This window comes from Camelus bactrianus, chromosome 3 (genome assembly GCF_048773025.1).
Source record: "Camelus bactrianus isolate YW-2024 breed Bactrian camel chromosome 3, ASM4877302v1, whole genome shotgun sequence".
NCBI lineage: Eukaryota > Metazoa > Chordata > Mammalia > Artiodactyla > Camelidae > Camelus > Camelus bactrianus.
In genome coordinates this window covers 89,225,539-89,348,065 of record NC_133541.1, presented here as the reverse complement: position 1 = coordinate 89,348,065, position 122,527 = coordinate 89,225,539, and the positions used below count along the sequence as shown (strand labels likewise).

Genomic DNA, 122,527 nt, shown 5'->3' with positions numbered 1-122,527 from the left:
GTTAGTTTATCTGATTAAACAAAATACATTTCATAGAAATGATTATAAAATGCATTGTAGATAAACGGAATATCTTTTATATTACAGATCTTAGGGTACCTAAATAATTATTAATAAAAACCAGCCAACCCACATGGTAAATAGAAGTTAGCAAACCACCAGTTACATATTTTAGTCAGCAAAAGAGAAAAACATGCTATCATCATGCTGCACTGGGTTTCAGCATTAATTACGGACATCCTGTTCCGAAATGAACATAGTCCATGTACATTCTTAAAAATTCAATGTTTTTCATCCGGTTTCAAATCAGTATTATACTTTTTGTTTTAAAGATTAGTTCTGGTTTCAAAGTAAGTTTAATTTAGTGCTTTAGTCTCATGTCTCACAGATTCGTGATCTGGGGAGAATCAGTCCTATTAAGTATTAGAGGAACAAAACATAAAACGGGATAGTTTAATCTGCTTTGCTTGATATTTTTGCCAATATTCAACTGAGAAGATACAAGGTGACTTAAACCAGAACATAATAGCAGAAGGAAAAAGACCCCAAAACTAAAAATGTTATTTGTTTGAATCAAATCTATCCGTTAGAGCTTTTTTTTTTTTTTTCTTCACTTTTTTGGCAAGTCATGGCAAATTCTTTCAAGGACCATATCAAGTTTGTTGGCACATGATATATCCTTTAGTTTGAAGGCTGGTTAAGCGGGCTATACGGGGAGAAGAGGAACGTGGGTAGGACTTAAAAGGCACGGAGTGGAGTGTGTTTGCTGACACAGTCACAATAACCAACTGAATCATACTCATCCAAGAGTGTCCACTGGGCCCTTCCTGAGACCTCCAGAGATGGGTCTGTTTTCTTCAGGCAGCAATACTGAAAATGTCCTCAGAGAGTCAAGGTCCACTTTTATTGCACAGGAACCAAAATTGTCCCCCTTTCCCCCTGTCCTGAGCCAGAGACCTCCAGGGGCAAGCATGGCTGGGGTTGCCCGTCCGCTCGCTCCTCCGGCCAGCAGGGAGCGCTCCACCAGAACACCTCGGGGAGCACCTACTTCAAAGGGAAGTGCGAGGTATTCCATTAGCCCAAGCAGTCTGGCCGGTCAGTCCCCATTCTCAAGTAGCTTTTGTAAGTTGTTTTGTATCTTGAAATAATAAGAGAAAAGCTCCTGTTATTAAATAGAATGGAGTATATTAAGGTCATATTTGCTATGGCCTATATAATGCTTCAGATTAATCTATTCTGCCTTGAATAAAAAGCTACACATGGGTTAAATTTAGACCAAGCAAATAAATGCATTGTCATGGAATAGAATTCTATTTGACAATCCACTTTAAAATGAAAAGAGACAAGGTGAAAAATGAAAGAGTGGAACAAAGATGAAAATGTCAGGAGAGACGAAGAGAAACAGAACAAAAGCTCAGGCAACACCAGGTGTGACCCAGATGCATTCAGTGACAATGGGAAGCTGGTTTTGACAAAGTCCATCTGATGGTCTGAATCAGACAAACACCACAAATAATGAACACCCCCGTCAGATACATTTCCCAGAAGACTGAGAATTTCACAGGGTCAGATACATTTCCCAGAAGACTGAGAATTTCACAGGGACCATGCAATCTTTGGATCTCAAGACCACAGTACAGTGTTGGGGATTGAAAATATGCTTGGTAAATGTTTGTTGGGTAAACGAACTAGGAATTCCCAAGAACCAATATTGTGATGGGAGTAGGGAACCCCGTGGAACAAAAGAAAGAGAACATAGTCTTCTTTTGGAAGGACAGGCACACACAGGGTAAATGAAGAGGAAGAGATCTAATCAGCATGTGCCCGGAACATGTCTGCCCACCATAACCACACACCACCACCCAGGGGCGGGTTTTATACATGAATCAAAGGGCCAGAGAATTTATGTAACAAGACCAGTCACACAGTTCATAAGCGGCAGAGTAGGGAAAAGAACAGACATCCGACTCCAGAGTTTATACTCTTTCCTCTGCACTGTTCCACCAGTAATGCCATTTCCAGTGCTAAGAAAGTATTTACTTCTTTACCTGTAGAATGCACTGCCTTTATCACCCACATTCCTACTTCATGTCTTCCCTACCCATACCTCAGGACCAAAGATAAATGAAAAAGCAGAAAAGGAAAGGTAGAAAAAAAAATAAAATAAAAGACATCCAAAATATTTAAAACACCTACAAAGACAACAACCCCAAAAATAAAACAAAGGAGATAAATGGGCAATTTATAGAAGAAAATCCATATGGCCAACAAATACATCAAAACATGCTCAAGTGCAGTAATAATCAGGAAAGTGCAAACAAAAACCATACTGAAATCTGATTTCACACTATCAGACTGGCAGGAGGGGCCGGAACGGAGAATTTGAGGAGACACTGGTAGCTAGATTGTACAGGACTTGTCAACTAATTGGTCTATCAGTGACAAGTGAAAAAGCCTGGAGTTAAAAATTATTCTTAAATTTCCCACGAGGACTGAAAGGGCAGTGATGCCATGGACAGAAATCGAGATATTACATGCAGGGCAGGTCACGGGGCTGAGATGTGAGCAGTCCCTGCCGGAGCAGGAGTGGCTGGTATTGAGTAGGCAGAGCCGAGACTTGGCTCCAGCTTCCCACAGCTGCTGTCCGCCCACCGTGCTGGGCTCCTGCGGCACCGCCAGACCGCCTGAGGCGGGTGGGCGTGAGCAGACCCAGCAACAAGAACACTGTGGCCTGTTTTTATGCCAAGATCCCTGTGAGCAATGTGTGCAGCTAAGGACTTTTTACAGCTTCAACAGGTGCATTTTGACCCTAAATCCACTCTTCTGCTTCGGGACCAAGGTTTCTGTTGGTCCTGCCCGCCTCCTAGCTGAGCAGCTGGGCTCTGTCTGAAGCCCTGCACAAGATGGAGCCAGCTGCCTGCCTGCAGTGGACAAGCTTTCCTGTTTTCGAGTCCCTCATTGTGGAATGTGGTGTCCCCACCAGGCCCAGCAGGAGAGTGGGAAGAAGTGCAAAAGAGAGCAGCAGGGTTCCGGGTGCTTCCGGTCCAAAGAACACCACCGCATGCCAGAGTGAGCGAAAGAGAAAACTACCACCACCCTGTTCTCTAGGTCAGCATGGAAGCCAAACATTTCATCAAAGAATTTTTTTTTTTTTAATCCTCAATTCTTAGCAACTAACATTTTCCAAAGGGAAACAATTTTGGTTGCCACCCCGTACCTTCTCTAGGTTGATTCTGGATTTCAAAGAGAAAAAATTTCCAAGGTTACCCACAGATACAGTGATTCAGTGGGAATGATCTGTCATGCTTTGGTTTAGAACAGAAGTTTGCCAACTCCTTTGCTCTACATACTTAACTGGTTACATGCTACATACCATTCAGTATCGAAGGACAAGTATAACTTGACTCATTTGTATTTCATGTTCTCAAGTGAGCTTAACTGCACTATTAAGGAAAGCCACCAGATACTGGGCTTTGGTGCCAACGATGTGAACAATTCACTGTAAACCTTTCCTTCAGGGTTAAGGGTCAAGACAAAGCCTCAGATGGAAAGGGACAGACATGCTGAAAGGAGAAGTAAGCGATGTTAACTTGGTTTAGCTTTGGAATATTTCTGGCATGCCTACATACTCCTGTTCACCCCACTGTTCAGTGGCCTTATTCTCAGAGCCGGAGGTTGGGTTCTGAGGAGCAGTAAAGCAGAGGGCTTCTAAGCACAACGTTGGAGTCAGAGCTGGTTCAAATTTCCAGGTCTGCCAGCTTTTGAGGTGTGTCTCCTTGAGCAAGTTAACTTGAAACTTTGGTTCTTTTGTCAGATGGAAATAATGACACGTATGGTATAGAGACTGCATGCAATATTCTGTGTGTGGCACCAGTCAGCCTGGGTGGAGCTGGGGCTGTCCTCTCTGGTCGGGACACTCCCTGCTGTGTCCCTCCCCTGAGCCTTGGGTCAGCTGTCACTTCCTGCTGGGCCCTGTGGTGCAGAGCATTATTTCTAACCGATGCGGAAAACCACAAGATCAACCAACACGGAAAATAATCTTGAAAGCTATTTGTGGAAAATTCCCTGGCTGGGTTTGGTCATTTACCCTACCTGCTTGCACACCAGTGAGTGTGTAACCCCTGACCTACGGCCACGGACAGGTACTACTGCGACTGTCCCCAGCACGGGAAAGAAAGCCGTCACCTTTTCTAATCTCATTATGTTAGCTGTGAGCTCTTGGCAGAGGACCTCCACATTCAGCTGTACTTGTGACCCCAGGCCGGATGGTGCTGTCTGTCTGTAAGAACAAAGAGAAGAACTATTGTGGGCAGGGAAGGCAAAGAAAGAAGTGGGATGAACACAATTTAAATTGATTCGAACAGAAACCTATGTTAAAATAGAAGACAGTAAGCATTTAACGTCTTAACATCCGAAAGGCCCTGCAGTAATCCACAAGTCCAGATGAGATGTTTAGGGGACTAATTCTTCAAAGCTCAGCTGGAAATCTGTCAAGCTATTTTTGTTTAAGTGGCAGTGTTGTGCGATCAGACAATTATTCTCAAGCACGCGGTTTCTTAGATCCTATTTATTAACTCCTGGTATCCTCTCTCTGCCCACAACAGCACACGTTTGCAAGGATTTTGATCTTCTCAGTCATATACACAGTGCTTATGGGGGAAGCAACCATTTACACTAGAACTTTCATAACATTTAAGAATGTCTTTATCTAATCAAATGTCTATTGACCTGTGAGACATTTGTAGTTCCTTCTTTGAGACCTGCTGTACAAACAGAATCGCCCTTGTAATATAACTGATGTACTCACTATTTGCCATTTGACTCTTACTCTGGGGTGCACTGAAGTCCTATGCCTGCTAAAACTAGGAAATTTAGAGATGTGTGTACTTTTTCCTGGAGTTGGTCTAAAACCCTGTATTAGAGTTTCTTTTTTTAGGGGGGAGGGTAGTTAGGTTTATTTATTTACGTACTTATTTTATTTTATTTATTTTTAGAGGAGATACTGGAGATTGAACCCAGGACCTTGTGTGTGCTTAAAAAATAAGCACATGCTCTACCACTGAGCTAGACCCTGCTCCCCTTTATTAGATTTTCATTTTATGGTTAAGAACCATGGTCTGTATCTCCTCTGTATTTCTCAGTTGTAATTTAATTTTAGCTGTCAAATTTTTAGATGGCAATGACTGGTCTAATTTATTTTACATATGATCTGTTTTTAAGATATAGGCACTTGGCAACTTACTGATGATTATCTTAACTGTGAAGACAGTGGCCAGATATGTTTCATCGTGTAGTACCAAGACAGTTTTTTCCTTTATCCTTGATCTATAGCATCAAAACCTTAGATTCCAAGAAGGAGAGTGATTCTAAATCTTCTGGTGTCTAGATGAGGGATCTGAGACCCAGAGTACTAATTTATCTACATGAAATTCTGACGGACTCTGACGGTCTGTAGGCTGTGAACGTACTAACAAAGCTAGTACCCTGTATGTATTCAGACAGATGTCTCTGCCTCTGCAGTAACAAAACCACCAGATTACAAGTGTGGCTTCAGCTACCTGGGCAACATGAGTGGATGACCCTGGATGAAGTAAGATACTGAGGAAGCTCGAGTCCTGTTAAATTACTTTATTAACAGACCTTATCATCAATATGCCCTGACCTCCTGTCATATGTGACATTTGTGATCTTTTTCTTTTCAATGCTGTTTTTCTTGTACCCCCTCCTGGGCTGATTATTTAAAGAGCAGAAGAAATATTCCATTTGCCTTCCATTAGTGGAATTTCCTCCTCCTCATCACCAAGTTAATTAATTAACAGGACATGAGGTACGTTTTCCTAATAAAATCCACCCCTTAAATGATAGTGAACTAAAAGTCTGCAATAATGTAGTCACCTTCTAGATCTAAGTCTATTAACATTATGAATAAGATGGCAGAAAGTAAGGGCAGGGTATGGATTTATTCCAAACCATTCTTTAGAGTTGGGTATTACTGCCTCAGATACATATTTGTGGTTCAAAAATAACCTGTGCACCAGCATACTCATAAGTCACAAAAGAAGACTTTACGATAACTGTTAAAGAATGTAAAAAGGCCCTAGAATGGTATAGTATAATAGTTATCAAAGCATAGACCCCAGGACAGCACCAGAAACCGGGGACTGGCCCTGCTGTCTGTTTTAAAAAGCCATTCAGATGTTTGCCATGCACACTGAAAAGATCCTGACCCAGTTCTAGGCCGTTCCTCACAAGCAGGGAACCACTGGTAGACTAGAAAGCCCATGGTCTTCATAGTCATAGAGATCTGCATTTGAATCCTAATTCCATCACAAACGAATTCTTTCTCTGAGTCTGTTTCCTCATCTGTAAAATGGGAATAATTGCTATCTTATAACATTATGATGAAGATATAATGAGAAAAAATTGTTTGTATTGGTGTATGAACGTGTCTTTTCTAATACAGTCTCTAAGTCATGGTATATACTCTGTAAAGAATTATATCTAATTTTGAAACTTGGGCTAAAAGTATGCTTTTAACATGAAATTATTTTACCTTTTAGGGAATGTGTCAAAATCCTAATGTAGATAGGTTTAAAAGAACGACCTTTGTCAATAGATTTAATTAGGTTAGGCATGTTAAAAATACTGTGGTAGAAAATCTTCACAGACACATTTACCTAATTACTAGTCACAAGGATATTTACGGTGATCAAGAGTTTTGTAAATAAATGAGTTTATATAAAGAGCTATATAGGATGAAATGTGCTGAGTTGCGTGAATTGTTTTTTTTCTATAACTGTCTTGACTCACTGCCATTTTATGAAGATAAACTTGAATACTTTAATAAATGGGCCAAGGTCACAACCAAGTCTTAGGATAAAAGAACAAGATACTGTCAAATTAGGCTTGTTTCTTGCCTTATCACTGGCAACACTATAGCAACTCAAGAACATGGAGAGTCAGGTCACTCATTTTTTTTCTGGACCCTCCTGCCTCTTAACTTCCCATATACACAGTTAACAAAATGTCTCATGCAGAATGTATCCTCAATGTTTGCTAAGAAGGATGCTAAGCTTAGGTTGAATTTTATACTAACGTGAAGAGCACGCAGATGACAGCACAGGAGAGAACTGTCTTACTCAGTCTGATGAGTGTCCACGATGGAGGTCAGTGAGCCCAGCCGCTCCTCCAGAGTATTAATTCTGTATCTCATGTAGAAGGTCGAGATGATTAGCGCACAGACACTGGAAAGGGATAAAAGAGAAATTCTCCATAGGTTAATGGCCAGGACCTGATGGTCATAAAACAATAAATTCAGAGGCAACATTATACATTTGAGGCAAGATATTTTTCCAAAATAACTTGGCTAAAGAGACTTTAAAAAGGTTTTTTTTTTTTTTCAACAAACAGAAGCTTATCACAAAAGTTTAGAACTAGAGGGATATTACTGAAAATTCTCTAATTCCTCAGTTTACAAATAATGGCCATTCAGCAGCATCACTTGAGGCCAGGCAGGGTAGAGGACTGAGCTGGTGCCCCTCCTCCCACCAGGTACTGTGGGAGGCCCTGGCCAGTGCGGGTCCAGTCTTGTGACTCCCCAGATCCCTGCTTTATCTGGAAACCAAACTGGTGCATCCTCCTTGGTTGTGAGGAACAGCCTAGAACTGGGTCAGACTATTTTCAGAAGAACAATTGGTTATAGACTGGAAGCTGAGGAGGAAGTTAAAGTCTATGCCTAAGCTTTCAATAAAAGTGGGTGACATTTTAAAGTTGTTTTGGTCTCTACCCAGAGGACATAGGAGAGACGGAAAACAACAGGAACAAAGATGCTTCATAATTCAGGACCCGATTTCCCACCTGAGAGTATCCACCCAGAACTTAGTCCTCTGCTGGGTCTGGCATAGTTTGCTTTTCCTTCCTCCCTTCTCACTATTTATTTAAATAAGAAGGGGACAAATATGAAAATGTGACCCAAGTTTTAGAAAAAAGATGTTGAAACAGGAGACAAAAGTTGCCCCCCAGAAGATTTGGGTCACATTAGAGACAACTGAGATTCACAGTGACTCTTGGTAATGTGAGATTATTCTGTAAGTGAAATGAATCATGTTCTTAAGGCACTCATAGTAAATTCATTTACTTACACAACTGCATAGAATATAAGAATATGGTGGAGAGTTGGACATTTCTGAGACTTAACTCTGTGTACGATTCCAATGGTTTCTGGCTGACCTGCTGGGTGGAAAACAAAAAGTTTTAAACTGTTTTAAAATGTTAACACATTTCTTCATGCAGCAGCACTCCTATAGGGAAGAAGCACTGGAGAGACAGAATTAATTCCAGGTAATAGAAATCAGAGAAAATACTAACTGAAGCATGCCGGTTCTCATTTTAACTGGTTACAATTCCTTCCCACGTGTTTCATTCAATAGATATTTGTTGGGAGCTTTCTGTGTCAGGCATTGTGATGGAGGGCTGGTGAACAATACAGACACCATCCTTGATTTCCTACTGGTACAGCTGGTAACCAGTTATTAGACTAATCAGTAAATAATAATTAAATAATTTGAATTTTACTAGTAAGTTTTGAATCACAGTCTCAAAGTATTCAGAACAATGAAGGATCCTCCATGAAGGCTCTTCACCTTTGTATCCCTCATAGTAAAGCAGAGAACTGGGTACTGTTTGCTGAGTGAATAACTGAATTAATATGCCAAGACCTACAGCAGGAAGGGAGGGAATAGGAAAGGCAGTCATAAAGTGAAACCTGGGGACCCTTTCAAAGTTACAAGCAGATGCTCCTGCCACCCCCTAAAACAATCTATTCCTTACCATGCGCAGGGAGGCTCTTGGCTTTTCCTTCAGGTACTCTGTTCACGAGGGCATCTGCCCGAGTTGGTTTTGCTTCTCCCTTGGAGACATTCAGAACTGTCTGGGATTCTGTCACATGGAAATCTATCAAAACAGGGCTGGGTAAGTTTTCTCCCCAGTGTATTTAAACACATAGCATCAACCACAAAGCAAATCAGTCCCTCAATGTGCACAATGGCCAAGAATATAAACGGATGCCCTCACCAGCTGGTGGAGTGTTTTGGGGTTGAAATCCAATTCTCAAGCAAATAAGGAATGAAAAGATATAAGGGCAATCTGTCCTTACCCACTGACTCATGGGGACGATTCAGCTATAGCACCTTATAATAGTACTAAAGAAGAGGTCAGAAAATAGTACGTTTCTCTCTTTCAACCACTGCAATAGTATGTCTATCCAAGAGATGTTTCTTAAATGTGTATAAAGGGAAGTGAGTTTTTTCTTTTTTTAACCACAGAGGCAATCCCTTTTCCTTGAACTTTCAAACTAGCCTTTCTTGAGAGTCCCTTCTTAGTTGCTAACTCGGAAGATGTTTTGTTTTGGGTTGGTTTTTTGTTTTTGTTTTTCAGGGGTGAGATAAGGACGTTTTGTGGAGAATTAATTTTTTTAATGGAAGTACTGGGGATTCAACCCAGAACCTTGTGCATGTTAAGCATATGCTCTACCACTGAGCTATACCCTCCCCCCAAGAATTAAATTTCAGTAAAGATACACAAATCTCCCAGACCTCGCGAGTTCTCAGATTCAGGGGTCTGAGATCCAGAACTGCTGTATCCTTCCATGTCTTGCCTTCTTTGCCGAACCACTCCGTCCAGATCTGAGAATTCATCGTTGAAATCCTGAGCGGAAATAATGAAATGGTGAAAGGCCCATTTTCCCTTATTCAACAGGCAGGCCTTTGTAACTCCTGGCCCTGTCTCTTAGGTCTGACTTGTAACATACGGGCAAGAAAGAAGGATTACCCCACACTACTGGGTTTTCCCAGCACATCACAGAGTGTCTGGTTACTGCAACAGATTTTTCTGGGCAATGAGAATTCTGTCAAGAAACAGTGGCCAACTTGTTTGAAACAACAAGTGTGTAGAAAAAACTTGGAACACTGATGATTGAAAAGCTTCCAGAGTAAAGCTGGAGAAGTCTCCTGAGCACTTTGTAAGGAGAAAACGTGACTGAAATAGACATATGCAAGAGAAAAAAGGAGCTAGAAAGCTCTAAATGCATGTTCTAAATGCAGAGAAAGGTATTCTCAAATAAGAGCTTAAAAAACGGTATTGGAAACAGAAAAGGGAAAATTAGATACTGGAAGGAAAGTTGTAGCTTTCTTCTTCCCACAACCAAATCAAAATGGGGTCAGTGACATTGCTTCTAAGTGGCAAAAGGGTGACAGAGGAATGGGGGGTGGGGAAAAAAGCAGGGGTGTTCTACTTTGTCACCCAGTGTTGCCCCAAATTACTTAAGAACTGGGAAACACAAGAGGCAACATTAAAGTGTCCCAGTGAAGGTACAGTTAGGCTGAGCTTGTCACTGTTTAGTTAGCAGCCAAGTGAAGAAGAGTGGACTCATCTTGTAAGTAAGTTACCAGCCTTTCACCTTCAACTAGCTGTCACTTGACCATTTCAACAGTCTTTTCAATTTCGTGCAAGAACTTATAGGGAGAGGCAAGTCAAAAAATGCAGGTCTCTTCAATTAAATAATTATTCCTTGAATGCCTGTTACATAGCAGGCAGGAGGCAAAGCTGCACACACGTGACTGCACCTGCTCTTCGCAGGCACGTCAAGAGGCTGGCATTTTACTGGATGAAGAAACTAAGTCAGAGCAGTTAGAGAGCTTGCCCGACGGCATGGCTCAGCTGGGTGGGACCCAGTTTGAAACCAGGTTTGTGGGATTCCAAATCATACGTGTCTCATTCTATTTTGTATCGCTTCCCACTATTTTTTTTAAGATAGGTTTTTTTTTTTTAAATGAGATGAAACTCGCCATTTTAAGTATACAATTTAGTGGTTTTTAGAATCATTACATGGTTGTACAACCATCACCACTGTCTTACTTCAGAATATTTCCACTCCACCGCCCCTCACCAAAATGAAACGCTTTACCCATTAGCAGTCACTCTCAATTTCTCCCTCCTCCTGTCCCTTGGCAACCACTAATTCATTTTCTGACCCCATGAATTTGTTCAGGACATTTCATATAAATAGAGTCATACAATATGTGCCCTTTTATGTCTGGCTTCTTTCATTTAGCAGAACATTTCCAAGGTTCATCCATGTTGTATTATTATCTGTCAGTAGTTCCTCCTTTTTATGGTCAAATAATGTTTCATTGTATGGATACATTACATTTTAGTTAGCCATTTATCAGTTGATGGATATGAGGGTTATTTCCACTTTTTGGTTATAATGAATAAAGCAGCTATGAACATTCTTGTATAAGTTTTGTGTGAACATGTTTTCACCTTTCAATCCCTGTACTACCACTCTCAAAAAAGATTTGTAGATGTTGAAACTGTGGGCTCATACTGCTTTACCAAAGGTATTAAAACACTGAACAGTAGTCAATTTGGGAACAACCATTTGAAAAATATGGCTAGGACTCTCTTGGGCCTACATTATACCATCATGGGTATAAATCTTGCACAAATAGGAAGAGCTACTTTCCATTAGAGATTTACTCTGTGCTCAACAAAGTCTAAAGGAATCAAAGAATCTCTACCTTTGACGGGCATTATAGCTTTCTTCTTTTACAGTTATCTCTGGGTATCCCTCATCTTCTCTACTAAGCTGTAAAGTCTTTGAAGGCAAATAACTAGTTTTGTTTCCTCCTGGTGTCCTAGGGGTACACCAGCATGGTGCCTTGACCATCAAAGACATTTGACGACTTGTGGAATGAAAGATGCCCTACCCCAGAAAGACTGGTGAATCCCTCTAAAACAACACTGACAAAAAGACCAAGATTTTGTGAATACCTCCATGGACCAGTAACTCGCCAAGACAGCCTGCTATCATGTTTCTTTCCTTTTGCAGGATGACTCTTCTATTACTTGAAAAAGTTTATGGCCTCTTTGATCCCCTTTTCTTTAGGACAGAAATGTCCTGTTTCTTCAACTTTGCCTGATATCGTGGTCCTAAGTTCCTCCCGCACCCCGGTCGAGGCGTAAGAAGAAGTATAATTGTGAGACATTCTCACTTTCTCTTGCATTTAGATAGTTGTGTAGGCAACTCACCAGAGGCAGAGATGAAGGGCGGTCTGCCCGGAAACTGTTTTCAAGAGGAGATGGATTGGGACTGTTGCCAATACTTGTGTTCTGAAATTAGTGAAACAAAATGAAAAAAACCAGATCAACTATGAAACCGTAAGAATCACAGAAGAGACAGCAACTGAGGCTCAGGGATGTTGTACTCACTTCTAAGTGTCCACAGACAGATTTTAGTAGTTTGTAAGTTGAATCTCTGGAGAGTAAGGAGACAAATATGTACTGAAAAACAAAATAACAATTATTAACAGATACTGCCTGATGAGAAGTGAGAGTCCAGAGTTCAAAAATTTATCTGTATATGTATTTTTCATTTTCAAACAACATAGACTACATTCTTTTTAAAAATTTTATCTTTTACTGAAGTGTAGTTGATTTAGAATGTTTCAGGTGTACAGCAAAGCGACTCAGTTATACATATACATACATATATATATTTTTTCAGATTCTTTTCCATTATAGCTTATTATAAGAAATTGAATATAGCTCCCTGTGATATACCGTAGATCCTTGTTGTTTATGTATTTTATGTATAGTAATGTGTATCTGTTCATCCCAAACTCCTAATTTATCCCTCCCTCCCTTTGGTAACTATAGTTTGTTTTCTATGTCCGTGAGTCTATTTTTGGTTTGTAAATAAAATTTGTATCTTTTTTTTTTGATTCCACATGTAAGTGATATATAATATTTGTCTTTGTCTATCTGATTTTACTTAATATGATAATCCCTAGGTCTATGTGACATAGACTATATTCTATACAGAGTCTATATTCTTATTCTGCTCACCCACACCCACACCTTTTTATTCCATTCCCGGAATAAAACAAATATATCCCGTAATAGCAACAAAACCCTAAAATACAATTTAAATAATACAGAAATGTAGGAGAGAATGAAGCCCCAATACCCTGACACTGGTTCCCTAAACAAGCATTGATAGAAAAAGACCTGGACATGAAAAAAAAAAGGCTAGTGGTATCTGCCAGGTCCTCTTTAAAGTCTCTCTCCCTCCCTTCCTACGCCCACCCCTTTTTAAAGGTATTTAACGATTCCCGAGGTCAGCTTTGTCTGCTCTGACCTAGATTTCCATTGACAGTTTCCCAGCAGCTCTAATAGGCTCATTCTTTTTCAAGCCACTTCCAGATTCCTTCTTGTACAAATATGGAGACTTTCTAGTGGATGCTTCTAAGTAAGTTATGGGAAAAAAGTAAAATCAGAGCTAGATAAGTCATTTGGAGACAAATAACGTAAGGAAAAATGACTTTACCATAAACCATATGCTGAGAAAATATAAAAGCTCATTCTTTTCCATCTATTTGAGCCACGGGATCTTTTCACACCCCTTTTCCAAAGTTTGTAATTACCCTCTCGCTCACCCATGACAGAACTTGATACACTTTCCAAGCAAATACTGTATTCCAAAGTAGTTAACATTATGGATTCTGGCATTAGGCAGACTGACTTGCAGCTTTTGGCTCTGATACTTACCAAGTGGGTGACACTGGGCAAATGGCTTACTTAATCCCGCTTAGTTTCAGGTTTCTTAACAATTCCTATCCCCTTACAGCGTGGTAGTGTGGAAAGAATGTGTAAATGTAAGAAGAGCATTTTGTGCATGCCTGGTGAGAAGGACCTGATGCCCGTTAGCCATTAATATTTAAAAAACTAAAAAATCTCAGAATAGATATTAACATGTTTCTTAGCTCATCAGAATAGCCTCTTTTATCTTTCTTTCTCTCTCCTTCTTCAGTTGTTCAGTGTGATTAGCCATGAAATGTAGCTTTTATGCTTTCATAGAAATAGGAGGTAAAATATTTAAAAAATAATTTCAAGTCAAAAATGAGTAAGCAAACTATTTCACACCCTCTCTCTTGCCAAGCTGAAACAAACAGCACTCTCCAGGCAAATACTGCACATGTCTGGGGTAGCCCAACAGTCAACGACAACTCTCGAATTGCTGTATCGAAGAGTAGTTAAGGCAACCTGGAAGCAAAGAGGGGCTGGGAACTGGTCCTGAAGCTGCACGTGAATAGCAAGCACAAGTTTGATGCCTTTGGGTTGGCTGTGGAGAGGCTCCAACGAAGGTGGTGGGGCAGGATGGCCATGACACTTCAGGGACTCCTCAGTGTCACCCTGCCTCACCCTGAGAACAAGGTGGTGGTGGTGGTGTTTTAAATAATATGAAAGCAATGAAATATATCCTGTTAGCCTGACCTGACCTAATAGATGTTAGGGAAAGGGAAGTTGGGAAAGAATTTTATTTCTTTGACCCTAGTCAAGCAAGTATAATGAATTCAGCAGGAAATTCAAAATTGGCAACAATTATATTAGAATAAATCACCTTGTCGGGGAAGCAACACACACATCTCTAAGGGCTGTGATCTCATTAATTAGTTTTCATAGCATATCTCCTGATTCACCGTAGGAGATGATGGTATTTATGATTCAGAGTTTCAGTCCTTGGCAAGGGGCCCCTAAGGTAGTGAAACCCTGAGCAGGACAAAGGAAGGTGCCCTTGCCTGTTGTGTACTCACCCTGTCTGTGACCGTCGCTATAATCAGAGCATTTGGCACCAGAAGGGCAGTTTTGGTTTTCTTTATAAGGGTTACTGAGAAAGCCGGAATAGAGATCTGAAACAGAATCACTGAGTTAACACCGGTTTGGGCTTCACAGAGCAGCACTCCAAATCTTCACATAAAGGGAAAATAAAAAAAGATCAATCAAAACCAGGGGCAAGCTCTCCAGCCTCCATGAAGAAAAACGAATCTTAAAGAGTGGCACAGGTGTATCACTTGAGCTCCTCAACGTGGTGTTTACAAAGCTGGAGGATAAATCTGGATCATCAAGTCTACTGAAGGGCTTGGTGGGCAACCTTTATCTGTAGACATGGGAAGACAATGCAAAATGTACACTCATTTTAAAGGTAAGCCCAAGGCTCTAAAGAAGTTAAGTGCCTGTGGTCATCCACTTTGAGCTAATCTCCACATACGTGACTCCCCTAGGGGAAAACGGTACAATGCCCTGGTGTAGTAGAACTGTTATTGGACAGGAAGTTGAGGACATGAATTCTCAGTTCTTTTACTTTCTACATGACCTACTCAAACTTAAGAGCTATCTTTCCTTGGCCTCAGTTTCCCAACTTGTAAAACAGAGATAGTCTTACCTACGTCCCATAATTGGCTGTGGATTAAATGAGATAATATATGGAAAATGCCTAACACTCAATAAAAATGTCATTCACTTCCTCATTTGTCTCATAAAAAGAGGATCGGTGAAATGAAAGAAATAAAGATTAACAATGACAGTTATAGTAGCTACCACTGTCAATACCTGTTTACCAGATGACCATGTCCTTTAATTATGACATTCCTATAAAGTAGATATTCTACGAGATAAAGGAGTTTCTTTGGCGAGGTATAGGATTTGTTCAAGGTCATAAATATAATAAGTTACAAAGACAGAATGTGAACTAATCTGATCCAAAATATGGGTTCTTTTTAATACAGTGTGCTCCATGCCACAAAGAATGGACCACACTGTATCAGATACGACAAAGAATAGCAGATGTTCCTGATACTGTAATGCTATGTCCCTTCAACCATGTTTAGTCTCAAAACTGGATCTCATCACTTTGTCACACACCCCTCTCCTGGTGGCAGGAAAAGGACCTGAATCCCTCCGCAGGTGCACTCACTGACTTGAATGTATGTTTTGTAAAAAAGGGTTCACATACTCTGAAAGAGCTCAGCAAGGTCAGTGGGGACGAGGTGGGCCTTGTATTTGTACTGCCAGCTGGAAGGATGAAAACTGAGCTTTTAATTTTGAAAATCTTTAATTTTGAATATTTGCATTCCTATTTAGGTTTATGAGATAGAGTTATTTTACTGCTCCTCAAAGTACCAGATGGAAGACTATGGGAGAATGTGGGGCTAGTTTAAATTCTATGTTAAAGAGAAAAAAACTCTTTTGCCAAAGAATTCTACCCACAAAACTTGTGAAGTGTGGGAGACAGTTCAGAAGTTATAAATTGGGATCACTTTGGAAAGCTCTACCAAGATAGATGATAGTATAAAAATGAGTCTCATTTTATTTCTGAGCAGCAACACAAACAAACACAGTGACAAGGGGCTATAAATTTGGATTTTTGCATAATCTAAGGCATGGAACAAACACCCTTATGAAGTTCTCGATCAACTGCTTCATGAGTATAAAAATGACAACTAGATAACATTTGAGAAATAAAGCATGAATCACTTCTCAGTTTGAGCCTGGATGGAATGGGATGTGTGCATTTAATTTTACTTGCATCTAAAAATACACACGGGCTGACTGAAAGGTCCTGACTGAATTAAGGTTTCACCTTATTAATACTTTTCCTGGGTAGGGGGCTTAGAAAATTCCCTTTCCTAGAGCAAATTGTTGGGTTGCTTTTAGTTCATATTGGATCACACTGGACTAAGTCCTGTTGGCAGTGAGGAAATTTGGCCACTGAGCTGAAGCCCAAGTCTCCCTGACACCATCCTCAGTGGGGAAGGAATGTGCAAGTCACCATCGTGGTTCACATTGTCCCACTCACTTTTGTCTCTTAGATTAGATGCAGCACATGCAAGAGCAATTCCAGCGCGTCCATGCCTTTAAAAAACCAGCTCGCTCCTTTAAGCTTTTTGTGGTATGTTCTCTCTAAGGTAGAGGTAGGATTTTGAAACCACTGCTGCAATCATACTAGTTTGAAACTGCACTCACTGGCTTTGTGAATTCCTCATCCCTTAACAAAGACTAATTCTTTGTTCACTAATGTTTTCGACCCCTGCTGCTTTGGTTGGAGGTGTTGGCTCTCTGTATTCCTAAGAATTAATCTTAATCCCACTGGACTGGAGATGAGTACTACTCAGTCCCCTTCCCCACTCCCTGAACAAGTGCTTATAATCCAGAAATCTAGAAATACGGTGCAACACTACTCAATACTGCTTCGCATTATACTGATTCAAATAATACTGTGAATCAAAATGATGTTTACCTGCACATAACCCTACACAATAAAAATCACATGTTTGATGTTAGTCTGCTGATTCAACACCAACCAAAGTAAGGAACTGCCATCATATTTGTTAAGTGGTCTTAATGCATAAGGCTGCCAGTGGCTTTACGGAGAATATTTAAATAAAACATCTCCCATTCAAAACAAAAAGAGTTTTTAAATCAGCTACTTCATGAGTAGAAAAGCTGCTTATTCAGAAGCATGAATCAAAATGATTAAAAACTCAGAGGTCCCACAAACCCTGGGTGTTTCTCTGACTCCTTATTCTGGTTGCCTGAATGAACTGTGTGATATCACAGCTCAAAGGGAAGGAATGTCAGTGGGATGGAAGCAGCTTTTTCTTTCTGGTGCCAAAGTCCGAGGTCCTTATTTTAGAAGGTGGTGCCCTGGGAAAGCTGCCGATTCCTTCAGACTATTCTCCTTAATGCAGGTGTCACAGGCCTTTGCGCCTCCAGATCTGTGTTTAGTGAGGATGAGAAGATGTCAATCAACGACCACAGGGGATTGTGGGTATGTGACTCTTCCAGACTCGACCTAAAATGCCTCAATTCCTGCTCATTTTGTGCTGGTGTTTCTTTAAAAAATTGTTTTGGGTTTAATGTATGTCTTTGAAACAAAGTAGGGCACACCCTCCATATGAAGAACTTTGAGAGTTTGCTGGTGACAGCTGGTAAAAAGGATTTAAGGTAGGGTTATGGGAGAGATGCCTGTATGTAAGGAAATGCATGAGAGAGTAGTGTTGAGGGAAAAAGGGAAGTTAGTGTCATCTGGAGGCATTTACAGCCTGTAGTATTTGGAACTACAGTAAAGGAAATTTGCTATAAAAGTATAATAATGACACAAATATTTAGAAACATTGCTGTATTTAAAACAAGTCAGATACACAATATATTAAAAAATGTGGTTAGCTTTCTTTTAAAAAATAATTATACCAACCTTAGTGTCTTTCCCAAAGACCTTGGAATGAAAACAAATCCAGTTTTCAGATACAAAGAGCTTCCCTTGGTATAATATTTCTTTCTGTAGAGCACAAGTAAAACCTGGGAAAACAAATACACATATAGCATCATTTAGAATTCCCATTTCAAATGAAAATTGTGTATATATGTTGGTGACCCAGGGATGGGCAGAGAGAATACACGCACATCCGCAAAAGATCTCTCACCTCTTGTTCAGTCCTCTAGTGGAACACAGCTACAGGGACGAGAGTTTGTTTTTAATTCAAAGTCTCACAAGCTTCAGTGTAAACATCAAAATGGAAAGGTAAGCCTGTCATTGTAAATGAGAGTTCAAGAATGATGTTTCAAAAGTCTCCTCTGTTTGGGAAGGTGTGTCACCCCTGTGCTAATCTGAGCAATGATGCCCCTCCTTCCCTGGGATGGCCACTAATGACTCCTTTTGAAATAGGCGGTCTCACTGTGGGATGAGCACGTGACCCACACTCTCCTGTTTGGAGATGGTGGTGGGAATCCAGCGTGTCGCCTGAACATTTGTAGACCGAGGGAGGCTGGGATGGAACCATGGGCCCTGATGCACCTCAGCGGAGCGGAGCAGGTGCTTATCTGGCCCACTGGCCAGACGTTTAGATGTGATCACTGAGCCCTGCAAAGCTCAAGGTTGACACATCTGTCCATCTAGGTCTATGTGGCCTTCTGGTGGCCTCTCTTGCTCTTATTTTGTTATCCTAAAACTCAGTACAATCCAATCACAACCCATTTCAGCAGTGAACATGGGAGGCGATCAATGATTCCATATCATGTAGAGAGATTCAGTTTCCCATTCTACTCCCTTACCTTTCAAGGTGTTTGGTGAAAGTTGAATGAATGAAGTTGGCATTACTGTTACACCATGACTTTCAGAAACCTATTCCCCTTCGTGATTAGGTCCCCAGGCTCTTCTCTCCCCAAATCAATGAGCATCTTTTCAAATAGGTAGCTTAAAAAGTCAAAAAGGGGGAGGGTATAGCTCAGTAGTAAAGTGCGTGCTTAGCATACATGGGGTCCTGGGTTCAATCCCCAGTACCTCTACTAAAAAAAAAATTAAATTAAAAATTAATTAAAAAATATATAAAGAAACCTAATTACACCCCCCCAAAAAAAACCCAAAACAAATTTGAGGGGGAGGGTGTAGCTCAATGGTAGAGTGTGTGCTTAGCATGTGCAAGGTCCTGGGTTCAATCCCCGGTACCTCCGTTTAAATAAATAAATAAACAAACAAACAAACAAACAAACAAACCTAATTAACTCCCCCCTAAAAATAAATAAAACAAACAAATCACCCTATATTAACTCACACAGAAAATTTTTTTAAAAAGTCAAAAAGGTGAGCACTTACTCTGCCTCAGGGGTTCCTCGGTGGGGACGTCCAGAAACAACTTGTGGAAGTGCATGTTTGCCTTGTCCTACAAGAGGGACAGAACACAGGTACCACTGCTCTCGCTTGTGGAAATATCACAAACTGTAACTTCAGTTTAAATTATGTAACAAATTGCCCCTCCCTGAATAAAGTATCTTTAAGAATTCCTTCTCTCTGATCTGATCTCCTCCAACACAACCCTTCAGTGAACAACAGTGGAAGGCGAGGCACAAAGGTGTCATTTTCCAGCAAGATTAGTGACTTGCTGGTTGGACAGTCATCTATAACCATGATGCAGCTGGTGGTCAGCCTTCTGCCGAAGTGTCTGGACAAGGACGTCCCTAACAAGGAGTGAGATGGAATTGTAAGAAATCTCACCAGGTAGTGGATCCCAGGACACTAAAGATACAAGAGAGTACTCTTAGAAGATGGTAGTGATTAAAAGCTCTGTTCTCAGATAACCCCGAGTTCAAGTCTTGGCCGCATCTCTTCTGTGGTATGTGATTGCGGCCTAGTTACTTAACCTCTCTGGGCCACAGGGTAAAACAGTACCTGCCTCAGAGGGATGCCGTAAGGCTTGAACAGGGTAAGACATCTAAAGGACCTACTCCCTGGTTTTGTCATTTTCCCTAGTACTGCTGTGAAGGCATTTCCTTGGCCAGTGTTGGGGGAGATGACAAGCAGGATTTCACACACAAGACTTAACTCCCTAGGGTGGTACAAGGCCCAACAGTCTGACATGCTGCACATCACTTCATTTTCGAGGCATCTGTTTCCACAGCTGTGACAACTGTGGATAGACAGCAATTATACAGCTTGTAAAATGCTTTCACAGACACCACCCCCACCCCCACAATGACCTGGGAACTGATGTCCCCATTGCATAGGTCAGGACACTGTGTCTCAGGGATACTGACTAACTTAACTGGCACCACATGGCTACCAGGAGGGAGAGCTGGGTCCTCCGTCCACAGGACCACTCTTCTTCAAAAGCATCCTATTGGGCAGAGTCTTATGAGCACAACAGAGAGAAAGCACAAGTAGGCCCTCGATGATTATTATCCAAACTAGAAGTGGTCTCAAGGGCATAAATGTCCCTAGGATTGCTGTAGACAAGAGTTGCAGACAGGCCATGCAGATGATGGTTGGTCCCTGCAAGCCAGCTATTTCACAGATGAACGCCTCATATAAAGTAGGGGAGCTCATGCAGCTCTCCAGAAGTACCTCTTTTTAAAGTAATTTTTTTGTTTGTTTTTTTGGGGGGAGGTAATTAGGTTTATTTACTTATTATTATTATTATTATTAATTTGATGTAGATACTGGGGATTGAACCCATGACCTTGTGCATGCTAGGCATGTGCTCTACCACTGAGCTATACGCTCCCCACAGGAGTACATCTTGCATCCAGAAAGTTTCCTTGATTAAAGCTAGGTCTCCTGTGAGGGCTTTACTGAGACTTTTTTTTTAATGGCTACAGTGAGCACTGGTTGCATGCTTAATTTAAAAATATCCTGGGCCAAGGAGTCTTCAAAAATGTGAATTTAGTAAAAATAACATTTTTAAGCAGGTAGGAACTGATCTAAATTAAAGGTGACATGACAAATACATGCAATGCATAGCTCTTTTTTTTTTCTTACTGAAGTATAGCTGATTTACAGTGTTGTCAGTGCAGGGCTCATGGTGGGCTTTTAGAGACGGGGGGACGTCCCTCCTGAGACAGTTGTGGAAATTCAAAAATGGATTTTATATTAATAACATTTTTGTATACTTGCTTTTTAGTTAAATTTCTTGGGTGTGCCAACAGTTTCTTGGTCTAGTTCTTAGGAGACACATATTCAAGTATTTAGGGCTGAAGTGTCAAAAAGCCCCAAACTGCTGGCCGCAGGAAGTGTGCCACACTCTACGACACAGAACCGGCTTTGTGACCTGTATCTGGGTGTATTTTGGAGCAGAACCAGAACTGCTTCTGGGGGAGAACCATGACCCTGTTCCCAGGTTTCCTCCTCCGTGTACCAGTGGGAGGCCTTGTATTCACACGGGTGCCCTATCAGACTCTTTAATTGTACTGCAAAGATGTCACACCTCACCTGGTCTTGGCTAATCATCAGACAAGCACAGGCCTCTGGGCTGGTCCCTGCTCTCCGGCACTTGTCAGGTGAGAGGTCACAGCATGCAGTATGTGTTGAAAGGTCAGTTGTGACATGTCATACTGATGAAAGACGCCTGAAGGAACTGCCTGTCCTTTCCGATTCTCTAAAATCTAAGCCTCTGTTAGTCCCTGACCCTGTGTTCCTTCCTTCCATTAGCTTTAATGCTTCTGTCACCCTCTGTGACAAGACACATCTCGTTACCAAATTACCTGGCTGGAAGATGAGGACTTTTTCCTTTCAATCTTAGAGTCATTTTTGCTTTCAGTTTTACAGTCGTTCTTCTCACTTACTAAAGAGACACCGTCAAAACTGGATTTCGACCTGAAGAAAGAAAATCCAACGAGTCTATGAGTTTTTTTACACTACTTATTAATTTTATTGTAATAAATCTTGATTATTATACCAGCTCACAAGAAGTCCTGACATTCATTTTTCTCTACTAGACATTAACAGTCACTCCTAATAGTCTAAGGGCATTGACACAGCACGGGATTTAGGAGACGGGGGTGATGTCAGCAGGCTGTAATCTCAAACTGCAGAAACTGTAATTTATGGAGGGGAGAAGTTATCAATGGAGTTGTGAAAGTAACTCTATCATCTCAAAAGTATTTTAAACAGTATGAAGAGGAGTACTAGAGGCTGATTATTAAAATGGCAGCTATAGTTCAATCAAAGACTCTTTGTTTCAGAATTCTATTAATATTTAACAAGTGTTAATTGAGTGGGGCATTGGGTTAAATGCCTTGGGGGGCACAAGAAGCCTGTGTGCACATCAAAAACATCTTTTTAAAAAGGCAGGGCATGATGCAGCACCGAAATAATACGCATCGTAGGCGTCAGGAGGAGGTATAGAGACAGTAAGTCTAACAGGACAGAAGAAAAGAGACAAACAGGACGATGTAGGTTTAATACACGGGGCCTAACAGGGTGAGCAGGAATTAGATGTGAGGAAAAGAGAGACAACATCCCAGAGTGGGAAAACAGAAGTGAAATCAAGATGAAAAAGAAGGACATGTTTGGAAACCTTTCTGTTGTTCTCATAAGGGCAGAGGGCAGGGCTCCAGGATTTCTTTCTAAAGTGATTCCAGTCCTGGCTCTGTTTGAGTACAGTCTTCACGTATCTTCAACCCTACAGTGAAACAGCCATTTCAGAGTGGAATGCAAGCACCGTTTTCAGATGTATGTACATGAACAAGGTTTTGATACAATTATGTAGATTTTTTTGTTCATTGAGGGGAAAATGGCACATGAAACCCATGATTCCATAGCAGGATTCTTTAGGACAAGGCTCAGTTAAAAACAATATTTGGTTCACAGTGAATATAAGAAAAATTGTATGCAATTTGGGTGGTCTGTGCGTGTGACAGAGGGACAGAAATCAAGTTAGGGAGACTTTACGCTCTGGTTTTCTCTGCTGTGAAAAGATGGACTACGCGATGTTCTCGGCCCCTGCCAGCCCCATCAGTTTGAGTCCACGATGCTCAAACCACAGGTGGAATACCTCTCATCAATTCAAGGCACATGGATTTGGATACAGCTACTGGCCCTTGAACCAATTCACAGATATAAAATTCCTTTAGAACCCCAGAAGTTACTTTTAAAAAGATTACGAGTAAACATTTGTACTCTATTTGAAATTAAAGTTGTTTTTACAAATGTCAAATTACCTATTATTTATACTACTGACTAATTTGAATTTATCACCTCTACTGACTCAAATTAATAAATGTTAATGGTACCGTCAAGGCAACAATCAGACCTTTGGAGAACTATGGACTGTAAGCCAGTGTGACAGAAGGGCAGCTGTGCCTTTGATGATTCCAAGAAGCACAAGCAGAAGGGGCTTTTCTGCACAGCACTGGGCTCTGAGGTGGGGCTGGGTGCTTATTTGCATACAATGATTTCTTTGTGTCTTCTCAATGGTGTTAATCTTACTTCCTACAGGTGATGATGAGCAGGCCCGCAAGCCCAGTGCAGAATTTTTATTAAAAACTTTCCAGACAGTGAGAGCTGAGCATTAAACCAAGCACAGGGCTCTTTGCAGCTACAGAGATCACACGCCGTGAAGTATAACAAGCATGCCCTGGCCATGATATGTGTACTGTTCTCATCCGTAGCCTGGGGAAGGTGGAGTTAAACCAGCCATGTTTTCAGAGTGCCTGCAGTAGCCAGTCCACAGTGGTGAAAGATACAAGAAACAACATGCTTGGTGAGTGAGGCAGGATGCTCTGACAGGAAACAGCTATAGAAAGAAAGGTTAAAAGTGAGATGTGTTGAAACAGGCATGCAGAAAAGATGGAGAGAGAATTGGGAGTGACAGTCGGAAAAGAAAATGCTGGGGGCCGAGTGCAGACTTACGCTTGGTCTTGGGTGAGGTATAGGTTTGGAGAGAAGATATGGGCTGGGTAGCCAGGAAGGAAGGGAAAAGCAGGAGTTATTTACTCATCCTTTAGAGAGGACAAAAGATGTAGAAGGCAGCAGTTCTGACAGTTCTAATAAGAGAGCTAGCACCCTTCCACTAGGTGTAGGTAAACGGCCACAGTTACCTATAATTGATCCTTGGCTTAACCATTCTCTTTTAAGGGTAAAAAAAGCAATCTGAAGTTCCTACTTCTTCCTTCCATGTGAAAGACAGCACCTAACTAGTGCCCCTGAATGTGATGGGAACCAGAGCTCCCCATCTCAAAACCGCCTATCCCCTGACAGCCCCATGGCCAAACTGAGTCTGTCTTCCAGCACCGACCCAGGAAACTGGTGGCCCCCGGAGACATGCACACCCAGGCAGGGTTCCCCTCTGCTCTTTTCCTGGCTGCCAGGAAAGTGAGACAGCAGGTGTTCACACCCACAGGCTGGGCAGATACTCCAGCCCGGGCGGGCCGCATCAGCAACCCTGCCAGCCTCTCCAGGTGCTTTATAACTGCATGCCAGAGAGGGGGCCACCCTGGGTTTACCACTTAGCAAAATCAGTGTTTTCAGAAAGGGGCAGAAATTCTGCAGAAGGCTGGGGCAGGAAAGTGCAGAGAGGCTGCTAGGAAGAGGTAAGAGAGGAAGGCAAGCACCAGGCCCACTTCTTTCTCGGGGGTCTTATCTGCCTATAGGAGATCTTAATTCAACCACCACAAAACCAGACACATCAGCTCCTCCAGCAACCCCACCTCCCCAAAGGCCAAAAGGACAGAGAGAGTCAGTGCGAGGACTCACCGCAGGGAAATGATTCTCTTCTGGTCTTGGGACTCGGCCTCACTGGTCGGAGCAGGGGACTGGGCTGTTGGCGACCTGCAGGCCTTCTTTTTCTCCTCCACACCATTCTCAGCCTCTGAGCTGGAGAAGAGAAAACGCTTCACCTTAAACATCCAGAGGAGGGAGAATGCAGAAACGATGAAGTAACCTTGCTTTCTGGAGAGAGGAATGATCTTCAACCCCCACGAGAGGCTGAAGTCAACTTGGGCAGCTGTGTCCTTTCCAACTCTCCATTCTCCCCCTCCTCAGCTGCTGCCCCCAGGGGAGGAGCTCCAGGGCAGGCCTGCTTCAGGAACACGTGCAGGTTTCAGTGTAGGTAAATGTCTGACTTTGTGGGGACTTGCTGTTCCCGGTTTGGCAGCCCGTGGGTCCTGCGCTGCCCAGCTCTGCCCTGCCCAGCCACCTGGGAGGTGGCAGATCACCTGGAGGCTGGGAGGGCCCCTACGCAGGGCTCACGTGTGGCCTCCTGCCAGGTGTGAGCCTTCCTGCTCTGTTTGCACTTATGTCACTATTCACCTTTTGTTGTAGTTTTCCGGTCCCGATTTGGGTGGCTGTCAATTTCACCAAGCACTTCTCTAAGCAATTTACAGTCTCTAATCCGCACCACCACTCAGGCTAGGTGGGAATTTTTACCCCCCATTTCATAGATATTCACTATCTGAGAGCCTCAGATTCCCTATCTTGCCCAAGTTTGCAGAACTAGTGTCCGTCTGAGATGGGATTCAAACTCAGGTCTGTCCATCTGCCTTTGTGTACACATCCGTTCTCCTTTCTCCGCTGCCACCCAGCCATCCCCCCAACACTCATGTCTCCATCAAGCCCCCTTATTAGCTCTTCAGTGTGGAAGGAGAACCTTACTGATTTTTATTCTGCCTACAAGGTCTAGGACAATGCTGGTAGATAATTGTGCTCAACAGGCTTTTGGAAAACGAGGTCTGACTTGGTCAAAGAAGGAGTAAAGGAGATAGTAAGTCGAGAAGGTCCGCATGCTGAACCACGAATGAATGGAGGGTGGGCAATGCGGTGGGCATAGAGGTGAGCTCCCTGAGTTTCGGGATCAGGGGAAACCGTTTCCATCACGGGAAGAGAGGAAGGAACGTGGTAAGGGACAACACAAGGTGTTATGCACAGATCAGGCCGTCTCTGATGTCAGCCTGCACAGCGGAGGACTCACAAGACATACTTCAAGAATATGAGAACTCCACGGTGGCTAGGCACAAAGGAAGATGGCACTGCTGTGACACTTTAGCTAATTCTAATCCTAACTTACCACCCCTTTGGCGTTCTCACTTGCAAACGACTGCACAGGCAGGAAATGTTATTGGTCGCTTGAACCTTTGTGGCTGCTTGCTTACCACTTCTCACAGCACATGAAGATTCCAGCTCGCACTAGGAGTCCTATTGTAGTGTCAAAATCAAGACCAAGTACATCTGACAAGGTATCTGAGTAATAATCTCTACAAATGGTTGATGCTCTCATTTTATAGTGAGCATTTCTCTTTTCCTAAGTAGGTAAACATCTGAGGACATGGGCTCAACCTTCTACTTCTTTAATTCTTTTAAAGCACTTATGTACAATAAAAGGGCTCGGTCCATAACTGAGTTGCATTATGTGATAGAAGGTACATGGGAAGCCTTGAAATATTGCTTGGGTTAAAATAGATGATTTCATTTTAATTTAGCATCAAGTTTAATAACTTATGGACTCAAAAAAATTTAGAACTGTTAGCGGCCCTTCAAGCCATCTCTGCCTTTTCTAACCTCCACCCCCACCACACACACACATTACTCCTATTCTTCAAAAGCGTAAGAAATCCACTTCAGAGTCCCTCTTTAAGTAGAGAGATGAAGTGTGTGTGGAACTTCAGTAATCCACCTCTGCATTCACTCAAACATTTACTGAATTCCATGCAGGGCCAGATTAAGACTCGGAGGCAGGGAGGTTAGCAGTCTGGTATGGCACTTCTGTGTACTCACAGAGCCACTCCTGGTTAGGACCCTTCAAAGGTGCTCTCTGCCTGGATGCAGCTCTGCTGATGCACAGCTTGGCAGAGAAACGGTGCCCCTAGCTCTGGGCAGAAAGAGCCCAGCACCAAGGTGCCAAGGAAGCGCAGCAGCTGAATTTCAGCCCGTCTGTGCCCTGACCTCCCTGTGCAGGGCAGGGCACTGCGCCTTCAGCGCGTGGTGGTCCTGATTCAGGGCCCCTAGCTTTGCATTAACTGGATTGCAGAGCTCGCCTCTATGCCAACCCACCCAATCAGTGTCATTTAATGACAGAGCATTGGGTGTCCTCAGGTTAAAATGACTTCTTTTTAGAGAGTCTCCACCCCTCTTTTCCCTAAACAGGCTCCTCCTCTGAAGGCCTCCCCAGCGAGCACAAGCTCAAGCTCCACAGAGCCTTCCATCCCAGTCACCTGGGCCCTGCTGCTGCTGGCTTTACAACTCACCGGCCCCCTCATCAATTAACACCTCGCAGTGTTAACTTTTTTCTCCCAATTGCCTTATCAATACACCTACGAGACTGAGATCCTTAAAAGCAAGGAACTTTTTTTTTTTTTTTTGCTGCACTCAGCTTAGTATCTTGCTCATTGTAGTCATTTATAAGTGTTGACTGATGTGGCATTAATTCTGGAGCTTCTCAAAGCGGAAGTGAAATTCATCTATGAGTCAATTCAATTTCAGGTTTTTGTGTACTTAAAGACACCATGGAAACTCAGACAAGTTCATTCCTGACACAGGCAAGATGATTCCCGGAGGCACCCCTGACTGCGGAGGTCTTGACAGCAGCAAACTGAAAGTATGCAGAATCCAAACAGCAGAGACTTTCGCCTGTGTTTGAGTGAGGAGAGCGTGGGAGGGGAAATGGGCCGCTTCCTCAAGGCCTCTCAGTAACTGTAAAGTTACTGTCAGTGAAGCTGAACTCTCGCTGACAAGGCAGAGGAAATAACAGATCTCACTTAAGTCATGAAAATAAAAAATTCAGTTGCTATTTTTTTTTTAAAACAAGAAGATAAAGCCCTTTCAGGGACACCAACTCAAAGAGTCAACTAAACAAACCAAACCAGTCCTCTTCTTTCAACAAATGTTTACTGAAGGGTCCCTGCTGGCCAGGAGGATGCTCAGAGCTGGGCGGGCAAGACAGATAAATGAGTGGCAGTTTTAAGTATCCACAGAAGCAGCAGCAGATGCTGGGAACACGGGATCAACCTTCACTTGGCTTTGGCAGGTTATTTTTTCCTCCCATCTCCAGCTCAATTTAAGCCACTTATGGGCCCTGAAAGCTTCTCAGTAGGAATTTCAGAGCAGTGAGACAGATAGAAACGCTTACACCAACCAAGCCTGACTTTACCTACCTGGGGACATTTTTATTACCAGCTAGGAAGTGCTGGTTTCACTAAGACACTGCCACACAATGTTCCACAGCCTATAAATAAAAAAACAGGTTGGACAGTCCCTATCAACAGTCCAATATTCGTCACTTCCTTAGACCTTATCAGACTGACGACAACTTGATTCAGATTTCATAGTTTTTCAGAATTAGAATTTTTACACGGTGTCAACGATCATTCCTCCTGGAAAGAGTCTCTGAGTTTTAAGTAAACGCTGCACTCCTTTCTCTTGTCATATCAATCTCCTAGGCCCTTTACCTCTCCTGCTGAGAATGTGTTGGATTCCGGCATCATCACATGTAAGTGATGATTAAGTTCTGTCTCAGGTGAGTGATTAAGCTGTTATCTCGGGTAAATGCAAACAAATGTCTCACTGTGGATCAGTCTAGGAAGCTGTTTTCCTTCCTAATTACAGAGATAAATCTATGTTTGTCTACCTTCAAGTTAAATTAGTCTAAGCTTAGGCAGAAAAAAATGTCACTGACCTCCCTTATGATAGTACAGGTGAGACAATTTTATACCCACTATCATTTATAAAACCCCCTGATGATCAAAACCAGTCTTGACCAACAAAGGTTACGAAGACCAGATCTCCAGAAGATCAAATCCCGGAAACAGGATGGTCATGATTGAGATCAGGTCTGTGAGACTAGAGTGTTGCTGAAACCCTGTGCTGAAAACCAGGCTTCACCTGGACTCGCCAAGACCTGGGGCCTCACAGACTCTTGTTTTTGATGTGGGGCCTGCTCGATGGCTCACACACAGGGGAGGCTGGCAAAGACGGGTGACAATACTTCGGAAGCAAAAAAATGGGCTACAGGGACAGAGGAGGGCCTTGGGGACTGCTGGACAGCAGCCATAGTGCAAACAAACATCACAGAAGGTGCAGGAGTTGGTGACGGAGACTAGGACCTCTCCAAGGCCCCCCAGCCTCTCCAACAGCAAAGTAAATGCAATCTCCCAAACTAACTTTAAGTCAGGAAGAAGTCTTTCATTTACAATTCTGATATAAATATATCTTTTTCTGGAAACTTTCTTTTTTAAATTGAAGTATAGTCAGTTTACAATGTGTCCATTTCCGGTGTACAGCATAATGTTTCAGTCATACATATACATACATATATTCCTTTTCGCATTCTTTTTCATTATAGGTTACTAAAAGATATTGAATATCTGTGCTATACAGTATAAACTTATTTATCTATTGTATATATATATATTAGTTAGTGTCTACAAATCTCAAACTCCCAATTTATCACTTTCCTTCCCCTTCCCCCCCTGGTAACCATAAGTTTGTGTTCTATGTCTGTGAGTCTGTTTCTGTTTTGTATTTACAAAGTTCATTTGTGTCTTTTTTAAAAAATTCCTCATATGAGTGATATATGGTATTTTTCTTTCTCTTTTGGCTTATTTCACTTCGAATGACAATCTCTAGGTCCATCCATGTTGCTGCAAATGGCATTACTTTATTCTTTTTTATGGCTGAGTAGTATTTTATTGTATAAATATACCACATCTTCTTTATCCAGTCATCTGTTGATGGGCATTTAGGTTGCTTCCATGTCTTGGCTATTGTAAATAGTGCTGCTGTGAACACTGGGGTGCATGTATCTTTTCAAGTTAGTTCTCTCCATACATATGCCCAGACAAGTTAGAGTTCTCTCCATACATATGCCCAGGAGTGGGATGATTGCTGGACCATATGGTAAGTCTATTTTTAGTTTTCTGAGGAATTTCCATACTGGAAGTTCTAGAAGCTTTAAGTTATATTTATTTCTGAATAGGTACTAGAAGCACAGGAACGCAATTCAAAAACAAATCTCCCCTCTAACCCCGTTTTATGGTGGCCCTGTTTCTCTCCAGAGGCACCGTCATAGCATGCTATTCCATACCCTGCTTTTTTCCCCTCACTTAAAAGTATCTTGGTGCTCTTTCCTTATTAGTCCACACAGAGCTTACTCATTCTTTTTAATGACTGCATAGAGTTCCACTGTAGTAGCTGAATTATAATTTAACCATTTCCTTATTGATGGGCATTTAGGTGATTTCAGTCATATCACAAATATAGACAACACCACAAAAAATGTCCTTGTATGTTTACTATGTGTGAATATATGCAGAGGATAATTTCCTGGAAGTGGAACTGCTGTGTTAAAATGTACACAATTTAAAAAACTTACAGTTATTGCCAAACTGCCCTCCACAGAGGTAGGCCACAGACTTATAATACATAGCAGTGTTCACACATTCTAATCAAAGTGTTACACTTAAGAAAAAAAATTCAAATTGCCTAGCAGAGTACTAGCCTATGAAGAAAAAGTATCAGAAGGGTTTTCAATTAAAAAACTGAGTAACTGAACTGCAGAAAATCAAGGTACCTAGTATGGGGCATAGAACCCCAGGGTAAATCCCTTCTTTACCTTCTATTTTGAATAAAGTGGTCCCAAGCTAAGTACCTACTTCCTATCCATGTTCTTCCAAAGCTCCTCTAGTCCTTTAATTTTTTTCCCCAGTCCCGCATTCTTAAATGTCAAATGACAACAAAGGATTGGCAGACCCTTGAAGAAAATCTTTAAAGAAAAGACTAAGATAAACCAACAAGAAAATAAAACCCTTAGAAAACTGACTTCAGAGAACAGAAGAAAACTTGAAATAAACAAGCCAACAAGAAAAAACAAAAAACAAAAAAATCCCAAACCTTCTAGTTAATATCTTCAGAGAGAGGGGGCAGAATTCATAAAATAGATCACAATATTATGCAAAAGGGAACCTTCCTGACTCCTCAGGACTCTCAGAATCCAAGTTCTTACCAGCCTCTGAGGCATCTCATACCTGCCCTGTCCACCCTCCTGTTCTCTCCAGTCCCTTCTCCTCACTCCCGGCTGCCACAAGAAGATCTGGGCACTAGTTATTCACTCTGCCTGGAGCCACGTGGCTTCTCCCTCTCTTTACTCAAGTGTCATCTTCTCAATGAGACCTATTTATTTAACCAAAGTGCTGGAAAATAGCATCAAGATACAGAAATTCAAAAAAAAAAAAAAAAGAAAAAGTAAGAGGGAGAAAGAAGACATGTTTAAGACAGGCACTTCCATATCCAATGAACAGGAATCCTAAACAGAAAAAAAGATGAAATAAGGGCAGATGTTACTAATTTTTTATTCTAAAAAGTTGGGAGTCAAATTAATTTAAAAGAGCTTTAGGTGGATGTATTGTTTAAAGATGAAAATAGGAAGCAGAGAGAGTGATGTGCCTATTTCAAACTGGGAGCAGGAAGAGGTGGAAGCAGAGAGTTAATATAAGTGAGTTGACTCTTATGTTCCATCAAAACAGGAAGTTGAGAGATAATGTGTAGAATTAGCAAGAAAGAGCAAAATATATACATTTTGTAGATAATGAAGTAACCATCACCACTAAAATCAGGCATAGTTAAAACTACTGAAGGTGGCGAGGGGAGCTGATGAAAAACCTAGCAGTCTGGTTTTCCCTGGAGTAAGGCAGCAGAAAGAAACACATTAGGGTTATTGTGAAGTTTGATTCCCAATGAGAAAGGGCTGCTTTTAGACTTCATCTGGTTGGCAGTAAGGATTCACTGAAGATTTTTAGACAGAAGGAATGAAACGATGAAGACGAGCTATTAAGTGGCTACCTTCTCCCCTGCACACACCATGGGAGGCTGGATGAGACACGTAGACACGTGCTTCTGGAGGATTATACTGGCACTGGTGTATAAGAATGAGGATGGGCAGGGGTGGAGGCTGGAGATAGTGAGAACATGGAAAGGCAGATGGGGGAGGAGTTTGAAGGCAAGAAACAGAGACCACAGTGGAGAGATAAAATTCAGAGGTAACACCAGAATGAGTTAGAGAGCAATCAGTGGAGAGGAACAGCCAAGATAACCCAAAGGTTATCTGGGGAAAGGAGACGACTAGCACCACCACGAGAAGTTACACAGGAACACACATGTAGTTTGGGGGGAGGGATTTTGCAAATCTCGTTTGAGATATAATAGACATACTGTTAGCAGGTTAGAAACTGTATCTAAAAAAGAGAAGAGCCCAAAAGAACAACAAAAAGAGATACTGACTTCGCAGAGGAAGGGTTCTGCTGGTTGGAAGCGATTTCGGTTAAGTCCCAAGCACACTGCATGGCAGACGAGAGTACCTAGAAATCAGCTGCAGCACCAGGGCTGGAGCGATGGCTTAGCACAGGCCACCCACTGGCCCCAACGTGCCTCTTTAACCTGGTCTCATGAGCAGACGTGTGATTCACTCCCACCTTTACGTCGACTCCCAATTGTTTTCCTAAATTCTTGCTTTTCTTTCAAAGCCTAAGGCAACTCACAGAACTCCAAAAAGCGTTTAAAGTTCAGGAATTTTGATTCTGAAGGGATAGAACCCCAATTCAAACTAGCTTATGTTTAAAAAAAAAACCACCCACAAGGGCTTCTGTCACTGCTTTAAGATGAAGTAAACAGCGGAGAATAGCTGCAGCTGCAGATGTGTCCCCTCCACCTCGGGAACACACAGCGGCCATCTCCAGGGTCCCCCTCTCCAAGTCTTCTGGGACATCAATGCCCGATTCATCCTCCTGAGACACCGCTTCCATTATGTCCTGCCCCTGCTCCAGATCCAACAGTGGCTTTCTATTCAGCATCAGAATGAGGCATCTGGGTATGAGCCAAGACCCTCCAGAGTTCTGCAGTCTCCCTCTACTTTTCAAAAATAATTCTCCATTCCAGCCATGTTGGTCTTCTCACCATTGCTTGGCTTGCGTCATGCTCCATCCTCCCCCTGGGCATGGCTGTTGGTTCTTCTAGCCTGGACTCTCCTCTCTGCTCTATCCTATTTACTCATAACTATCCATTGTTCTAAGCCCAGGACATGTCCAGTTATACACCATCTTAATATTGGCCCCCATCTTTATTTCCAATATCTGGTTATAAGAAATCATGCAATTCATACTTCTTGATTGGGCAACTTTGAGTTACCTGCAGTTCAGAACAATAATCAGCATTTGAAAAAGGGCTTGGGCTTAAATTTTATCTCAAGACCTATGTCATAAACTCCTTCCCAAGTGTGACTGACAAGTTCTGTTGAAAGAGGGTCATGCTGAAGGTGGAAGGGGGGAAAAAGGCTATCTTTTCACTTTCCCTTTCACTGAGTCAGCATTGTGTGCAATCTTCTCATTCAAATTGACCATTAGATGAAAAATAATTTGAAATCATATGGAAACTTGACTCAACTGTCTTCACTGTTGGAAGAAACAACAATCGAAAGCAAAATCATAATCAAATTAAGTAACTTCTCAGCGGTGGTATTTTGAGGCCAAGCACGGTTGACAAACAACAAAGGAAAATGACAAGAAAATACATCAAGGAGACAGCAATTGACTTTTCCAATTTCCAGGAAAGGTAGACTGATGCTGCTGATAGTTCCTTTTTGTTATTTACACCCTTAGCATGTAAAGAGGATTTTGTACAGTGCATTGCTCAGTGCTCACAAAGTTTCTAAAAACATGTATTTAATATATCTCCTTCAAACTAGTCATCTTCTCGGGGCAACGACTTTAAACATTTTTTGTATTTCTGTCTCTACTTTTTTTGAAGTTGTTCTTCCACCAGCAACTGCTGAATGTCAGAATAAGCCACTTTTCATACATCTAAGATATGTTAGAGGGAATGTGTTTAATTAAGGCTTTTGCCAGAAGGAAGTGTTTGGGGGAAGAACTGTATTTTAAAAGTGTAATGAGAAACTTACCAAAACAGACAGATAAGAATGCAAAAGGCTAGGGCATGAAATCCAGGAAAATTTTTTTAGAGAAAGTACAACATGAACAAATCTTCAGCTATTACGGAAAATATTCAACATATCATAAACATTCAGTAAGACTGAAAACTACCTCAGGTACTTTAGACTAAGCACATACTGACCCCATTAAAACCCAGAATCAAACAATGTCAAGACCTTCAGTTTGGATTTTTCAGAAGTAAGTGGAGTCCATTGCACAGAATATCCACTTGGAACCCCATTTGAAAGGACCAGAGGACCAAGAATAGAACAAAATTGAGAATTTGAGGATTTCAGGCAAAAGTCGTAAAATTTTACTGTATTCAAATAAGGGGAAAGGAAAGAACAAGTAACCTGCATATTGGGTAATGCCAGTAAGAAGCTATCGGGAGCCTAAGAACCTGAGAGGTGAGTAGAATTACAAGGAGCCGAGTGCCTGAGGTGCGGTAGTTGCAGCTGCAAGGATGAGGGTGTAGCTGAGCAGAGGAGTTCTGGGTTTTTGCGAGATTCCCAGGACCCTGCCATGGTCTCCTGAGATGAGGCTCAGCTTTAGGAAAGTGATACCCCTGAAAAAATTACTGTGTCTTTTCTGCTAGATGGGTACTGGAACAAAGTCATGTCAGGGAGACCCAAATTAGGGGTACTCGTTTAGGAAAGAGAAGGAATGAGGACCAGGTGGTAAATGAGAAAATGAAAAGGGAGGAGGGAGAGACACCCCAAAGGGAGTCAGTCCTGGTAAACTTCATGGGCAGAAGAGTTTTTCATGTTCACAGAAATTCCTTTTGAGTTAGACTTCCTCTCTCTTGTTACCATACCTACGGGAATAACTTTTGTTTGGAGAGAGAGAGAGGATGTATCATACCAGAAATACATGTACTTAGCCAGAAGGGAATATTTTACCTATTAATAGCACAGTAACATTTAAGGTTAAAAAAAGCAATAAAAGAAACCCAGGGCCATTAGAAGCCGACTTGGGAAGAGAGAAACGTTTGCTTTTGTTTTGAGGAGCCCGGTCCCCGTGGAGACAAGCTGCTACTTTGACCCTTTGCTGTTGCAGGAGGCGTTTGGACTTGAAGCATCGGAGATCTGAGCTGTCTCCCATCACCCTGGCTGTCATCTGTGATGACTAAAGTGCTTTCTTTCCTTATACCCTTCCCTTCCTGGAATTCTGTCTTTCTGTTCCATGTAGGGGGAAAAAAGATCAAACGCTAGAGAGCTGAAAGACAGAGGTACGTGGGCACTACAGCAGAGTTAAAGTTGCCACTAACGTCCAAAATAGCACCAGAGACCACTCCAGAAACTTGTCTCTCCTCTGCTGCCCCTACTGGATTCAGCAGTACCCCTTCCTCACCCTCCTGTATTCTGATCCCATGCCTCAGAATGGCCTGTGGATGAGGACAGCTCAGGGTGTGCCACATAGGAATTTCCCAGAAGTCAGCTTCCTATCTTGGCTACATCATCCCCAGTAATCAAAATCCATGAGACGTTATGGATGCCACTGGCTCACATGAAAATTCTCTTTGTTTAAATGCAATGTAGTGTTACTGAAACTCAGGTTCCCTTTCTAATGAAACATTAATGGGACTTAATTTCTAGAGAAGAAAGATACTGTCACTTTCTAAAAATGGGATAACTCTACCTTAGAGAGAACAGTTTGCTACAAAAGGATCTCATTTAACCAAAACACTTCCAAACGAAAGGTACTTAAGGAAAGAACAGTTCATGCTGTCCTATGGCAGAAAATAAAAGAGTTTAGGTATTTCAAGTTGTAAGGTCCCAAAGTGTTAATGTACCCTAATTATGAAAGTAAACCTATTAACTGTCTCTTAGATATATTTGTTTTTCCCTGGAATTCATCACTGTGTTTTGTACATATTAGTGTCAATGATATGGAATTATTCTATAATTACATATCATATATGATATAAATTATATTTAATACATCAGAATATTGTTTATATCAAAATATCATGGATATCATATATGATCTATTATTATATATAGCTGGTATTATATGTATCAAAATATGGAATAATTGTAGAACTAGTAACTCTGCATGGCTGTTGAAAAGAAATGTTTACCCCAATATTTTAAAGACCTAATTTGCACAGGATAGAAGAATTACAATCAATGAAATTTGACAATTAATATCTCTTTCAAGGAAATAAGCAGTAAGTCTAATAAATCTTACCCCTGATGTCCCTATTTCCTGCCCTTAATTTCTCCCACCACAAATAGGCATTTTCTCTACCTGTGCTGAAAATATATTGGTTTGGAAAACATCTCTTCTTGGCCCCTTCCATCTTCCTTGCCACACCTTCTTACTGGCTTTTCCAGATGACTTGATACTTGCACTGCCGTTCCCAAAGAGCATTCATGCCCATACCACGATATCATACTAGCCCTTATGCCAGCCTATGAGGCAGGTCTATAAGACAGGCGTTATCCTTACTTCACAAACAAGGAAACTAAGATGGGAGTGCTGAGGGACCAAACAACAATCTGGGTGACTGGAAACTCCATTACTCTCATACCTTGACTACCTGTTTCCTACTAAACCTAGTGAGACACCAAGACCTATGGATTTTACCTTCTTAATATTTTCCAGTTATGTCCCCTCCTGTTCTTTCCCAGTTCTGTTGGGTTAGCTAGGGCCCTCAGTGTCTCCTGCCCAGACCTCTAAACCTCCCCACCTCATCTGAGTTATATGCAACACTTCCTCCTTCCATCTCATACCTCCTTCCATCTATACAGAAGATCACTTTGCCCTGTGATCTCTGAAAAGCCCAAATATGATCTGATACATCATTTTCCTGACCCCATCCCATTTAAAGCCCTTTTGGTTCTCCATTGCCTACAGGATAAAGTGAAGGTTGAGTACAGGAGGCTCTCTGTAATCTGGAACCTCCCTCACTGGCTTTTAATTTCTTGCTATGTTTTGCCCATCCCTGCGCTTGGGCTGCACAAGCCCTTTCTCGTGGCCCCATGAAGCCCTGCTCAGCTTCCAAGATTTAGCTCTGGCTGGGGCCTCCTCCTACAGGAAGCCTCCCCCAACCTTCTTTGTGTCCTGAAGACTGACCCTCCTTTATTTATATGATCTTGTAAGGGTATGACAGCCATGGCAAGTGTATGCTTTAACATGGAGTGTGTTTAAAAATTATGAATGGGTACTATTTGCCTGTCTTTCCCCTCCTTAGACTGTAACCCCCAGAGGGCAGGGTCTTACCACGTCTCTGTATTGAGGTGGGGGAAGGTGCTCTACTTATTCCCCTTAAGTACCTCATGTCCCCACAGCAGCACCAGAGGCCAGGCATCCTGACTTCTAGCCCAGAGCCCTACACTAGACAGTATAAATAGCAACAGGAAGAATGTACTTTACTAGGAATTCCTGGACTTGGGGAGACTGGCATGGGAAAGGCCAGGGAAGTTTTCTGCTGAGGGTTGGGTCATGTTCTGCCAAACTCGGACTAAATATACTAGTCAGGGGCAGTTTCCGTGAGGCAGTGGCCCACCCTCCCAATCCTTTCAGGCAAAGATCTGACAAATCCATCCTGCAAAGATTGTGGGCAAAGAAGAAACATTTCCATTGAGGAAGCTTCGCAGTTTCTTCCCCCCTAAACTGGGTGAAAGGTAGCAGAGTCTGCCTGCGGAAGGCCGCATAAGCTGTCATTACTGCTGGGAGGGGCCATCACACCTCAGCTGACTTTACTGTAAGAGTTTAAAGGGCAATGCTTAGTTATTGCAGATTCCAAGAAACAGGAAGGAAACAGGTTGTCTTTTCTTCATGTTATACCTCTGAACTGGAAAAGCCTCCCTGCGAAGAATTGATTCCATGATCTGTGGCTTCCTAAGAGGAGGCCAATGCATGGTTTCTGGGAGTGGCGCCTTCATAAGAGATGTTTATCATATTTCAGTGTCTTAATAAGAGCCCGGCTTTCTCGCCTCCACACCAGATCCTCCCTCCCACAGCATGTGTTACAGAGCTGCAGTGCCCAGAGCTGCTGCCTGTCACGTAAAACCTGAATTTAGAAAACACATGGGTTTTTTTTTTTTTTTTCCCACTTTAAAAAAATTTTGGGTAAAGGAGCTTAGGGGAATGTATTCATTTTGACCAATGAAGTGAGGTGGTGCTGACAAGAGGAACAGGGACAATATTTGAAGATCAGTCCCAGGTTTCATTAGAGAAACTCAGACTGGTCTAGTATGGAGGATTACTACTTAATTTACATCATAGCTGGATGAATAATTAAAGGTACCCACTTATTTTCATAAACGATCACGAAAATGTCCAGCCACTTACTATGAAAATGTAATGACATACACAGAGTAGGCAGAAGAATGATGATCTACTTATGCTTCATCTGTATCTCTGCCCACTCCTCCCACCTCCTATTTAGTTTGAAGCAAATCACATTATCTTCACATCTGTAATTACTGCAGTATGTAGATCTAAAAGATAAGGATTTTTTTTAAAAAAAGATAAACACAACACCAACAACAAACTCAAAAAGGATTAGCAATTGTAATTGATTAAAAAAAAAGTGAGGTCTAGCTCTTCTTCAGAGAAGGTTTAAGCATTGGTGTCATTATTGAAGAGTAGCAGGACACGCCACCCCCAAAGATGCCAATTTGGTATATTCATTTTGAATTGTAGGTACTTGAAAAACAGCAAAGGCAGGGAGAAACTTTCTCTTGGACAGATCCTCCAAAAGGAATTGAATTGTCATAAATCCCCTCCCCAAGTTTCATCAGCCAGGGAAGATTGATTCTTACCATGGAAAGAAGACTAGAAGCCCACACCACAGCCAAATTCCATCACAAACTATCACATCTCCGCTTTATTCTATGGGCCCGTCATCTTCCCTAAAAATCACTTACTCTCCCCTGACAGGCCTAGATCCTCCCTCCTCTTTCTTTATTAAGATAGTATTTAATCCTAAATTCTGTAACCATCTGGGGAGTTACTCATTTTCCCTCCAGGGACTCTCCCACATATACATGAAGTATATATGTTAATAAAATTCTTTTTTAAAATTATTATTTTTATTGACGTATAGTTGATGTACAATATTATATAAGTTTTAGGTGCACCATATAGTGATTTACAAATCTTAAAGGTTATAATTCATTTATAGTTTGTTTTTCTCTTGTTAATCTATCTTGAATTACAGGGGTCTCAGCTAAGAACTCAGAAAGGTAGGGGGAAAATTATTTTTCTTCCTGTCCAGTATTTAGGACTGGAAAGATTAAATCATCTCTAGGCACAGAGCTGGATACTGAATATCCAGTATGGGATTTGCGAGAGGTCCCATTCCTTGTGTTGGTCCACATGGCTGTCTCCAGCTTGGCAACAGAAGGTACCCACCCTGGTATCTCCACTTGCTGGGCTGCCTTTTTTTCTTGGGAGCCTACTTGCTCTGGCTACTCTGGGGAGAGGAAGAAACAGACATGACATTCCCTAATCTCAACACCTGGGCTAGGTCATGTTCTCTTGAGGGTAAAGAAAAAGAGATTCAAATTATATACGCCAACATGAAGCTTGCTGCAGTTGTGAGCAGGATGTATCCAACTGGATGAGCTACCATAAATCTAGGTGGGATGATGGAGCCACACCTGTATCCTCTGGCCCATCAACACTAGGTCTCAGCGAAGCCTAGGGCTGTGCTAGCCCTGGAGATTGTCTGGGCTTTCCCACAGACATGCCTTTGAGAATTTGCAGAGTTAGCTCAGATGTCCAGAACACAGAAAAGTGATTAATTCTACACTGGTGTAAAAAGCAAGCAGTATGTGGGTCTGAAACAAAATATGGAGTTCCAGGTGCAAAAATCAGCACTCTCAACAGTATTAGATTCTCAGAATTTGTCAATCATAAATAAATGCCACAAATGGTACCTGCCCCTGTATTTCTGCAAGAATTCTGCCAATTTTTAGAACAAAAATCTACAGAATTCTGTTCAGGAAAAACAGCTCTTATGTAACAACGATTCCTACTCTCTCCTTGAAAGTCTTCAGCTACTGCACAGGCAGGTTATCTTCTAAAGGAAACAGAGGAAACATCTTTCCTAAGCTGGAAAGACAGTTTGTTTCAAAGGCAGCTATCTGAGTAGTATGATTTGCTCAACAGTGTGAGATCCCGGGCAGGGCCCCACTTTCGTTGCATCCATGAATCTTGGTACCACAACCCCAGGTGTCCCCACCCAATGTGCTCTACCTATATTTCTTTAGAATAATCTTTGAAAAGGGAAGCCAGGATTGGGGAGGGGACAAGTGTTGGAAGGCATCTCTAGCTTTACTGTTATAAATGTAATACCACCAATACATGAAGTAACTGACAGCATCCTTCCCTCCTTCCATCACAGCTGAGTTGAAGCTGGTGTTTCAGAAGGGAGACAGAAAAGTTACTGTGCAGGAAAGTTATCAACTGTGTCAACACCTCCACTGGGACAGCAGCAGGTGATTGAGTAAAGGGTGCCTCTGGAGATGGAGGGGGAAGGGAGATGTGAAAGAGGATGTGGGAGGGCTCTGTGCCCTCGGGTTTTGCCTGGAGCCTGTTTTAACTAACTAATGGGACCTCTGCTCAGGACACAGATACACAGACTGAAACCACACATAACAAAACCAGGTCTGAGAATACAAATCAGGCTGAAGAACTCTTCTCTCCTTCAGGATGGGGATTTTGGGTGTTCTTGAGCCACAGGGTTTCTGGTGAGATCAGTTTGTGAATGCCACAAATGTGTGGTCCTCAAAGTGGGGCCTAAGGCCTTTCCATGTCAGAACCACTGGGGTTGGGGGGGGGGCTGTAAAAATGCACATTTTTAGCTCAACTTCAGAGATTTTTAAGTCTTATACCCACTAAAACCTTGAAACTACTGAGCTGAGTGTCAGTCAAGTCAGTATTACTGAAGCAAGTGGTTTAACTTTTGTTTCTTTCACCTAGGAATCATATGATGAGGGCTGGAGAGTGGTAAATTTTTTAGCACAAACCAGTGCTTCTGGGAAAATAACCCTGGTAATTTTGAATATGTAATGCTATGTTCAGGAATGAAGTGTCTACATTAGTTAAATGCACTATCCAAAATAAAAATACGAACCATGTTTGAGTTTCCTTTAGGAGTTACAATCACTGGTGGTTTTTGTTTTTTTTTGCTTTGATCTGTGGTTGTCAAGGTTACTACAACGAGCTTCTTATAATCATAGATGTTAATCTGTTTAAAAGTTATTTTAAAAATAGAAGAAGGAAAAAGGATGACAGTGGATTCTGAGACACCAATATGCACAGTATCTTAAACTAGAGCAGATTTAAGTAAAGGTTTGAGGGATTTTTTAAGCAGGAGGCTCACAGGGAAATCTAAAAGTATTATAGTGCATAAATTTGAACACACCTTGGAAAATGCATTTTAAATAAGGTTCTGAATGAGTTTTTTTCAAAATTATGACTGATGTAAATAAATATTCAGGTAAAGAAGGTTGTTGATGATGAGATTAGGAGTGAATGGTTAATGTGCTAAATTTAAATCCTATAGCTTGAGAATACATCATGATAAACCACAAATCTATCTTTTATCATTTAGATTTAAGCTGAATATTCTTACATGCTTATTTTTTTCAGAAGAAGTTTAGAATCATTCTGTAATGTTTTTTAAGAGTTATTGAGGTTTTGTTCAGTTGCACTGAACTTATAAATTTAAGGAACACAGCAGCTATCTTTATGATCTGCAGTTTTCCTTTTAAAGACGGTAGACCTCTCCATTTAAGTTGTCTCTTTTAGTAGGTGTATTGTTTCACTTTAAGTCCTATTAAATCTGTTTCTGGGAATTTTAATTTTCTGTTGCTTGTCAGTACCTTTTCCTCCAACTTATTTATTTTGAAAATTTGTGTTGTTAGTAAAAAAGGTAATTGATTTTTAAAATTTGTCTGATAATCAGTCAACTTATTGAATCCTCTTGTTTCTAACTTTGTTAGTTCACCTGAGTTTAAAAAATAAAATTAATCTTCATCTAGACTCAGCACAGAGTCCAGCCTCCTGTGGGTTCCCCTGGCCAAGCTTCATTTCATGTCCCTTAGTGCCTTCATCCTTACACACACTGATCACACTCCCTTCTTGAGAACACTGACACCTGGATCCTTCAGTGTCCAGGTGGGTGGCATCCAACAACTTGGCATTAACTCCAGTGATCTTTATTTTCACTTCACATAAATCACCGCCAATGCCTGGCTGTCATCGTTCCCAATGCTCCACTAACATTTCTCTGGCAGAGTTCATTGGTGATCTCTATATTGCTAAATGTGAAGGGTGTTTCAGGAACTCTGACCTTCTGGGATGTTTTCTGACATCAGCAACCAATTCTCTACACACCAAATGGATATCCAACAATTCAAGTCAATTCTGACACTAACTACCCAGAATTAGGGCAGACACCATAGGTTAAGGGCTCAGTCCCACAAGACTGCCCCCACATCTGATGACAGCTGCAAGTTGCAGGCTAACTGGTTTTAAACCAGGGGTTCATCAGGTTCGATAATTTGCTAAAACGGCTCACAGAACTCAGGGAAATGCTTAACTTACCTGCACCAGTTTATTATAAAAGATACAACTCAAGAACAGCCAGATGGAAGAGAAGAATGGGGCATGTTGAGCTTCCATGCTGGCTCTGGGTGCAGTGCCCTCCTAGAACCTTGATGGATTCACCAATGAGGAAGCTCATCAAATCCTGTTGTTCAAGAGTTTTCACACTGCTTAATCTGCTGGCCCTCCCAGGAGGTTAGGGATGGGACCAAAAGCTCCCAACCTCTAATCACTGGAACTTTTTGGTGACCAGCCCCAGGCTGAGGCCATCTAGGGGCTGTACCCTACACCAGCTCATTAGCATAAACTTAGGTGTGATCCAAAGGGGTCATTAGGAATAACAAGAGAAACTCCCTCCTATCACTCAGGAAATGCCAACTTCAGGAGCTCTGGGCCAGGAATTGGGTACAAAGACCAAATATGTTTCTCATTACAGCACAGACTTTCATTCCAATGTCAACTTTGATAAAAGGGAAAACATTGTTTTAATACCCCAAATCTCCTTTTCCTTGTATGTTCCATGGCTTAATTAAAGGCATCACAATCCATGCAGCCTTCCTGGGGAAAGAAACTAAGAGTTACTCTACTTTCCTCCCTCTGTCAATCCAACCCATCACCTGATTCTTCCAATTTTATCCCCTTGACATTTCTCAGATATATTCTCCCATTTTTCCTACTAAAACAATCTCATTTGGATTGCTTCACAGTCAGCTAATCCCTGCTTCCTATTTTGTTCTTTATCAAGTCTATCTTAAACCTTGCTACTGGAGTCATTTCTAAAAAACTCAAACCTGACTTTAGCACATCCCTGGGTAAACCCCCCCTTCAGTGACTCCCCATGTCTTCTAGATGAATCTAAGCGCCTTCTCATGGCAAAAAAGGGCGTCCTCTGTGACCTTCCTCCAATCTACTGCTCCTGACTCAGGTGATGCCAATCAATATACATGTTACATTTTACATTCCAGGAATATTCTCCATAATTGCCAGTCTGCTTCACATCACTGTGTCTTCATTTAGGCCATTATCTCTCTCTTTTTTTTTTTTTGAGGGGGGTTGTGCCTAACTCCCAAACCTCCTTCAAAATTTAGGTATCATCATTTCCTCTAAGAAGCCTTTTACTTAATCCCCACACGGGGCTGGTTTCTTCTCCACATTCTCTTAAAATGCTTGTACATATCCTTAATTTACCACAATAGATTGAAATTTGTATTTATTGCCATAGTAAGATACTGCTCAGGTTACTGTGAAATCTGCTATAATGTTCTTGAGGGCAGGGTCCACATCTAAAACCTCCTAATATCCTGGTAACATACTGTAGTGCCTAACAATAGTAAATCCTCAAAAAATGTGTTAAATTCCAACTACTGATATAAATAAAAGTACTTGATGAAACAGAAAGTGCTATAAAAATTCTACAGTCATTATTAAGTTGAAATGGTAAACCAGTGTCCCTGACTTCCTCTCTGAGGAAAATGGTTTTTTAACTTTAAATTGTATTCTGTAGTCAAGTGTAATCAAATTATATATGATTATTTTCATACCAGAGAAATTTGCAATTCTACTGATAATGAATTTGCTCCCCATTTGTGTTTTAGGCTTTACCTTAAGTTGATTAGACCTTTCTACTCTGAGTTGTCCGGAAGGCATTGTGTTCCTGTCACCCGCAGCATAAGGGCAAAGCAGGGTTGTCCCCATGCAACATGAATGCTGATATGTATCTGTAAATGTGTAAGACGACAGTTGTGGTATGTTTCAGAGGTGGTCTTGCCACAGCCAGGGGTAAGTTTACCAAGGGGAAGAAATTAAAAAAATGAAAGAGGCCAACTGAGTAAGAAAGCAAGGATTCTATTCATATTCAAAACACTTTCCTCAGTTTGCTCCGTCTGATAGAATTCTGTATACAAAGGCTACAGAAGAGAGCAAATAAGTAGGGCAGTTCCTTCCAAGACTCATACTCTTAAGGTTGGAAGGGATCTAACAAATCAGGTCACTCAGCCTTCTCTCTTTACAGAGGATGAAACCAAAGACCAGAGAATGACTTCTCTAAAGTTTCAAAGAATCAGTAGCAGAGCCAAAGCCAGAAGTGATGCACAGGGAACCAAGCAGTGAGCATTCTCACTGGGAGCTCCAGGTTCTTCCATGTTCTACACTCCTACCCCAACCAGTCCACCAGTCCAGCCACAGGAGACCCCCTAAGTATTCATCCAAAACACACATTTGAACTTCCCAGTATCCTATCCTTGTTCTTCTCTTACCTGGAATAACTTTTCCCTCCAGCTAAGGCCAAATTCTTTCTTAATCATCAACCTCACTTCTGATCTTATCTCAGCTTGCCTCAAGAAAAGCAAACCGCCTATGACTTGGTTCCTATGAGTACTTCATAATTATCGTGGAATTCTTATCATACGGTATTAGTTGTGTGTGTGTGTCCCATTTTCCTCTCCCCAGACTAGGGGTTCTGAAAGGTCATTGCTCACATCTCAAATTCAGCCGGTTATTCCCAGCACAGAGAAAATGGCAGGGAAGCGCTTGCTGAATCACCCTGGATTAGAGAAGAGTGGAGATATGTCACAAAGAAGTTACCACACAATTGAGGGTGAAAGTCAGATCTGAGATATGCTATGCTAATGAATCCATTTTGACCAAAAGTCAAGAAAAGGGAACAGGAAAGTCTGCGTGTCCTTAAGCAGGCTCCAGGACTGACCAGACAGTAGACCAACCATCTCACAGATACTAACTAGGAGGTGACACTCAGAATGGAAAAAAGTGGAAAGTTTCACTAGCTTCATAGCTAACTGATTGCCATCATATGGGACAGTAAGGAGTAATGCCCTGCAATACAGTGGGAAAGTCCATCAGGTATAAAACTAGGATATGGGGAGGGAACCTGGAGAAGTGTAATTTGCATGCAAATTCCCATAGTGTGTAATGAAGTAGAAGAGAAGGCAAGATGATTGTGAGAGCTGAACCTTACTTCACTGTCATGGGAATTTTTTCAAAAATTGTTTTTCATAACACATACGGTATACTCTTCAGGAAAAGGCATCACATGTTACATCTGCATCCTCGAAGTATTTTTTGATGCTTATGATATGCCCAAAACCTACTTGGATATATTATAAACACTGAAAAATGATTTTAGGACAGAATAATAACTGTTTAACATTTTACTGTTTTCCTAATGAGGTTACAAAGCAATACAACCTAAATTAGAAGTGTAGAAATTGGTTTGTAAGGATCACCAGAAACTTAATCTTATTATTTTACATATTTTATTTTATCTTGTTTTGGGGTCAAAAATGACCATATCCATTGAATGGTTTAAAGGTATTTAAACTATTCTTATCCACATTATTCACCAGATTTGGCTTTAGGCTGTTTTCAAAAAATTGAATTCATTCTCAAAGAAAGAGGATATGCCAGCCTTATGACTATTCAAAGAATGAGCTCCAGGCTTTCAAAGTAACTCGCAAGAAGAATTCCAAAAAAGACTTTGTGCAATTGCAGCATTTTTGGAAAAGTTCTTGGGTTCCTTCGGTGACTACTTTTTAAAAAAACAACATTCACATGTTTTTTAAACAAACTGGTCACATTGTTTATGGAAACACTCTGTCCTTGTGCAAAGAAGACCCCAACTATGGTTTTTCAAAATTGGAATTATGAATGACTGCTGTGCAAATCACCATGTAAAGCTGCAATTGAAACAATACAGTTCCCTACGGCCAGGTCTGAGCACGGATAAAGACACAAGTATCCAGAGAGACACCTGTGTCTGACAGCACCCAGAGAAAGCAGCAGTGCCCGGTTAATAGCTGAAGGTGCTCTCTCTACTCTGTCCTCTATAGAACATTAGAAATCCTTTCACTGCTAGAACCGCAGAAAGGAAGTGAACCTTAGTTTTATTGACGAAGCAGGCCTACAAAAGTTAAGAGATCTACGCAGGGATACACAGACACCTGATGGGGGCCACTCTGCCTTCTGCTATCTTTGTTCTTCTTAAATCTAGTGAGGTTATACAATCAGTGATTTTAGGAGCCTGGTTCAGATTAGACTGCCTGCTTTGAACTGTGACTCCAAAACTTCAACAGCTGTTGCCACCTTGGGCAAGTCACTATGTCTCTGTTAAGCATAAAATGTGATGATAACCGTACCTACCTCATTACTTGCATATAAGTAAAAGCACCTGAACAATGTCGAGCATGTAATGATGATATTACCTTATCTTATCTAAATAGATCAACTGATACATTTGGTACATTTTCTGGAGCTACCTAAATTCTTCTGTGAAAGAAGATCAAATCTCAGAACAAAATATTCCTTTGCTCTACTCTGTTTTCCTTATGGGCCAAGGCCTTCTTCATCGTGATCGCCATGACACCCAGTGGGGTACCCAGCGCCAGAATTAGTTAGTAAATGTCAGTGGACAACATGAACAAGTCTCTCTGGTCATTATCACCTGTTAAATACTGCCTTTCTCCTAGCTCATAAGCCTTTATCATGCTCTCATCTAAGGTTCTCATGAAAGGCATGACATTTTGTGATTTCAGAATTTGAGTTTAGAAAACATGTTGTGATTCTTTGTAAAATTTTCTGAAAATATTCTGATCAAACCAAGAACAGGTATAAGAAATCTACCAACTTCACGCCAGAAAAGTCCAACTTTAGAAGAGAAGGACACGACGGAGGGAAAAAATATTCTTGACAATTCATATAGGCTCTCAGAGGACTGCATTACATGTCATATGAAGCACCCAGGAAATACTTAAGTTGTTAGGATCAAGTGAGGAGTTATTTTCCAATGAATTATAGAAACAGTATAGTGATAAAGCTGTCATGATGAACTAGTTTTTCTTTACTGTTGACACAGAGCAGTTCAACTCACAGTATACCTTTTACAGCCCTACACACAAGGGATTTCAAAATAATCTGTATGATCACAAGATAACCGTTTTCAAATCACAATCCTTAATAGTAAAAGACATAAAAATTGGAATATTTCTGAGGTTCTTCCCAGTTGTTAACTTATTGCACAGGATCAAAGACATAATTAGAAAAATCTGGGAGATAACAAACATAGATATAATTATAAACCTGATATATATGGACTTTAAGAAAATACCAACATTTATATACAGATGAGTATCTCCATTAGGGAAGAGGAGGCCCATGAGCCACGCAGCTCAGTGCCTGTGATTTCACTGCCTGGACCTGGAATAGCACAGGGGGAGAAGAGGAGGACCACCTGCCAGGACAGAAGGGAGCAGCACATAGGTTAGCATTTTTTTCTTCATCTTTCCAGTATGACTCAGTATCCACCCCCCCTCTTTCTCTAAGCCTTCTCTTCCCTCCCCACCTCCCTACTCACTGTTTCCAACTTCACATTTCCATTTCACCACTTTGGTCTCTGCTCTTTTCAAAGAGGTCTTACTGCTGTGACCTCTACCTGGCTGTTCGCAGGGTGGTCGCAGATTTCTTGCGACCTCATCTGACTGGGGTCCTGTCTCGGATCATCTAGTTAGGAAAGGGGGACAGAAGAGATTAGAAGGTGAACTGGTAACTTGAGGGTGACTCGGTCAGAAATCAGCCCTTCCACCTCACACTCCAAGTCCACCTGACCAAGGGCATTTAAGCTGTGCTCTGATGGATTTATTTATCCATCAATATGGAAAGTGTGTAGGTCACTGGTAGATCACTATTGTGCAAAGAAGTCTGGGGAAAAAGTGGTTTATGACAACAATGTCTGCCACTTATTGAGCTCTCCTCTGGTGTCCAGTACAAATGCTGTATAATCATACTTAATCCCATGCCTGTCTCACGAGGTGCTTCGTCTTGCCAAGTTCAACACACTTGGATGCGTACTGGAAGGTGGATATTCTAAGGAAAAACAAACCAATAAAAAACTCGTTTCTGGCCTTAAATAACAATAGCACAAGGACAAAACCCAAACTCTTGGCAAGTGGTTACCTTTGAGACAAAGAACTATCGGGAAGGAGACAGGAGGTAGTCCCTCAGTTTTCATTTTGTACCTATTTATATTGTTTTATTTTTCTAGCTGAACACATGTATTGCTTTAAAATATGGCATCATGGATGGGGGAAAATTATGATTCTGTTTAAAAATTTCTTCTTATACATGCATCTCTCAATGTTCACTGCAGCACTATTTATAGTAGCCAAGACATGGAAGCAACCTAAATACCCATTGACAGATGACTGCATAAAGAAGATGTGGTATATATACACAATGAAATACTACTCAGACATAAAAAAGAGTGAAATAATGCCATTTGCAGCAACATGGATGGACCTAGAGATTATCGTACTAAGTAAAGTCAGACAGATGACAAAGACAAATATTATACAACGTCGCTTACATGTGGAATCTAAAATATGACACAAATGAACTTATTTATGAAACATAAACAGACTCACAGACATAGAAAACAAACATACATTTACCAAAGGGTAAAGGGGGTGGAGGAGGGATAAATTAGGAGTGTGGAATTAGCAGATACAAACTACTATACACAGAGCAGATAAACAACAAGGTCCTATGGTATAACACAGTGAACTATATTCAATATCCTATAATAAAACATAATGGAAAAGAATAAAAAAAACTTTCCTTTGTATTATTCTGTCATTAAAAAAACAGTAATAAATGTTACATGCAGAGAATTTAAAGGATTGTAAAAACAGTACCCAAGTATGACCACCTGAGTTATCCTTAACATTGAGGTTTGGGGGAATTTTCAAAATCCTAAGTATGATTGTCACTCATTCAGCAATTTAACAGATATTTATTATATGATAAAGTGTAAGGAAATGACCTACGTTTAAGGTGCTTACGATCTTTTTTCCCTGCTATGTGAAAGCACTTTCTCTTAACTTTATACCATGGGCCTTCATACACTGCTGGTAGGCATGTAAAATGGTATAGCTGCTTTGGAAAACAGTTTGCCAGTTTCTCAAAAAGTTAAACATAGAATTATCATATGACCCAGCAATCCCACTTCTAGGTATATGCTCAAGAGAAGTGAAAACATATGTCCACATGAAGACCTGCACAGAAATATTCACAGCAGCAGTATTCATAGTAAGCAAATGGAGACAACCTAAATTTTCACCAACAGGTGGACAGACAAAATTATATGGTCTATCCATATAATGGAATACTATTCGGCAATGAAAAGTAATGAACCACTGACATACACTACTTCACAGATGAAACCTGAAAAACATGATGGTAAGTGAAAGAAGCCAGATACCAGAGACACCTATTATATATGATTCCATTTATATGAAATGCCCAGAAAAGGCAATATACAGAGAGAAAGTAGAGCAGTGACCACATGGGGTTGGGGGTGGGAACAGGGATTAGTACAAAGGGGCACAAGAAATCTTATGGTAGTGGGGTGTGTTCTAAAACTGGGTATGATGATGGTGTACCACTCGGTAAAGTTACTAAAAGTCATTGAATTGTACACATGAAATGGATAAATTTTATGATATGTAAAATACACCTCGATAAACCTGCATCTTGGGGGCATCATGTCCCATCGTGAATATGGGAAACTTTGGCACATGGGTGACCAACAAGAACATATTAACTAGTTTACCTTAGGGAATGGAGTCTTAGTTGGTTCTGCTTCTCTTCTAAGGGCAAATAATCAAATTTAAGTGTGGATAAAAACACCCTCTTTACGGAGGAAGAACAGTCACTAAGGTGGCTGTAGAGGAGCCTCTCTCCCTGGACCTGTGCTTTAAGCCCTTTGAAAATGTGTGAAATGCCTAAAGCTGAGCATTTAAAGAATTAGAAAGATGCTGAAGGAGAGTTTTATTGGAGTTCAGCAAATGGAAACAACTCAGCAGTTTAAAGATGACGAGCCAAGAAAGAAAAGCTGAGTGCCAGGCAGCAGGATATAGAAATCAATGGATCAGAGATCAGATGTGAGAATTCCAAATCGGGAAGTAGTATTTAAATAAGCTGGTAGGTCACTAAATAGTTATGGCATGAGGTCCTTTTAGCATAAACTAAAAACCAAGCTGCCATGTTGGATTCATGGAAAAGCCCCGTGGCTGTCACAGGTGCCCTCAAGGCCGGACTGATGGAACGGAGGCTCACTTAATAAAACACTGGTGCCTGCTACTGTAAGAGTTAGGCCTTTTGAATTCTGTTTTGTTACGTTTTATATCACCCTCCCATGCCCACCCCATAGCACGTCCCAGAACTTCAACAGTGAGGACTGCCACAGCTATGGCTCATGGAGAGCTGACAATGTCAGGCACAAGGTGAAGTGCATTTCTTACACTTCCCATTTAAACTTCAAAACAAGCCTCTGTGAAACAACTGACTTTATCATTCTTTACAGATAATGAAGCTGAGATTTAGAGGTGCTAAGTCACTCGCCAGGGTCACACTTTTAGGAGATAGGAAAGTCAAATTTATTTCATATCCTGGCTTCCTAGAACCTGCATTTTTAACCTGTTTATGTACTGCCTTGGTACATAAAGAGGTTAAAAATTACCAGTACCTTGGAAATTGGTAACTTCCAGTGGTACTACCCTCTAGCCATGGAGCTGATTTGGTTCATTAAATTCCTTTTCAAAACATTTTAGACCAGGGAACATTGTTTATTTTTCTCCATTTTTTCAAACTCCTCAATTGATTGTTTTACTTTAATCTTAATATTTTCTAACATGTTAGAATTTTGTCTTCCTTTCCCAAACTTTATATTTAGAAGCACACTGGCTAACCTGTCAGATTTGGTGACCTGGAAATTAGAATTTTTAAAAAAAGAGAAAAGTATACACCTATATGTACAGAAAGATAGATAATACAGAGAGGTTTTTTTTTTTTCCTAGATAGGCACTTTCAATGTTTGGAGTTAAGCAAGCTCTAAGAGATTGAGCTATATTCAATAATTATTCATCTTTGCTCCTCTTGCTTCCAATGCTAGATCAGTTCCCAGCTGCAACCCTTAATTCTGTTTGTCAAGTATCCTCAATATGCACAAAGACAGCATAGTTGGATGATAAATGCTGTCATTGCAGGTAATGTTGTTACTTGAATTCACTATTTAAAGTCAAAATATGTCCCTAGTATCATTATTACTTCTTGATAACCCCAGAGAGCTTCCTTTTAAGGTAAATTGCTTATGTTACCCACATTCACCCTCTCTTTCTCCATATGTATATGAAATTGAACACATTTCTAGAATTCTTAGGTCCCAAGTTATTGAAATTTAAATGTTTAAAATTCAAATTGCATTACCAGTTACATGTGATGTAATTCATTACTTAAAATATGAATCAATTGCCCAGAAATATATCAGCATTAATGTTAGGTATTTTCTGAAAGTCACGCAAATACAAGTAACCAGGCCATTACTAAGTTAGATCCGCCAGAGACTTTAAGACTTTTAAAGTGTATCTCATAAAATGTGTGTGAAAAAAGTTAGGTTATATTAGAAAAGTCTATGCATTGCAAACATAAAATTAAAAATGAGAAAGATAAAGTGGGGAAAAACAGGATCTCAAAAGGAAATATTCAACTAAACTACCAATTCTTGATTAAAAGGGGGTTATTTTTTAAATCAAATATGTATTTTGGTGGTGAGTAAATGTGCAATCTCACTTCTAGCACAAAGATGAATAAATAAGCCACAGCTCTTAGGCAAGTAAGCTCTACTGCTACTGATAGAAAATCTGATTTAGAAATTTTAAGAGTAAAATTTCCCCTGAGATGGTGAAACTGAAAATCAGCTTAAGCATATTAAATACCTTAATTAGGGAGTTTGGGGGGGATGTCAGCTTCCACAGCTCACCAACAGATAGTTATTCAAAGTGATTATCTGTTGGACCCTTTGAGAAATTCATTGAGAAAAAATGTGATCAGAGTTGGTAATCTATTTTAGGGAAAGTTAACTAATATACACTGGTCTAGGGTGTGAGTTAATATATGTTAACAACTTAAAGCAGTACTTTGTATATACTAAACGTTACATAAACATTCATTGTTAATTAATAGTAATAACAGTAGCAGCAAAATTCTCTGGGCTGACCATGTACATACAAGGTGAGCACTGATAAGAAAGAAGAGTGTGGCCAATGATAAGGAGAGGCTTTATTTTATTTCTTTTTTTTTCCCAGAAAGTTGTTATTTTTTGTTTGTTTGCTTTTTTGTTTTTTTTAAACAGAGGTACTGGGGATTGAAGCCAGGACCTCGTGCATGCTAAGCATCAGCTCTACCACTGAGCTATATCCACCCCTCCAGGAGAGGCTTTAAATGAAGGAAAGCTTGAGTTGATCTTTGAAGTTTATCAGGAGAAAGAAGAAAGGGAACTGCTGAGCAAAGTAACAGAGATGAGGAGAAGGAAGAGGGAGGGAACCTTATTCAGTACTATGTTTGGGACACTTGTTCCTTATTCTTCTCATTATCACCTCTGAATTACGGGGTGGCTAGTGTGATAGCTTGGCTATAGAAGTTGTGCATGCTGACTGGTATTTGGGAAATGAGGTTGAAGTGGTCCATGTGGGTCCAGATCAGTAAGGGTCTTAAATTCTTGGCAGACGAGCTTGTTTTTTAGAGAAGGCCATGGAGGGCCATCATAGATTCTAGAGTATAGAAGTACAGATAAAGATTCAAGTTCAGGCTCTAGAGTTAGGAGTCCTGGACTTGAAGCTGAGCTGCTCTCTTTCTGTCCCTGCCTGCCTAGTTGCTTAACTTCTCAGTTTCAGTGGTCTTATTTGTAAAATGGGGATAGTGATAGTATTACCTGATTCTGTATGAAAATGCATGCAATGTATTGAGCAACCGCCTGCCACAAAGCAAGCATTCCCCACAAATGGCAGCTGTTATTAATTAAGAGGCTAAGGTTCCAGGTGACAGGGCCTACATGGTGATAGGGCCCAGTTACAGATGCACGGGTTGGGGAGGAGCAAGCCACTTTAACATGCTTGAAGAAAATGTTCATTGGGACACTCTGACTTCAAAAACTTTGAGCTTAGTGATAATTAATCTAAGATATGAAATTCAAAACAGAGAAGTTATTACACTGAGTTTCCAAGCATAAAAATGTTGCGACTCAACATGATTTCAAAGTTGGAATTATCAAACCAATATATCACTGTGATAATGTATTCACCTGTGTCTTTAAATTACTTTTACTCTATTACCAAAGCAAGAGTTTAAGAGCTCAGAAGAAAAGAGCACCTAAAATCCTTAGACTGAATCAGAAGCAACTTCGGTAGGCCTGGGAATTCCCACTTTGCAGGGAAAAACAAAAAACCCAATTAACAAAAGACTGCTGAATGGATAAACATCCTAACTGTGGAGATGATTCAGTTACAGGCCAAACTTTTTATAATAACTTGTTTGTATGTTTAATGGGGCACTGGCCACCAATGTCCCTCGAAAAACAATAATACATATGTGGGCCTCTCCTCAACACTGTTCTTGGGTTACAGAAGACAGATACCAAATCACACTCATTCCTGTATTCCCCACCATTATGGAACAAATAGTAGGTATTCCAATAAATGCTGAAACAATGAATGATGGGGACTGAATCTTTACTATTAATACATTTGTCATCTTCATATACTAGTATCAAGAAAGCATTTTAGATACCCAACAGCTTGGTACCATAAAAATTAAAATTGAACTTATTTAGATGTTTATCTTAATCTCATTTAATGTTATAGTGATATAGAAAATAAGCAAATAAAGATTCCTTTCCTTTTTAAAAGAAGACTTTGGGAATAACAACCACGTAAATACATACTTCCGGATTTAAAAAAAAAGTACGTATGGTAAATAGGTTTTATTATAGGAAGCTAATCCTTGGGATCAAATATTTGAGTTTTCAGTTTGCTAAACCAGAAGCGTTTACAGGTCAAACAATGTGCAAATCCTATCACACACATGAATCTTTTAAGAGGACAGTCAACCCAATATTTGATGTGTTTTATTTTATTATATGTTCCCTGTGCTCCCCTACTCCAGCCTACACCCTCTCAAAAAAAAAAAAAAAAAAAAGTGTGTAAGCCTGTGTTAAGTACCCAATAAAGGCAGGCAGTCTTTGAAGACGAAAGATAAAGCATATTTCATGTTTTCCACTACTTTTCCTCTCTCTTGAGGGAAAACAGTGAAAAGGGAAAGGTGAAAACACCCTCAGGCTCTGAACTGAATAATAAAATACGCATCATTGTGAAGCAAATGACCACATGACGTATACAGGGCAGCTGCATCTTTACACACGTCATTAAGAAGAAAGACAAGTAAAACAAATGATAAGCGCTCTGTTTCTTGACATGGCTTGGAGATCTGAAAGGTCGCCCCAGACCACCCTTGGGAATTATAATTAAACAATCGTGCTCTTGGCTCAAAAAGTTCACATCCCCACCGGACTGCAAGCGGCAGGGCATTCCTGAAACGCTGCAGTCCGTGTCTTTTCTCTACTAGAAGAAGTAGGGAAAAAGAGACCAGGCGCCACAGAAAGAGTTCAAGCCCCAAGGCTGACCATGTTAAAGTTCCAGAAAACCGTTTCCACTCCCAACTCGTTCCTGGCAGAGCAGTTTGGGTAGCGCGCGTCCTACCGTCCCGGATGGGATCCGGGGGAGGATACTTACTGGGCTGAGACAACTCTGCTCTCTCTCTTGCCGAGCACTTTGGCAGACTTTGTGTCGTCCACATCTTGCTGTAGTTCAGTCATCAGGGCAGCGTCCGGAGGGCACCTTCAGACCCGGGCGCGCAGACAGCCTCCTCCTCCCGCTCCCCCAGCTCCCACCGTCCGGGGCGCAGGCCCAGCCCGCCCGCCGCGCCCTCCCCTGCGCCCTGGGCGGCTCGGCGCATCCGGGCCGCCCGCGCCGCGGGCCGCCAACCTGGACACGTTCGAGCCGGCGCGATTGGTCCGAAAGCGAGCGGGGCAGAGCCGCGAGGGAGGGAAGAGGAGGGTCGAAGCGAAATGACAGCCTCTTTCCCCAACCCGGGAGGGGAGAGGAAGAGAAAAAGGAAACCTGTTGAACTAGTCTTTCTGGGAGAGGAAGCTAATTGGCCAAGCAGGTGAAATATTTGCCTATCCAGGCGCCGTATAGAAAGCCTCCTGGTAAACTGGGCTTTTTCCCCCCTCCTCTCTACTCGGACGGTAACTAGACTTGATAAATGGGCAACCAGCTGTAGATAAAGGAAACGATACGACTGAGTGAGGCTCTCTTGCACAGATGCACCGTGAGGTCTGGCCTGTGCCTCAGCCTAAATTATTCAAAGAGGATGTAGCCTCATTGAGGGCTGCCTGTCAGGGCTTAAACAATAGGTCAGTTCAGTGACAAAAGTAATCAAGTAGTTGCCTGGTTAATCCTTCCTAGGTAGGGGCGGAGCAAGGATGGAGACGCAGTCCTCAAACCTCACCAGCATCTTACTTCCTAGGCACCCAACCCATAAAACAAATGCCTCTTCTTCCTGCCTTGCTGGTTTTGTCTTAAGTTTTGTATTTGAAGCACCATTTATTAATTTAAGGAACTTTGTTAGCTACCATCTTCCAGGCATTATTCTAAACATCCACTTACTATAGTGAGGGAGGAGAAAAAAACTTTTCCTCTGACTGTCTAGGTTCTTCCAGCTGGTCTAAGAGTTAAACTGATGCAACATAGATTAACAGGAGAAAACCAAATTTAATTAACTGCGTACAGAGGGCCCAAGGACAAATTACGCAATTGACGCCTATATGCCACCTGAGACAAGAGAAGGGGTCAGGGGTTTGGGACTTCAAAGAGAAGGAAGGCAATTTACAGGAAGACGGAAAAGAGCAAATGTTTGGTTAAAACAAACAAAAAAAAGTCTGCTGGGCCATATAGAAACAATGGGACACAGAGAGGAATTTTAACAAATAGACTTTGCTATGTTCCTCCCTGCTTACACAGGGAGTTCATATTACACTGTAGTTATCTATAGTGATAGCTCCCTTCCTGGGACAGGTCCTCTGTCTAAATTTTTTAGGCTCTTATGGGAAAGGTCAGAGTCTTTTGAGCTTGATTGTTTTTAGCTTGAAGTAATCTGCATGTCAAAGAGACAATTTTGGGGTGGCAAATTTTGTTCCCCTACAATAGCAAATAATGTATGTGTTGGTAGATTTCTGATTTGCTACAAAATAGTTGAGAATGAGAACAACTAATATAAAATCTTATTGTTGGAAGCCTAATTTTAAAACAATTACAAGTATCAATAGCTGAGCCTGACATGGCTGGGGAAAAATTACTAACTCTATGTTCTGGGGGTACCTTCGTTTTTTTCTTTTAAAATTAATTTTTTATTTAAAAATAATTACAAGGAATATGCAACCATAGTATTTATGTTGTGAAGGAACAATATCGCCTTCCATATGAGTAAACAAAGGGTGTTGCAGCCATCAAGCCATCAGTCACTGCAGCCGCCCCAAGTGTGCACCTTGAGGGGATTCAGGATGAAGAAAAACAAGGTACTGGCCCTAAGGTAGTTCAGGTGCTTATCAAAGGAATGCTTTCAGTAAGCCCAGGCTCTTGCATCTTCCCATATATAGAAAAGTGCTGAATTAATTAACATGAGATGTCTGGTTTTGTTTAATTAATCTTTTGATGTTCCAACTACCTGGTTTTTTGTTTTCAATGACTCCTATATATCCTGGCTTCTCCCATACCTCTTCAGAACAGTCCCTCTGATCTATTTGAAAGGCTGTCTTCTGGGCTTAAGTCCTTAGTATGTCTGCCAAATAAAACATAATTCTCAACTTTTAGGTTGTGCATTTTTTTTTCAGTTGACTCTGTGTGTGTGTGTGTGTGTGTGTGTGTGTGTTTGTGTGTGTGTGTGTGTAAGAGAAAATACCTACCCTTCTAAATAACCTCAAACATTTTGGACATGCAAGTCCTTTCCAAAGTTTTCTTATTACATCTCTGCTTACTAGCTCGTTTATTTGGCTGAGAGAACAAAAGCATCTTTTGTAACCTGCTTGCTCCAAAATTGACTCACATGACTCTAGAAAATAAGTAAAAGAAAAAAGTTTACAGAAATTCCATTTGAGTTGGTCTGGTCAGGTTGCTCTCTGTCTCCACCCCCCCCCCCCGTTTTTTTCCTATCTGATCATCAATGACCCCCTAACTGCAGAAGCCTGGCTGGGCAGGGTGGACCTGGGGAGTTGGAAACTGTCTCTTTAGCTATCAGTTCTTGGGGATATTACTGATGCCTTCAGCCTCCAGATCCCTTCTCTAGTTCACTATTGTACTCAGGATGAAGGTGGACTTGGAATATAGAGGAGGTTGTCCCAAACTCTGGGCAGTGACTCTCTCTTTAAAACTCAGATGCCCTTCAAGCCACCCTCGCTGCAAAACTCAGATCAGAAATCACTTTTTTTGGTCCCCTAAGTAATTTTTTTTATTGTGGTAAAATATACATGATATAATATTTATCATTATAACCACTGGTAAGTATACAATTTAGTGACATTAAATACATCCACAATGTGTGTAACCATCACCACTTTCTATACCCAAAACTTTAAAAAACCCAAATAAACTGTAGCAACTCCACAATAACTCCTCCTTCCCCACATCCTCCCAGACCTTGGTAACCTCTATTCTACTTTCTGTCTCTATGAATTTGTCTATTCCAAGTACCTCATATAAGTGGAATCAGTCAATATTTTCCCTTTTGTGTCTGGCCTGTTTTACTAAGCATAACGTTTCCAAGTTCCATCCAAGTGGTAGCATGTATTAATACTTCATTCTTTTTTATGGCTGAATAATGTTCCATTGTATGTATATTCTACATTTGTTTTCCATTCATCTTTTGATGAACAACTGACTTGTTTCTACCTTTTGGCTATTGTGAATAATGCTGCTATGAACATTGATGTACAAGTATCTGTTTGAGTCCCTGCTTTCAACTGTTTGGGGTATATACCTACAAGTGGAATGCTGGGTCTTACAGTAGTTCTATATTTAACATTTTGAGAAACCATGGACAGCCTCCTTTGATGCATGAGTAAGAGCAAGTGCTTATAGCTTCCCCAGTATGGCTTACAACTCAATTAAGGAGCACTCAGTTGTCCTAAAATTTGTTCTTCTGTGTATAGGATGAGGACTTCCAGGAGTGTGGTCTTAAGTGAGAAAGGGAGAGAAAGGTGGGGGTGGGTGGGGTGGGGTGAGGGAGGATTGGAGAAGGGTCTAGTGGGGAAAAAAGACAATAGTCCTTTCCTAGAATGGGGGGGAATTAGAAAGGAACTAGTAAACTACATTATTTTATTTAGTGACATTTGCTTAAGTTTAAAAGATATTATCAAAAAGCTTCCTAACTTGTTTATTCTTGGGACTATTATACAATAAAATGGAATGTGGTACTTAAAAGGTAGAAGACAAATGACAGAGGAAGCTTCATTGTAGTGTGATAAAATAGAGGCATAAGATTATGTCTAAAATATATTTTGGAGAACTTTTTGCTTTAGTACCAATAAAAACCCTACCCTTTATTTTTCTTCCTCCAAGCCTATGGGAATATAATTTCTTGTTTCTAACATCAAAGAAAAGTACTAGCTGATACTTTTCCCAGTTATTGAAGCAGGTCGAGTAGAAAACACCTAACCTATCAAGAGGTGGGGGCTTCTATCAACAGCTTAGAATACTGTAGACAGGGAATGTTGCCTCCCATTCCAGTAAACAAACTATGTTCCCAGACATTCCATTCCTACAAAGATCAGGCCATTAGCCTGGCAGGTGCCCACTGGTGGTGTGCCCTATGGGGAATTCAGGATGGAGAAAACCAAGAAGCTTTCTGTGCTTTGGATACTGGCCCTGGATATTAGATAGTTAAGATGCATATATAAGGAATAATTTCAATGAACCCAGATTCTTTTATCTTCTCATACACAGAAAAGCACTAAAAATCATTACCTTGAGATGTCTGTTCTTTGTGATTAGCAGTTATCTTTTGATGTTCAACTACATGTTTTTTTTTTTTTCCAGCAGAAAACTCTTATATATCCTGGCTCCTACTTTTCCTCTTTAGAGAAGTTCTTCAGCGCTGTCTGAGAGACTGTCTCCTGGGCTGTTGTCCTCTGTAAGATCCCTGAATAAAACTTAACTTGCAAGTTTAGGTTGTGCATTTTTCTTCGATTGACAATATTGATCAAATGGTGGTCTCTTTTTTAGATTGATCTGGTACACTGAGCATCTGTCCATAGTCTCAGGGGCAGAGTTCAAATATGAGTTTGGAGATTTGAGTGGCTATTTGGTTGCAATGTATGGTCAAGTAGCTAACTAATTTATAACACAGGGAAAGGCATGTGTATATTACCCAATATGAGCACATGTAAAGTGTCATCATTGTCTCATGACATGTTTTAGAAGATGTTGATGCTCTTATAAAGATGTAACCTGGGAGTTCTGTAATAATCTAACTATGTGTAACGTTTAATATACAACATCATAAGTCCAAGAATTCCAGGAACACTTCTGTTTCCCAGGAACACTTCTGACCATTCCTGTTTTCAACTGAAGGTCACTATGCAAAGGAGAAAACGGGAAAAAACTGAGAGAGTCCAGAAGAGAGCTCTACAATGACACTGAAGAACTTAATTATAAGACTTTTTTACAAGTTGTAAGAATGAAAGTTGTGAAGCATGATGTAAAAGGGAACTTTATTGAGTGGTTTCTGTCAGAAATGAAGGAAAGTTTCCTAATATATTCAGCTGTTAAGCATTGGAATGGGAATCTGTAGTAGGCTATGGAATCTCTTACTCTAGAGGCCTTTGAAAATAATATCTTACAAAAGAATCAATGAAGTAAGCCAGAAAGAGGAAGAAAAATACCATATGATATCATTCATATGTGGAATCTAAGAAAAGAAAAAGGAAGACACAAATGAACTCATCTACAAAACAGAAACAGACTCAGAGACATAGTAAATAATCTTATGTTAACTGGGGGCAAGGGGGTGAGAAGGGATAAACTTGGAAGTTCAAGATTTGCAAATATTAATACTATATATAAAAATACATAAAAAACAAGTTTCCTCTGTATAGCACAGGGAACTATATTCAATATCTTATAATAACTTTTAATCAAAAAGAACATGAAAATGAATATATATATATGTATGTGATAGACAGAATGGTTTTAAACCAGTATTTCCCAAGCCACATTATACTGCAGATGGAGAAATTTGAAATACTCTTATTTCTCTCTCTAGGGAAGAGGCCAGAACTAAATTTTGCACCTGTGTCGAGAGGAATAGGTAAGACCATAGGGACTTACTGTTCTAGGGGCAGATGGTAGTTGGGAAAAACTAGTATAAATCTGGTTCTGTGAGAAAGCAGAAGCAATAAGAAAACACTTCCAGTTCAATATTCTGTTTTTAAATTAAATGACACCATACAAACAATAAATGAAAATCTACCCTGAAGTTTTAAAATATATGTCTATTTTCCGTGTGGTAAATGTTACAGATCACAACGTGTGAAATGGGGAAGCCTCTGAGACCATGCCGTACAGTGGTTTTCACATCAGGTTCTGGGGGAACTAGTGAGAGGAGGAGCTGGCACTTGAGCTCAGGTCTTCTGACTCCAGTTCCCACCTCTGACCACTATGTTGACATACAGCCTGTCCTGCTTCAGTTAGAACTCTTTTACTTGTATTTCTTCCATTTATTTCTGTTCTGTATTAGTTTCCACTTGAGGGAAGGGGAAAGGGATGTCTGCTACACACTGAACAGAATTAAAAAATCAAGTCCCTGCCATCATTTCTCAGAGAAGAGCCCGAGCTCCATAGAGTATAGTCACTTGGCCAAAATTCCAGTGGTCCCATGAAGATGAAGACCTAGTTCTCCTGACTTCCGATGGGTGCTCATAAAGGGGTGTAGGAGAGCGAACAGTGCAAACAAAGTCTGCTAATGGCAGAAACAAAGGCCTTATAGGAGACTGTATGCGAGCCAAAGCCCAAGTACCCTTAGATGTATATAAATGGTGGGGAAAGAAATGTTTGAATCTAGAGCTGTCTTTGGTGGCTTCATTTTGCAGTTTTCTATTGCTGTGTAACTAACCACTTCAAAGCTTGGTGACTTAATACAATAAAGTATTATTTTCTCTTATGGTAGGGTGGATTGCTGGAGCTCCGCTGGAAGGTTGTCATTTGGGGTTTCTTACGCAGATGCAGTCAGATGCTCCCCAGGGTTGGAGTCACTTGAAGGCTCCACTGAGCTGGATGTGCACTCTCATGTCTGATGCTTCAGCTGAGATTGCAGGAACAGCCTGGGGACTAGCTGAGCGCTTCAGTCTCTAAGTGGCCTTCCACATGGCTAGCCTGGGCTTCCTTACATGGTGGTCCCAGTACAGCTGGACACTTTCACTGGTGTCCACTGGTGGTTGTCTTCCTCCAGAGAATGTGTTCCATGATATCAAGATGGAACCTGCAAGGCTCCCTGTGAGATCGCTTAGGACGTCAGGCATCTTCACCTCTACTGCATTCTGTTGATCAAAGGTGAGACACCAGCTCAGGTTCAAAGCAAGAGAACCACCCAAGGTGTGAATACCAGGAGTGCAATTCACTGGGGACCATCTTTAGAGACCAGATACTATAGTGCAGATGATAGATTAGGTCCTCTGACTCTACTTTGCCACTGGGCGTGTGAGTAAACGGGCATTTCTAACAGCACTGTTCTAAACGTGAGAGACACAGATGTGAACACTGCTATGGCTCTTACAGTCTAGTGGGAGAGATCGAAGATAAAAAAAAGTAAACACATAAATAACACGGTTTCAACAGATAAGAGAAAGAAGATAAAATAGACAATCAGGGAGAGTGAGGGAGGCCTATTTTACACGGGATGATCAAAGAAGACTCTTTGAGAGGTGACATCTTAGCTGAGACTTGAAGGAGGCGAAGGAGGAAGCCATGTGAAGTCTGGGTGCAATGCCTGCCACCCAGAGGGAAGGATGTGGGTAAGGGCCTCCAGCCAGGACTGAGCTTGGCATATTCTAGGGACAGCAAGGAAGTCCCTGCTCTACACTGCACCTGGGGTATAAGGAGGGAAAGGAAGTTTGGCGGGAGAGGGTTACCTAGAGATAATATCTTCTCTGTTCGTTTGCTTATTATCTGTCCTCTCTTACAAGAATGAAGTCTTCTCAAAAATAAAGGACTAGTCTGTTACATTAGCCACTGTATCCACAGTGCCTGGTTCATGTTAGATGCTTAATAAATATGTGCTGAATGAATAATGAAGCTTTGAGTGATTGTTTCTAACCAGTGGTTCTCTCAACTGGAACTCTAGCTGACCTGAGATGTTAATGGTGAATAATATTGATATTTTTTTTTCTGATTTTCAGGGAAAAAAAGAGTGCATGGAAAATAAATATAACTTAAATCCCTCCTGACTGCATGCCCACCACCCGAGCTTAGGAAGGAAAACCTTTGACCCATGCTACTTATCACTTGTCTGCTAGTTGAGTGCAAGTGCTTCAAATAGGTCAGAGAGGTCCCATGACTCCCAGCTGGTCCAGCTCCGGAACAAGTCCAAGAATTACTGTTTATAACCCACAGGCAGCAATTTAAAATTGCAAATATTTTCTTAGAGAAATATTCATACAGCTACTTCCTTTCCTTGTTTTGGGAACTAATGATTATGCCGTCAATATGAGGACTGGCCTTTCTCTTTCCTTGCACCCTGGTTTGGCGTGTTCCGTTTTACTCCCTGTGAAATGTTTTGACACTGCAGCCTGGTAGTGCAATCAGCACACTACTTCAAAGTAGGCAGTATTTAATTATTGTGAATGTGGTTTCTGCAAGCTACATTTTTTTCTTCGTTTCACCTATATTGCACACTTTTAATTGCCTTTCATTCTCGTTTTACATACTTTCATATTTTTTTGACAATTCCTTTTAGCATTTTGTTATCTTTTCTTCCAATCTGTTCTCTTTATAGTATTATTCATTTAAAAAATTATCTAACAAATAAGCTGGCAAAGAAGGAACATGGGCGAGGGGAACGCAAAAAAAGACCTCAGGCAAATAAGGACGTTTTTCTATTTCTCTCAAGTAGCTATAGATTTCTATGCTTTTACTTTTCGGCTGAATCTTATAAATAGACCCTACATTTGAGGCAAGCTGTGCAATCTGTCTGTCCCTTCTTTTTTCCTTCCTTCCTTCCTTCCTTCCATCAATACTTTTTTGATGCCTTTTATGTGCCAGACTATATTCTGGGTGATGGAGATATAAAAATAAATAAGCACCTGCCGGCTGTGAGTGAGTGTGCAGTTAAGTGGGAGAGTTCAAGATGCAGATACTTACAATTCATACATACACAGAAACTTACTCAAAATCTATCATGTTCATGTATCGCAACCAGACACTTCGGACCAAGTAGCATCATGATGTCAAGTGGGGGGAGGGGCAGGAGATGCCCATAAAATGATGCTTCAAGTTCTTCTGTTTTGGGTCACACACAAGCCACCCCTCCCCCGCCCCCAGACATCTGCACAACTTGTTGAAAAGGCCTTAAGCTGGAAGTCAGGAGGACTGGGCTCTAGTCCAAGCACTGTGCTTTGTCACGGAATGTGACTCTATTAATGGAATACGGCACTGAAGTAAGAGAATGCTGGCCTCAAGGAAAGGACCCTGTACTCATGGTTACAGCACTATCGCGTTCTGCCTTACATAGACTAACTATAGGAATGAGGGGAAAAATAAAACAAGATTGAAAAAACTCTTACACAGAAATGTTGTGTTTACCAATTGCAAATGACAATTTTAAATAAATTTTATGAGAGGAGAATAATTCATCTATTCACTGGGGAAGCTAAGTGCGTCGACCTCCTTCCTATAGGACTTTGTGCTTCTTTGCAGTAGTTATATTGTTTAATTTTTTTATTAAAGTGTAGTTGATTTACAATGTTAGTTTCAGGTGTACAGCAAAGTGATTTAGTTATACATATACATACACATATATTTTTTCTTTTCAGATTCTTTTCCATTATGTTATTACAAGAAATTGAATGTAGTTCCCTGTGCTATACAGTAGATCCTTGTTGTTTACCTACTTTATATATAGTAATGTGTGTCTGTTAATCTCCAACTTGTAATTTATCCCTCCCCACCCTTTCCCCTTTGGTAACCATAGTTTGTTTTCTACGTCTGTGCACTAGTGTACTCATTTCTACTTGTAAAAGCATACAGGATGAAAACAGAATGTTTCCCTGTGTGTTAAGATCACAGACTAGTTAAAATCAGAATTTAATTTTTATTTCTAATAGTAGTCAGTCAACTAAATAAATAGTTCATCCTTCCTCCTTATTAAAAAATATGTAAGAACTTCCTTAATAAGACACATATTAGAGGGCAAATCAGACATTGGAATTGCTTGGTCCTATAGAATCTCAAGCCCCAGGATTTCAAGAAACTATTGTATAAATCTGTAGTAGACACTACAAAGAAAAAGGAGATGAGAGCTGGTGGGAATGGTCTTGGTTCCTAGCTTCTCAGTTGCACAACCACCCCACCCCCTGCCCCAGGTGGTCCTATAGTATTTGCTTTTCTGCCTTTGGAGTCCAAGTGATTGCCTGTGGTATCCTCTCAGTGAACAACTCCTCTTGTTTGATCTGGTTAAGTGAGTTGATCTGGCAATAAAAGAGCCTTAAAAGGGGTGGAGCAGGAAGTGTAAAGTAAGGGAGTGGATAAGAGTCAGACTGATCTAAGAACCCTAATATATATAGTACTACCTTGGATGAATGACTTAACCTCCTCCAAGCTTCAATTTCCTCACCTGTGGAGGGAAAAAAAATGGGAATAGGAGTAGTATCTATCTTACAGGATTAATGGGGAATTTAAAGAGCAAATACACATAAAGGAATAATACACTATGCCAGGTTCATAGTAAGCAGTCAATTCATATACACTATCATCATTAAATTATTACTGACCAGGATAATATTTTAACAAATTGTGGGTATTCCCCTCCTAGTTCATCAGCTCTCAGTATAAAAAGACAGTTTGTGGAGTATTATGCTACATGCTAGATGGAATTACAAAAGCTATAGATGTAACTTCTGTTCCTCTGAGTTCTCAGCCCTCTTCAGGTTGATTCCCTTAGGTCAGATGCTAAGGCTGAATTCTTGTATCAGTGGTATTGGTATATTTCACTTGCTAGAACTCAGTTATAATCTCTCATGTGTCTTTTTTTTTCTCCCCTCTCTCAGATATCTTTGCCACTGTAAAAGCTTTAGTTTAACTAGTAAAGGAGTTACTGGAATTAAGAGTTAATCAATATGAACCTTATGGATTGGAGGCTTATGATAGCTAGGGTGACTGTATGTCTTGGTTTGTTTAGGACAGTCCTGATTTAGTCCTGCTGTTCTGGAGTAATTGTAATAATGTCCCTTTCACTCTCAGAAAGTGTCCCTGTTTGGGTAATTTATTGACAGCTAATCTACAGTACTGGCCAAAGCAAAACATCATATTAGTTGTTGAGGCTAGGCATCTCATGAGCCAGACTCTTGGATCTGACTGCCTTGCTGCTCAGTAGGGAAACTTCTGTCACCTACTGAATTCCCAACTTTTATTAAATGACCTGAAACATAGCAGAACACTGGGGTGAAAATCAATGTATACAAGAATGTCAAATGACCACAATTACTTGAAAAACAACTCAACGCTCACGCTCCACAGATGTCAAATCAGAGGCGTGCATGGAGTTGATACCCTCACGATCCAACCAAGAGTTTGGGTCTAAGTGACTCATTGTTATTACTTATTTGGCTTTGCTAACTATAAGGCAGAAGTTTTGCTTAGACCTAATTGAGTCACACTTATGTTGATACTGAGGTTGTAAACAATCTGATTTAATTCTCCAGAAGCTTTCTGAACTCCTTTTGCTATAGAAGAAAGAAATAGGTCACCTGACTCTTCTACAGCAAGAATTTGAAGGATGCTGCTTCTCTTAAGCCCCAGACTATGGTTTTCAATTTCTCACTTAGTGAGCTAATTCCTTAGAGTCTTGGGTATTTAATGGTTACTAAACTGTCCATGTAAACTTCATAAAGAAAAACTCCAGCACACACCAAAAAACATGAGAAAAATCAGGTTTAGGATTCCTTTACTTTTTCATTTATTATTTTTGTACCTGCTCTATTTAAAAGTGTGAATAGTGGTTACCTTGTGGGTAAGGACTAAGAAGGGGGCAGAGGCCTTTCAAGGGTGCTAGAAATGTTCTGTATATTGATCTGGTGGTTCTGTGGGTGTATGCATATGTAAAAATCCACAGACTGTACCCTTAAGGTTTGTGCATTTTAATGTATGTAAGTTAAACTTCAACTAGAAGAAGTAAAAGAAAAGCCTTAAATCTCTTTACCCTGAGCTGGTTAAAAAACCAAAAATGTACTCTGGTTAATAAAGTAACAGAAAGAAGAAACAAAACACCTACTTACATAAAGTTTTTTTATCCCTTTGTTTCTCCTGGATAGCAATATGATCTTTGTCTCTTTGCTTACTCTTTGTTTTTTTTTTTTTTATGGATATTGAGTCTTATTATCTCTGTCTTTAACCTTTGATTAAAAAAAACTTCGAATTATGACAAAAGAGCTTTTGGGCAGGACTTTTTTCTTTTCCACTTCCACTCACATGTTTATTTTAGCATGTGACATTACAAAGTTTTAAACTTTTTTAACTATATACTTTTTGCATAACCCATGCAATCTCTACCAAAAGCTTTCCGAGCCATGTAAGTCATGGTTTATGAAGAGTGTGTACCTTCACCTCTTGATTTCCAGTTTATCATGGGACTGTTTAATAAGTTAGTTGGGTTGTATAATCAAAAGGATCGAGAGAAGCAAATAGCTTTTACTATAAAATAGATGCATTGTAAATTAGAACCTAACTGGCATTTTAGAAAATACTTGATACCCTCAAATATCCTATCTTTTATTTTGCTATCTACTTCCAAAGGGTGCTCTACTAATGTGTAGCCAGTCAAACAATGATTTAAGATTCAGGTGAGTTCAAGAACTGAGATTATATACAGTTAAAGAAAAAGTAAAGGGAGTGGGAAAGACTAAAATTAAATGAGGGCCTCCTGTGTGCCAGGCACTGTGCCTAGCATAGATTATTAATCTTTATGACAACCCTATGAGGATTTTCTTATTGCATCAGTAAAGAAACTAAGGTATAGAAAAAGTAAACAACCCTCCAAAGATCACACAGCTAATATTTCAGCTGTGTTGATTTCCAAAGCTTGCTCCTTACGTGCTACTTCTGGTGATGTCATAAGAGGTGAATTCTGAAGTGGGCAACACACAGCTCAATAGCCATTTTCTCCCAGAAGCTCCCTCTACTCCTCACCTCCTTACCTCATCTTGTCCCCCTAACCTACCATAGTTAGAATTAAAATCTTTTGCATGCTATTTTCTGCAGTAGGCAAGGGCAAGTGGCTCCTGGAGCTTGGGTTTAAATCTCTGATCTATCATGTATGAGCTGTGTGACCTTGAGTAATTTACTCAACCTCTCTGAGCTTTGGTTTCCTCATTGTGCACAAGAAGAGAATAACAGCACCTATCTCACAGAGTTGTTGTGATAATTAAATGAATTAAAACATGCATAACCCTTTAGAATGGGGTATGGCATGTAATATTAGCAATTCATTTTTGTTGTTACGCTGCATAGCACTTCTCTCTTGATTTATGGTTACATGTGTACAGGCTCATTTTTCTATTGAGATGGAGATGGTGTCTCGCACATCTTAGTTATTCTCCCATCAGTGCCAAGATCAGGGTTTGACAACTTTTAAAATCTATTTTTACATAGGGTTTAACAATTCTAGACACAGGATAAAGGCTTATTGGATTGATTTCACTTACCTAGTTAATGACTTTCCAAATTTTCCACATTTTCCAAATTTCCCCAGTTAAGGACTCCAAGTGCAGAATCCAAGTCTCCCCAACATGATTCTGCTACTCTTGAAGTTCCTAGTGACTGATTTCCAGGCCTTCATTTATCCCCTGGATTCCTCATTGCTTTTAGAAATCTACAAGTACAGGGGTGGTTGCATGGGCCCATGATTCAATTTAGGAATTAGTTATTTCTTTGTTGTTCCTTTCCGGGGTGAACATGCATGAACTGGACTTTCAATTCTTGGTATTATGTGGGTGATGCAAACTGAACTAATGTAACAAGCAAGTAATCCTAATCTGTGCTTTCTACCTGCAGCTTCCCATTTCCACTGGCGCTGTTTCTTCTATTCCCGCTTCGAGCTGCCAGGAGGGAAAGAAAGGCCTTTAACGCTTTTTGCTTCCCTCCACATTCTGCTCTCTATCAAACACTGCCATCTCAGAAAAGTCCCAGGCTTCCTTCCCTGAGTTGTGTTGAGATCGTGGAATCCTGCGATTTCCTGATTTCAGGGAAGGTAGCTATTGTTTTTTGATTTCCACTCCGAAAATCTAACCTGGGCATCTCAGCAGCAGGGGACTGTTGTTTTCAAAAGTATGATATGTGGAATGTTGTGACAAGCTTTCCAAAAATGTGGACTACAGCAATCAGACTTCAGCATTCCATTCTCTTTTTGGCAAAGTTGTGGATTTTTTTTTAAGTGACAAATTCAGCTCTATTGTTTTGAGATTCAAACGTTGTTCAATGTCTATGTTTTGGAAAAATGATGCTGTTATTCCACAGTGAACTTTGTAAATTGTTCCTTTCCAGATACCTTCTTCCTTCTTAGCAGAACCTGGGGGATGAATATCGGCATTTAGAAAGCCTCTCTGACCTTTGGGAAAGTTTGGGGACTTTTAAGGTATTCAATATGAATCTTTTGGTGTGTCAAATTTGATACCAGGAAATATAAAGCTGCTTTTATATAAGATAAAACTCATCATATGAATGTTTTGATGTATAAAATTACAACAAGAAAAATGTACTTTTATTGAATACTTAATTTTACACGAGGTGAGTTTATTTTAGCCTGTATTACATGTTTTCCCCCTGCTGTCTCTGCCCCTAGTGTCTGAACTGTGTGAGGGCTGGTTCTTTGTCTCTTGTCGAGCCCTCTAGTCCTAGCACCTATGAGAAGTGCTCATTTACCAACCCCATAGTAAATATTTCTTGAAAAACAAATAATGACATAAGAAAAACACTCCATATTATAGGCAACATTCAACATAAAAATGCATTGTGTTCTAAGTGGTATTTTGAATTTCGTTATTTGGGTCGTAGAATATATTTTCTCATGTTAAACAGTAACGTGAAAAGAACTTAGATCCCTACACTCACTTCTAAAGGTGAGTTCAGCCCATATTAGGAATTCTATTGTTTTAGCTACACTAGGAGCAAGCTTTTTGGGGGTTGGCTCAGGAATCAAATCATCATTTTAAAACTTGTTTATATGGTGAAAGAACTTCTTATCCTACAATGAACTCCTCACTGAATTTAAGAATAGGTTTTCCTCTATGTGGTCTCCTTCCTAGATGAATATTAGTCAAAGGTATCCAGAGAGATGAAGAACTGGCCATTAACGGGTAAATACTGTCTTCTCCAGGGCTTTAGGGGAGACCAGCCTAACTACTGGCTCTGTAGAGGCACTCTCTTTCCATTAAATTCCCCACTAAATTATGAGGACTTCTAATTTCTATATGTGACCTCCTTTTAGCCACACCTTCTGTATAATTACCTCACACCCTCTGAGGGAAATAGTGAAAAAAAAAAAAAAGCTCTGGAACTAATTTTGATGCCAGCACAGACAGATCCACAGGCCTTTATCCAAAACCCACAGGGACAGATGTGTTTTGGAATTCAGAGAGATTTTTGGATTTTAGGAAGGTAATATGACACATATGTTGCATGTTACATAATTTCCCCAGCTTGTAATTCAACATAGCATTTCTTCAGCTAAATATGTGAATATTCCCACTAAGTAAGATAAATAGATATTGCTTATAGCCTCATATCATTTCAATTCAGATTCTGCAAGCCAAGTCACAAATATTTGGTTTTTAGAGCTTTTCCTATCTTGGAAGTGCTGGTAGGGGATTTGGACCTGTAATACCGGAGGGGTTATGTCTCAAAGAAGAAATGATGAAGGTTGTCCCAGTCTCAGAATCCTGGACTTGGTTCTGAAGCAGCAGGGACCCTACCCAGTGACAGAGGAGAATTACTTCCTTTGAGGAGGCTGGCACAGCACCTGGGATGAAGGCTGAGAACAGCTTTCAAGGTGGTATTTATTTACTAGTGCCTCCTGGCTCAGCCAACCTTTGAGCTTGTTAGCCATAGTTTGTCACTAGTGGGCAATTGCTTATGAAGCTAGGCTTTGTGAATTGGCTGAAAGAACTGTCACACTTAGAAGACTTTCTACCTGGGGTGGGGAGACAGGATAGCCCAGTGGCCCTAGTGGGGATGTTAGCAGAAGCCTCACAGATACAGGTAAAGGGTGGGATGGTACTGAACGAGCTGGAGGGGAGGACCAATAATGGGACAGGGTGGGCCTGAAATCTGATTCAGCTGGGACCCCCCCTAACTTTTGATTTTCCCGATGGCTGTTTCAACAGTTACAAAATGGTGACCCTCAGCTAACTATGACCAACCAGTGTGTTTTGTTAGAATTTTAAACCCTAACAGTAAGCTGGGAATGTTACAGTTTGCTCTTTGCCTGGTGGTTCTTACTATGTTACTTCTATGATTTACACATTTGTGCCAGCTGTTGTGATTAGAGTGACCTCGGCGAATGACGTGGGGTCATAAGGGTCCCCTCAGTATTTGTCTGAGCTTAGCCAGCTGCAGAGCTGTCTGGACTATACTGAGTAAATATGGTCTGCTCAAGATGTGGTTAGAAACTGTATAGTAATGTATAGTTACACAATGTAACTGTATAGTAAATGTAAAATGTAATGCTCTATTTGCCAGTAAACTTTCCTGTTTAAGTTTAAAGTCTCAATCCAGAAGTTTCCATAAAACACTCCCTCTTCCTCTGGAAACTGAGTAGCAGGCTCTCTCCTGCTGCTTTTTTCTTTCAGTCCCTGAAATTGTGCTTTTCCTTCTCTTTTACACTTCTAGCATTCTAGCATTGATTAACACATAGTTGGCTAATAGATTTTTTGGGATTAGTCTTAGCAATAAAAAAAAGCTTAAACAAACAAACAAAAAAGAAATGAAATGAGTTTTTGTTAACACCGGTGTATTTTCCATGAAGGCATGTTTGTGAGTCCTGTGCTGCCTGGAGCCGTGCTGGGAGGTTCAGGGAGCCAAATCTCCTGGAATTTCCCCGGGGAGCCAGGCAAACTCTAGGGGCCTTTTAGCAACAACAGGTCATTTTTCCAAATCCTCATGTGATCCAAGTCTAAGATCACAGCTGTTAAATACAGATCAAAGTAATCATATCTTGAAATGTGATTAGGTAAGTAACTAGAAAACGAACTTCAATAATTAAAATTAATAGGCAAAAAGAGATTGCACTTAACCAGCTTTGTTCATTAAGGAATTTAACTCTGAGACTAGATGTTAACTGTTTAAAAAAATCCTTCTCTTCAATATATTCCAGCCTTGTTTTTCTTTCCTAATTACAAAACACTGTTATTCAATTTTTCCAAAGGAAAAATAGCTTCCAACTATGAAACATACGTAACTCTATTAGAATAACTCTAACTGAGAGCAAAAGGATGATTCTAAATAGCTCACTTTAGGAAAATGGATTTGAGGCTCCTTCATTAATGTACTTGAAAGACTCACAGTTATAACTTTAATGCCTTAATCCCAATAGCATCCCAAATATTCTTAATGTTAGCCTTAAGCCGTTTTATAGTAAAGGGTTACTAATTTAGCTGGCTCATTCTTGGTAAGAATAAAAACACATTGCCGGCTCTTGAAATGTAGAAAAAAATCCCATGGGTTTTATTTCATAGAATCCATTTTTTGCTCTTAGGAGAAACTTCACAGGTCCTACCTAGATATATGTTTGAGTCCTCTCTGTACATCTGACCAAATCACCCCACCAGACTCTAGTTGGATGAGAGCAGGAACCATGGTGGTTTTATTTGTCTGTGCATAGCCTATGCCCAGCCGTCGGAGTGAGCATTTGATAAAAGAAATGTAGAATGTTGACTGACTCTATCAAAACTTGAACACCTCTGGCTATGAGGGACTGTTGAAAGCAGCCCAGTTCATCCTTGGGCAATTCTGGTTGTTCAGCGTTCTTTTTAATTTATTTTAATTAATTAATTACTTTCATTATTTTTTATTTATTTTTTGGACTGTCATCTCTTCCCACTCATTTGTTCCATTTTAGCCCTTCAGGCTGCAGAGACTTGCTCTCCTACGTGACAAACCTTTAAATACTTGAATTGACCCTCATGCCCCACTCTTTCTACCTGGCCTCTGAGCTTTGCTTCTGCAAACTAATATCCCTAGTTCTTTCACAAGGGGCAAAGATCTGAGTGTCCTGGCATGTTCTCACTTCTCCCCTCAGAGCATGCTCCAGATTATCACCTTTACGTAGGCAGGATAGTCAGAGAAGGCCTGACCTGGATGGGGTGGTTACCTTCTGCATTCTGGAGGCTGTTGATGCTCTTTGATATCAAATTAACTTTTTAATCTTTTTGGAGGAATCAATTTTTTTCAGCTTTTCATAGAGAACCTCTAATTCAGTTTTAACAAACCCTACGTAAAAGGAAGGCAAATTAAATGGGAGATGATTATTATCTTGGAGACAGGTTTAGCCTGCTAATTGTTCATCTGTTGTGTCACGTTTCCAAGATGACTTATTTGAATTCAAGATACTGTGCCTCTTTGTGAAGATTAAACCTGGAGAGTTAGACAGAGCATCTTTCCCTAGGTGATCTCTGCCAGGAACGTTTCCCCCATGGCAGTCAAGCCAGTTATCAGGACTGCCAAGTATGATTCTGGGAAATGAAGGTTTCCCCATGAGGCTGCCTGATAGTCAAGGCAGAATTTTGCTGATAAAAAAGAATTTACTATATGTTTTCTCATAGGGCTAAAGGTACAATTTAGCAAAAAGAAATTTTTTTATTGAATTTTATGAACTTTTGTATGTACTGGAGATAATTTAAAAATCAAACTAATAATGTGGAAGATGTAGCTACATGTATATGCAAACATGTAGTCATTTTTATTAGAAATAATTTATTAGTGAGATAATATGTTTACATTTGGGTAGAGAAATAAAACTGTAAAAGGAAACCCTTTCTTGGTAGTTATCTGAATCCTTTGAAATTACAATTAGTTTATAATTGTTTGGGGAGGTGGGGATGATGGAAATCAGGGGAAGAAAGAGGAGGAAGTAGATGGGTTAAAGCAGGGAAGGGAAAGGGAAGAAGGGGGGCTAACAGGGAAAGGGGACAGAGAAAGGCAGAATGTCTAAGAAATTCCAAGCGGCCAGAGTCCTTAACTATTGCCTTGTGTGCACTATGATATATTTAGTAACTCAAGGGTCAAAGTGAAACAATTCTTATGTAATAGAAATTTATTGTTCAAGGAAAAAAGACACCTCTTTCAGTTTCTTTTTCAGATGTATTTTAGCTGATTTACGATAGTTACTGGTTCCAAAAAGAGCTGGGACAGCAAACAGATCCTTCCACCCTTCCATGAGATAGAAGGTAATTCCCCCTCAGCATTTGCAGGAAAGAAAGAGACTAAATTAGAGTCCTCCTAATTTTTTTTTCAAGGTTACCTCTTTGGCCATCACATCTGGGCTATTAAGAACAGCTGGGTTCATAAATATTTCAAGAGTGTGTCATTAACTCCGTTCTCGGTGATTATCATTTCAGCATCTGTTTATTTGTGAGGAATCTTTCTTGAATCCCAGGGCCAAAAGGTAAGAGTCAAGGAAACTTTGTACTCCATCTATCCTTCCTTCTACTGCTCCTCTAGAAAGCATGCTGGTTCCAGGAAAGCACCAAAGGTTTACTTTCACTTGAAGGGCTGGGAATTGGCAGGCCCATGGCAGGGGTTACAGATAAGACTTAAGCAAAAACTCCTGGGACCACATCAAGGTGATTCGGCCTGACTAGCCCTAGGCTGTTCCTTGAATCAGTCCTATTTCAGGGTTGTGGGTGTCAGGAGACTTCTTACTTGAGAACAAAATCTTACAGTATCCCATTGGCCCGGAAACCCTGCTGAGTCTATTCAAGAGTCTTTTAGTCCTCTTCCTTTTTCCCTCAAGGATCTGTTTTCATCTGATGGTGGTTGTGAGATCTTCATTTTCTACCCCGGTGCAGAAAAGAGTTAACACAGCAGGCCTGAGACTGCTTTTCTTAGAAAGACCTGTTTGCAAGGTTGACTCTTAGTTGGCATTTGGGAACTTGGATTTTGGGGGGTGTTCCCACTGTGCCCCTGGTAAAAGTGGCTCCTTGGGACTAGACTATGTAAGTAATATGATTTATGCCGATCATCTGCTTTTTTCCTGGAGGGTTAAATTGGGACTTCGTACTAGGCAGAAGGTGCCTAACTGACCAGCCGCCAATAAAAACCTGAGGTCCTGAGTCTTTAATGGGATTCTCTGGGCAGAAAGATCATACACATGTTGCTGTGCAGGAGTGCAATCTCTGTGACCCTCCGTGGGAGGTGGGGAGCATGAGAAAGCCTGAACCTGGGTCCTCAGACTCCACCTGCATCTTTTCCCCTTGTGGCATAGCTTACTATGTCACTGTAACAAATCTGAGCCATGTGCAACTAGATGTTGAGTTCTGTAAGTCCTTCAAGTGTATCTCTGAGTGTAGGGTGGTCCTGAGGACCTCTGATACCATCTCCTTTCTCCAGCACTCCTACATCCCTATCCTCACCCTACACAATTCCAGTGACAGGGTAAAAGGGAAGCATTTCTGGAAAGTTAAATGGCAAATAAAGAAAATATTGATCAGGAAGATCTGGTTAAATAAAAACACATCAATCCTTCTGAAAGTCAGGAAGCCAATGTATCGGTCGTGGAAAACTTACATACTTTGTACTAACAGAATAAGAACTTTCAAAAAAAGAAAGGATTTCTTAGGATCTCTCATTAGCTTTTTAAAAGTTAACAGCTTAATTGAGATAATTCATATACCATGAAGTTCACTGTTTTAAAATATATATATAATTCAGTGGTTTTAGTATCACTAAATAGTTGTGTACCTGTCACCACTAATTCCAGAACAGTTTCATCACCACAAAATGAAACACTGTGACCATCAGTAGTCAGTCCCCATCGTCCCTTCTCCCTAGCCCTTAGGAACGATGAATCTACTTTCTACCTGTATAGCTCTGCCTCTTCTGGAGATTTTATATACATGGAATCACATGGTTTTTGGTGACTAGCTTCTTTCATCCATGTCGTGGCATGCAACAGTACTTCATTCTTTCTTACGGCCAAATAATATTCCGCTCTATGGAGATACCATATTTTATTCATCAGTTGATGAACATTTGGGTTATTTCCACTTTTTAGCTATTATGAATATCCATGTACAAGTTTTTGCATGAACATGTGTTTTCAGTATACTTAGGAGTGAAGTTGCTGGGTCATATGGTAACTTTATTTACGTTTAACTTTTTGAGGAACTGCCAAACTGTTTTACAAACTGGCTGTAGCATTTTACCCTCCCATCAACAATGTATGAGCCTTCCAATTCCTCTAAAATGCTCATCAACACTTGGTATTTTCTTTTCTGAGTCTAGTCATTCTACTAAGTGTGAAGTAGTATCTCATTGTGGTTTTAATTTGTATTTTTCTAGTGACTAATAATGTTGAGCACCATACTACATCTTATTGGCCATTTATATATCTTCTTTGGAGAAAAATCTATTCAAATCCATTGCCCATTTTAAAATGTGTGCTCTCAGTGGTTTCATCCCAGTGTGTGCTTGTTATTTAAGGACCGTTTACATAACTACATGGAAACTAACAGACAAAATTCCTTCCCTGTCACTTAGGTAGAAGAGCTTAAGAAAGGTCACTTGATATTTCCATTAAATATTCACTATACTTTACAACATTACCTCAGATCTTTCATTTGAATAACCCAATCATTTTAGTATTCGCAGGAACACAGCAGTTCAGCACCACAGTAAAACATACTCTGTTTTATTATGATAAACCCAGATATTGATAAAAGTTCAAAGTCAAATCATCTTCTCAGCCTCCCCCTGCAAGGCAGGTAGACCAATAAATGAGGCACTTTCCAGCAGAAATATACTTATTAATACTTAATAGAAAGATAATTTTTTTAACCTTCTGTTTAAACAACTCAACCTAAAATTTTGCTGCTTTATTCATCTTCAAAAGCTCAACTCTTGGTCAGTAATTGGCATAATTATATTTAGTAATGTGGACAATTTAGCAAATCTTGAAAACCCTTAAAAAAAACAAGCCTGTAATGATCCTATACTGTGAAATATTTAAGTTATGCTACATGGTTTTCTATTTTAGTTATTGTTATCTTAACTTGCAATCCAAAAAACCATTTTTCAAAAATACCGTAAGAATAAAATAATACCTAGAAGAATTCTTTCCTTTTTTCTCCCCCAGAAGGAGCTTGTAATTTTAAACTTTTTATATATCACCTCATTTGACTTTTTTTCTCCTTTTAACTTCTCAATTGTCCGGAAAAATCCTGTTCACAATAGCTCTTTCCGTTTTGTGCGATGAGGAAAGACAGAGGGTAAGTGATTCGCTCCGGGTCACAGAGGCCGGCCATGGCCAGACCTGGGCTCTTTCCACTGTTTTTTCAGTACATGAATTTGGAGAAATAACATGTTGAGTCAGACATGAAGAAACCTCTTCTCTTAGTGTCTTTATTATTATTTTACTGGAGAATCAGCTAAGGTTGGACAAATTTACAAGAAAGCCAAAGCCCAAAGGCTCAAATTCCTGACTATAGAACATTGTTTAACCTTGTAGCCAGCAACACCGTTGGAAAAATGTTTCGGTCTGATGTGAGACAGAAACTGACCATTTTAGTTTGTCTTTTTTTCTAGAGATAATTACATTTCTTTCCCCAGGAGAGCTGTAATTTTGAGAAAACTACTTAGCCCAATACTGGTGGGGGTTTTTTTCCCCCTAACTTATTTTCATATTTCTTTGAGATCACCATAATATGAACTTCAGCCATATCGGAGAAATGAAATAACTTGACAGCTGTTTGGCTCTTCAGGTCCTCATGTTTCTCCATGTTTCAAATATATAAAAGAAAATTTCTCCAGCTTTATATACTTTTACCTCCCTGTGTTTAGCTCTCACTAAGTCATTTATAAAAGAATGCATGGGGATAATAAAATAAATAGGAAAAAAAAAAACCCTTAAGGTTTGATACAGGATTCTGTGGATTATGACTTCCAACTGTGTTTCTATAGTAACACTTCACCTTCCTGGTAACCATAATACATCAATTCTGGAGGGCCTTACTTGTGCCAGCCACCCTCTATTACCCCTACCTAATCCTCAAAACAGTCCTAAGAGGTGGGTGTTATTTGTCCCATCTTACAGATGAGAAAACTGAGATTTAAGAAGATTAGATAACTGGACTAAGGTGACACAGTTAAGTGGTACCTGTGATTCAAATACAGGTCTGAGTAACTCCAAGGCTACTGCCCTTTCATCATATGCCACCTTTCAGACTAGGAATATTTGAGATTTGCAGATACTAACTACTATATATAAAATAGATAAACAACAAATTCATACTGTATAGCACGGGGAACTATACTCAATATCTTGTAATAGCTCATGGTGACAAAGAATATCAAAATGAATATATGTATATTCATGTATGACTAAAGCACTGTGCTGTACACCAGAAACTGACACAACATTGTAAACTGACTATCCACCAATAAAATACATACACACACACACACACACACACACATATATACACACACAGAGTAAATCGAAAAAAAAAGAAATATGTGTTGGCTTTGGTGTCACCCACAGCTACTGTGTGGTCAGCCTCCAAGATGGCCCCAGGTGATCCCCTCTCTTGCTTTTTTCCCCCTTGCACAGTCCTTTTACACACTGAAACCCAGGGTTGACCTGTGTCACCAACAGAATATTGCAAAACTGCAAAATACTTGTTGATTAAGTACCGTTTGGGGGAAATGTAATTCCAAGCAGAGAGGAAACAGGCACAGAGGCGTGAAGATATGAATATGAGGCATGTGTGAGGGAGTATCTATTAAATTAAAAACCAATGTTTTATGAAGTTATTTCTCTTATACCTAATTTAATTCAATTTTATAGTAATTAAATTTATTTTTACACTTAAATTAATTCACTGTGAAATTAAGTTAAAAATAAGCTTATATTTAAATTTATGGAAACAGAAGTTTCAGCCTATATTAATCCTTGTAGCCTTTTAGTTGTGTAATTTTCCCCTCTCTTTTCCCAGTGGCAAGGATAAAACACTTGGGACCACAGTGAGGTAAAGACCACAGCTGAGATCTAGTAACGAATCCCTGTGGAAGAGGGAGAAGGTCTAGACTCTGAATCAGAAAGTCTGAGAGGTCATGACTATGACATTAGCTACTCTCCCTGCACTGAGCAGGTGACTGACTTGTGTGCCCTGCCTGTTCTGCTGACCTTCAGCTTTCATAGGGTGAGGTCAGCAGCACCCCAACAAGGGTCAGCCTCACTTGTCAACTCAAGGGAGCTCTTTATTTATCCATCACCCACCACCATTTATTGTCCATCCAACATTAACATTGGTCATTGTCTAGTTTCTGCTAGGCACTGTGCTGAGTGATTGGTTAGGAATGTAAGGCAGCAGAATGAGGAAGAAAGACACAGAACAAGTGAAGCTGAGTGTGTGAGAAATGCTGGAATGGAAATAAACAAAAGGTACAATGTGAGCACAGAGAGAGGGAGACAGGTGTCAGGGTGGGCTTTCTGAAGGCAGTGATACCTGGTCCAGTTTTGAAAGACAGCTCAGCACGTACTACGCCAAGTGACAGCCAGAGAAGGTTCAAAGGGCCAGAACAAGCACACACGGCTGCAGCGTAATCTTTCTGGCGCACGAAGAGGGCAAGAGATGTGACAGGGGAGCCGACCAGGTCACAGAGTGTCCTCCTCACAGTCCAAAGGCCAACTCTCTGAGATAAAGGGACACACTCATATGACCTCGCCGTACGACACACTCGTATGACCTCCTGCTTCCTGGTTTCTTGCCCCTGTTGCAGGGGCATGTTTGGAGTGAGGCTTGGTCATAGCACGTGGTTCTGCCCCCTTGGATTTATTAGAGGGAATTAAATAGAAGTTTCTTTTTCTCCATGATGATCCTGGCAGCTGTGAGTTTTTCACATCAGGCCAAGTTTATTTTGTTCCACTAAACATTTGAAATGTGCTGTTTATTTCTTGATCTAAGTATTGCAACATGAGGATTAACAGGAAACAGGCTGTGGGAAATTATAGTTTGGAGAGTTAGGCTAATAGTTTAATGTTCAAGGTGCACGTGCATTGCCTACCCTCTATAGTAGCCTGAGCACGGGTCTGTCACCAACAGACAGTGGGGCCTTTAGCCATTTATTTATTCCACAAGGGTCTCTGCTCACTATACTTTCTTCTTTTTGCCAGGTGCTCGGTGTATTCCTAGCCTCTCCAAGCTCTAGGCGATCAGTGAATATTCCCATTATCCCTCCGAGGCTTTCCCCCACTGCCTTACAGTAACCACAGCTACCATTCGGACATACGCTGTGTGCCAAGCACTTTATGTATTATCTCACTTAACACTCTCCACAATTCTGTGATTATCCCCACTTTACAGTTGAGGAGAGTGAGGCACAGAGAGACTGCACAGCTTAGGAAGTGATGAAACCAGACATACACCAAGCAGTCCTCCTTAGGCAGAGCCTCCCAACACAGAGATTACAGAAGGTATTCCGTAACTTTCTGTTTACTGAATGAAATTACCCATCATATTTGTTCATCACCACTCAAAAGTTCGTAGAGCAAACACCATTGTCTTTTTACAGATAAATTTAACTGAAATTCACAGAATCATATAATGGCTCAGTATAGAAGTTAGAATCCCAGAAAGTCTTTAGTCTTTCAGAGAATCATGCCTACTTCTGAAATCAGTTTCCCCTCTTGGGTTGTAAAAATCAGCCTAGATGCGATGAAGAAACTGAATGAAATGACCCTTGAAGATGGATTCGATTTTTGGAAATAGCCCAAATAATTTGAGCCAAGCCAGGTAAATAAACTGGTCAAGGAAGTTGGATAATGCTGTTTTGGTCACATATCTGTCTGTGCATTCACTACATGAACTAAGTTCATTGGCTTAATTTTGCCTTATGGACAACAGAAAACTTCTCTTCCTTTTCTGTTACTTGCTTTCCTCACCTAAGCAATGTAAGGAAAAACTGTAATCCATCAGTGAAAAGCCACCAAGGTTTATAAGGTCACGTCTGTAAAAAGTTCCCATGAGTAAGCCTCTATGCAAATAGAGGAGACTACTATTATTACTACCGCTAGGTTACACAGAAACACTCATTCATCACTTACGTACTTCTTGGCCAGGCTTTCAGTTTGCCCTCATGTAGCCCCAGTTACACACAGAAGCAATCCTAGGACCTCCACTTCAATTACCCTTGGCTGGTTTTGTTTTGTTAAACACAGAGGAAAGAGAGAAAGAGAGAGAGAGAGAGAGAGAGATGAAGGCAAATAAATAAACCTGATTTTTGAAAATCTGTGATGATAAAAGGCTTTTAATGAAAGTGGGGATTCAAGTTAAAACTCATCCATAATAGATTTCCACAAGGTTTTAAAACCTCACTTAAAAAGTAAGTCAAAGATTAAAGCATAGATTATTAAACTGTGTTTTTTTTTAAAAACAATTTTAGGTGTTCTAAAAAATTGAATGAGATGAACACTGATCAAAAATATTTTTGTAAAATTAGTTTTTCTATAAATATTTTCAAAATTGCCAAAAGTGAGGGACCAATAACAGGCAGCCAGTTATCAGCCAACACGCATACCACTCAGGACTTCATCCCCTCAGCTGGCAGAATCCCACCTGCCTCTTCACTCAGCGCTACAAAGGACACAGCCTGTGCCAAGGTCTACAGGAAAAACGCTCAGGTCTGTTGGAGTACACAGACATAGAAGCGGTTAGAATCAGTAGCAGACTAAGGTTTTGTGAAGGTGAAGCTTGTACAACTTTAGGGTCTTCTTTAAGAAAAATTTTGAATTAAAAATTGGATGTGAAAGAAATCAAGCTATTAATTTGAAATAGCTGATAAATTCCATTACACCTCCAAATCTAGAAAATGAATGTTGCATCTGATAAATGAACTGCCTGACGTCCTCTATGCTACTTTCTTATTTTTAACTGATCCTTGTCGATCTCTTCATATGGCAACAGTTTTGTAATGTTCTCAATAAAGAATTAGTCTAGTCTTTTCTCTAGAAAAAGCTGAATTTTTACTGATAAGTTAGACATTTTCTTCCAGATTCAAACCTATTCTTGGTAATGTTATGCTAAGATGTGATGTACTTGTGACACACACAGAGACAATGGCTGTTTTTAGTATTACCTTTGGGTTTGTGCCCAATAAACACAGGGATTATGATAAATTGTGTAATAAGCATAAATAAAGTTTGGTATAGTTATAATTGTATGAGCTGCATTATCAAGTATCAAGTCCTAACAGGAGAGAACTTCTGTTTTGACTTGGCATTAATGAGAACAGAATCCAGCACTTACAACTGACAGGTATGCTGATGGGAAGAATTTGCCAGAGACTAGCTTCTGGCTCTGCACACTTCCAATTTTGTTTCTCTTCCACTACCCATATACTTCTGATGCACAGCACTTGTAGGACATGTTTGTAGGATGAAACCATCTCTGGCCCCGCACTTCTGTGTCACCAAGCAGGGCGAATTTGCTTGGTGGGGAGTGGGAGGATTCCTAGCAGCCAAGATGACTAGCAATAACATACTTTATGCACAGAGAAATGACAGCAAATCACATAAATATATTCCACTAATCTCAAATTAAATGTGTCTCCAAACAATTTCCCCTTGGCTCACAATGCCAAAAAAGCCCTTGGCCACCTGATTGGAAGGGAGGGTAGTGAAGGAAAAATTGAAGTGGAGAGAGACAGCAATTCAAATTGTACTTAAAAGTTTAAAAAAGCGTATGACTATGTGGAATCTTGCTAGGAACCTTCCTAGGGCCCATATAAGTGAGGGTAGAAGTTTAAACTTCTTTGGTTTTGTAATAAGTACTCCCTTGATGGCAATACTTTCTGATAAGTGGTTAATATGGGATGTGGTAACAACAAATAAGAAAAGGTTGCTCTATTTACCATAGCTAAGACATGGAGACAACCTAAATGTCCATCGACAGATGACTGGATAAAGAAGTTGTGGTATGTTTACACAATGGAATACTACTCAGCCATAAAAATAATAAAATAATGCCATTTGCAGCAACATAGATGGACCTGGAGATCATCACTCTAAGCGAAATAAGCCAGAAAGAGAAAGAAAAATACCATATGATATCACTTATATATGGAATCTTTAAAAAAAAAAGACAGAAATGAACTTACTTATAAAACAGAAACAGACTCATAAATATCGAGAACAAACAAATGGTTACCAGAGGGAAAAGGGAATGTGAAGGGATAAATTGGGAGTTCAAGATTTGCAGATACTAACTACAATATACAAAATAGATAAACAAGTTTCTACTGTATAGCACAAGGAACTATATTCAATATCTCATAGTAAAAGATCATGAAAAAGAATGTGAAAATAAATATATGTATCTTCATGTATGACTGAAAATTAAGCTGTATACCAGAAATTGACACAACATTATAAACTGACTATACTTCAATTTAAAAAAATGCAAAGAAAGAAAGAAAGAAAGAAAGAAAGAAAGAAAGAAAGAAAGAAAGAAAGAAAGAAAAGGCTGTTAGTTCTGAGGTGTGGAAGTCAGGGGGCCAAGGTGGGGGTCTCCTCTGATGTTATCCTAGACCTTTCAGGAGGTGCACCTTGAAAGATGAATAGGAATTTTCAGACTTCCTGCGCATTTAAAAGCCTGGTGACAGGACAGAGCACGTATATGGAGAGGATACTGGGTGCTTTGTCTAGACTGTGGGCAAGTGTGTGGCACAGTATGGCAAAGAGACTGTAGGTTGTGTGTCCCGGGGCAATGCCAGCTGCTGGGGAGTTCTATTTTCACTTGCTTGGAAAATTCTAAGTCTCCTGTCCAAGAAGCTATTCCTCTACATGTCCTCCTCATTCTAACTTCCACAGCCCCACTTCATTACATCACAGTGCACTTCATTCTCGGCCTTCAGACTCAGCATCCCTTACTCTCCTCCAGAGTTCACTGGTCCTGCCACCCTGACCACACCCACTAAGAACAGATTTACTCCATTCCCTGAAATACTCGCCTCACACTCAGGACACTATTATCTTTCTCCTTAACACAGTGCTGCTTTCTTTGATTGCTACCCCCACATCCTTGTTCCTGGAGAAGGAAGCCCATTTCCTAGAACTTAGCCTCCCTTCAGCTTCCAAATATCGCTCTTAACTCTGTAACTCTTGTTAACAGGAGCTGAGGCCATGGGCTTTCCTAGTAAAAATGGGTCAAGATATAATGTCTACTCTGTTCTTGTTCTTCAGGTACCAAATAGTGCTTCTATCCTTTCCCTTATAGCCAGAGAAGTGGAATTGGCTAAAAAAAAAAACAAAAAAAAACAAAAAAAAGCAAGGCTCTTGGGACAGAGATTAGGTAAGAGAGAAGAAGAGCCAGTGTCTCGTCTTCTCACTGGTGACAACTGGACGAGCAGAGGAGCAGAAGCAGAGTCACTGGAGCCACTAAGTGGAGGCCTAGTTAAGGTGCCTCAAGGCTGCCTTGCACCTGCCACAGTCATCACTGACCACAGCCTGGAGTGGTCCCCAAACCAGAGCCCAGAGGATTCTGAGCAGGCCTGGGCTCGTCCCACCCTGGTTCCACATTCCAGCTTAGTACTGTCTCATATTTGCCCTCTTTAGTTATCATCTTGGACCTTGTTTGTGCCCCAAAGCCCATGGCACCCCATTCAACACATTAGCTCCCCTGGGCAACTTTCATCTTTGCCTGAAACTGAACTAGACTGATAGTCTAAAAAGGAATAGTTTGGGAAAACAAATTTATTAAAAGCAATAGATCTGATGGCTAATTTTCATAATAAATCTCCAAAAACTAAATTAAAAACATTTCTGATTCTTATTTGCTGAATGACTAATTTATGGAACTATTAATTCATCACAGCTTTTTTCAGTCTATTTTTAAAGCTTAAAGTAATTCACGTTTTTCAAGGCTGTCCAATGTTCTGTATATTTTGGGAAATGATGACTTCTTGTGAATTTTGAATGTTGAGGTGCTTTGCACTGTATGAGTGTGAAAGATTTTCAAACAAGGGTCATCTCAGTGGAGGCCAGGGAAGTACTCAGTAGTTTCAAAAATCTCTTAGAAAACACCAATTAGATGGAGATTTTTTAACCTGAGATAATTCAGGCTGATAAAACCTGAAATGTTAAAAGCACACCCTTTTAAATTAGGAACAAAATGAGAATGCCTGGAATACTATTTGTACTCAACATTGAAATGGAATCCCTTGCTTGTGCAATAAAATAAAAAAGATTTAAAAGGACTAAAGATCAGAAAGGTAAAAACAACTTATTTTTTTCAAATAATATTATTGTCTACAAAGAAAATGTCTTTGGCTACAAATTGTTAAAATTAATAAGAAGATTTTGCAAGAATGTGGAATATAAGATCGATTTAGAAATTTAATTACATTTCTGTGCAACAACAACACAGGAAAATGCAATTAAAAATGTATTTCCAAAAGCAACAAAGGTGTAAAGTACCTGGGAAAAAAATCTAAGAAATGATGTGTGAGATCTTGTGTAGAATATTCTAAAACTTTATCGAAGGATGTTAAAGAAGACCTTATCAAATGGAGACCCACACCATGTGTATGAATAGGTATATTTAACACCATAAAATGTCAAATTTCCTCAAACTGAGGAATAGATTAGAAGCGGTTTCAATTTTTCAAAAAAGCCTTTACTTGACAAGCTAAATTCTAAAATTTAAGTGGAAGAGCAAAGGATCAAAAGTAGCCAATCTCTTCTGAAGTGGGTAAGATGTGTTGCTTTATCAGATAACAAAACTTTTTATTATAAAATGATATTAATAAAGACAGCGATGTATGGTAGAGCTGGCATTGTAGATTAATGGGGAAAGGAAAGGCTATTCAGTAAATAATGTGACAACTAATTATGCATACAGAAGATTAAATGATGCCCTAATTCATACCAGAAACAAAAATAAATTCCAAATATGTAAAGGATCCTACTTTGAAAGAAAAACATACTTTTGGAAGAAAATACATAATAACATTCTTATAACCTCAGAGTAGGGGAGGATTTCTCAAGTCACAGAAAACGCAAATTACTAAGAAAATGAGAAATCACCTCACACCAATCAGAATGGCCAATACCAACAAGACAACAAATAACTGTGGAGAAAAGGGAATGCTCATGCACTGCTGGTGGGAATGTAAATTGGTGCAGCCACTATGAAAAACTGCATGGAGTTTCCTTAACAACTTAAAAATAGAACTACCATACAATTCAGTATTTCCACTCCGGTGTTTTTATATGAAGAAAACAAAAACACTAATTCGAAAAGATATATGCACCCCAATGTTCATAGCAGCACTATTTATAATAGTCAAGATATGGAAGCAACCTAAGTGTCCATAAACAGATGACTGGATCAAAAAGATGTGATATATATATATAAAATACACACACGTATATATACATAATGGAATATTAGTTAGACATAATAGGATTGAAATTTTGTCATTTTCGACAACATAGATTGACCTGGAGGGTATTATGCTTAGTGAAATAAGTCAAAGAAGGACAAACACTGTATGATTTCACTTATATGTGGAAAACCAAAAAATAAAATAAATGAAAAAATATAACAAAACACAAAAAGACTCATAGATAAAGAGAACAAACAAATGGAGGGGGAGGGGTGAAGCAGGGGCAAAATAAAGAAGATTAAAAGGTACAAACTACTAGGCACAAAATAAATAAATTACAAGGATGTAATTAATGTGCAGCACAGGGAATATAGTCAATATTTTATAGTAACTTTGTATGGAGTTATAATCTATAAAAATATCAAATTGCTACTTACACCTGAAACTAATATAATGTTGTAAGTCAACTATATTTCAATAAGAGAATAAAATAAACAAGTTGATAAATTAAAAATAAGAACTCAGACATAATAGAGAGCATGAAGAGACAAGTCATGTGCTGGAATAAAATGTTTGCAACACACATGGCTAACAAAAGGTCAGTACCTGCAGTACTTCAAAAGCCATCTAAAATAAGGAAAAGCTAGTAACCTCTCTCCCCTCATCTCTTTTCCCAAAGAGCCCTAAATCCATAAGCAGGAATTTTACAGAAGAGGAAATGAAAATGATCAACAAACGTGTTGAAAAGATGCTCCTGCAGTATTAATAAGGGACAGGCACATTAAAACCATTTACACCGAGATGCCATTTCACACCTTCCAGATAAGAAAAATTAAACAATCAGACAATGGCAATGTTGTTGAGGCAGCAGAATAACTGCTGGTAGTAGCATACATGACACAGAACTTTGGAACAGAATTTGACATAATGAGTACAATTAATGATGTCCATTAATAAGAGGAATGGCCCAGTAGTTCCCCTCCTGGGTGTGCACCCTAGAGACACTCTTGCACAAGCACCTGGAGACACGGGCACAATGGAGCACTGCGTGAATAAGCAACAAACTGAAAATAACCCAGAGAGGAGCCAGAACGCCCTTCTAAAGGGAACATCACGTCATGGTACTTCCCTGTTCTAAACCCTCCAGGTGCCACCCGCCGCCCACTTCCCTCCCCTGGCCCAGGTTCCTCAGGACACAGACCTTTCCACCTCAGGGCAACATGCTCCTTCTCAATGATTTCATGCTTGCCCTTTTCCCCTCCTTGAAGTCAGCCTAAACATCACTTCCTCAGAGAGTCCTTGACTTGCCACCACATATAAATTTTTTCCCATCTTATTCTCCATCTCTGCCCTGGAATTGTTTCCTACAATAATATACCTAAGTATTTGAATTATATATGTATGTGTACATTCATTCATATTTTTTTTGCCTGTCTTTGACATTAAACTTCTAACCTATGTGAGGGCAGGTCTACCTCATTTATGATTGTATTTGCTTCCATACAGCCTGGCATATAATAGTTACTCAACAAATCTTTGTTGAACTGCATGACTGAAAAAAAAGACTACATAAAATGTATCTGTGCCTATTTGAAGTGGTTTGTTGATCTGGCAGTACATTTGATTAGCTCTAATTCATGGGAAGGATAATGGGATATCACAAGAATCATATAAATTCTTAATGTTTACTTAGCAGGTAAAGGGACGTATTTATCTATCTTATTTTTTTTCCTTTTTTTATTGAAGTATGGATGATTTACAATGTTGTGTTAGTTTCTGGTGTACAGCATAGCGATTTTTTTTTACTTCAAATAACCAACATGTACCCTAGTACCCTAATCCTTTGAATGATTTTATACACAATACGTTAAGTAGATCTTTCAACTAGACTAGAACTTCTCCAGTGCCAGACAATTTGGAGGTATGTGTAATGTTTTAAGACTGGCTCCAATACACATTAAAAAACCTTATAGATACTAATATAGAGATTTGATATTGAATACTCAAATATGCAGGAGAAATAGGCCTGGCCTTTTTTTAAAAAGGCTTGAATTTAGGTTGATGCAGATTTTTTATTTCATTTATTTATCTATACTTATTTAAATCATATGTATTACATTTATTTAAATTATACTTTATATATTGTATATATTTTTAATATTTTTTATACATTTTAATTTAATTTTATTTTTCCTGGTTGATTCTTGAGCTCCAAGAATAGTTCGCATTACAGTCAACGTAACAGCAGGATTAAAGCAAGAAACACTCAAAGTTCAGCAAAATATGGAAATAATGCAAAAGTTTTACATTTTCAATCACAGGAATTGTGCTTTTGCTTAAACAACCATAATACAAGTTAGGTAGATTCATTTTAACGATGGATGGAAAAATTACACTAACTTTAAATAGATATATTAAGAAACATTTTGCATAAATTCAGGCTCTTGGTCTCTAAAACTTCTTTTTAAAAATTACTGAATTTGTTTTCCTAACCTGACAGTCTGATATATGAATGCTATTAAATGAAGTGGAATTTCTTTATTTTCTATTTAATTTTTAAAAGCTGTAATTTTGAACATTTTTTTGTGTAATTGATGAGAAATAAATCAAATAATCGACTTGGGATACGGTACTATGTAAACGCAAAGTACAGGTGGAGAGATTATTCTTCTGCCTTCACTTGATAAGTTTATCTGGCAGTTACATTAAAGTTTACATCATATGGAAAGTAAATTTTTGCTGGTGAGCACCCTATAAGGTATATAGAAGTAGAAATATAATGTTGTAAACATGAAACTTACACAATATTATAAACCAATGTCACCTCAGTTAGAAAAGAAGTTTGCATCAAAGACGGATGAGGCATAACCTATAAAAATTTGAATCACTGTGTTGTACACCTGAAACAAATACAACATTGTAAGTCAACTATACCTCAATAAAAAAAGAAGTTGGATGAGGAACTTTTTCTTGTAAATGATTTCCGCTTGCACTTGATTTCCACATTTTATAAGTGGCTAGAGAATTATTATGTGATAAAGCAAAAAAAGAGTAGACAAATGAATTTTCATTAAAAATACATAATTATCAGTGGTTTCACATAGATATGAATATTTACAGCTAAAAAGGATAAGTTCTGAATATAGTCAAAGCTGCTATAAATCACTGTCCAGCAAGTAGTTGAACCAGAGCTCAGCTAGTATTATTTTAATATTTAATTTAGAAAGCTGAAAAGAGTGCAATTTTAAAATATTTTAAAAATTACTATTTTGATAATAGTACAGTAATTTTGATATCAAAGTAAGGTTTTTGGTTTAGCAATTTGGCTTTACTTCCTATGAGCCCAAGAATGAGTCAGGAATTGAGGAACTGCAGAGCCAACTAGTTTTCTACTACTAAGAAAGTACTAAAGAAGGCACTAATAATTATTTTCCCCTAATGGTGGTAAGAGTTTCTATATGCTCAGCAGATCACGTCCTTTGCTATAGACCACCTTAATATCCACCGGCCCAATAGCCTCGGCTGAGCCTTCTCCTTGGCTGATTGCTCCCTCCGAGGATGAGGAAGGAGCTCTCCAAGGAACACCTGTCGGTGCCAAGGCCATCGGGGGCAAACGTGATGCACCCACCTGAGAAACACCGAGCCCGGGCTGTCGGGGTTGCTGTACGGGACCTCTGCGCCCGCCTTGCTTGCACTGCTGGGAATCTCAGACCGGAATACCGCGTCACTGGACGACTGCAGCCTTTTCTTCACCATCGTGCACTTGTCAATCGCCAGGTCGAGAAATAAGCTCAGGGGCTCATTTCTTAACCTCCCTGATAATGTGAAAATCTCTGCGTTTTAGCTTTGCTGGGTTGCCGCATTGCAGGAAGCTCTTTCTTCACATGACTCCTAATCTAGCTGAGGCGATTTTTTTTTTTTTGAAGTCAGTTAATGAGTAACATGTAAGTATGACAGAGTGGTTTTCATCCTACCCACAGTTGCTCTGAAGGAAAAGTAGATATGTTTGGAAATCCATTTTTCAGTTTACTGATATAAACACCATACAACTCTGGATATAGGTAGAAAGATCTCTGAAGTAAAGACTCAAAATAAAAGGATGAGGTGCAGAGAAAGGCAACATCTAAGCATGAAAAGCAGGGATGCTTTCTCTAAACCTCTGAAAGAGGAATGTGAATGTGTTTTATGCCTTTATATATGCAAGAAATAACCAGCCCACTTGTGTGTCCCAGCCCACGTGTGGTAAGACACACAGGAGCTTTCAGGCTGTGCTGCTTGGTCCTTGGGACCTGAAAAGTCCTGGAGTTCTTAGGGAAGCCATATGTACAAAGTCAGGAGAGCCCCAACATTAAAAAACAGAACAAATCAAAAACACTAGGAGGCAAGGGATCCAGTTCCATCCATTGCTTTCTGGCTGTGTAACCACAGGAGATCCCAACCCTGCTGAGTTTGGTGTCTACCGTGCAACTCTCACAAGATTACAATGAAATCATATAGAAGAATATGCTTTGCATTATCATTCTTGTTACTTGGAACCCTACTAAAAGCAGGAAGGAAAATGAATTTCCTATGTGATGATATTCAGCCACTTAAGGTTTATGCACAAGAAAAATATGTGTCCCTCCACTCATGTCTTTTAGCAGCAGTAAAGGATTTGGTCCAAAGTAGCTATGTTCTCTCTCTTCTGTTTCCCTTGTGATTAGTAAGTGACCTTGGGTAATGTCTGGCTTAAATGAAGTCCACAGATTCTGATTGTGGAAGAGGGCAAAGTTTCCTGGGAAATTAAACTTTTAGCCTTGGTTTTGTTAGCAGTTTCTTCCAATCAGCTGATAACCAGCCAGGGACAATTTGGGCTGTTCCATGTGCAGTACTGACTCCAAGTGCACTTTTGAAATTAGACAAAGTATACCTTTTAGTGGGATTTTACTGGTGCCTAACAAGGTGAACAGTTTATCCCAGTTGGTCCAGGATTTTCTGTTTCAGCACTGAATGCCTCACATCATAGAACTTCTTAAGGCTGGGCAAACCAGGACAAGTGGTACCCCTGGTTCCAAGTGTTGTCTTGCTACAATTCTGATGGTGCATTACACCCAGCTGCCCTCTTTATCCTTTTTTGATAGTGCAGTATCTATATATTTCTCTTTTTCCCCTTAGTTTCCCCTTATGTTCTCCCTTTATGTTACAGGTATGTTAGAAATATGTTACATAAGCTAAAGTATACTAAACTGGATTAATCAAACCCATCATAACCTAGAGATTATCATACCAAGAGAAGTAAGTCAGACAGAGTAAAACAAATACCATATGGTACCACTTATATGTGGAATCTAAAAAAACCAACACAAATGAACTTACTTCAGAACAGAAATAGACTCACAGACATAGGAAACAAACTTATGGTTACCTAAGGGGAAAGGGTAGGGAGAGGGATAAATTAGGAGTTTGAGATGAACAGATACACACTACTATATATAAAAAAGATAAACAACAAAGACCTATTGTAAAGCACAGGGAGTTATATTCAATATGTAGTAATAACCAATAATAGAAAATAATCTGAAAAAGAATGTATATACATATATTAACATATACATATATGAATCACTTTGCTGTACACCTGAAACTAACACAACATTGTAAATCAACTATATACACATCGATTAAAAAAAAATCAAACCCAGCACCATACCTCATATAATATCAACAACCTGCAAGGTAGTTTGCTCCTTGTAAACAAAAAAGTCTAATCAGCACAGATATTGTATCTAATGAAGCATAGTATGCTACTGTTCCCCAGGCAGGTTTGGATTTTAACTGAGGGCAATGCTTAACTGAGGACAAAACATCTCTAAGGAGGAAATTCCAGTGTTGGTAGCCAGTCTTTGGACATATTTTCCAATAGAGGAGCTTTCTTAATACTCAATCAACAATATTTTATCAGCAAGGCTCCATGCTAGCTGCAGTGAATGATACAAAAATATTTTAAGAAATGTATCCTTGCTATAATAATGTAGCTAAGAAGAGAAAATACACATAACTGAAAAGTTACCAATAAAAGAGGGAGGAAGGCAATAAAACAGGCTAATATTTCCTCAACCTCTGTACTACTAATATCTTTTGAGTCTATGTAGCATCTCTGCTAGATTATTTCAGAATCACATCTCATTTTAATCCTTGCCCAAACCACGTTTTTACAAATGATGAAAATGTATCTTAGAAAGGTTAAGCAGTTTGGCCATAATTAAGTGGTCATAAGAATGTGGTCATGCCATAATGGATTCATTCATTCAACAAATGTATTGAGCATTTACATTTAAAAGGAAGCAAGATCATTTGAGACTGGCATGATTTAGGAAAGCCTAGTGGAAAAGGTGGAGTTTGAGTTGAGGTCTGAAGAATGAGGAGATATCGGAAAGGCAGAAAGGGAAGGGAGCAGGGCTTGTGAGCAAATTAACAGGCGTGGACCAAGTGTGTATGGGAGTGGAGAGTTTGCACTGGGGAGGCAGGGAAAGAGCTCTGAATATTTAGATGGAGGCTGAATTATGAAGGACCCTGAATGCCAGCAGGTAGTTGAAGCTTTATCTTGTAGGTGTTGGGAATAAAATGATGAAAGATTAGTTTGATTGCCATGGGCATTATGCTTTATAAGCAGAAGGGGATGAGTGGGCTTAATATAGCCATCACCTAGTGATATGGTTACTTAATCTATGCAGCAACTACCAGTCTACGGGAGGCAGCTCCGAAGAAGTTGAAACAGTATTGACTGAACTCTTATGTAAGATGCTGGGTTAATTCCTTAACAGAAGAAGTTGTGTCAGAGATGAGATTAGCTGAAACTCTAGAGCATGGGTCACAAACTCAAATGCCTTCAAGAGCCAGGAAGGTGAGTAAAACTATGAGGTGGCACAGGCAACAGAAGTCAGCAGAGAGTGGTGGAACTAAGTGGAGCACTTGGGCCCTCTCTGGGGGCATGTAAGTGGTAAACTACAAATGCTGGTGGGAGGGGCAACTCAACCTATCTGAGGGCAGGATTCAGCTGTGGCTTTTGCCCTGAATTTCACTTCCTGATATGAGCTGACTTTATGTTCAAACAGGAATAAGGTTCTGATGGCACATAACCACTGAAAGAAAATGTGAATTTTGACAAGCTTGTTTTTGGAGTGGGGAAAGAAGGGGGAGGTAATTAGAGTTATTTACTTATTTTTAAGGGAGGTACTGGGGATTGAACCTAGGACCCTACCCGTGCTAAACACACACTCTACCACTGAGCTATACTCCCCCTTACATCCCCACCATGGTTTTATTTTTAGAATGAATGGCAGTTGACTGCTGTGCATCAATCTACATCTGCGAGCACAGAGCTGCCACTGTTTGACCCCTCTGACTGCTTAGATGTGGCTTCTGCTCAAGATACTTCTAGCCTTTGCCACAGCTTTTGTTTTTATGTGTGAAAATTAAAACAAGGACCAGGCAATCAAAGGTAAATAACCGGAGTAGAATATTTTTGTAAATATAGCTGTGAAAGGAGCAGAGACACTGGCAAAAAATGAATAATGTATGATAAAAACTAGAATACAACAAAAATGAAGGTAGCAGAGACCTTTTATATCCTTACATGGAAAGTAAGATAAATAAGCAAAACCAGACAAGATGAAAATTGACAACTAGCAGCAACTTTTAAGTAGGACCACCAATGATTGAAATACTTCAATTTTCTGATGCTCTCCAATAAGTCACAATGTTCTATCCTTATAAACAGAGATTGAAAAATAGACTGACATAGAAAAGAGAAGAGTGAATGTGGGCTCTCCACTTGGTAAATTTGGTTAACATCTCTAGGTTTTTTTTTGTTCTCTTCTACTACATGAAGAGAAAGTAGGCTAGATTTGGCCTGCTGACATGTTCTGTTTGGCCTCTACCATGTTTTACAAGTAGAAATTTCCTATACATTTCAGAGAAAACATGGTTAATCTGGCCTTGCCTAGAAAATCAGATCTGACAAGAGTCTGACAATAGTCTGGTATTAAGATGCAGAGCCCCCTTGTGATGGGGCTGACCTCTGCAGTTTACCACAGTCTCTAGCTTTCCTTATTGTCTCACTCTGCTTGCTTTGCTTCACTTATTCTCATAACCTGCATCTGAGTTTAAAATCCCCGGCCTAGGTGATGTTGAATCTTTTCTCTAGTTCTAGTTTTCTTTCCTTAAACCCTGCTCATGAAAGTTTCACTGTAAAATTTTTTCTTTCTTCAATGAAACAAGGTCCATGGTTCCAAGAATTTTGTCTTGTGCAATGATGATAATCTTTGATTATTATATCCAACCATTCTGAAGTTCACAAATAAAGAAAAAATATACCTACTAGTGTCAGGATAGATAGGAGGTGGGGACCAAACTGAAAATACCAGAGAAACAGAGCTTCAAAACTAAACTTTCTAAGGAATGGCATACAAATTTCTATTTATAAATAAACTAGATTTTACCTATGATTAAGCAACATAAATATTTGTGCTTTAAGATTTATCTGATATGTGTTTTTTTTCAGATTAGTATTAATAAAATTAGTTTGTAAACTAAGCCCATACTCCTGCCATTTGATTAAAGGGCCCTATGGCCTGGTGGAGTTACATGGAGATTCAGCCTCCATCATGGAATAGCCATATTTAGCAAACCAGTTGGGTGTAATGTGAATATGCCCACATTCCTGGAGTGGGCTGTGTAATGTTGTGGTTTAGAGTGTGGGCTTGGGGGTCAGGTTGCCTGGATTGGAAGGGTGGCTCCATTATTTCCCTACAGTGTTACTTTAGAAAGGTACTTACCCTTTCCAAGCCTGTATAAAACAACTATTGTAATAATAAACCACAGTGGAAAAGAATATGAAAAAAATATATAAAAGACTATTGTGAGCACTTGATGATAATGTAAAGTTCAAGCATGAAACCTGTACATAGTAAGCATTCAGAAAATACCACTGATGAGGAGAAGGAGGGAAGATTATGATTTCAGCTGGTCATATTTCTCTAAAGTTGAGTGGATTCTTCTTATTACTGAAAGTTATGATTTCCTTTTCTGAATGTCACATTAGTTGTGTGTCTGCATGTGGCTTATAGAAGACTTAATCCCACAGGGAGAGCAAGTGTTAACAATTTGGGTCCGTAGGGTGTTGACACTGGTGGCCCTAACAGCCCTGCCAAGCGGCCTGGAATATTCCAGTCTAACTAATGGACTAAATCGTATCTTCCTCTTGCCTCAAGCTCCTTTATTCGGTGGTTTCTGAGAGAGGTTAATTCCTCCCCTAAAGTCGTGAGCCCTTCTCTGAGATGATGTGGAGAGAATGACTGTGTTGCCCATGATGGAAAACTATTTCTATCTGCAGCACTTGGTTACTTCAGAGAAAGTTTTGCTCTCAGGAAGATTAGAAAGTGATCTTGTTATTCCAATAAACATGGTAATATCAGACTTAAGGCAATCTTTCTTTTCGTGGATTTGGTCTTGGTCATATTGGAGAAAGAAATTAGAACACCCAAGTTCCAGACAGTAAATACGCCCAGCATGGCTGATTTTAAGCTACCAACGTGATGCCACTGAACAAGGCTTTAGGAAGAGGTACTGATCACTAGCTCTTGTGAGCCAGTACAAGCTGACTTCCTCATGCTGCAGTAAACATTTAAATGTTCCAACTTCAGTGTTTGGTAAATGTCTAAATTGGTCATTAATTACAATATTTAGAAATTTCCCCAATTCTCTGATTTTTAGGGATTTTCTCCCCATATCTTGCTGTTGGATTCCAGAGCCAGTACATATTTTATTTAAAAACACAGACTCTTTGTGTTTGAATTCTTATATTGCCATTTAATAACTTTAGTTTTCTAATTTGTAAAATGGGAATAATAATAGTATTTACCTAATGGGTTTGTTGGGAAAGTAAATTAGTTAATACTTGTAAAGACTTTGAATATTGCCTGGCATATAATAAGCACTCAGTAAGTTGCTGTAATTATTATTACCAACATTTATAATTACTCTGACCAACATTTATAATAAAATCATAGGGCCTTATTTAAAGTAACTATCTGTTTTTGAAGGTTTTAGAAACAGCTTAAAACATAATTTACATAACATAAAGCCCACCTTTTAAAATATATAATTTAGTGATTTTTAATTTATTTACTGAGTTACACAACCACCACCATTGTCTAATTTTAGAACATTTTCATCACTCCCAAAAGAAACCTTGTACCCATCAGCATTTACTCCCCACCCATCCACCCCCTTCCTTCTCTGCCCTAGGCAACCACTCATCTACCAATGTACTTTCTCTTTCTATATGAGGCATTTCACATAACAGTTATAGAGAGAAATTATCTATTCTGGATATTTTATATAATTAGAATTATACAATATGTGATTTTTTGTGACTGGCTTCTTTCACTTAGCATGTTTACAGGTTTCATCCATATTGTAGAATGTATCAGTAATTTATTCCATTTTATGACCAAATAATATTTCATTGCATGGATATAACCACATTTTATTTATCCATTCTTCAGTTGATGGATATTTGGATTGTATTCACTTTTCGACTATTATGAATAATGCTGCTATGGTAATTTGTGTACAAGATTAGTGTGGAAATATATTTTCAATTATCTCGGTTATATACTGAAGAGTGAAATTGCTATATTTAACTTTTTAAGGAACTACCAAACTGTTTTTCAAAGTGGCTATATCATTTTACATTCCAACCAGCAATGGATGAGAGTTTCAATACCTCCATATGCTTGCAAACACTTAGTATTTTTTTTCCTTTGGATTACAACATTCTAGTACATGTGAAATGGTATCTCATTATGTTTTTGATTTGCATATTGAGCATATTTTTCTGTGCTTAGAGAAAAATGTACTCAATCCTTTGCCCATTTTCAAATTGGGTTCCTTTCAAATTGGGTATCCTTTATATATTCTGGATACAAATCCCTTTTCCAATATATGATTTGCAATATTTTTTCCCCATTCTTTTCACTTTCTTGATGGTGTCCTTTGAAACACAAAAGTTTTAAATTTTGATAACATCCAGTTTATCAACCTTCTATTTTATCATTTGCGCTTTTGGTGTTATACTTAAGAAATAATTGCTTAACCCAAGGTGGTGAAGATTTACTCCTATGTTTTCTTCTAAGAGTTTTATAGTTTTAGCACTTACATTAGGGTAAGATCTTTGATCCACTTTGAGCTAATTCTTAAATGAGTCATGAGGTAGGGGTCCAACTTTATTCTTTTGCACATTGTCCTAGCACTTAATTCTTTCAGCAGTTTTTCTGACTCTATCATTGAAAGTGAATTGACCATAAATGTTAGGGTTTAGTTTTGGTTATTTTAAATGATATACTTAGAAATGTATTCACAATTGGTTAATTTGATCACTACTGCTCCTTTTAAAGATATTAAAAAAAAAATCTTTTTCATCCAATCTATGTAAGTCCAGGGCTCAGAGTTATGGTATTTTTGTTTTATCCTTCTTGGTAGTCCTGAAATTGTGTGGTTTTTTTTAGATGGTGGTTTATTTCACCTGTTTGTAAAGGTGGTATAACAAAGAATGTTAATAATGATGATTCTTCAGGCATGTAGAAGATCATGAACTATCATCATCTCTTAAAGACTGCCAAAGAGACAAAGATTCTTACACAAATACATTTCTATGTTACTGTTGATTATGTCTCTTCAATTTACCATTCATCTTGCAGTTTTTTTTTTAAACAGTGGAAAGCAGTAAGGCTAGGTTGAATTTACAACAGCTGACTGAGATGGTACTGTCTGTGATAGTTCAGTCTTAAAAATTTATTTCATGGTATCTCTTAAGATGTGAGTCAGGATATAAGCATGCAATTTATGGAGGAGGAAATGCACATGGCTAATAAACAAATGACAAATAGTCTCTACTAGTTAAAAAAATGCAGATGATGACCCCCGTTAGGCAACAAATTGTCAGTTTTTAAAAGGTCACCACATTTGTGGTGACAGTGGTAGGCTTCTTAACATGCATGTGTGCAAAGCTGGAAATGATTCCATAAAGGAGTTCCCATCCTCATTTTGCGAACTGCAGAGACATGGACTGTTTCTCATTAGGTTTTAGAGGCGGGAGGACAGAGTGTGGAAAGCAACTTATTTATTGTGTAATTTCTATATGCCTGGCACTTTACATGTGGAAACTTATTTAATCCTATAATGCTAAGAAATAGGTATATTTCTCACCATTTCTGAGATAAGAAAACTGAACTCAAGAGAAGTGGTCTTTTTTTTCTAGCTCATGCATGCAGTTAAAAAGCAGCAGAGCTGAAATTCAAATGCAGGTCTGTACATGTAAGCCCTGTGTCTTTCAACTGTTATACACAGTCTTCCCGAAAGGAAAATAAAACACATGGTCCCTAGTTTCTTTGACCTACGTACATTTCATAGCATGTTTTCTGTTCCCATCATGCCTCACACAGGATTGCCTCCAATGTCCTTGTGTACCCACCAGGATGCCTTCAGATGTCCTTCTGGAGGCCTTCTCTTTATTGCCCCAGGTCTGGGCTGAGCTTAATAACCTTCCCATAAGAGAATCTTTTGAAGATAGGATTCTTTGAGGGATGTTTAAGCAATTGTCATTGGAATTCTAGAGGAATTTTTTAAAAAATTAAATAACTCTCCCCTATACTTGGTGCTCTGTTAGTAGTATTACAAACTTTAAACTGGAAAACATGGCCAAAGCCAAAAAACCAAAAGCTTAACCCACAATGCCTGCTTACAAGGAAGCCAAAGAAACTAACCTAAAACCAAATGTATCTTTCTGGATTAAAAGGAACTTAAAACCAAAACATACAGAGTTGACAAAGCAAGGGTGACAGTGCAATGTGTTCACCCCCTTTTCCCTTAGCTGGAATACAGTGAGCTCTCCTGGACAAGCAGTCCTAGACTGCATCCATACTTCTGGCCTCCCTTAGCATTGCTTGTTGCCCCTCTGCTTGAGTTCTCATTCCTCAACTTCCACAACATGTAAAACCTCAAACTCTGCCAATTCTTTTATGCAATCAACCTATAAGCAAAAGGCATGTGTGTCAGAGGTTCCTGAGCACCTGAAAGCATGTGGGATCAGTCATGTTTTTGCTCAAGTCCTTGATGATAAACAAGGAAACTGCCCTCAATGGGCAACCACAGATCTCCTCCGTGTGGAGACTTCCTGTCTTTGAGATACCAAAAATACCTTTCATATAGCAAAGAGGCAACACTGTATTCCCAGCTACTTTTTCCAGGTCTGGGACCTGTCACTTACAGTTCCTGGTCTGGATCCATTGGCTTCACTTCTTTTCCCTGGAGCCCACTCTTCCAGGGCGTGAGCTGTGCTCGGAATGTCTGCTGGATGCTCCTCTTTGCTGGGAGAGACTGCTGTCTTCTCCACATCTTTTGGAGGCCGGCTGATCTTCAAGAGACTCTGAGGAGTACCAGGAAGGAACTTTATGTTTACTACTGATTTGGCCAATGACAGCCCTTCTGGCCAAGTGGCCTGACAAGTGCTATAACAGAAGGTTTCTCTTTCAGAGTCTGCTCAGAGGGACAGATCAGCCACACCTGAAACCCACATCTGTGGGTCAGCAATTGACCACAGAGACATTCTATGAACTCCTAAGGTAAAAGTATTGTCTTGCCTCAGGAGTTTCATTTTCTCTTGAGGCTGGTATGGGGTTACTTCCATTGACCCCTATTGATGATCTATGTCTTACTCCAATCCTGATGTCTTTCCTCAATTTAGAAGATAGTGAGTATATGCTACCTCAGAGGTTCCTCCCTAACTCTCCCTAGATAGTTTTCAGTTTCCTCCTATGAGTACATGGCTATGCATTATTTAAATTAAATATATCCAACATAACAGATTTGATATTCTCAAAATATTGATAAAATATCAATATTTTATCACCCATGTCTCATCTGTACTTTCTATAATCAGAATATACTTTTTTTTAAAGAACACATTTTGTACTGTTTTCATAATGGTTCTTTCCTCATGGTGGGGGCTCAATAAATATTTACTGATAATAAACCTGTTATGCTAGAAGCAAATGCACAGAGAAGTTGATCTTCATTATTCTTCTTTCTTTTTAGCTGTTCCACCATGACACTAATGCAAACACAAAAGTTGCTCATTAATTAGAAGAATAATAAACTAACATTAAACATTTTTTTACTGTGTTTCAAATAAAAATCTAATTGGCTAAACTCAAAAGTAAATATTTTTAAGTATTAATTTTAATCTAAGACCATTGCAAAACAAAATGTATGTAGGGAGATGATTAGTTTTTATAGGAAATACTAAGATGAAGATTTACATAGAGAAGGAAGAGTGCAATTTGCTTGAGTTCAAAACTAGACAATAGAACAAGAGACTTCCATGCATGAGATTGTTAAGAATGCAAATAACTTTCATTCGTATCCTCCCTTTCTGACTCTTTCAATAAAAATTTGCCTTCCATCCTGTGTTAGATTGAAGGCATTGATGATCTCAGTTAAATTAATGGCTTCTCTGTGTGTCTACCCACTTGGCTTAATAACTCTGTAGTCCTTGCCTCTCTAACTTGGGCTGCCCTTGTGACTTGCTTTGGCCAGTATAATGTGGCACGAGTGATGTGACAGTTCTCAGTCTAGACCTCAAAAAGACTTGCCCGTTTCTGCATCCTCTCTGGCTTCTCTTTGGTCACCATCACAACATGCCTGCTTTAGGAGCTTTTGCTCCAGGTGAGACCACATGGAGAGGACCTGAGTTTTGCCAGCCTTAATAGACCACTCAGCTCCCAGCTGATGTGTCATCCGACACTTGACTGAGCTCAGCCAAAATCTAAATCAGCTCAACTACCTGCTAAGCTGTGGATTCATGAGAAATAATAAATAGTTGTTTTAAACCCATATGTTTTGAGATGGTTTGTTACGCAGCAATAGCTAACTACTTCAGATTCTATATTCATATTATTAACAGGGAAGATGATAATAGCTTCTCCAGGGAGTATAATAACTCTTGTCAGCTGCTCGCACTAAATGAATGTAATGAATGAATGAGAGTGTCTTCAGTTTCAGTATATGAACTAGGGGGATCTCGGGGAATGCAGTGGAATCTTCCTGGGATAATAGCCGAATAGGCTTCAGAGGACTATTATCAGAAAGATGGAAAGGTAGCTTTAAGGTGGGGTAGAGGACATCTTTTAAAGACCTCAAAATCATATTTGGTAGACCTACAAACTATTGCCACCACATCCCCCCTCCCCAGCCTCCCCTTCAGTCCCCTACATCCCATGAGAAACTGACAGCAGCACCCGCCACTCACTCTCGTCAGGTCTGTGATGGAAGTCCTTCTTCTCACCTCTCCTTCGACTGCACTCCTGGTTTTTGCGTTGTGGATGACACACTTTCCATGTAAGATGAAGTAGCTTCCAATTTGGCTCATACCTAACGTGTCATGGGCCCTCAGACATGCTAGGAGTTTGACGTCCGTGTGCTCCAGTTTTCTTCTCTGCAAAATAGTGATGAGAGAGTGCCCCTCAGCAAAGCTCTGTTCTCTCTCTCAACGCTTTAGCCTTACAGTTAAGGAAAGAAATCAGGGAAACAGAAGTTGGTGCTTTTAAAGTGCTTTAAAGTTTTTAAGTTAGTTCAAGTTTCTCTTGATCACTGGTAAAAGATACTTTCTGCTGATCTGGAAACTTTGAGTTATGGGCCAAAGCTTTAGCAAATATTAACCCTCATTTTACTGCTCTTATTATTAACAGCCAGAGAAATGAAAGTTCAGAGATTTTACATGATGTAGATGGATCCAAAGTCACACACATGACTGCACGTGAAGCCATAAATAGAGCAACAGGTTGATAATCTACTTTGCACTTAAAAAAAATTAAAAATGTACCTCCCACTCCATGTTATAGATATGTAACACAGTCATGCTTAGTTAGACAACTTTTCATAAACCACATGGGTGCTATTCAGACAAGTAAAGGAACTGGAGGCCTTCTGTAGGCAGTTCATCAACCTGAAAGCTTACTATAGACACCTCATAAACTGAGCTTTTAGGAAAGGAACAAGAATAAATGACTCAGAGGGGAAGGCTGGTGAGAAGGTTGGGGTGATGTGAGTAACAATAAGCAGTATCACAGTAGCTTCATATTCTACAGTAAAAAGCTTCAAGATAGGAGACTTTATCCTCCTTGTCCTCAGTTTTTCCATCTGTAAAATGTGGGCTTGGAGTAATTCAGTGCTTTCTTATACTGCTGTCTATGGACAATTTCTCCAACTTGTATGAAAGTTGGGAAATGCCAGATACAAGTTTTGTTCCTTAGAAACCTTTGTGAAGGGATGTATTTAGGAAATCTGTTAAACTTTATTAACTCAGGTTTAACAGAGATCCTGGAAACCTGTGAACACCTTAGAAGAACCTCATTTTGGATATGTGGAGACAGATGATTCTTAAGATTTCCTTTGGCTGTGCAGATATCTGAGCAAATGGAGAGATTTTAGTTCTATTGCAACTTACTGCAGAGTGGACTTTTACCAAGGAATAAAATAGGAAAAAAAAGTTGCATTTTGATTGTTTACTCTGTCAAGCACTTAGATATTTTGTGTATTCCTCATTTATTTCTTGCAACAACCATACAGAGTACTATTATTCTTGTCTTACCAATGTTGATCTTAACCTCATCATTTTTTTTTTTTATAACCACTGCAGTCTTAGTGAGACCGTAATAACACAGCATCGACGTAGTCACTGGGCTCAGCCCTCAACACTCTTCTCTATCTGCACATGTTCTCTAGGTGATTTCACCCAGCAGTGTGGCTCTAAATACTATTTATATGCTGATGACTCAAGTTTTATAATTCCCCCCGATCTTACTCATATTAAATAAACATCTCAAACTGTCACCGAACCAGAATCTCAAATTCACATCTCTCCTCCAAAACTTTCTTGTTCCATTTTACTCTCAGTAAATAGTTTCCCTATCCATCAGGTTGATCAAACAGCAATTTAGGTGTTGTTGATTCTCTCATCCCCTCATTCCCCACATGCAGTCCACCAAGTCTGATCAGCTGTACTTGGTGGACTATGACAGCATTATTCCTATTGTTCTCTCTGCTTCCACTGTGTTCTCTCTCTACAATCAGGGGCCAAGATGATCTTACAAAAAAAAAAAAAAGACTTTAAACCATATTGCTGTTCTCCTTAAAACCTTCTGATGATTTCGCATTTTTATGAAAAAGAAACAATCTAAACTGCAATCTGTGTTCCTGATCAGGTCTTCGCTCACATCTCCAACCTCATTTGGCTGATGCTTCCCTACACTCTCTTTCTTCCTGATCTGCAAAGTAGCAGGCTTGTTCCCACCCCAAAATCTCTGCACTTGCTCTACCCTGTGCCTGGGCAGCTGAACCTCCAGCTCTTCTTGTCATCATTCAATCTTGACCCAAATGGCACCTCCTCAGGGCTGCTTTCCCTGACTACCCTGTCAAAAATAATCCTACCTTGTGCAGAAACTGTCACATCATTCTGTCTTATTTTTTAAAAGAGTTGTCCTACCATATAACACAGGGAACTATATTCAATACCTTGTAATAGCCTATAATGAAAAAGAATATGAATAGGAATATTATATATATGTATAACTAAATCACTATGCTATACACCAGAAATAAATACAACATTGTAAACCAATTATCCTTAAAAACAAAAAGAGTTGTCACCATCATTATTTCATTAATTTATATATTTCTCTTAACTAGAATGCAAGTCCATGAGATTTCTATCTTATTTGTTTTGGTGAACCTGTATCTCTATGCTAGTATGTGTCACAGTGCCTGGTACATACAGTTACTCAGATATTTGCAGGATTAATAAAAGAAATATGTTATTTGTCTTGCTTAGCGATCTGGCCATTTCTGCTCAGTATCCATTTAAAAATAAACACATGTAAGGCTACATACATGTCCTGAAGCAGATTTCAAACAAATGTACTTCTCAGAAAAATTCTGAAAAGAGATTATCTTCATACAGGGTTTTTTAATTTGCAGGTACTCTGAGATATAAAGGATAAACTGTTAAAGAAGCTGTGAAATACTTTTGCATGGAAGCACTGGGAGTCAGGGCAGAATAAACTAATGATTCTGGTATGTTTTTAAAGTCATAGTTTTGGAGAAAGAGCAGAGATCAAAGCTACAAGTGGTTAAATATGGCTTTTAGAATATATATATGAACCACTATGCTGAACACCAGGAACTAACACAACACTGTAAACCAACTATACTTCAATAAATAAATAACAGCAAAAAAATATATGGCTTTCAGGAACTTGTCACATAGTTTTTTCTTAGACAATCACCTCATGCTGATGAGGTCACTACTCATAGTGGATTTCCTTCTTCCAAACATTTGCAGTCAGAAAGGAAGATCCTAAGGGAAAAACGAGTGCTAAAAAAGCCTCCCCCCCAATTCCCCTCAGAACAAGACTATTACAGCCAAAATAAATTGAAGGAAAAAGTGCCACTCTGATACTGAGTACTTATTTTGGTGTGACATCCTCCTTTACTAAAAGTTGGGGAGATGTGGAGGAGACTCAGGGAAATGTACACGGTACCTGAAAGTTCCATCTTCGGAATCCTGGCACCATCTAGTGGTTAATGAATCCTGTTTTAAAGACCAGTCATTTTCTTAACCGGTAGTTCTCAAACTTTTCTGGTGGGTCTCAGAATCCCGCAGTGAGCGTGTACAAATACCCTATTCCTACAGATGCTGATTCTCTAGGTCTGATATGGGGTTTGACATGAGAGTTTTTAAAAATAAGTCACCCAGGTGGTTCTGCTTTAGCTGTTGATGGTTTTAAAACTCAGAACTACCTCTTTGGAAATTAGTTTCTTGTTTTTTGTATGATTTCCCCCTCTGCTTTCCCTTCTCCCTTGTAAAAAATATTTCTACAGGATATTTCATATTGTAAAATAAAAGTGAATTGTGAGCAATACTATTTTGAAATTTTGAGGATTTTGTGACATAAATCAAAACAGAGTTGAGAAGTTGTGTGTATATGGGGAACGGGGTAAGGTGGCCCCAAAGTAGTGTGGCCAATCATTGCTCTGATCAGCCAATGTCCAACTAAATATGACAGAAGTCATTTGTAATCTGTCTGACTTCAAGGGTCCTCTTCAATTGTCCATCTTCTATCCTATTGAGTTTAATAATTAAAACTTCTTACTTTTTCATTTTGTAGACTAAAAAAAGTTATTTCAGACTTACAAAATCGTTGCAAGCATACCAAGAATTTTCATGTACTTCTCATCCAGTTTCCCTAAGTGACAACACCTTACATAACCATAGTCCAACGATCAAAATCAGCAAACAAACATTGATACTATATTATTAGATGATACATAGACTTTCTGGATTTTCCAACTGTTGCACTAATGCTGTTTTTCTGGTCTGAAATTCAATTCAGAACCTGATACTGTAGTTAATTAGTGTGTCTCCTTAGTCTCCAATCTGTGATGTCCCTTAGTCTTTGTCTTTCAATAAATGTGACTTAACTCTTTTGCAGAGTATCTAACAGTTATTTTTAGAATATCCTTTAATTTGAGTTAAAAAATTTATTTTGAGACATTACTGCCTTACATTATATTACTTTCAAGTGTATAACATAGTGATCCAAAATTTTTATAGATTATACTCCATTTATAGTTATAAAATGTTGGCTATATTCCCTGTGCTATACAACATATCCTTATAGTTTACTTATTTTATACATAGCAGTTTATACTTCTTAACCCCCTATGCCTAACCCTCCCCAATCCCCTCTACCCACTGGTAACCACTTGTTCATTCTCTATATCTGTCTGTTTCTTTTCTATTATATTCACTAGATTGTTTTACTTTTTAGATTCCACATGCAACTGATAACACAGAGGATTTATCTTTCTCTGACTTACTTCACTAACTATAATACCTTCCAGGTCCATCCATGTTGTTGCCAATGGTAAAATTTCATTCTTTTTTATGGCCGTGTTATATTCCAGTGTGTGTGTGTGTGTGTGTGTGTGTGTGTGTGTGTGTGTGTGTGTGTGTGTGTGTGTGTGTGTGTGTGTGTATACATCTATACATATACACTATCTTGGCTATTGTAAATAATGTCACTATGAATATGGGGTGCATCTTTTCAAACAAGTATTTTTGTTTTATTCAGATATATACCCTGAAGTGAAATTGCTGGATCATACAGTAGTTCTATCTTTAGTCTGAGGAAACTCCATACTATTTTCCACAGTAGCTGCACCAGTTTACATTCCCACCAACAGTGTACAAGGGTTTCCTTTTCTCCCCATCTTGACCAACATTTGTCATTTATGGTCTTTTTGATGGTAGCCTTTCTGACAGGTGGGAGGTGATATCTCTTTGTGGTTTTGATTTGCATCTCTCTGATGATTAGTGATGTTGAGCATCCTTTCATGTGCCGATTAGCCATATGTAAGTCTTCCCAAAAAATGCCTATTCAGGTATTCTGCACATTTTTAAATTGGTTTTTTTTTTTTTTTGATACTAAGTTGTATGAGTTGTTTATATATTTTGGGTATTAACCCCTTATTGATCATATCATTTGCAAATATTTTCTCTCATTCAGTATGTTGTCTTTTCATTTTGACAATGGTTTCCTTGACTGCAAAAACTTTTAAGTTTAATTAGGTCCCATTTGTTTATTTTTGTTATTATTTCCTCTTGATTAAATTCAGGTTTTATATTTTATATTTTTGGCAAGAAGTGATCAGTGCACTGGACCAGGAAGCACATGGTGTTCATTTGTCCTGTTACTGATTCGTAGGGATCCAGGGTTTGCATAACCACCTCAGGAACTCCTGGAATTTCCCAGGAGACCTTTTATATATGGCTTCCTGAAACTCCCCAAGGAAATGGATCTTCAGGTATGACCTCAGACAGGAACAGTAGTGACAGCTGGCATATTGATTCACATGTGCTTGGCTGCCACGTGATTTTATCTGTGGCTGTACTGGACAATTTTGTGCAGGCTTCCACTAATTTTAAGGTGACACTGTCTCCATTTAAGTGCTTCACCTAATTCCCTAGGGTTTCCTTTAATGTTACACATGTTGTAAGGAATTTTCTAGGCCATGGCATGTGCCCAGCTTGGAAGCACACGGGAGGCTGACACCTCTGGGAGCAATCACCTCTGGGGGAAAGGCCTCATTATAAAGGGTTTTGAATGGTAGGCTTAGGATTTTATTCTAAATACCCTAAACAAAGGCTGACGTGTTTAAAGGGAAGAGTGATAACAAGGAGAGTTTTAGTTAGGATCCTAGAAACTTTGGTGGTAACATGGAGATTAGATTGGCATGGGAAATACATGGGGGCAGAGACCCATATCAGGAGTCAATTATAGTTGTCCTGATTAGAAGTAAACTGGGCATAAATTAGGCAGCAACTGCTGTAGACATTTAAAGTTGGAGACTTGATAGTAATAGCCCAACGATACCAGCAAGTTTTCCTTACTGAATTGGTGCATTACATAATGAAATGAGCTCTAGGTCCCTGTCTCAGTTATCTCTTGCTGTGAAACAAACCTTCTTCAAATTTAGTGACTTAAATCAATTAACTTAATTGTTCAAAAAGCTGGGCTGGGCTCAGCTAGGCAGTTCTTTAGCTGCTCTCTCCTGGGATATGTTCAAGAAGTTGTCCTCTTTTGGGGGCTTGTTGGTTAGTACAGTTGACCATTGAACAACATGGATTTGAACTGCACCGGCCCACCGCACGGATTTTTTTCAGCAGTGAATACTACAGTACTACATGAGCTGAGGCTGGTTAAATCCAGGACGTGGAGAACTGCGGCTGCAGAGGAGCGGTGGCACCAAGCATGTGGCGCGTGGGCTCCCCTAACCCTGGCATCGTTCAAGGGTCAGTTGTATATTAATTAGGATTCTCCAGAGAAACAGAAGCAATAGGATATGCATGAACATATTAGAGGATATTTAATACGGGAATTGGCTTACATGGTTGTGGAGGCGAAGTCCCAGTCCGCCATCTGCAGGCTGGAGAACCAGGCACTTCAGTCCGAGTCTGAAGGCTGAGAACCTGGAGCTCTGATGTCCGAGGGCATGAGAAGATGGCTGCCCCGGTTCAAAAAGAGAGAATTCGCCCTTCCTTTGCCTTCTTGTTCACACGGATTGTGTATTAACTATTGTTACCGAACTGCCTTCGTTTTGCCAGATGCGGTTCGCAGCAAAGAATGGGTTTATTCGCAAGGCAGCTTTGTGAGATGGAAGAACAAATCTCAAGTATACCTCCCTGAAGGGAAAAGGGTCTGGGTATTTACGAGAGAACGAAGCAGTGCGGTGTGGGGAGCGGGCGTAGGTGATTCGAAAAAGGCGCGCTAATCCACGTTCTGCGCAGCCGTAAATCAGCTACCCGCCTGTGCACTTCCTGAAGCGCGCCACGCAGAGCTCTGCGCATGCTCAGTCGGAGGGTCTGCGGTCCTGTCCAGTTATAACTAGCTCAGGCTGGAACTGGACACAAATAACTCCAAGTTTCTAGAAAATAAGGGGGACAGACTTCTTATTGTTTATGCACAGTGCTGCTTGGAGGACACGCAAGTCTTAAAATGACTTTGATTCGTGAAGGCAGGCGACATGGATTTGACTCAGCATCCGCGGTTTCCACAGTTGAAGTCAGGGGCTTCAGCCAAGGCTGCGGCTTGTGTTTGCTCCACACGACGTCCTCCTCCAGCAGGTGAGCTGACGCTTTCTTCCGTGGAGGCGGCGGGTCCAAGAAGGCGAGAGCGACGTTTTCAAGGCCTCTTGCAGCCTGAGCTCGGAGTCACACAGAGTCACCTCTGCCTCCTTCGGTTGGTCAAAGCAGTCACAAGCTGACGCAATCTCCTGTTGTGAGGAAATAGACTCCATTTCTTGACGGAATGAGCTAAAATAATTTATGACCACGTTTAATTTACGTTAGTATATTTTAGTAGCTAAAATGAACTTTGGGTGTCCTCTTATACCTGGATGTGGTTTTAAAACTAGAATTCATATTACTCATGTGCTGACAAATCATCCTACTCTCTTTTACTAATACCCTGGTTAATATTCCAACACATCTATTTTTGTTCCTGATAAATTTTAAGCCAAGACCCTTGAACTGTATGAAGATTTAGTTAACTTTGTTAGAGGTTAAGTAAGTAGAAGGATATAGGATAAAGCTTAGATTCGCAGAATATTTTCCAGATTCACTGGAATCAATTAATATCTTTTAAATACTATAGCAGATATACTCCAATTGAGTTGTTTTTTGATCTAGGGGAAGGTTTCTTTGTGTGCGTATGTGTGTTAATTGGGGGCTTTTTTAAAGGGAGAAGAAAAGGATATTTTTATTTTCAGAATATGACATCAATATGGGAGCATTTTGATAATTGCTCTAATAAACATCTTTGTAACAGAATACAAATATGTTTTAAATGCAGGTAGTTTTAAGAAGCACTAGTAAAAGTTTCAGTGTCTTAAATATCAGAATTAGCTGATCACAATATTTCAGTTACTTGTAAGCTTCCATAACATGATAGTTCACTGTAATGGGAATATCAGAGAGAGCTTTTGATAACCTGTGTTTAAAAGAGACAGAAACAGAATGCAGATGCCTTTTTATGCAGGGAATTGTTTGGTAAAATATACAGTGTGGAAAAATGTGTGGCAAAATCTGATCCCCAGCAGAGGTGCTGCCTTCACAACAGTTGGACTCTGAAGGCAGAACTCTATAGGCAGAAAAAAAAAGATTTTGCCAAAAAGATGAGGCCGAGGCATCCTAAATCAAAACCTTTTCAGAAGGCCAAATTTTATGTTCACTTGAACCAGAATCCCTGCCTCGGTTCTGGATGTTTCCTTCCAGGCCACCTCTTCTGGCTTATTTCAGAGTGCCTTTTTCTATTCCACTTCTATTCTCAGACAGCTGTTCCTTAGCTATTGACTTCAGGCTGTTTCAAAAGGTCATCTCAGTCACGTTTCCTCTCTTGACTAAAAGCTTTTATGTTCTGACACTGGGATCCATGTGTTTTCCTCAGAACACTTGTTTGTTTAGATGCTCCTAAAACAATAATCAAAAAGGAGAATTCTATGTAGCAGTGACAATGAACAACCCGTTGTCACAAGCGAAAACAAAGACCAATCTCACCGATATCATTTGGAGTGAAAGAAACCAGACATAAAAGAGTACCCACTGTTTGAGTCTCTTTATGTAAAATTTGAAAACAGGCAAAGCTCACCTGGTTAGTTTGACCAGAATAGCGGTTACATAGTGGGGCTTTTGGGGTCCTGCTTATGATCTGGGTTCTGGTTACATTGGTGGGCTTGCTTTGTGAAAATTTATTGAGCTATGCTCTAATGATTTTTGCACTTTGCTATTTATTTGTTACAGTTCTTTAAAAAGTAGGATAATAAAGGAAAAGTGTTCTCATTGCCTCCTAAGGGAAATCTGAGATTGGGGATCTCTAGTGGTTTGTCAAGAGAATTGTTAAATTGGCAACATTTATTTTTTCAGACCCGCTTTATTGCAGTGTTGCATTTGATTTTTACTGGATTTTGGTCTCCATATAAACCACACTTAGGAGGTCAAACATCCAATAAATCAGTGGCAACAGAAAGAATGAAAACAATACAAGGCAAAACAAAATACATGATTAGTATTGCAGTGCTGTAGGACTGTATTTTATTGAAAAAAGGATCGCCATGCTCCACTAAGCCCAGAAATCCTGGGAGGAAACTGAAAACTAAACATTGATGTCACTGAAGCCAATGTTATCTAGACAATGTCTCCTTTTTTTTTTTCCCCTCCTGAGAACAATGTCTAAGACTATGCCATTTGATTTTTTTTGGTTGACTCTGTTCAGCAGAAAGTTACATATTTTTTCTTGAAATGGGAGGGAAAAAGGAAGTCATATAGACTGGTAAAGCTAATGAAATACTTCATTTTTGCCAAAATGTATATTTAACTGTTATTTATATGTTGTGGTCAGACTTCTGTTATTTTCTAGAATAGTACTGACAGCTCCCATAGTTGGTGCTTCTTCCAGGAGGTTTGTAGATTGTAATAGAATATTGGATATAATGCCTGAATTATTTTTCCTTCCTACCAGTGGGAAGAGTTGAAATAGTATCACAGACACTATCCTTAAAACTCTACCCCTGTGTATCTAGGGTATTTAAGTTGGAAATTAGAGGATGAAGAATAGATAAGCAGTTAAAATTGTTGCTGTTGTATCAGGGATACATTGTGCTGGGTGGAAATACAGTTCATCCTTGGGATCCAGAATTTCAGCTGAATTGAATGCTTTATCTCATCTTGTAAGCCTGATCCACAGGTTGAGGGATTGAATTTATCTCGACAAACTTTTATTCAGTGGCAGTTACTGTATGAAGCATAAAGATAAAGCCAGAATTGTGGGAGAGATAAACATGTACATAAAAAAGTTATAACACATTATAAGTGCCATTGTATAGAAATTTAGAAGTGGCTTCATCCCACAGAAAATAAGCAATGAGCTCTCATGGAGGCATGGAAGACTGTGGAGGGAGGATCTTAAGAGGAGTGGGAATTTACCAGGTAGACAAGGTGGGGAAGGACATTATAGGTAGTAGGGAAAGTGCAGACGCTTGAATTTCCACAGGGTGAGCAGGAAATGGTGAGAAGTCTGTTATGTTAGGGCTGGGGGAAATGGGGGTTTGGGAATGGAGCAGGAAACCAAGTAGAGCCAGGTTTTGGGAGAGTCTTGGATGCCCTGGGAAGGAGTTTGACTTTTACTCAAAGAGCAGTAGAAGGACTGTGGAAAGGGGAGTAGCATGATCCTCCCTGTGTTTTACGAAGGTAAGGTCAGCAATGGCATGGATAGATAGTGGGGTGGGTTCCAGAGGGGAAATCAGAGGAGGAAGCCAGTTAGAAACTGCTGGAATAATCAACACTCTGAGCTGGACTAAAGAAGCAACTTCTCAGAAGGCAGAATTTATCCTTGATTTTTATAGTTACTGCACACAGATGATGGAATATTATAAAAGCATGAAAAAGACAATATTGATCTATCTTATTTATTTATTTATTTAGGGAGTAATTGGGTTTATTTATTTTAATGGAGCTACCAGGGTACGATCTATCTTAATAATATAGAAGGATGTCCAAAAGATATTGTTAAGTAAAAAAGTTTACCAAACTATGAGCAATAGGATTCTGAACCTCTTTATCTGTCTATCCATCCCTCTACATAAAAGTGACTGAGAGAATATATAGTAGTATACTAAAATGTTAACAATACTATTTACTTGCTAGGAGGCTTTCAGGTGATTTGGGAAAAGCCAACTCAGATGCCCCGTTAAGTATATAGTATGTAGAAGCTTAGAAAATGTTCTTTTTTTATTGAAACTTAGGGAATGGTCTGACATTTCAAGATGAGAGGGGGATATGCAGAGCCAAGAGGAGTATAAAGAAGGGTCAAAAGATAACAAACAGAAATAGAAAATAAAAATATGAGAACAGAGTGTAGAAATGGGGACTGAGAAGAGAGAAGGCAAGGGAACAATTTTTTTTAAGCGTGTGTTAAAGTTTATCTCTGAATGTGTTTCAAGTTATTTCTTATTGTCAAGAGTCCAGGATGTGGCTCTATGAAGATATGATGGTGGTTTGAATGGTCTCTTACGGACCCTTCCAGCTGTAGGGTTCCTTGTATCATCTGATTCCAGTGTACCAAAGTATGAAGGGAGCTAACAGCCTTTTATTATCTCTTGTATTATTTCAAGTATTCTTCCCTGCATTTTTCACCAAACAAAACTGGCCACAGATGCAAGACTGAATTGATGCTTTTGGATAATATAATTTACACGCAATTGTGTGGGATCAAATCAGTTTTATGAATTTAGGGTAAAACCTCATAAAAGAGTTGGGATTTGAAGAGATAGCCAAGGAAAATAGGAAGAGTTTAAAACTGAAAGAGGAGAAAAGGGAAAGAATCATTCAGGTTAATTTGCAGGAAGATAAGTGCATTTATGATGAAAGAGGTCAATAGTCATGGCGCCATTTGTTATTTCACTGTTACAAGAAAATGAGTTTCAAAGGAAGAGGGACCAATATTAAGCCAATCAGCAAAGTCCGTCTTGGGTTTGTGGTATGCTCTTAAGAGGAATCACCTTTTGAAAGTACTCATCCTCCTGGGTTTTAGGACAATCCAAATTTACATCGTTTTCTTCTTTAGACTCCAGGCGTTGGTTGCTCTCTTTACACGTTGATTTCCACCACTCATTCTTTTACCAGTGCTTCTCTCTGGTTACTTAACTTCTCTTTGCTTCTGTTCCTTCATTTTTAAGCAGGAGTACAGTTAGCCTAGATTCTTAATTTAAAAAAAAAATCATGGACCCCTTTAAGCAGATAAGCTTAGGGTATCTCTGGTTGAAGTTGGGGTGGAAAGGCAGCATTCTCTCTGGCTCCTCTTACTCCCCCAGTGCTCCCTACAGGGGCTCATGGAGCCAGGACTGACAACCACTGGACCTAAATCTGTGCTTCCCAGAGTCAGGAGAGATTTCAATGGCCTGGAGATTCTTAAGGACAGTAAAGACCCCGATAAGATGATATTTTGCTTCTCACATAACATTTTCAATTCTTTAGAGAAGAATTTATATTACCATGGTCATCTAATGATTGGGCCCCCAGGATCAGTTCTTGTATTAGAGAAAATGAGATGTAGCTATCAGAATCAGGACAAGTGTTTCCTTATTGGTCACTGTCTTGCTGAATGGCCTTTTGAAAATTGCTCCAGATCGCCACACTTCATTCCCCCCTCCCTTTCCCATAAAGGTGGGGTGAAGACCTCTGACTGGGATGTGCACCACTTTGAGGTTGGGAGAAAAGAAGGAACTGGTATCTGTCTTTCAAGGCAGTGTCTTTCTACCTGATTGAGTGGATGAGATTTGAACTCTTCTGGACCTTGATGTCTCTGAGTATCTCCTTTTCTGGTAGAAAACTCTTAGCCACTTTTCTGAGGGCTTGAGTAAAGAGAGTTGTTATTACATCTTTTGTGGAAAGCTTTTGGTCTTCTTCTCTGAACATAATGAATGAAAGGAGTGTAGAAGTATCCTCCTCTAAGGGAAAAAAAATCATCTAATTGTTCTGTTGCTGTGTCAGAGATGCAAGTCATTTCCAATGGATGGCCCTTCCTTGACCCTCCAAGGCTGCTGGATAGCACAGACTGCAGAGAGCTTGGGGGAACACTTTAACGGATTGATTCAAGGCAGCAGAAACCTCTTAAGTCTACAACCTAAGTGACCTTTCTTGGGGTTCACTCAAAAGCTGTATCTGGGACTTCTACTTTATGGCTTCTGAAGTAATACATCTTCATTGGGACTTAGAAGTAAATATATATTTTTTTAAGTTCTAAGAAGGAAGCAATTTGTCTTGAACACAGTGGATTTGATCTTTAGAGAGAGGTGAACAGCTAACTTTTTTTCAGCAAAAGCTAAGGATGATGAATGAAATGCCTAGCGCTAAGAAGCCCTCTTCATAGCAGAGAGGGTTATCTTTGGAAGGATTTTAAATCAACACACACATAGTTACCAGGCTAAGAAGCCTTTGTGTGGCTCTGATCAGTGACTTTTTCATAGGCGGTTTCAGAAGGCAAAAACCCTAACATTGTATCCTGCAGACCTGAAAGAGTCAGTATCCAGATTATTAAAGGAATATATCTTGCAAATTCTAATTCCTTAGGGTCTTTGTCGAAAGGGTAAGTCCTCCTCATCATTTTACACTCCATATAAAATACACATTGATTGCCCTCTGGAGGTGTGCTAAGTAAGGGCATGGACAATAATTGACTTTTCCTTTATAGGGGTCTTTTTATATTTAGACACTCCTGGTGTATAATGGCATTGCCATCTAACGAGAGTGGGAGTTGGGGGCAAGATTTCTTAAGATAAAGTTTTGCTTACCTGCAGAAATAGAAGTTTTGTTGGTGTACTAATAAGGAATTCAAGTGATACTACTATTTTGATTAATTACAAAGGTTTATGTTTTTGTAATTAATTTTTGTTTCTGTACAGTTTTACTGATCTAGCTATTAGTCATTTGGTGCCAGTCTTTGTACAAACACAGTCCCCTATGCACCCCCAAACACAAGAAAACTATACAGGTGTGTAGCATTTCTGCAGAGTAGAATGAGAAAACATGGTTCACTTTAGAATGGTCTGATTTATAACCTGATTTCACAGAAATGTTAAAAATGGCCTATATTTGTGCCACACACATTTCCATGTATTTGCTGCACATTATGTCATTTAAGCCCTTAAACAACTCTCTGCGACAGGTACTATTAGTCCCTCATTCTCCAGAAGAGGAAACTAAGGCAGGGAGAGTGCAAGTGACTTGCTCAAGATTGCCCTGCTAGTAAGAGGCAGTGCTGGTGTTCAAATCCAGCCCTTGTGATTCACAGCCCACACTCTGGATGGTACACTCTGCTCCTGCCATTGTCACCAGGGAAACACAGGATGGCCTGCATTTATTAAACACCTACTGCAGTGTAGATTGACAGGAGAACACAGACACAAAAATGTCCTATAAAGATCAGTGTTGACCCTGGGATAATATATCCATTTGGGAAGGTGGTGTGCATACCAGTATGTCTTAAAGCCAGATAAGTACATGCTAAGTCTAAGTTAATTAAACTCCAACGTATGTAATTTAGAATCATTAAAATGTAAAAAAAAATTGGAAGATTTAAGATAGTTGAATAAAGATGAGCTATAACTAGCTTTTTGGTACAAAGAGACCTAGGAAAAATACTGGGGTAAAGAAAATGGTAGATACTAGTTGTAGAATCTATAGAATGATTTTTTTTTTTACATCTAGGGGAGAGAGTCTCTCACTCATCAAATTCATCAGACTTGGATAGACCACTTGAAGTTTGTTTTGAGAAAACAACCATTGGCATGAGGTTGGTGAACTTCTGCAAACTTTGTCTCACTTTGTTAGGTTCTCCAGGGGGTGTGGATCCTCTCAGCCCTTGAGGCAGCTGGGTGCAGCCTGGGGAATACCTTCAAGGATGATGACACAAGAACCATGGAGCACACCTCTCAGGGTCTTGGCTTTGTACAAATGCCCCAAAACTTAGATTGAACCAATGAAAAGGAAGGAGTTCCAAATTAATGAAAATTAATTTTTTTTTTACCAGCTTAGCAAAATGGGAGCTCAAAATATAAGTCAAATTACTATAGCCTTAACATTGACACTGAGTTTTTGGTCCCACCTAATGTCACAAGGGATAATCTTTAAGCATACACATGAGAAATTCTTGATTTAAAAAAAAATTACAGTTTGACTGCACATACATTGATTTATTATTATTATTATGTTTTTAAAAAGAGTGTCATTGATGGGTTTGTGCATTGTCTGCAGAGATCCATGCTTTGGAGATGGAATCTTAGAGCATTTTAGTTCAGGGTGAAAAGGCAGACAAGCCTAGAAACATGGATTATAGGAGAAAAATCAATTGAGGCCCACAAATCTAAGCGACCTATTCTGAGATTTTAATATGTCTCTGAGTTAAAAGTGCTCAGAATTAAAAGGAACAGGTTCAGATGTTCTTACATGACTCAAAGCCCCCTTTTAAAAAGCACTCTTGACAGAAAAGCTGGAGTCTGCTATTAATCTTCTTTAACTGGAAAAGGGCTGAGTTTTCTCCTCCACACGTGACAGTTCTCTCTGGACTAGGGCAAGGATGTGCTTGCCAAAATCAAAATTTTCTTTGCCCCGGGCTGAGACTTTGGAAGCCACTTTTTATAAAGCTCTAGAAACTCAGATTTATTTCCTTATCAGCTTTACATAGAGAGTTTACATATCAAGACCCACTTCAGTAGGAGAAAATGAGGGGTAGGGTGGGTGTCCATAACACCTCACCTGTTTACCTGTAGCATCTCTGGTCCCTGACATGCCGTGGCTCATGGAATTTCTCCTCCTGTGGTGGGCCTCTGCCTTGAAACCTGGCCATGCGGGGATAGGTGTTGCCTTGGTTTTAATCTCCTTGTTGATGCTCATGCTTGACAGGTGCCTCCCTCTCTTGCTTTTCCAAATTTCCCGTCTCTTTTGGTCACTGACCTTAATGAGCAAGGATCCTAAGACTGAACTTACATTTAGAACATGCTTATTAACTTTTCTTTATTATACAGTGTGTATTTATTGTAGAAAAATGCAGGTGAGAAAAAAATAAGAAACAAAGGAAGAAGGGACAAAATATAAAACCAACCATAATTCTATACTCTGGAGGCACAGCTATCAGCCGTTTTGTGTGTATCATTCCAGGATATGTTATCAAAATTGAATCATACAGCATAGACTCTTTTTAGGTATGTATGCATGTATGTATTTATTTATTTATTGAAGTACAGTTGATTTCAGCATAGACTATTTTAGAATCTACTTTTCCTATTTAATATATCAAACACATTTAAATAGTATCATTAATCTTTATCAAACCAATACAAAAGGTGGAATATTATTTTGTGTAATGGATGTACCATAGTTGGTTTAACATTTTCTACAGGCTTAGACAGTTTATGTCTAATGACCACCCTGTTGGCTACATCACCTGCAGATTCATAGTAATTTCCTTAGGATACATTCCTAGAAGATTGCCATTTCTAGAAGTAATTCTGCAGGCATGTGCAGAATTTGAAGTTTCTTAGTAGATTGCCAAACAGCCCTGTGGAATGTGTGGCCCAGTTTATCTACCCACTAACAACACCCAAGAGCTTGGCACTCTGCCTTGACTTCTAACTTGCTTTCCTGAATATGATTTTCTGCTGTGGCTCTTAGGTACATGACAGGCCCCCCACAGGCCTTGTGTGGAAAAAACAGAGCAATGCAAAATAAAATGCCAAGCAAACAACAAACAAACCTGCTAGGAAGTGTATATTTAGGTTGAAGAGAGAGACTATCAGTCTGTGTTCTTGCATTGTCCTGTGTGCACAACACAACTCTCACCAGCCACAGAGGTCCAAAGTACCAAAAGTTCTTCACACCAAGGCCAATGGTGGGTCCTTGATCTCCTGGTCCTCTCAAAATATGTGCTCTGTGCTTTAGGGCTCATCAACTTTTTTTGGTGCATGTGTTGAGAGAGTCTTTGTAACTTCCTTCAGGTTTTCTAAGGGTCTTTAAGACTGGCAGTTATCCCTAAGGAACTGAATGATTTAATATATTAACTACTTGTCTCATTAAATGAAAAGTGAATAAACGAAGAAAAAGAAGAGATGTATATATATTTCTTTACAATTAAAATATTGATAATTTGTATCAGCTCTGAGAGTTGACTTTCTTATTTTTGAACTCATAATTGCTGGAATCAGGGATATAAATGGCTATTCTAAAATTGCCAGGAATTCGCTTCTATGCCTCCTCTGAGAATGAAGATGATGGGGGAGGGTATAGTTCAGTGGTAGAGCACTTGCTTAGCATGCACGAGGTCCTGGGTTCAATCTCCAGTACCTCTATTAAAAGAAAAAAAGAAGAATGGAGGCGCAGGAGACCCCTCCATTTTGAGAGGGGTCACTTTGGCAGTGAGCCCTCAGGGTCAAACAGCCCAAGTCAACACCTACTTCTGGCCTTGGTCCTGACTTCAGCCAGTTGTAATTGTGTAAGGGGAGGGCCAGGAAGCATAAAATATATTTTATTGTGATAAATTACTTATTTTGTTTGAATTGCAAGGAGAAGGCAGTTTCTTGTGGCAGAATGCAAAGTTGAGAATGAGTGGATGAAAAGGGGAGGGGATGGGAGAAGACTGATTCTCAGTTGGCTGGGGAGAGTTACAGTTGAGATCTGAATTTAGGTTTTGTTTCCAGAGTGCATGGGACTTAATTCCTGGATTTTAAAAGAGATTCTTTGCTTTGTATCTTGGCAGTCTCCTGAGCTAATGTGCAGTACTTCTGGGGATTTCAGAACATGAATGTTAACTATCCAGGATTTCTCTTCCAAAATGCAACATTCAGCACTCCCAGGAGCTTGTAACACAAATAGATTAATAATAAGCAAGGACATTTCTTTGAAAAAATCTATTTAAAGAATTGTTATGCAATTTTATACCATTTAACTCCAAAGGTATTGGTAACTGAACATTCCAAAAATGTAAGGCTTCTTTCAATGGCTTGAATGGCTAAGCCACAATAGCAATAAATTTAAAATAATAATAGTAATTGATTAAAATAAATTCTAAGGGGGGAGGGTATAGCTCAGTGGTAGAGTGCCTGCTTAGCATGCATGGGGTTCTGGGTTCAATCCCCAGTACTGCCCCTTAAAAAAGTAAATAAATAAACCTAGTTACCCACCCCTAAAAATAAATTCTAAAGAAATTTATCAGCTAAGACATCAAAAAGCATGTAGATTGATTTGAATGTACCAGGACAATCTTTATAGCCATCCCTCAATTTCAAGGTCTGATCATCTTTAATGATATAATGCTGCCACCTGGTGTTTATGCTCTTTTACTGCAGTAAGATTTGTGGCGTTGAGAAATAAGTACTACTTCAGTGCAAGGTTAAATTTTCTATATAGTAATTACTTGCAATTTTATCTGAGAATGAGTTAAATGTATTTCACATAAAACACAAATTTCAATGATTGAAGAAGCCTTGAATTCCCTTCGTGGCATCACAATTGATGAGTGAGAGATGGGGTATCTGCCAGTTATCACCGGCACAAGGTAATACCTTTTCCCTCTACCCTGGTCATTAGAAACCAAGCCACTTCACCATCAGAGCAGTGTCATGGCTTGATCCAGCAATCGATATTTTAATGTAAACCATGTTTGGGATCCAGAGGGGGAGCTTGGAAATACACATTTAAACTGAGAATTATATGGGAGTGTGGAGAAGGTGAGAAAATTCTGAAGTTGGGGTGGGGTGTTCACTTGTGGGGATGGGGTTTGAGTGCTCCAGGTTTTTAGCTATAATCTATCTGAAACAGTCTACATCATACCCTGCCCATAGTTGAGATTTGTTTGGAAAATCACAGAGATTTTCTTAGAAATTGCTTTTGACACCAAAAAAAAAAAAATAGGATTTTATTTAGTTAGTTAGTTGATTAATTTAATTGATAAATCTAATTTATTTATTTATAACAATAAAAAAATAAAAAAGGCTTTCTGAGGTCTTTTTGGAAATCAGAATCTCCAGATGATGGGCTGACATTCCCGGTTGTACGACTAGCTGGGCCATGTGTCAGTCGAGTTGCTCCAGGTCTCAGCAGGCAAGTTTTACTCACTGACCAGCCTGGACCCTGTAACTGTTTGTATTTGTGATCCCTGTCCTACAGCTTCTCAGTGTTAGTGGGAGAAAAATAGAGATTAAGGCTTTAGTATTGGAGAAGGGACCTGAAAGCATCTAGTCTAGCCCCTTTCTTTCCAAGAAATGAAAGAAGCTGGCTTGCCCAAGGTCACATGTCTAGGGAGGGCCAGAGCGAGAGCTCAGGACTTCTACAGCTTTGTGTATTTACCTGGGGATGGTTTTGATTTTGTGTGACCCGCTACAAGTCATTTAGCTGCAAGGTGCCTTACTTGCCATATTTACACAGTGGGTTCAGAGCTGCTTTTAATTTTCATAGAGAAATATTTAATTTAGCTTTTAACATCCTACATTCATAGCACACAAGAGTGCGACAGGACATAATAGCCACATAGGTTCCAAATAAAAGAACAAGGAATTTCCTAGAGATTGTGTATCTGTTCCCTACTGTGTAATATGGTAGCTACTACCGACATTTGCTAACTTAGATTTATATTTAAATTAATTCAATTAAATACAGTTCAGTTTCTTAGTCTCACTAGTCACAAGTGAAGTGGTCAATAGCCACATGCGGTCAGTGGCTACCATATTGGACAGCCCAGATATAGAATATTTTTTATCATTGTAGAAAGTTCTATCAGGCAGCATTGATGGGGTTGACAATGCCCCCCCCCATCTTTTTTTGAGACCTTTCCTGTAGCCTTATCTTGCTTTTTCCTCATGATAAACAGAAATAATCAGAATCAAGTGATGGGCAAGAGTGGAGAATTAAAGCCAGGGAATGTTCAGTGTGAAAGTTAGATACTGGAGCGAGAAATTTCCATTTTAAAGGAAGGAATAAAATGCAGGTGTTGGAGCAGAGTGTGTTTTGCCATAAAATGAAGAGCAGTTGGATGGACTTGTGCTTCTAAGAGCTGAGCCTGATGTGTCGTTGCTCTGAGCTTCATGCGTTGCTGTGTGCACAAGTGTGTCCATGTACAAGTGTGTCTGCGTAGAGCTGTGGTGGACAGCCATTGGTAATGCCTGCCCAGCATCCAGTCTACTTTCCTTTGGTACCAACATTGGGAACCTTCCCTTCCCCTACTCCATGAGGTCTCCACGGGAATCTCAACCTGAGCAGAATGACAAGATGGAAAAGAGTTGGATTTGACTCACCCTTCTGGTAATTCTGAAGAGACTGTCCATTACTTTCCCAGCACTAGCCTGGTTTTCATCTTTCCTGAGATCTGGCTACTCATCTTGCCCTTCCATTTGATGTACTACCTCATTTCCTTCCAAAAAGTTAAACATCTTTTTCTTTGGTAAAGTTAGCCAGAACCTTTTTTGTTACATTCAGCCAAATAATCCAAACCAATATGCTGTTGTTCCTTGGATGTCATGAGGGATGGAAATGAGTATGGAATGTGGGAGAGGAAGGGAGAGTGTTCAGGTGCAAAACAAGAGAAGAATAAAGGGAACCATAACAATGCAATGCCTTCTAGTAGGTTGTACCAAATTTGTGCTTGGTGAGCTGTTGTGAGAGAGAAAAAGGCTTCATCTCAATCCACAATGTTCGTATTCTGTTTCAGGAACAGGGAGACAAATGACTGCCCCAAACTTTGTGCTCTGTGGCTGGTTTAGTCTCTCTACCACTAGGACCCATTTTCTCAATTTTTATGGATCTCACTTTAGTTGGGGACCTTAACCCTTCATAGAGGGGTCCTGTGATGATCTGATGGCCTCCACTTCAGTCTGACCCTTCTGTAAGTCTACTTGCACTCACCTCCAGCCTACCTGTCTCCCAGCAC

At 39.7% G+C, this 122,527-nt stretch overlaps 1 protein-coding gene across 9 annotated transcripts; it reads right to left on the bottom strand.

Annotated features, from left to right (window-relative positions):
• Nucleotides 1-882: 882 nt before the first annotated feature.
• GRAMD2B (GRAM domain containing 2B) lies at nucleotides 883-90,285 on the bottom strand. Of its 9 annotated transcripts, XM_074360590.1 has the most exons (16): nucleotides 55,278-55,553; nucleotides 48,011-48,156; nucleotides 24,866-24,985; nucleotides 24,023-24,065; nucleotides 21,874-21,985; nucleotides 19,493-19,559; nucleotides 18,095-18,198; nucleotides 14,655-14,750; nucleotides 12,271-12,342; nucleotides 12,091-12,171; nucleotides 9,594-9,705; nucleotides 8,830-8,952; nucleotides 8,142-8,232; nucleotides 7,140-7,244; nucleotides 4,186-4,279; nucleotides 883-1,138 (listed from the first exon to the last, which is right to left on the bottom strand). In XM_074360590.1, exons 3-16 carry the CDS (start codon nucleotides 24,969-24,971, stop codon nucleotides 1,097-1,099), a joined length of 1,248 nt encoding a protein of 415 aa, XP_074216691.1. In that variant the 5' UTR covers nucleotides 24,972-24,985; nucleotides 48,011-48,156; nucleotides 55,278-55,553; the 3' UTR covers nucleotides 883-1,096. The 9 variants fall into 9 exon arrangements, with proteins under 9 accessions (XP_074216691.1, XP_074216690.1, XP_074216689.1 ...); XM_074360589.1 differs by lacking the exons at nucleotides 48,011-48,156; nucleotides 55,278-55,553 and adding an exon at nucleotides 90,028-90,166; XM_074360588.1 differs by lacking the exon at nucleotides 48,011-48,156 and having other exon boundaries at nucleotides 8,142-8,229; nucleotides 55,278-55,552.
• Nucleotides 90,286-122,527: the final 32,242 nt, after the last annotated feature.

Excerpts from the sequence above, each read along its gene's own strand:
- GRAMD2B (XM_010971547.3), bottom strand. The coding sequence starts at position 90,155 with ATGGTGAAGAAAAGGCTGCAGTCGTCCAGTGACGCGGTATTCCGGTCT. Across the intron at positions 9,706-12,090 it reads GCCCTTCATCTCTGCCTCTG|GATTTCAACGATGAATTCTC; the intron begins GTGAGTTGCCTA and ends ATTTCCGCTCAG. Across the intron at positions 8,953-9,593 it reads TGAATCTGAGAACTCGCGAG|ATTTCCATGTGACAGAATCC; the intron begins GTCTGGGAGATT and ends CTGTTTTGATAG.